Here is a 144,179-nt window from a genome sequence, read left to right on the forward strand (position 1 = left end):
TTGGAACAATTTTATTCATACAATATAATTCCGACAAGTCTAGGTATTCTAAATAAATTATCATGAATTGGAACAGGTTGTCACTGATGTTGTGTTGTAGGTTGTATTTACAAGTACATTTTGTAAATTCTATCTATTAATACCAATAACAACTTATAGTCCAGTCAAATGGTCGTTTTTCAGGAAACAGCCCCGAAATAATTTTTTCGACGGTTCTATATGTATTTTGGGGCGTAGAATTCTAATCTGAAATTTGCTCACACGCCAGAGGGCGACTTCACCACCAAAATTTTGGACTTTTTCAAGTTTTCCATTTAAAATCTCGAGAGCCTTGAATTTTTCGAGAAAAAGCATTATCTATACAATATTAAAGATGATCAAATTTCCAATGAATTGAGTGGTCGCGCAGGACTAATTTTTGGACTTTTTATCTGAAGTGTTCCACAAGATACGCATCTTTGAATGTGCGAGAAATTTGTTATACTTCCCCCATTTTCACAGTCTCGTATATGCAACGTTGCGTATCTTGTGGAACACTTCAGATAAAAAATCCAAAAAGTAATCGAGGTTGTGATGAATTTTCACTCCCATGAATTATACTTCTGTTACCGTTCAAAAGTTACAGCCAATTGAATGATGATTTTTATTTTCTCATTTTTCTTGCTATTTTACTGTTTAAAGAGTCTCTAAAACGAGTAAAATAAATGATAGAAGCTTGTGATTGGTCTTAAATGAGAGAACATTTTATGCTTTATAAGCTGAGTTGCCTTAAATTGATCTTATTGATCTTGCATTACTGTTGATTATCGAAAAACTGTCAAGACTGAAAATGAGAAAAATATCGCAAATTTCTTGATTTTTTGAAACAAACGTATCTTATTTCACGATTATATTATTACAAAAATCATTCACCTCACATAAAGAGATTCTTTTCTTCAAATCAAGACCAAGTATCATTTTGAGTTACCGAGACACACAGTTTTGAATTTAGAAAATGGCCATTTTTCTTTGCATTGGAATATGGGCTAAAATACACTAAAGAAGGAATTTTCTATTTTTTTAACAAATTCTACATGATACATGATTTTTAACCGCCTTGACGAGCTGATATGAACAAGCTGTAGTACGAGGAGATGTGATTATAAAAAGTAATAAGTATTTGAAGTTTTGATCCTTGACGTCCTTATGCGAGCCCCCCACTAGGAAATACTGAAATCTAACGAGTGATTCTCATAGAACATAACCCTCGTGAGGTGATTTCTTCCGAAATATTTTTTTTTTTTTTTGTTAGGAAGGCCTTGAAAAGTTATTATAATGAAAATTTGAATTTTTACTGTAGGATATGATTTTCTATTTTTGGGTGTATTCCCTCCCACCACTACTAAATTCCAAAATACCCAAGGAATTCTGTTCAGAATTAATATTGTTCTTTCACATGATGTGTGGCTTTCTATCATTACTGGAAAAAGATCCTAGTTGTATAGGGTAGAAGTGGTAGGTTTGCATAATTTTGAAAAACCCTTAAAAATACCCCTTTTTTGAAAACTCGTAGCTCCGGAACCAAAAATCGTAGTCCTGCGTGACCACTCAATTTTATTATCTTCAATATTTTAGGGAATGCTTTTTCTCGAAAAGTTGAAGGTTCTCAAGATTAAATGGAAAACTTGAAAAAAGTCCGAAATTTTGAGGATTTTTGGGGGTTTTGGGGTGAAGCCGCCCTCTGGCGTGTCAGCAAATTTCAGATTAGAATTCAGCGCCCCAAATACATATTATAGAACCGTCGAGAAAAATTCTTTCGGGGCAGTTTCCTGAGAAACGATCATTTGACTGGACTATTATACAAAAAAAAGAAAAAAGTAATGAAGCATTACAATAATTACTTGATTACTGTGTGGTAAATAGGATGTAAATTTGAAAGATTGGAATTGGCTTCATTTGATAGTTTTGACAAGAGAAGTTTTTTCTTCTGTCAAATTCACTAGAGTTTGCGATGTTTTTTATAATGCATTCCCATTTCAGAGACATCAATATCATCATGAAACGCCCTCTAAATTAAAATAATCATTAGATTAAAATGTACATTACAATTTAACTTATCATTGGCTTTTAAGAAAAGTATGTTGCAACAGCAAGGAACTCAAACACAGGACCATTGAAAATTAAAATTAAGCAACGGAGATCAGAATAATAGTGGATCATGAAGTTATAATTTATTTTTGTCAAAGATTTACCTTTAAACTCATAGACTTAGAATTACTAAAATTCCTGCATACAAAATATTATCAATTGTATTTTCTATGCTTTATATTGAGTTACACTTGGCAAAATATAACATTGTGAAGGTGGGAAAAAGTATTGAAATTATAACTAAATTAGGATATCTCTATTTAATACCTTGATTTTTCAGCCATGGTTAAAAATGTCAACATAAAATATAAAAAAAATCATGTCCCCCCAAAAATGTTGATGGCGCAAATTGCGCCATGCCCCCCCTTCTGAGCACCCCTGGTACGGTAGGCGGTTCAAAATCATCCATCATAACTCAAATTCGGTCAATACAATATAAAAATATCACTGAAACTAATAGTCTAATAACTCCTTTAATAAACATAAACACGTTTAATAGGCCTATTCAATGTTTAGCCTTTTTAATGTTACTACAAACTACGAGGAATTCAGTGCTGCCAAAAAATAATAGATGTAAAGACCCAGTTTGTCTTCCACAATGCTGGCGTCCCTAGAAACTAACCGGGTCGCCACCCATCTGTCTCCCCGACAACTAAGCTCCTCCCAATTTTGATCACAGGCGTCAGTAAATCACCTGGCAAAATATACCATTACCATCAACTAGTCTCCCTGACAGCTAATCCCCAACTAGAACGAAGGAGCAAGGGACCAGCTGCCGGGGAGCAAGGTTGTCGGCGACAACCAAGCTCCCCAACTGCTGATATGAGAGGTCTGGTTGTCGTGATCGTACCCGACAACTAAGCTCCTCGCATGCTAATGACAACCAAGCTCTCTGACAACCAATCCCCTATTGAACATTTAAACCGGCTTGAAGCGGGCGGGGAAATGTACAATCACATACACTGTTTCACACATTCTATGAATTCAATAATCAGAAGAAAAGCTTGTTGATTTTGTCACTTCTATCACTGCAAACATAAAATGAAAGAAATGAAATAGGCTAAACTATTTCTCTTTCCGAATCCAACTGACTTGGAAATGTTTCTTATTGAATTGGCAAGCATTTTCAGAATGACGAGTGTACGTCTCACAAGTCATTCCTGTATGTATGTATACAGAGTGTTTCAGAAGTAGTGTCAAACACTTTAGGGTAATGTTCCTGGATGATAGGAGACTACAAGACTACAAATGTATTTGGAATGTCCAAAACTCTATTTAAAAAATAGAATGAGAAAATTTCGATGTGAATTTTCAAAATGACGACCATTTTAAATTTTTGATGGAAAATTTCACTAAAATTGTTCATTTTACAGAAAATTTACAAGAGACAAAAAGTTATCAAATTAATCAAGATTTCAAGGATACCTTATTTATAAAGATTGGTCGAAGAATAACAGAGAAATCAATTCTTTTCGTACTGCATGCATGCACAAGACAAACAAGATCATCTGATAAACATTGCAAAATCAGCTGTATGGCCATATGGAGCCATACTAAGTTTCAAACCTTCATCTCAAATACAATAATTGGAATTGAAAATTTAATATTGATGTTTAAATGGTGAAAAGTGGTCATGCATGCAGTACGAAAAGAATTGATGTCTTTGTTATTCTTTGACCAATCTTGATGAATAAGATATCCTTGAAATCTTGATAAAATTTGCTACCTTTTTTGTCACTTTTAAATTTTCTGTTAAGTGAACGGTTTTCGTGAAATTCGCCATCGAAAATTCAAAATGGCCGCCATTTTGAAAATATTGAGAATGGAACTTTTAAAAATCATATGAAAACGTTTCTTAGCAGCCAACCCTTCAAACAAGATTAGAGATTTTTATACATTAGCTAGGAATATTGGGTTATAAGTTGAAAATTAGGTGACATATTATCATAGGGTACTGACAGTGTAACTTACTGATGTAATATATTTGTATTTTGTATCACGTATTGTGTTGTATATATTTGACTCTTGTATTGTATCTGAACACGGCAACACGGTATATATAGAAGAAGAAATATCTATACCATGTATCTGAAGACCTAAGTTAAGGCTGAAATAAAGATTCTATTCTATTCAAACATTGTATTTTTTTATCACTACCGGTATCTATTAGCTTACTGCTCAAATCTTATTACAAATTTGTATTTGAAATTTTATACTTTGCAATTCTAATTAAATCTTTAGAATTATTTTTCAGGTATATGCAATGTCATTACATTTTATCAAGTAACTACCGGTATCAAATATTACTGTTATGTTATATTCATCTTTTTTATTATTATATTCTCGATCTATTAACCATTCATGTCTTTCATTTTGATCGATCCAATTCCAAATATTTTAGCTAGGCTAACTTTATACTATACTGCCCTTTGTCTGTCATAAAAATTTTATTTCAGGGTCCCACTGCCCCCAATAGTGGGTGGTCCTCCCATTTTTTCCTCACTGCTACCTCAAGGGAGATTTTTATGTTGGTGTTCCCCACCTTCAAATTTTTATAGTCCCGCTCAGAGATTGCGCTTTGGAACACTACCATGGCTTACTTTAGATCTATCTATAGTAGGCTATGACACTACACATGGCTACCATATCATTTACTTTGGTTGCCTGGCAACCCTTGGAAAAAAGTTTGTTATCTTGTTTTTGTTCAGTTAGTGATGATTATGTTTTTGTTGTATACTCACTTCTGATACATTAAACTAATGAAAGAAGGATAAATAATAAATTGATTGATATAATATGACTGAGACGTATAATTCATAGACAGACATGACAAGTGACAAACTGATGAGATGATGAGACAAACCTCGACTCTCGACTCTACACAATATCGATATTAGATTATCGATATATTACAATATCGAATCATTACATTATTCTCCCCTATAATGAGACAATTACATATTACATTATTGATACATGCTATGAGAGAACCTCACAGGAGCTCACCCTGCTCGGTCGCACTTTGTCATCAACATTTTCATTATTTACATCATTGCTTTTTTCTTCATCAACTACAGGCCAATACAAAAAAACATCGCTTTCATGATCCTTTTCATCAAGACGACTAATTTTTAATTGTGATACATGTACTTTTTTACTTTCACCAGATAACAATTTGACTATATACATGACATTACAAAGTTTTTTCATAACAGTTGCAGGAAACCATTTCACAAGACCTTTCCTGTAAGACAAATTTACAAGCACTTTTTCACCAAGAACAAAATCTTTTTCATTTTTCAAATCAAATGATACTTTTTTCCTAATTGAATTTTTTGTTTGATCTTTCAAAGAACTATATTGTTGACTACAATATTGGGATTTGACACAGAGATTGGAGTTTTTGCTTTGAAATTAAGCATAACACTCATAGGTGAAACACCTGTTACACTAGATGGTGTAGACCTTAAAGAGAATAAACATTGGTTCAAGCTGGTTTCTAGTGAAACGTTATTGTTTGACAGAATTGGCTTGGCTAAAAATTTCTTCACAGATTGTACCTCTCTTTCAGCTAATCCATTCGATCTTGGATTATATGGAGCAATTTGCAACAATTTTATTCCTCTATTTTGACAATAAGATTTAAATTGAAAAGACTGAAATGGCAGACCGTTGTCCGAGACAATTACACATGGTACTGAGAATCTTGAAAAGCATTCATTCAACTTGTTAATAATAGTATTCACATTAGTATTATTTACAATGAAACATTCTACCCATTTTGAATAATCATCAATGATTATAAACATTTTTGCTTTGTGGGTGTCAAGCAGATCAATATGAACACGTTGCCAGGGACCACTAGATTCTGGCCAAGACTTGAATTTACTTTTAATTTTATTTTGAGTAAGTTGACATACTTTACAAGTTTGAACTTTTTGAACAATATCGTTGTCCATATTGAACCACCACACATATGATCTGGCAAGTAGCTTACTTCTAGTGATACCAACATGATCAGAGTGTATTATATCTAATATTTTCGCAATTAACACTTTTGGAATGACTTCCCTATTATTACCATAAATTAAACAACCTTCTTGTACTGATAATAAGTTTCTTATTTTAAAATATTTACTCAACACATTGTCATTTTTCAATTCATTTACATTACCGTTTTGAACAATTTCAACGACCTTACTAAGTACAACATCCTCTGCTGTACTTTCTGTCACTTCCTTGTGCGATACTAAAGGTGTCGACAGGTATACAAAATTACAATCATAATTCTCATCCAACAATTGAACAAGATTAGAATTTGCTAAGTCAACTTTGCTACTGACAGGTAATCTAGACAGACAATCTGCATTCATAATGTGTGACCCTTTTTTATATTGTATTTTATATTGATAAGATGACAAAATTATTGACCATCTGAGCAATCTAGCATTAGACATTTTCGGTAGGTATTTCTTTTCAGAAAACAATGACACTAACGGTTCATGATCCGTCACAATAGTAAAGGAATTACCTGCTAAGTATTTGTGAAATTTAGTAACTCCAAATATAATACTCAAGGCTTCTCTGTGTAACTGACTATAGTTTCGTTGCGCTTTAGTTAAAGTAGCAGATTCAAAAGCTATTGGCTTTTCAATACCATCTATTTCATGACTAAGCACTGCTCCTACTCCATAACAACTACTGTCACAAGTAAGAATAATTTTTTTACTAGGATTGAAAAGTACAAGCAAAGATTTCTCTGAGATAACTGACTTACTTTTTTGAAATGCCTCCTCACATTCTTTAGACCAAGACCATTCCGTGTCTTTTCTTAATAATCTGTGTAAAGGTTCCAAAATATCTGATGACATGTTAACAAACTTTCTATAGTAATTGAATAAACCAAGATACGACTTGAGTTGGGTAACATTTTGTGGACAAGGAGCTTTCAATATTTTTTCAATTTTTGATTTTGAAGTGCCAAGACCCTCACTACTTATGGTATGACCCAACATTTCCAATGACGTTACAAAAAACTCACTTTTTTCAGTATTAATTTTGACATTAAACTCATTAAGCCTAGACAATACATTATTCAATACAATTTCACATGACTTATGATTTTCACCACCAATAAGAACATCATCTTGGTAAGCAGCACAATTTTCAATACCTTCAAGAATTTTATCAATAGTTGATTGAAATATAGCAGGTGCAGATGATAGACCAAAGCATAGACGATTGAATACATAAAGACCATTAATAGTATTGACTGTTAAGAACTTTTTACTGTTTTCACTTTCTTCAATTTGCAAGAAAGCATTAGACAAATCAATTTTACAAAAAACTTTTGCATTGTGAAATTTTTGAAATATATCATCAATTTTTGGTAATGGATATTGATCGACAGAGACGAATTTATTTACTGTGACTTTCAAGTCTACGCAAAGGCGTAACTTACCATTTTTACGGGGTACACAGACAAGGGGTGATGCCCAATCACTATATTTTACCTTAGAAATTATTCCTTGATTTTCTAAATTTTTCAACTCTTCTTTTACATTGTCTCGCAAGGCAAAAGGAACATCATATATGCTTTACAAAAAATAGGAACACAATCATCTTTGATATTAATTTCAGCTTTGAATTGTTTGATTGGTTTTTCATTATTAATCTGAGAAAAAGCAGCAGGATATTTTTTTACTAAATCAGATACAGTTTTTTTCGGAATAACTTGACAAGCAGACTCTCTTTCGACATTTGAAACAGACATTGATTTTGAAAATGAATATCTCCAACTAGGAAAAAAACTTCCAACCAATCACGTCCTAGCAATGATTTATGACTAGTAATAATGTTACCACAAGGTTCAGCTTGTGAGATTTACCCTGGTACTCTACATCAACAAGCGTTTTACCCAGAATAGGTAAATTATTATCATTTGCTGCAATTAGTTTTCCATTGAATTTTGACAGTTCTGTATCATCTGGAAAATTTTCCTTGAAAATATGCAAAGGAATCAGTGTACATACTGAACCTGTGTCTACTTCAAATTTAATGAATTTATTACCTATTTTCAAAGATAAATTCAATGGCTCAGCTTTGGAAGAATTCAAATTATTACATGCATATTTGATAAGATTTGTATTATTGACATTTCTGACACAATATTTCGATGTATGACCTTTGAATCCATACGTATAGCACAACCACTTGAGCGAAGGACACGCACTTTGATTATGCTTCACAAAGCAATAATCACACTTTTTTTTGTTACCACTGTGGTTAGATTGTAAGGCGGTTTCAACAGCTCATCAGCAAGTGGTATATTTGTAAACCAATTGTCAGTGGTTACACTCCTATTGGACCCATGAATGCTCTTAGTCACAGTTTTTACGAAATAATCAGCTGCAGCTTGGCCTTCAGTTGGAGTTTTCTTACCTAAATATGGTGTGCCATCGACCATATAATATGTAGTGGTGTCACAGCAAAGCACAATCTTTATGCCATATTTGGTGGGCTTATTCGGAATATACATCCTGAATGGGCATTTGCCCCTAAAAGCTAGGAGCTGTTCATCCACTGTTACATAACTACCAGGTTTATATTTTGTTCTGCAGTTTTCAACAAATGCTTCCCATATTTCTCTGATTGGAGCAAAAGGGTCTATCTTTTTGCGTTCCTCACGTGTAGCTCTATTGTCAAAACAGAGTGAAAGCAGGATGAACTCGAAACGATCACAGGGCATGATACATTTGTACCGGGAACCACTCCATTCAACATTGAACATTTCTCGAAGAGCTAGATGATTGTCATGGCACCATGCAGAGTTCACTAAAATACCAATCACAGCTTTCATCTCTTGCACATTTGTAGGTTGAACTGTATTCACTTCCGGATTGCTGTAATTAGTTCTCTGTCGATTCATTTCTTCATTTGTGCACTGCACTACAGTTTTTATCATGTCTTCATCAAATATCTCAAGGAAGCACGACAAAGGAAGTATTTTTTCACGGGCAGCTCCCACAACATCACGTCTTGAAAGCACAAGGTTTCTCATTGGAGTACGAGTATTGATGGGCTGTAGATTAGTGTGCCATACATGCTTGTTCTTAGCTCTTATAATATTGGGATTAGGGATGAAAATATTTGGATCAGGGAGAAATTGTTCTGGATTAGACTCTGCCTCAGGTTCAGATACAGCATCAGGCAATATATCATTATTAGTCACATTGACATGAGAAACACGACACTTATGGCTCTTCTTTTGCTTTGGTTCCAACTCAAAATCACAATCAGACGACGATTCTCTCTCACACTCTTGTAGGTCTTTTGCTGATGGAGCATAGGTTTTATCATTATCTGTATCATCCGCATCTGTATCCTCTACATCATCGATTTCATACTGATTGTCTTGTACACTATCACTGTTGGAAGCACGGTCATTTTCTTCTTCACTAAGCTCTTGTAGGTATTGTCTTATTTGACTGGCCATACGCTCATCTTCTGTATCCATTTTTGGAAAAAAGTACTACAAAAATGACTAAAAACACTATAAAACAATAAAATCTAATAACAATCCAAACATGATCAACTGATAATTAAAGTTACACAACCACTTATGTGTCGTCAAATTGACGATGCAAGCCCAGAATAACAGAGACAGAAATGACCTATGCAAATGCTACTCCAGGACTGAGCTATGTGATTGGAATGAGGGAGGTACTAAGGATATGGGCTCTCCCACTCGACCATGTTGGTGGGGATGGCCAATTTGCAAATGGCGCGTCGTCATATTGACGATGTGTAAGTAATCTAGGGTTAAGTCCTACTATGAGTTGATCTCGTAACGCACGATCAAGATAAGTTTCAAACTCACATTTGATAGATAATTGTTTCAAGTCCATAATAAATTCTGTGATACTCTCACCTTCTTTTTGAACACGGCTGTGAAATTTGAAAGTCTCAGAAATAACTCTGGTTTTTGGAGCATAATGACTAATAAGACACTCAGAACATTCGTTAAATGTGCAATCACTAACTTTCTTTGGTGCAAGTTTATTTTTTAGTACATTATACTGTTCATTACCAAGTAATAGCACTAAATGGTCAACTTTCACGGTAGCTTCGGACACAAGATTAAGTCTGAAATAGGATTCAAGTCTTTCAAGAAAGTTCTCAATCGGTTCTGAATCTGGATCAAATTTGGAAAAATTTGAGACTGAATAAGCTCGAGACACCTTACCTTCCAATTCCTCATTAACCATTTTTGGGTAATTCGACAAAATATTTCAGGACAAACCATCAGGAGACACCACAACAAATTTGTACTCGTTCATAGCCTAGACATGAAAATTACTGCTTGAAATGTTCACGAAACGACTGCTTGAAAACGACGAAATCCTAACCTCCAAACGAAAATTTTCATAATTTTATAATCACTGTAGTTCGAAAACATTTTATTTTTTTGAATCCTCGTCGCCAATTTGTTGTATACTCACTTCTGATACATTAAACTAATGAAAGAAGGATAAATAATAAATTGATTGATATAATATGAGACGTACGGTATAATTCATAGACAGACATGACAAGTGACAAACTGATGAGACGATGAGATGAGACAAACCTCGACTCTCGACTCTATACAATATCGATATTAGATTATCGATATATTACAATATCGAATCATTACAGTTTTGAGTAAAGAAACGTTCAATTTAGAGTTGGACTTTTATCTAATTTAGTTTTTTCAGTTCTTTACAGACCATGGGAAGAATAACAATGCCATTTGTACACGTCAATGTTAATCTTCATGAGTACTTCAATGAATCAAATTATAGGACCTCCTATATACTACTAGGTATATAGGAAGTCCTGATCAAATCCACATTTCCAGTTTAAACTACCAGCTGATCCGATTTATAAATTGGTAGGCTGCTGATGTGCGTTTCCAACAAGTCAAAACGCCTCTTAGAATATCCACCAATATTATTGGCTAATTCTCGCCAACAGCTGATTCTTAAGACAGTCTGGGTGGCGTCATGGAATGTTGAAGCCTTTGGCTATGAATACAATTCTTTAGTTTCTTTTTCAACATGAAAAAGTCTACCATAACATAAATAAATATGGTGGTAGACTTTTTATACGTTGGGAAGGAAGCTATAAGCTACTATTTCCGCCAGGCGCTCGTTTTAAAATTTTGTTGCATCTGAAACCTTAATTTGACTACACTATTATTAAATTAAAATTTTTGTTCTTATTTTGTCTTGTTAGAGGGTTGACATTATCTTTAGAATTAAAAATCAAGGTAAGCAAATTTTATTATGCATTAAAATGACTTTGTCAATGGGCGATGTAAGTGTGACGTAAGCCGTTGCTACGACGCCATTTTAGTCTCTAAACAAACCGTTGCTATGAAGAGAGAGCATGTTATTCTTATGGGTCTAAAACATCACCTTACATTTACGAGTATATCAATGAAATAATAGATTTCTAAGAGTTGAGAATATTTTTTTCAAGTTCCACACACTCAAATCATCAATTTCCAGTATTTATTCAGATCAAATAAATTTTTTTTGGGACAGCCAAAGCAGAAAGTCTCACGAAGTAGTGCATAGTACTATGTATGTAGGCTGCTATGGTAAGCCTAGTTGAAGAGAAAGTTAAAGTGCCACATGAATTCTTACCTGAAATGTTTAATTATTATTTTGTTTTCAATATAAGTTTACTTTCACAGCATATACTGGAAGTTTTACAGTCTGCTGTTTCACTTTAGAAATGCTTATTTGAAAATGTATATCTGTCTGATTTCGATCACAAATGAAAATGGTTTGAAGCAAACTAACATTTTCTCTGTTCCTTACTGTAAACATTACAGTGAAAAGGCAGGCTACATACTATTTTTTTAGATTTCCTGAAAATCCCAAGGTCTAGCTCGCCTCTATAAGTTCTTTACTTCATTTAGGCACGGAATAAGCATACATAGTGTGCTTCTAGTAGTAGCATAAGTAGTGCTTCTTTCCTCTGTGATTTAGGTTATGTTATTGTTAATAAAAATCAAATTTATCTAGAATAACTACATTAGTGAAATTATTAATACAATAATTCAAATACAATTATGTTAACAGTGAATGTAGCACATAAAATACATAGTCTAATTATTTGCTTTACTTTACATGTTCACTTACCCCTTTTAAATTTTTGTAAACATCATCACCATTTAGTTAGAATGTAGGAAGTATACAACATGATCAGTGGTCACAGCATCAACATAATATGTAGTATAATATAATCTTATGTAAAATATTATTTTTACTGTATTGAGTTCATTCAATACGGTATCTTACTATTTTACATCAATTGAAAACAATTATATACTTCAGAAAACCTCAACACCAAACTTATAAGTAATAAGTACCTAGGCTAAACCAAAACACCTAACCTATATATTTAAGCTTTAGTCTACTCTAAACAGTTAGGTACACTAAACAATAGGAAAACAGAATACATTCATATGAATTTTTAAATTACAACTTTATAACAATCTAATGAAATTCTAGGTGATAATTCAAATTGCACTTCAACTTTCTCTACAGGTAGGTTTTCCATAGCAGTAGACTACAGACATGGTACTAAGCTCTACTTTGTGAGACTTTCTGCTTTGGCTGTCCCAAAAAAATTTATTGATCTGAATATATACTGAGAGTTGATGATTTGAGTGTGTAGAACTTGAAAAAAATATTCTCAACTCTTAGAAATCTATTATTCCATTGATATACTCGTAAATGTAAGGTGATGTTTTAGTCCCATTTGAATAACATGCTCTCTCTCCATAGCAACTGTTTGTTTAGAAACCAAAATGGCGTCGTAGCAACGGCTTACGTCATCACTTACATCGCCTATTGGAGTTAGAAATTCACACTTCTAGTATAATTACTTCAAAGATGGAAGTTACATCAGTTTTTTCCTTCTTGTTCTTTTATGAGTACGTTTTGAAATACAAAACACGCGTCAAAGGAAGACATGTCTCCACCTATAGGCCTACATTGCCTAAGACGAGCGCTCTCATGAACCTATGAAAAGATTGCATATTGCATATAGAATTGCAAGGAGAATAGTTCAAACTTTGTTTTTTCAGGAACATAGCTTTCCATTAAGTTAGCATAGAAAAGATCTGAAATCTCAACTCCAAGCTACTTGCAATATTTTCGCATCGATGATAGTGAGATCCAATCAATAACAAAAAATTGTGAGATCACTTTAGCTGAGAGTGATCTACAACCAAACCACAAATCAGTAAGTTTTATTAAATTTGAGTACGGTACTTATAAGAGTATGCTTAAGTAATAAAAGAAGTAGTGTGATCAACTTTAGTAACTCATCCCAATTGAGTAGCTACCCTGTAAAATGCATAATATGAGTTCAAATTTATTCGTCAGGAAATAACCTGGAGTGACATAAGTTAATTAATGGAACTGCAGCAAGTTCAGGAGAATGTCGGCTTCCATTTTGTGGACGTGTTCTGTTGTTTTCTGACCGTGCACATTTGACAAGATCAGATATGACAACAGCTTCGAAATTGGAAAATTAAAGCCGACATGGCCACCCTGTTACTAGATAATGGATAATATGAAACTTACTGATCCACTTAGTCTTTGTTGTTGGAGTCTTATTAGAAGACGGTACCTAACTACTTTTAATCCATCAATACGGTACACCATGATCTTGTGTCATCTAATTGGCTAGCTCACACATTACTCACTATTATAATGCCCATTGTTATAATTGATAGGCTAATGATAATTATTAATAGAATATTAAACTATATCACGCTACCTATTTAATTTTATTGTGAGATTCATAAAAAATGTAAAAGTTGTAGAGGAATAGAAATTGACAAATAACAGACATAATACTGTACTGCAGAAATTGCTTTATATAATTACGTTCTACGCAAAACGTTATAGTCACCATTTTTGTAATTTCCTTTCAGATACCCGTATCATATTACTACAGTTTAAAAATCATTGAGGATGTTATTATCATAACCATAACTGTGTATTATACAGTATTGAAGTAATCAATCAAGGTTAAATGACGAAATACTAATAATCAATTGATTCGTTGAATTATCAAGATTCATATTATCAAATTGGACTATCAACATGGAATGTTGGAAGCTATAAAAATCTGGTGTGGTACACTCACACAACTTTCCTTGCTCATTGAACTATAAGCCTCATTATCAAACGAGAATAATTTAGGGGAATAACATAATGACGATTGACGGCAACATTTGCAACTACGATCATACTACTGTATATGTGTATATATACAATTGTTTTCAGAGTACTTTTTCCTTTATGTAAATTGTGAAAATCGATGATTTTTTTTTGAAATTCGTCAAAACAGCTGTTCTACAGATGAAATATCTTGACTATGACTGTGTTCTTTTTATAAACTGCTCTACCTACCGTACCCACGGTATATGGAAGAAGAAAAAGTAAAAACCGTGTACCTACCTATCTCATGCACGAGAAGGAGGTTACAAAGTCCATTTCTCAAGGATTGGGTGGACCCCCCATTAGTACCCCAGGAAAAAGACTCATGTCAGTTGATAGAGCTAATAAATGACTATACAGGGTATAGATTTGAAAAAAATCGTTAGAGCCGTTTTTGAGAAAATCGTGAAAAACATGGTTTTTTAGTAACTGTCATTTTTCTCAAGAATATTACGGAGCTCCTGCAATTTTCTCAGAAATGAGACTCATGTCAGTTGATAGGGCTTATAAATAGCCCTATGGCTATTGCAAATGGTATAAATTTGCAGAGTATCGTTAGAGCCGTTTTCGAGAAAGCCGTGAAAAACATGGCTTTTTAGTCATTATCCGCCATTTTTCTCAAGAATATTACGGAATTCCTGGAATTTTCCCAGAAATGAGACTCATGCCAGTTGATAGGGCTTATGAATAGCTATCCATGTTATAAATTTGAAGGAAATCGTTGAAGCCGTTTTCGAGAAAACCGTGAAAAACATGGTTTTTTAGTAATTATCCGCCATTTTTCTCAAGAATATTACGGAGCTCCTGAAATTTTCCCTGAAATCAGACTTATGCCAGTTGATAGGGCTTATGAATAGCTATCCATGGTATAAATTTGAAGGAAATCGTTGGAGCCGTTTTCGAGAAAAACATGGTTTTTTAGTAATTATCCGCCATTTTTTCCGCCATCTTGAATTGAATTTTATTGAATTTCTTATTGTCGGGTCCTCATGGTATAAGGACCTTAAGTTTAAAATTTCAAGTCAATCGGTTAATTAGGAATGGAGTTATCGTGTTCACAGACATACACACACACACACACCACACACACACACACACACACACACCACACACACACACATATACACACACATACACACACACACATACACACACAGACCAAAATCCAAAAATCATGTTTTTGGACTCAGGGGACCTTGAAACGTATAGAAAACTTGAAATTGGGGTACCTTAATTTTTTTTGGAAAGCAATACTTTCCTTACCTATGGTAGTAGGGCAAGGAAAGTAAAAAGTGAAAAATATATACATAGGCCTATTAATTAGATAGTTTGATAGACCTAGATAATATAGTTGATATTTCTTATTATGATTTAATATATCGTACTGTTCCGTATACAATATACATTATAAAACATTTCAAACGTTTTCATAAATCAAAACTAAGCGATGTTTTGTTTTGTAGTTTGTTTGTTTCGATGTTTTGCAGAGCAAGTACTGATGTCATTATGAAAATAGTTAGGTGACAAAATTTATACATTGAATATTAAAGAAGCAACCCGTAATTAAACTACATCATGGCTGACAATTACATCCTCGGTAAAATTAAGGTTCAATAAGCAAAATTTCAAGTTAATCAGTTCAGTAGTTCAGACGTGATGATGTTATCCCGTGCGTGTATGAAGCCAAAATTATTTCTCTTATTGAATTATTTATAGATAGATTATAGATAATGTGAATGGGTATCAATCCAATTCCAATGAGAACTCTTATTAAGTTTCCCAATATGTATTCATAATTTTAATTTAACATGATTAGACACAAATTGAGTAGAAAAATGGAGAAAAGAATTATGTTTGAACAGGCAGCGCCCTGCAAAAAAAAAACAGAATTCATTAGTAAATAATAATATTATGAAATATGCAAGTACCGTAAGTATGATATTTGGAAGAGATCGAAGCAAAAATCTAAAAGAACAGTTTTTATGTTTTGGAAGAAATGTGGATTGAATCAATTCAACTTCAAAGTAAGGATAGCTTGAATTTTGTTATTATTCCATTGTGGTAGTTTTTGGCTCAACTCACACTCACGCGACTCAGGTCGAGAAGAGACTCGACTCTAGTCGAGAGCATATTTTTTCAAATTGTGACGTCGCGGAGGCTAGAATCGACTGGTCTGAGTGTCACAATTTGGAAACACATGCTCTCGACTAGAGTCGAGTCTCTTCTCGACCTGAGTCGCGTAAGTGTGAGTTGTGTCTTTCAGGTATCCATTTTTATCAACAGGTATTTTTTACAGATATTCGTTTTTTCCTTTTCCTATTTCTCCAGGGGCTGAGGAGAATCTCTTCCACATAAACATCAACGAGTCATACAAGAAACTCTGTAAATTAGATATGAAAGGCTCTTTATCATAGTAGCTAGAGCGTCAATAATCAAACATTATTTTATTTTTATAAGTAATGGATTCTCTCCAACGTGAGTACTCTCATTACTTATAAGAGTAACTTGCGTCATTAATGTCTCTCAAGTTATGGAAATATGAAGTTGCAGTGGGCTTGTTACTTTTGCAATGAATTATAGAGTTATCTTAAATAAAATGCTTGGCTCTGGCCTGAACCTGAAGGTTTATTATCTGGAATCGCCCAGTAATTGAAAATAATCCCAACAACCAAAACCTCCACATATCCATAATGATTTAGACATTAATCTGTTGTACGATTTTTATGGAAGAAATCACCTTTGTAAGTTTATTGATGATGCTTGAAGAAATGAATGAGAAATTACATGAAATTTAAATTTAATTTCCAAAGCAATTTTTGTATCGAAACAAAATAAAATTTATTATTTGAATTAATTGACCGAAGCGAAGCTGAGGTCTTAGTTTCGACTCGATCGGCTTTTATCTGTTTGTTTGTACCGCAGTTACAGTCGCAGTTATTGTCCGATTTGGATGAAATTTGGTATGCAAGTTCTTTGAAATAAGGCGCAGAAACGTATGTATAACGATTTTTGGTGAGACCTCCGGTTTTTTGTAATATTCAAAAACTAGAATAACCTCAAAAGTTACTTTGAAGATACAGCAATTCTCCTACTTTTTCGCATATACTGTTACCAGGGCATGTTGTACAAGTCAGTTAGAGCGTAGTTTATCACACTGTGGGGCTCAGGTTCAAATCTCGTTCCGACCAGATTTTTTTTGCAGAAAAATCTATACCAATACTAATAATTGTTTTATCTTATTCTAATAATACATCATTATAAAATTATTATTATTATTATTATTATTATTATTATGACTATATAGAATAATTAAATCGAATCATCTTATTATTATTAAATTTATTTATCAAATTAATTGGATAAATTATTTTTAAAAATCTTTAATATCAATACATAAATAACTATTATTATCTATGTTACAAATAACTGAACTATTTTAATTGTGGACAATTTTTGTAATGATAAAAATTAATCAACTAATAAATCAACAACTATTTTAGTTGTAGACAATATTTAACATCATAAACATTTCTTTAATCTCCAACTTCTTTTATTCATAACTGTCAGTTCTTATTTTAGTTACTTTTTAACTGAATTTTCAGTTTATCAGGTACAATAGTTATTGTATTGTATGCATTTTTTGTGCATTTTTGTGTCGCTCTAAAGTGTCAAGTCTTTTTATTCCTTTTGGTATGAGATCGGAAACCGATTTGTGAGCATTAACATTCTGAATAAGCATAACAAGCCATAACATTGAATCCACTTTTCATGAAAAACATCATTAGCAACGTCCTGTCATTGTCACCAACAAACCCATCTTATTTAGCCTACAATCATTTTCCGTCTCATCATCGTCTGTGAGACGATTCATCATCTAAATTGCCTACTGCATATTCCATTTTTCCGTCAGTTGACCGATTTCTTATAATTAATTATTAGAAAAGTTGTAATATACGTTTATATTGTAAATATGGAGACGATATAAAGGTACCTCCTTGATAAGTCCGGTGTCCCTGCAAACAGTGTCTCTAGCACTTTCAATGGAGAAAATAATAGATGGCACGGCTAAATCTTCACAATATACTGTACTTACTGTACTGGCCCTTCTCATTAGATTGAAAGTTGTATTCATGAGCGAGGTCTACTGTTCACAGAACTACTAGTAACATTTTTTTGAAGAATTTAAAGCAGTACAATATCTCCTTGACAGTTAGTACATTTTTCAAGTTTGATCATTTTAATATGCTGCCATGATGTGAATTGGGAAGAATATAAATTGTGTCTGAAAATGAAATATTGGGATCCGACTTTCAGATAAGAACACAACATGAAAGAATTCTTAGGGATTTGCAGTGTATTATGTATATTACTGAAGAATTAGCTTGATACTAAATAAATTATACCAAAATGAATAATTACCGTCTTTAATGATGACAGCCATTTTAATTATGGAATGAAGGATTGATTGGCATTATGACTTTGAATAATTAGCAGCTATGTAATGGTAGAGCACAACTAGGAGGAACAGAGACACTCCAAGAAAGTTGGCGAACACAGCGAGTTGGACGTCAGATATCATCCTGTAACATAACCATAATGATCATTTATATTATTATTTATGAACCTAAACATTTAAAAACACAATTGATTAAATGTAACGATACCTTATAAAAAGTGTGACACTATACTGTAACTGTAGCAGTTGAGATATGTGTTAAACAGATATGTTCTTTGAAATTTGAGAAAATTTCCCGAACATGAAATGTCTGGAACAGTCGTATTTTTATCAAGAGCCTTTTAGAGCTCTAAGAGTACAGCTGAGGAGTAGTTTTCATTGTCTAATCTATCCAATACTTCCTTGCTGTAACAACTGTCAATCTCCCCTTGGCAAAAACATACTGATAGGAAGAAATAAGCTTAAATTTGGAATAGCTAGTTAATCGTAAAATATTACTTGTTTCGAAAATCTTTGAGAAAGCAGGCAGTATTGAAATGGGCAATAACTTTAGAAATGTTAGTTATATCAATTGTTCCGTAGATAGGAGTGGATTTGGACACTTTAAGGCTGGGAATACTCCTTGTTTAAGCATCGAATCTATTATATTGATTAGAGGGAAAAGAGCTCCCTAAAACATTTTTCAATTATATTCATTAGTCAACTTCAACTGTGGTAGGATTCCATTGTCTGAATTATGGATAGAGCTTCATCTGCATTTGTTGGAGATAGAACATACTATGATTTGGTGCTGACATACAATTAGCAAATCCTTCTTGAGCATTACTATTTAATCGACCAATATCAGTTTGCAATCCTATTTCATTAAAATTCTTAGCTATTACACTAAGATTTCTAATTATCCATTTATCAAATTTGATTTCAGCAATTATGTCCTGGCCAGTAGACCTGCCCCCATTAACTCTGAAGGTAGGACTGTTTTTGTGAGGGTACGCGCCGATAAGCAAAACCGGTACCTCTTGGGATAAAGAAACCCGGTACCTCTTGGGACAAAGTATTTTGTAACTTCTATCTTCTGTAACTATCTGAATATTTTGTACCTATCCTCTTCTGGATAATATTTCTATAAATTATTTCTTTTTCCCGAGACAACTGCCGTATGGTAATTTTTTCATTCAATTGATTGCACTCATATAGCTATCTCCTGTCCCGCCTTTAACCTTCGGGTAGCCATGTTCAGATATAGGCATATCTGCTCCAACTATTGAGTTATCAAGTTAATCAATCTTTTATTGTAAAGAAACATAATAATGTTACAAACAACCTCGTTTACAATAACCTATACAAATAACAACTATTTATGCGGCAGAAAAATAATAATACAATATATAATAGCAAACATTAAGACGCATAACGCCCCTGTGGGTTGGGGGAGCTCTAAGTCGAACATTGTACTCAAGAATTTTTGGAAACCAGAATTTACCTACAGTATCCCTGCTTGACGTAGGAGGCGACTAAAAGGGACCCCAAGGCAACTCCAGAAGTTGCCTTGCCTTCAAACCCACGGCATCTGCCCCATCAGGGCAGTTTCGGAGGGGCAAAAAGAAAAACCCAAGAGACCAGAGATGGGTGATACTCCAGACACAAATGCGGGTCAAGGGGCTGAGTCGAGGATGACCAGGTGCCCTAGAGGCAGTTTGGCGTCCCTCTCTCAGCGGAAGGACCTACAAAAAGACCAGGAGTGGAACTCACGTAGGTCAAGAGTTTTGGGTGGAGAGACCAAACTTCACCACTGCTCAAAGAAGGGCGACCATTCAGGCAAAATTTCTTGGGAAAGGTGAGGCTTTAGACCATGCAGAGTTTCGGAGGGGCAAGAAGAGAAACCCGAAAGACCAGAGATGGGTGAAACTCCAGGCACAAATTTGAGTCAAGAGACTGAGTCAAGGGTGGCCGGGCGCCCTAGAGGCAGTTTGGCATCCCCTCTCTCAGCGGAAGGACCTACAAAAAGACCAGGAGTGGAACTCACGTAGGTCAAGAGTTTTGGGTGGAGAGACCAAACTTCACATGCAGAGTTTCGGAGGGGCAAGAAGAGAAACCCGAAAGACCAGAGATGGGTGAAACTCCAGGCACAAATTTGGGTCAAGAGACTGAGTCAAGGGTGGCCGGGCGCCCTAGAGGCAGTTTGGCGTCCCCTCTCAGCGGAAGGACCTACAAAAAGACCAGGAGTGGAACTCACGTAGGTCAAGAGTTTTGGGTGGAGAGACCAAACTTCACCACTGCTCAAAGAAGGGCGGCCATTCAGGCAAAATTTCTTGGGAAAGGTGAAGCTTTTGACCCTGCAGAGTTTCGGAGGTGCAAAAATAAAAACACAAGAGACCAGAGATGGGTGAAACTCCAGGCACAAATTTGAGTCAAGAGACTGAGTCAGGGTTGGCCGGGCGCCCTGGAGGCAACTTGGCCACCCCTGACTCAGCGGAAGGACCTTCAAAGAATGCCAGGAGTGGAACTCACGTACGTCACGAGGACTAATCAGTCTAAAGAGACTGCCAAGCATATCACACTGGATTGGGACAAGCAACCAGGTTATGAATGGGATGTTGGTAAAGGGAAAAACTCCTAGTTTTTATAAAGGACACAGGTATTGGTTTGCCTAACATACTACTACGGTACACAATAAGCTTCGGTTGACGTGTAAGGTTCTTTGAACCTTTGGATCCTTTAAACCATCCCTTCAAAAACAATAAACAATAAGACGCATAACACCATTAACAACATATCACAGTAAACTTCGGTCTTATACAAAAACTCTCCCACATAATACAGGCACCTCTCCAGTAGCAAATTCCTCAAGTGAGTTTTGAATTGTGGAACAATTCAAAACTTGATAGTTTTAAAAACATGATATTCAATGATATTCGTTTCAAGAACTCGTTTTAAAAACGAGTTTCAAAAACATGATATTCGTTCAATTCAATTTATTTCACCAAAAACACAGAAACAATACAATGATTTGACAATTGGAAAAAAATATTATTCCAAATATCTGTATCTGTAAAATACGTCTAAAGTTGAAGAACTACTGTCATAAGTGAAACACTTGTTCGCCAGTAGAAGTAGAGACTTATCAACTGTTACTAAATCTTTAGCTAATAATTTAAAATTGAATCTTTTTTTGCAAACAATGGAAAGTATATTTAAAATAAATGCTATCAATGCTATAAATCCTGAAATAATGAAGTTTTAAAGTTGAAAAAAAATTTCATCTCAAACAATATCAAGATGGAACTTGACTAGACTGATATGACTAGACTGGACCATATTCGAAACACGCATATTCGGGGCAGTTTCCGGGTGGCACCAGTCTATGAGAAGATAATGGAAGGAAGAAGATTGCGCTGGTACGGACATGTGAATAGACATAAACCCAATCATATGACAAGGAAAGTACTTGATATGGAGACACAGCCGAGGAGCAGAGGCATACCCCGTCTCACATGGCTAGGTTTAGTTCATAAAAATATGAAGCAGTTGGACCTGACAAATCAGATGAACCCAGAATCGTTCGAACTGGAGACTTGGATCAAGGCCGACCCCAAATAATGGGAATGTAATATGGGGAATATTGAGAGGTTTGAATTGTAGTTTTTTGTACCTTTCTTTCAGGTTGTTGAACTGATCAAAATTTAACTAAATTTTTCCAATATGAACTCTAGTAAACCTTGTTTTTGATTGTTACAGAATTTATTCATGCACAAAGTAAGCAGCTAAATTTTGTGTTCCCATAAAAGATTTGCTAACTTGCTTCTTATTCATCCGAATAATTGCAGTCTTCTAGCATTTTCATAGTACTCGCTTGGATTTTGTAATGAAATTAATGCAAACGTATTTAGGAATGTATTTGAACCGTGCGACCCCACGACGTTTAAACTGAAATTAGGCCCGGCGCTCTACGTGTTTTCTTGAAAATTTGAGTGGAAGAGCGGCAGTTCTAATCGAGTGGTTACCGCAAGAAGATGTAGTCAGAGAACAAGTCTCGGCCTCTAAAATTAGGCTTCGGCCTAATTGGTAGATGGAAAACATCGTTATTATTATTTTGTATAATTTGAAAACATGTAGTCTGGAGAATAGTAGTTAAAATGTAAAAGTGAGTGATTGTGAGTGCCAATGTATTTGTTAAATTTTCGATTCCATGGTGAGTGCCAAAATTATTTTATTAAGCTCGAATAGATTGACCAGATAAATTGACCGAGGCCCTAAATTTATTGAAGAGTGAGTTAGCAAATTCTTGTCTAAATATTAATTATGAATCATTGCGGTAAAATGTTAAGTTGAGAAATATTATTTGGAATTATTTTTTTAATGTAACTCTGAAACAAGTAATTGAATAAAAATAACTGGATTGTTTACAATGAAGATTATTTATTATTGGTAGTCAAGATGACTGATAATTTTATGTTTGAATAAAACTAATAAATCAATTTCAGTGGCATTTCTACAAAATCTTTTATTTGACGTTCCTGGCAGGTGATAAGTTACTTAGTTGCTAAAACAGGAGTTGAAAAACAATAGTGAAAATATAATTATTATTTTAACGAAAATCCTAAATAAATGCTGTAAATCACCCCGAAGACTTCTGCTACTGCAGTCATTGACAACAGGGTTAACAGCTAGATGGAAATTCGATGAGAACTTCTATCCAAAAATTATTTGCCAGCCCGGGAATCAAACCCGGTACATCCCAATTGCCAGTCAGGAATGCTTACCCTTACACCAAACTGACAATCTCTGGATAGCAGCGATCATTTTATACGAAGCCATAGAGGCCAACCAGTTTACAGATGTAATTGAATGGAGAATGCATTGTCTGCATTCTCTATTTAATTCCATCTGTAATAGTGAAAATCTTGGCATTTGCATGAACAAATCCATCCAAAGCTCCAAACCGTGGATTCAAATAGTTTAAACAGGTTAATAGTTAAGTGGAGATTTTAAAAGCAATTATTATAATTTTTCCTTGTTACAGAATGGGGTGCTAACAAAGTCCCTTTGGCCTCCCACCGGTTACAATGATGTCAGGTGTGAGGTAATGTTTTAATATCTCTACCTGTTACAGGAAAAAAGCAAGGAAGAAGAAGACAATATCCAGTTTTTAATATTTATTGGAACTAACTTGAAAGGTTTACTGATGGGCTCGTTCGGGATGCAGTTTACAATCTTTGGAGCGATGTATACCAGCTGCTTACGAATTACCGTTAAATTAGAATCATAAGAAGCATATCTAGGCCTATGTAAATTGTATCTTGCTCTATGAATTACATTAATTCTTGAAAATGAGCTTTTTGTTTATTGAACTATTTAAATATGTTAAGCACATAGAGTTGACGGATTGACATGACTTTCATTTTTGAAGGGAGCAATAAAGGTTATTTAATACGGTTTTATGATCTTTTTCTGGATGATGAATAGTGGTAACAAAAGAGTGTCATAAGTACCTCCCCAAACCACCAAGCCATAATTTAACAGAGATTGTACAATTGCAAAATAAAGCATTCTCAACTAAGATGAATCAAGTATCGACCTAATCTTGAAAAAATATAGGAGACAAACCTTAATCAGGGTGTCCACTAAATCAGGCTCAGAAAATTCCCGTACAATTCCCATACATTTCCCGTATATTTCACGTTTTTCCTCGCTGGTTAAAACACATGATTAATAAGTAAAAATATAGGTGGGGGGTCTACTCAGAAGGGGGGTGAATTTGTAAAAATATAATATTCTTAAATAACAATTTGAAAAGTGCACAAGTATGTTTTTCATCAAAATGTAGCACCATTATACGATTATAACTGTACACTGTATTTCGAATAATATAAATAAGGAAATTTAGAAGAAAAACGAAACTTCCAAACCTACACTTTACCCTTTAAAACATAGTCTAGTTACTACCGGTATATACACTGGTGTTTGCAATATACTGTATATTGTAGGTAGTTATGATTTTTCAATATATTGTTTGGATACATAAGAGAAGTCTAGAGCCAATTTTGCATGCGAAATTTCCAATATCTTCTGATTGCCACAATTTAAATGTATAATTCAAAATTCCTCTGAGCATAATTTTGTGCTCTTCAACCTGAGACCAGAGAGCGCACAAAATTACACCCAGAGGGATTTTGAATTATACATTTGAATTGTGGCAATCAAAAGATAATGTTGATTGAAAACTAAAATTCATTAAAATTTATTATTTTGTTGAAATTTTACTCGTTTTTTTTTAACTCAGAACACATTAGATATAGAGAGCTCCGGATGATTTCATTTTATTCAGAATTTTATAATCTGAAAAAAGGCGAGAGCAAATTTAACTTTCCGAAGACTAGATTTGGTGGAAATGAGCTGAAAACTAGAAAATGAACCGAAAATACGAGGTGTTTGGGCCATTCTGTATCTAGCACAAGGAAATTTTGCATGCAAAAACTGGTTCTGGACTTCTATTATGTATACAAACAATATTATGAAAAATCAGAACTACAATATTATATTGAAAGCACACCCCCTTTTTCATGTCTATATTGACTGGACTGATATTAAATAGAACATTTTAGGTTCTGAAAAGCATATGTGTGATTTGATTTACTATCAATAATTACAACACCGATAATACCTACACCAGATACAGAACTATACCTCAAATGGATATAAAGGTATTTCCACACATGCCGAACCGAACCTCGAACAGCGTAGCGAGTCGTACAATCCGCCGTACATCGAGTCGTGCAGCGAACATTAGCCATATATTCCTTACTAGCGTCCCTACTAGCCGCTCTTTTAACCGTTCTTTACTACGCCGTTCGCCGAACGCTGAACTTTTCAGCCAATCAGAGCCCTCGATTAAAATTCGACGTGCAGCTTGCTATCCATCACAAGTGGAAAACATGTGAATACTTTCGTGAAAATTGAAGGCCAGAACACATATAACCGCATCGAGCCCGTGCCGACTTACGGCCGAGCTAAGCCCACGACACGTTGATGGTGGTAGGATAACACACATATCCGTGCGAAAGACGGGCGACAGCAGTGTCTCAATTATGTAGTGCTACTGTGGTCTGATTACTGAATGTTTCAAACTATTGTTAATAATATAGCACTATTAAAAAGCTTGTTAGATCCAATTTATATGTGTATATATATATATATATATATATATATATATATATATATATATATATATATATATATATATATATATTATATATATATATATATATATATATATAAATTAAAACAGGAGACACGATATAAATAGATTGAAAACACTTAAAAACTTACATTAGAAATCGGGGAAATTTTCGGAGACTGTGTCTACACCTTTCCTTATTCACAACTCACTCAAATCTTAAATATCCCGTTTGTAACCGCCACCTAAATACCCCATGTCTCCTGAATCTGTACCCTTTTTCTCTCCATCCGTCTGCACCGCATAATCTGTGGTTTCTGCTACTACAATTGAGGCTCCGTGTGTACTCTGTGGTCACACAACCGTTGGATTCAAAACTGCAGTCTTCTCTGTTGAGAAAGGAGACACAGTCTCGAAAATTTCCCCCATTTCTAATGTAAGTTTTTAAGAGTTTTCAATCTATTTGTATCGTGTCTCCTGTTTTAATTTATATTACAAACTTTAAAGTGTCTTCTGTTATGTGCTATATATATATATAATATATATATATATATATATATAGCACATGACAGAAGACACTTTAAAGTTTTCGTATTCAAAATGTTCTGTTCTAAAAATTCAAACTTCAGGCGCCCATAAAAAAGTAATGATCGGAAAAAAATATTTTCCTACAGTTAGGTACCTTGAAAAGTGACGATTCCTGCACTGATTACAGAACGCAAAGATTCACTTTTCCGCTCTAGTGTGAGAAAAATTTTTTCTGCACTCCAGATTTGCAACATGGCAACAAAAAATAGTTGGTGGGTTATATGGAGGATTAGTGCACGAAAACAAAAATTAAGTTGGTAAAAATGACTGTGGTTAGATTTAGATAAGAATCATTTCAATGGCTACCCTACATTTATGATAAAATCCCAATCTAGAAATCCAAAACAAGAATAATGTTCATCTAAATAATAATTAAATAATCATTATTTACTAATTCTCATCATTAAATAATTAATAATAGTTCTTTTCTATTGATAATTATTATTCAACTCCAAGAAATGAGAAAAGTAGCAAATATACTTTATAAAATTCGAATTTTGAGGTTGAATGATTACCGTTTGATATTCATATCAATAAAAATAATAAAAAACATAACTATACTGCAATAAATATTCTCTGTTGTCTATGTTATTTTTATAAATATTTTTCAGTTTACTTTGAGCATTTTTCTCGTTAATTTGAGCCAAAGTCTAAATTTCTGAATCGTGTTTCAGTAATTTTTAGCTGGATGAAACAAACTTAGGTACGATTCTTCCCGCTAGGTAACATGCTTGTCGCTTGTCGGTTCAGCCATCTTGTTGTGTTCAGCCATCTTGCATCTCGGTTCAGCCAACATGGCAACAAGCTGTTGGCGTGTATTTTGAATGTGAAGTTTTTGTTCCATCTGTATTTTTTCTGATTCTTGAATGAATAAAAATGAGAACTTTGGCTGATAATTTTCAACTTCAATTGGATTATTAATTTTTAAATGAATTCAAACATTTGATGGATTTCAGCCATCATTTTACCCATAATCATTCAATCAACCACTTCTCATATTCAATGGTAACTGTAGGAAAATTAAATGTGAAATACGTGTGCAAAGTTCCTCTGCTGCACTCAAGAAGCCATTCCGCCCTCGTCTACGGCTCGGGCGTAAACGTTTCTTTCGGTGCAGCAAACTGTCACTTTGTGCACTAGTTGCACAAATAACTATTTCCTGAGAAAACTTTTCATTTTGATAGCTTGATGATATACAAATCGAAAAACTTTGAAAAATATCACAAGTAGAAAGTTTATTTTTAGCCTTTGCACAGCCTTAAGCCAAAGGTATAATAGACATAATATGATAAATAATAAAATAAATGACAAAAAGTATAAAAGAAGGAACCAGTTACTGTGTCTTAAATTTTAAATATAAAACTAATAATATTTTAAGTACTTAATACTTTAAATACTTTAATAATATTATTCGTTTTATATTTAAAATTTAAGACACAGTAACTGGTTCCTTCTTTTATACTTTTTGTCATTTATTTTATTATTTATCATATTATGTCTATTATACCTTTGGCTTAAGGCTGTGCAAAGGCTAAAAATAAACTTTCTACTTGTGATATTTTTCAAAGTTTTTCGATTTGTATATCATCAAGCTATCAAAATGAAAAGTTTTCTCAGGAAAATATTTTTTTCCGATTATTACTTTTTTATGGGTGCCTGAAGTTTGAATTTTTAGAACAGAACATTTCGAATACGGTAAGAGATAAATTAATGAGATTTAGAAGATGGATTCTTCATGGTATTGTTAATCTATTAAAACAAAAATTTTCTGAAAATATCAATTTTTGAAAAAAGTTATTTAATTTACCATGAACTGATATTTTCAGGATTTTTTTGTTTTACTAGATCAACAATACCATGAAGAATCAATCCCCTGAATATAATGGATTTATGGATTTATCTCTTACCAAATTTGAAATGTTCTGTTCTAAAAATTTAAACTTTAGGCGCTAATATCTCAAAAATTACTGTAATGATCAGAAAAAAAAATGTTTTCCTATAAATATACAAATCGAAAAACTTTGATAAATATCACAAGTAGAAGGTTTATTTTTTGCCTTTGCACAGCCTCAACTTATTTGGTTCTACTTTTACTTTTGGTTTAACTTATTTTCCCGTTCAACCATATTTCTCATCACTTTGATCATACAAAACTGGACAATTCCGTATCTCTTCAATAAGTTTTCCACTCTCTATGTTAAACGAAGCCGCACCATCACCGCTTAAAAGTAAACTGAACTAGTCGGTGTGGGCACAGCTCGGGCAACAAACACGGTGCTGGCGCTGGGCGGTTGTATTTATCCCTACATGTTTGAAAGCCTTTGTCTTCTCACTCGCCGTAGTAGGTCCGACACTCGGCCGTACATCGGCGCGGGCTTGGTGCAGTTATGTGCGTCCCGGCCATAATAAAGTACAGGCCTCTTCTCATTCTCATTTTATTTAATCTATATTTTGAACAATTCGTTGTCATGAATAATAAATTCATAGGAATCGATAAAAAATGTTTAATACAAATGGAATAACTTCTGAAAAATTCATGACAGGATAGAAATATTAAAATAATGTTGACCAAGAACTCAGTATCATGACAATTATTTCCTTTTAAAATTGTAATTTTTTTCAACTAATAATTAATTTCACCAACTAACCATATAAGTTGACTGGAATAGATTCTATAATTTCCATATCCTATTTATTTTAATAAATACTAACAGCATATACTAACTCACAAAAAGTTACACCTTTATAAATATGTTCCACTTGCCATCGATTTTCGTTGGTAAGAACATTGATCATTGTTATTTCACAAAAAAGTGGGTAGAGTTAAATAATTTACCCTAAAGGTGTCTGGTTTGGTCTATGTTTTGGCAACACAAAAAACTTACTTATGTGGTGGTAATCCCGTCCTGTCCCCAAACCTATGGATTGGGGTACAGTTGAGATTTAATTCACGAAAACGTCGACAGCCCCAAAAGTAAGTCTATTAATTTGCACTAACCTTGGAACTGGCGAGGAAGTGGTCTGTATCTCGTGTATAGAAGTTACTGCTGACGATATCCTGTCTTTATGCGTAGGCCTATATGATATTGTAGGCTACATATATCATGAAACGAAACGAGGTAATTGCATTCAGCTCGAACGCCACGGAACAGGAGAAATGGAATGAAACGTTGTTGACTTCTCGAGCACGCTTCTCGAAGTGCTGGGTTGAGAGATAAATGGGGAGGATGAAGGAGGGGTGAGGGAGAGAGGTTATCTTGCCTCTTTGGGAGAGGGGGAAGGGGAGGAAAGCACAAACCAACCAGCCTGCAATCAAGGCTGCCGATCCTCCGCGAATCCACCATCTCCGCCCGCCTTGGAATGCCCCATTTCCAAGAACATAAACTCAAAAAAACTAAAATTTAAAAGTAAAAGAAAAACAAAACAACATGCACTGAATGGTAGAAAAGGAAAAACAAAGGGAAAAAGAAATAGGAAAGGAAAACGGAAAACTTGGTGTGTGGGTTAAACTAATAGGGAAGTATGGGGGCAAGTTTCCTAACTGGCCTAACATACTCACCAGAGTTAGTTTTCACGTGAGCTGAGCGCACAACACCCTTAGCATCACTTATGATTTGGGTGACTCTACCTAACAGGTATGATAAGGGTGATGAATTGTCCTCTTTAATCCATACTAACTGCCCTACCTGAAGGTTTGTGTCACTCTCAAACCACTTATTCTTCTGTTGAAGAGTGTGGAGGTATTCACTCACCCACCTCTTCCACAATCTCTGAGTGAAGCGATTAACCTTTTCCCAACGAGACAGTCTGTGCTCGTTGACATCACTCACGTCAATTTCAGGAACCGCCAACAGAGGGCAATGAACAAGGAAATGTCCGGGAGTCAGCGCCTCGTAGTCATCAGGAGATGAAGAGAGCACATACAATTGTCTCGAATTGAGTATTGCCTCAATTTTCACCAACAGAGTGGAAAGCTCAACAATAGTTAGGACCGAATTTCCCACTTCACGAAACAAATGGAATTTCACATTTTTAATATTAGACTCACAGATTCCATTCATGAAAGGAGCATGTGGAATATTAAAACAAAATTGGATGCTTTGAGATGACATCGCATCACAGACGTTGGATTGATTTTCTGATGATCTGAGAAATTCAACAATTTCCTTCAATTGTCGCGCAGCACCTTTGAAATTCGTCCCTTGATCACAGAATATTTCTTTAGGCAATCCATGCCTAGAAACAAAACGATGGAGAGTGTTAATAAACTCTTTGGATGAAACACTTGTAAGCACCTCAATGTGACAAGCTTTTGTTGCCAGACAGACAAACAGTACAAAGTATGCCTTGTACATACAAGCTTTGGGCCGAATACTCTCTTTGACAGTGAAAGGACCAGCTAGATCGACCGCAGCCTTCAGAAAGGGAGCACTGGGAACAACACGAGAGCTGGGAAGATCACCCATGACGGGAGCAACAGGAGTTGCATTGAATAAATGGCAACGAGTACAATTGAAAATCACATTTCTGATAACACTGTGTGCTCCAACAATCCAAAAATAACGCTGAATAAGAGCACGCACTATTCTTGGTCCAGCATGAAGATGAGAAATATGATAATAGTCAATGAGGAGTTTAGTAAAATGACTATCTTTATGTATCAAACAAGGATGCTTGGCTTCATATCCTAAAGCACTATTTACCAATCTGTCACCAACACGAATCACACCATCACAATCCAAGAATACAGACAATTTTTGGAAACTCTTATCACAAGGTTTACCCTCTTTCAATAGGTCGAGTTCACGATTGAAATGACACTTTTGAACAATTTTAACACAATAAATTTGTGCACATTTCAACTCTTGAGCACTAAGTGCGCCTGATTTACGACAGACACCACTAATTGATGCTTTACAGTTATTCATGAAACATAAAACATAAGCACAGGAACGTAACAATCTCATGTATGAGGAGAAACGTGTTATCTGAATAACAGCAGTCTCTTCGGTGATATTCAAAACAACACCTTTATTTTTTTTCACATCAGGCAGAATTTCAGTAGCAGGGTAAGTCATAAATGACAATGGCCAACATGACAACGAATTAGAACACCACGTTGGAGGATTGAACCAATCTTGCAAATTGCACAAGTTTTGGGGAGAAACGCCTCTTGAACCAAGAACATCGGCAATATTGAAATCAGTACCAATGTGATTCCAATCTGAAATATTAGTCAACTCTAATATTCTCACAACACGATTTGCAACAAACGTTTTCAACTTGTAAGGAGGTATATGCAACCAAGATAAAACAATAGTTGAATCACTGAGCAGAAATGTAGATTGAAGATTGATTTTTTCCAGTGAAGGAAGGACTGAAACATACAATCGCGAAAGCAACAATGCAGCTTGATGCTCTAATCGAGGAATAGACAGAGTTTTCAACGACGCAACTTTAGTTTTAGCTTTCAACAGGAAGCATTTCACCATAGATTCTGATGACACAACTCTCAAGAAGATACAAGCACAGATTCCTTTCTGCGATGCGTCGGAAAACCCAAGTATTTGACAAGAAAAAGCATTGCCATAAACGCATCAAGGAATTGAAATTGAACTTAGAGCAGGAAGCTCTCTCATCAGCTCGTTCCAGCATTCGTTGTAGTCAACAGGAATCGGCGTATCCCAATCAATGTCCAACTTCCACAGCTCTTGTAAAAAACATTTCATTTTGAATATTACTGGAGCTATAAAACCGAGAAGGTCATACAGATGCGCGATAATGGACAGAACAGTGCGCTTAGAGTTTTTCTTTTGAAACTCTGGAATGGAGACTTTAATATGAAAACAATCAATAGTTGGGTTCCACATTATGCCAAGAACTTTCACATTTGAATTAGGCTCATCACTAATATGAAGTGGTACTTGAGTGTTTTCAGAACAAATCAAATCCAAGAACTCAGGAGAATTACTGCTCCATTTATTCAACTTGATATGAGCACAGTTTAGAAGATTACAAAGTTGTGATTTTATTTCACAGATTTCTTCCAACGAATTAGCACCTGTGAGAAAATTGTCGTGATATATATCATCAGGAATAGCTGCTGCTGCCAACGGAAATTTATCTCCTTCATCTTTCGCCAGTTGAATGAGAGCACGTTGAGCAAGAAAACCAGACGGTTTCAAACCATATGTGATTGTTTTGAGCTCATAAACGACAATATCATTGGAAGGATCTTTACGAAACAATATGTGAAGGAAAGAACAATCTTCTTCATCAATGAGGATAGCACGATACATTTTTGTAGCATCACACGAGAATACGAATGAGTGAAGTCTGAATCTAGTTAACACATCACATGTGTCATTTAACAATTTTGGACCTGAATGAAGAGCTTGATTCAACGGAATGTGACTCTTTTTAGCAGACCCATCAAATACAACACAAACCTTTGTTGTAGGTGATGACGGATTGAATACACAAAAATAAGGAATAAAATATTTACCTGGTTTTTTAGCAACTTCCATATGATCCAAAAGAAGATACTCTTCCATAAATGATATACAATCAGATTTCAAACGAGCATCACGCAGCATACGTCACTCCAACGACAGAAAACAATTTAAAGCAACATCATGAGATTCATGAAACTTGAGTTGATTAGTGTCAACTTTGAAAGGAAGACAAACAACATATCTTCCTTCAGTATCACGCGTGTGAGTTTCAGCAAAATGTTTCTCACAAAACTCATCTGGGAAATTTATGATTAGGAATTTCTTCACTTTCCCAAAACTTATGAACCAAATTATTCAACGAGTTCTCAGAGGTGGGACACGTCATTAATGCAGTCAATGACTGATTAAGAAGACCGGAATGATTTGGAAATTCACCCAAAATAATGTCACCAAACACGGTAGGAATCACGCAAAAAGAACACTCTCCACTAGATGAGACTTGACTATGATGACGTAATATTTTGTTGAATAACTGACATCCCAATAGAAGATCAACGGAACGTTGTTCATAGAACACAGGATCAGCAAGGTTGCATTTTTTCAACTCATTTTGCACTTTTGAACTGAGATAAATAGGGGGCAATGAACCAACTATTTTATCAATCACATAAGCCTCAGCTTCTAAACGAGGGTGATTTCAGCCCTTAGGTTTCAACAAACATTTCACAACACCAGAAGAATTCCCTACACTCGAGGAATTCAAACAAGAAAAATTTTGTTGACAATCATGAACAGATAAACCAAGTTTCATAACAAGATCTTTTGTGATGAAATTAGCAGTACTACCAGAATCAATCATTAAACGAACACCAATAAACAAACTAGATGAATTTTTAATAACTGCTTGAGCAGTACCTAGAACAACACTCGTTTTAGGAATTAAACTAACAATTGATGACTTATCAATAACATTATCAGTGATACCACAATGCTTAGAAGAATTTGAATTCTCAACAACATTCATAGTGCTATCAGTTTGAGTAATCAAATCAACGGATTTCGATTTCAAAGCAACTTTAGAGTTGTTATAAGTAGATTTCTGATAACGAGCAGGAGAATTCGAACAGCTATTATCACTACTACGAGGATAATGGAGTAATTTATTATGCATACGGCCACAATAACACAACGATTTAGACTTGCATTGGTTTACAGCGTGAAATTTGGAGAAACAATTGAAACAGACTCTCAATGATTTAATAAATTCATTCCTAGCTTTTGGATCTCTTTTCAAGAAAGCAGGACATTTGAATAACGAATGATTCATTGAGTTGCAAAGTGAGCATTTTGTTTCAGCACTATCATTTAATTCACAAGTAACTGAGCTGCTTTTATTTCGAACGCTGTTATCAGCCTGAGTAGATAAGACAACCTTTTTCTGAAATGACTTATTTTTCGGCTTTTCGATAGATTTTTGTTCATTAACAGACACATCAGATTGAAATAATTGATAAGATCTAACTCAAAGATCTTATCAATTTCGTGATCCTTGATTCACGAAATCAATCAACTGTTGACAAGAAGGAAAGCTCTTATCAGCTACCTCGAGCTCAAACGATTCACGTGATATATTGTCTAATTGACAAATAGCTGATGAGTACAAGATATAATCAGCCAAATCAGGAACTTTCAACGATTTCAGAGTGGTAATACCACCTACTTTAACAAGAAAATCTTGAAGCAATTGTAACGAAGGTTTAAATGGGATTGAACTAGTTTTCAAAATCTCATTTACGTAGTAGTTAGCTAGCACCCTATCACTTTCATAACGCTTGCATAGAGTTTTCCATGCCAAATCAAAATCGCTACTTATCTGAAAAGATTTCACTACTCTGGCTGCTTCGCCTTTCAACAAATTATGCAAAATATGAGATTTATGAACAGGAGAATAATATTTATCATCCACAATCAATGATGAAAAGATATTTTTGAATCTAGGCAAGTCTGAAATATCAGAGCCAACAAACGGTTTTATTTCAGTTGGAGGTAATATCATGTTCAAACGGGGAGAATGAGAGGTTGAGGTTGAGGGTTCACTTTTCTCCTTCGGTTTCTCATTTTTAATTTGATTCAATTTATCACGAGCATTTATTATTGCACAGGATAAATTATCAATAACGGTAAGTGATTGATATTCAGGTTCTTTAGTAGGTTCAACTTGAATAGATAATTCATTGATTTCATCTAAGAGTGCAGAATATTCTTTCACAGTATTTTCAATAGATATGCTTCTTATCAAAAATTGAGATTGAATTTTAGGATCATTGATGTCCTTCAACAAGTCATAAGCTTGTTGAACACGGCTAAACAAAGTTTCTTTCTTCTTCACACGAATAGTAAGCAAGGCTTGTGGGATTGCCATTGTAACTAAGTAACTGATTAGATAAACAAGGAGATTTGGGAAGGAACTTTGTAACTGGATTTAATATGGATATCAGTGCATGTATCAACAAGTAACTCTACTATTAACAAATTGAAATTTAAATTGAAAAATAAATCTCTTGGAAATACAACATATCCCAGGTCTGGTAGGACCATGTGGTAATCCCGTCCTGTCCCCAAACCTATGGATTGGGGTACAGTTAAGATTTAATTCACGAAAACGTTGACAGCCCCAAAAGTAAGTCTATTAATTTGCACTAACCTTGGAACTGGCAAGGAAGTGGACTGTATCTCGTGTGTAGAAGTTACTGCTGACGATATCCTGTCTTTATGCATAGGCCTATATGATATTGTACATATATCACGAAATGAAACGAGGTAATTGCGTTCAGCTCGAATGCCACAGAACAGGAGAAACGGAATGAAACGTTGTTGACTTCTCGAGCACGCTTCTCGAAGTGCTGGGTTGAAAGATAAATGGGGAGGATGAAGGAGGGGTGAGGGAGAGAGGTTATCTTGCCTCTTTGGGAGAGGGGGAAGGGGAGGAAAGCACAAACCAACCAGCCTGCAATCAAGGCTGCCGATCCTCCGCGAATCCACCATGTGGATAGGACCTTTTTAGGCTCACCAATCTATACTATAATAAAGTAAAGAACTGACTTATATTTGTACAGGATAGGAAAATTATGTTTGACGCATCATCACATCTGAACTAATGGACTGATTAACTTGAAATTTTGCATATAGATTCTTAATTAACCGAGGATGGTTATAAGCCTATTTTAAATCTTCAAATTTTCATTACAACAAGTTTTCAGTTTGTCAAGTTTTAAAATAGACCCTTGCGGAGCACGGGTTACCTGCTAGTCAATAATTAAGTTTTGATCAAGGAATAAGGGAGTGTTATTTTCTTTGATAATTGTGTTAATTTTTATTATTTATCTGTGGTTTTTGACAATGTCTTAGTCTTTTTCATTCAATATAAATAATTACCACAATATCAACTTCTCAACAACACAAAAAGTGTTATTTTCATCGATTTGCAACATTCAGAATAGTACTGAACTGTACTCTGCATGACACTCCACAGCGTTTTCGGCCGACTGTACAGTGCATCAGTCAGTCAATCTATCAGTGACTTCACTTAATGATTTAAATGAGAAAGGGGCTGAAAAAATTATAATTGAATAAAAATATCATAGAGATTTGAAATTTATTGATGCAAATATAAACACAACAAAGAACGCGTTTTTACATTGCGGGTACATAATTAAAAACAAAAACATTAAGCAATGAAAACAGTTTATCCAATATGTTGCTTATTTGAAATGACCCTGATCAAGACCAGATAAGCAAAGTGGATAATATTAATTTTTCGTGATAGGTTATTATAACTACTCTAGATACTTTGTTACCAAATATATTATAATATCCTAGAGCCTATTGATTGAATTCTCCAATTGGTTTTAATTTATTTAGTAGCCAACCTATCGATAAAAAATGGATGATCAATTATTGATTCACAAGAAAGTATAATAAGAGAATAATATTCAATCAAATAATATTCTAATCATGTTTAGAAAAAAATCAGTGATTGGAACATATTATGTCTCGATAATATTTCAGATATCATTGACACTACGAAAACTGACGATTTGAAGCCAAAATTAGTAAAATAAATCAACAAAAAAGATGTTTCATTATTAAAATTGAAAAAGATTCACCAAATTATTTTATTGTTTGAATTCGCTGTTCGCTGCACGGCTCGCTGTGCAGTGAATTGCACTTCGCTGCACTGTTCCAGGTTTGGTTCGGCATGTGTGCGGACATATCTTAATAATGAATATCGAAAGAAAACCAATTGTTCCGATAGAACCTACCGATACATGGCACCGATAAAACGCCGTATTGATACATGATATTTAGAAAATGCCACATCGATACACCAACCTACATCATCCTTCACTAATACCCCACTCATACACTGGCTAAATTTCAACTCTGTCCTTGATATACAATTTGCTAATTGACGGAAGTGTCAAAAAAATCCCGTATCTCAACAAAATAATGATAATAACAATAATAATAATTTTTATTTCCATTAAGATGTGTACAAAAGAACAAAAAACAATATTATATAAAATAACATTGATTACACTGTATGAATAGTTAAATGATACCTAAGTCTGTATATAGCTAATGTTGTGAAAAAAACATAACCAAATATCACTTCTACATGTACACACAAACATCTGAAAGGAAATAATTAGGTACTCCCGAGGCAAAGGCCTATATGGGAGTCCCAGCATAAAGAAATAAACCAGAAACACACTTATAATTTGTAGATGAACAAAAAGATAATAAACTGAGGTAAACTTATTTATTATTTACATTAAAATATTAAATGTTTGATTTAATTTGTTATTTTGTGGTGACAGTGCTTGGTCGGGCTACAACTTACTAATTTTGTGTTGTTAATATTATTCAGAATCAGTCCTTTACTTAAATTATATATCATTGGAATCAACTGTAGATTTCGGAGTCTAAAAAAATTATTTCTATTAGGATTTAAGTTAATTTGTTGAAGAAGACTTCAACATCATTCGTTTCTAATAACCAGACTTTTAATTTAACCTTGAAGCTTACCATATTATTCAGCTGTTTCAATTCTAAGGGTAACATGTTATACACTCTTTGTGAGAAATATAGGTAGTGTCTTCGATAGATTTCTTTGAAGGGTCTGGGTGGAATCCAGTTCCCTGTTGATCTCAAGCTATAAGTGCTACTAGCTGGATTAAGTTTAGCACTTCTGAAGAAAAAGATCATCAACACTTTATAGAAATATAGATATCTTAGTGGGAGAAACCCCCATTCTTTGAATAAGGGATATGAACTTGTCATACGGTGCTTCTTAGCTAAGGTCCTCATGATATATTTATGTCCTACAATAAGTGGTTTGATAGTGGAGTAGTATGCACCACCCCATACAGCGATTCCATATTGTAATCTGCTTTCTATCAGCACGTGATATAGAGAGTGTAAAATATATTCAGGAAAGAGATAGCGGATGTGATATAACTTCCGACATATTGAATTGAGGTGATTTTTCAATTTATTAATATGCTGACACCAAGTGTGGCTTGAGTCCAAAATTATTCCAAGGTATTTGGTTTGATTTATTTCAGTTATGGAATTGCATTTACAATTTATGTAGGGATATTTGCAAGAAGCAGTATGCAATGGAATACACAAATTAGGTCTAGCAGCGTCTTTAACATTAGATTGCAACTCATAAACTATTATGTTGGACTTTTCTGCATTTAGTTCTAAGGAATTTAATTGAAACCATGAGCTTAAAGATTGTATCATCAGGTATCATCAGGTTGGTTGCAGATCTGTGAGGTAATTAAACAATCTGACTCTATTAAATATCTTGGGCTAATATAGGATCAAAGTCTAAATTGGGATTTGCATGTGAATAAAGTAAAAGGGTACCTCTTATATTTGGTTAGGACTTTCTATCAACTGTGTCAATTCTTCCCTGTAAATATTCTTCGTGTAATGTATTTCTCTTTTTTCAATAGTAGGTGGAATACGGAATCTCATGTTATGCATATACCTTCATGTCTCATTTTAAAAATCTTATAGTCCTAAGTAGAAGACTTATTCAAAGTAGTAAGCTGAGAAACACATGGGGCTAATATCTAATCCATTATTGAATATGAATTTCAGTGTAGTATGGCCTTTTTACTGTAGTTACTTCTGTATCCTTTAAAGTTTAACCTTTGCTTTGAGCTTTGATCTGCAAACATTGTTTTATTTATCACTGTTATGTCTCATCTTTTATTTTTCATTTTTCTTCTCCCTCTCTTGTCATGAATTATGCTGGTGATTCTTCCTCCCATTTTTTCGCAGTCTGAACTACATCATTTCATAATATAAGTATATTTAAAGAGAGGAAATGCTACAACCAATCAATAAAATTACTTGATGATGGTGATTGAATGTGTGTGTGTGTGTGTGTGTGTGTGTGTGTGTGTGTGTGTGTGTGTGTGTGTGTGTGTGTGTGTGTGTGTGTGTGTGTGTGTGTGTGTGTTGTGTGTGTGTGTGTGTGTGTGTGTGTGTGTGTGTGTGTGTGTGTGTGTGTGTGTAGGATTTTTTCTCCTCCTATATCTGATTAAACCTCAACTCCTGCTCACGGACAAGTGCTTCATGAAGCACTTTGTGAGCAGTTATTGTTCACATTAATATTATATTATATATAATATACTTTATATATAATATATTATATATATTATATTATATACTATTACTTACAATTTATTATTAAATTTTAGATGGATTATTGTTGTATTTGTCAAGCTAGACTCTATTTGGTTTCTGTATATGTATTTATGAGTGTGAATAAATTTGAATTTGAATTTGTAGATCTTCCTTGAGCATTTGAACTAGTTGGTCTTTTCTATCAGCACAGTAGCTCGTAGGTAGCTCGCGGTATCATCGGCAAATGCAGTTATGGCTCCATGGAGGTCACTGTTGCACAAGTTATTAATATAAACAAGAAATAACTCAGCGGAAAGTCCTGATCCCTGAGGTACACCGCAAGTAATAGACATTTTCTCACTAAGGGCTTCGCCAATTTTAACTTGTTGAGTTCTATTCCCCAGGAAACTTTTGAACCAGGCGTTGCACACACCCCTCACTCCGGCATTGCACAATTTAGTGATTAATATATCATGTTTAACCGTATCGAACGCTTTTTGTATGTCAAGGAAGAGGCTAGCACACTTCTTGTTCTCATTTATGCCATTGTAAATTTCGGAAGTTAGTTTCAACACAGCATCTTCAGTATTGCGACCTTTTTGGAAACCAAACTGGTTCTCACTATAAAAACATTGTGTTGTTAAAAAATTTACCAACCTGATATGAACTAGTTTTTCCAGAATTTTAGCAAACACAGATAATAGTGCTATCGGTCTGTAATTGTTTGGGTTTTCTCTATCCCCATTTTTGAAAATTGGAACAATTATGGCATTTTTTAGTTGATTGGGATATTTTCCTGAGGTCATACTAAGATTAAATATATTACTTAGGATGGAGGATATTTTTTCAACCACGTCTTTTATCAAATCAATTCTCAAATTGTCAAAGCCAGGAACCTTTCTCGACTTCATAGATTTTACAATAGTTTCAACTTCATGGCTCGATACAGGCATGAAAAACATAGATGAGAATGAGCGACTGCTCGTTGAAGGGACTTCATTTCTGGAATGATCTGAGTTTTTTTGATTTGTGTGAGTAGTATTGGGTTTTTCTTGCGTATTACTTGAAATATTAACAAAGTGTTTATTCAATTCATTTGCAATTTCTATGTTTTCACTCAGCAACGCGCCTGTCATTGGTTTATTCGATTTACCTCTTTCTTTGTGTTCGTTTCAACGATCAGATTATTAACGATTCTCCAGCCTTCTTTCACATTACCTCTTAAATTGGTTTAGGTTTTTTGAAAATAAATACATTTGGAGTTTTGAATTTGAATTTTGATTTTATCGCGAAGTTACCTGTATCTTTTAATAAGGCTTTCATTATAAGGTTGTACTAATGTATTTTTATAAAGATTATTTTTTGTTTCTATACTACTTAGCAGCTGAGGAGTTAACCAGGGTTTATTTAGGGGTGTAGAATAATTCTTTTTTCGAACATTTACTTTACAAGAGTCCTCGATACAGCTATTGAAGATATACAAAAATTTCTCAAAAGCAATGTCTATGTCATTAATATTATAGATACTAGACCAATCCGCCTCTGCTAGCTTATTATTTAGTAACTACTTGTTGATTATTTTATATTCAGGGCTTAGTTTCTTATTATATTTTAACTTTCCCGTGGTAATATTCATATACAACTCCAGTGTACAATGATCAGTGATTCCACTGTTCTGGATTTTAGCAAAAGGATTAAAATTATATTTCAATTGGGAATACCGGATGAAAATATGATCAATGCAAGAACAAGAGTTGAATGAAACACGTGTTGGTTCATTTACATAGGAGTTGAAGCCAAAGCTTGCCATGATATATCATTCTATATTCATCGGTTTGAAAATCGGAGTTAAGTAGGTCGATGTTCACATCGCCAGTAACAATGATAGTCTCGTCTCCTAGTGTTTCTAACGTTGCTTTTATTTCATCACAGAAAGTAGCGATTGATATTGAATGAATTCTATACAGTGCAATCAGAGTGATTGTCGTATTATTGATGACTAGGCTCACTTTCAGAGCGTCAGCGGAAACCAGCGCTATCTCATCGGCTGATGCTTCAAAATTATCTCTAACATAAACTGCAACTCCACCTGATCTGTAGCTGTCATTAAAATTCAAAAAGCAATTATATCCTTCTATAGGGTATTGACCTGTTTCTTCGCTGTATATCCAAGTTTCCGTTAATACTATACAAATCGGTTTTCTTGGGTATTTTTCTAGCTCATTGGTGAATAAATCGAGATTTTCACTCATGCTCCTTATATTTGGAGTTAAACAGAGAAATGTATTTTCATTAATCATGCTTGGCATTTGGCTGGAGGACTGAAGAGAATGCAAAGCCCATATAAATATTTACATATTAGCTTCGTATAGTTATTAGATTTTTCAACCAAAATCACAATGAGGATATTATTATTTGCAATTTTTCAACCAAAATCACAATGAGGATATTAATATTTGCATCATGTATGTGAAAGGCTTCAAGTTCTAAAATATACTTACAAAGTCTGAAATATATGTCTACTAAATCTACGAATTCTACTACTACTCCAAATACTTGTAATAAGTCAACAAATATATTCAATGAGGAAATAATTTAAATGTTTTGATACTTATTAAAGTCATATGAAATAAAAAGAAAAGAATCTAGTTACAATGTGTAGACTAACAAGAGAAATCGTGGATTTTTTTGAATATTGAATTCTTCACTTTATAAAAAAGGATGATGAATAACATGAATTTGAGTAACTTACGTACCTAAGATTCCATATGAATACTTAAAAGTTGATAATACGTTTCTACTTCTGCTCAGTCTCTTCTAATACCGGTACTTCCTCATTTGATTTCGCATCTGCAGCTTTCTCTTGTTGTGCCAACTTATTCACTTCCACGATTGTTCCGAAGATTACCGCCGGGTGCACAGGTTAAGATAGCTTTTCCAAGTCCTTGAGTGTTTCCAAAGTTATCACCCATACAATTCCAAATTCCCGTACAATTCCCGTACATTTCCCGCCCAAATGAAATTCACGTACAATATCCTGAATTTCCCGGTTTTCCCGCCGCGTGGACACCCTGTTAATTTATGGCATAGGTATTCAATATGCCTTCTCCATTTGAATCCCTCCTCGATTATCTAGCCCAAATATTTTATTTGAGTAGTCCTTTCAATCTAAGGACAGCTACAGGAAGCATCATCAAATAAATTGAAATTTATATGCAATTTAAGTGAACAGTTTGTCTCTTCATGACCAGAGATATTTCTTGAAAAGGGAATATATAATATATATATATTATATATATATATATATATATATATATTATATATATATATATATATATATATATATTATATATATATATATATTTCAATATTTAAGCTTAGGGTGTTAACATATAACCATTTCTTCAGAGTGGAGATACCTCTAGAGGCGGCTCCATAGACTCTCTGCCAGATGCTCTCTCTAAACAACAGCACAATATCGTCAGCAAATGAGAATACCACATCTTTTTTCAGGTATAATCTGAGTATCACATTTACATAAAGAAGGAATACCGGAGAAAGGCAGATCACTCACGCAGTCATCAAGAGTAAGAATTTGTGATCTATGCGCAAGGTAGCTCTAGAACAATCTCAGAGTTGTACTTCTGATTCCTGCTCGATTTAGTAGTTGGCTGTGAGCCACAGTATCGAAAGCCTTGGCTAGATCAAGGAAAACAACAAATCTACCACAGAATTTGAGAAATGGATTAGAGGATCATCAATACATTTATTTTTTTGAAATCCAAATTTGTGGTCTTCTACTATCCTATGAAGGCAAAGGATTGAATAATTTTAAATTTCATTACTTTCTCCATTATTTTCGTTGATGAACTAAACAAACTGATTGGTCTATAGTTCTCAGTGAGTTTTCTATCACCTGATCTGAATAGAGGTTTGATATTGGTAACCTGAACAATATTGTGAAAAAACTCCCCGCAAAAACATTTATTTATAATGGATGAGAAAGGATAGACAATTTAATCGGCTACTATTTTTAAAGTTTTACTATTTATACCATCAATACCTGGACAAGTATTATTTTTCAGACTGTGTATGGCATTTTTTATTTAAATTTCATCTACCGGTTCCAAGACAAAAGAGTCGGTCAATCTCATTTTTTGTCTTATACTTGAATATTCATGAGCGGACTGGCTCATATATGGTATATTTAGGGGTGTAGAATAATTCTTTTTTCGAACATTTACTTTACAAGAGTCCTCGATACAGCTATTGAAGATATACAAAAATTTCTCAAAAGCAATGTCTATGTCATTAATATTATAGATACTAGACCAATCCGCCTCTGCTAGCTTATTATTTAGTAACTACTTGTTGATTATTTTATATTCAGGGCTTAGTTTCTTATTATATTTTAACTTTCCCGTGGTAATATTCATATACAACTCCAGTGTACAATCATCAGTGATTCCACTGTTCTGGATTTTAGCAAAAGGATTACAATTATATTTCAATTGGGAATACCGGATGAAAATATGATCAATGCAAGAACAAGAGTTGAATGAAACACGTGTTGGTTCATTTACATAGGAGTTGAAGCCAAAGCTTGCCATGATATATCATTCTATATTCATCGGTTTGAAAATCGGAGTTAAGTAGGTCGATGTTCACATCGCCAGTAACAATGATAGTCTCGTCTCCTAGTGTTTCTAACGTTGCTTTTATTTCATCACAGAAAGTAGCGATTGATATTGAATGAATTCTATACAGTGCAATCAGAGTGATTGTCGTATTATTGATGACTAGGCTCACTTTCAGAGCGTCAGCGGAAACCAGCGCTATCTCATCGGCTGATGCTTCAAAATTATCTCTAACATAAACTGCAACTCCACCTGATCTGTAGCTGTCATTAAAATTCAAAAAGCAATTATATCCTTCTATAGGGTATTGACCTGTTTCTTCGCTGTATATCCAAGTTTCCGTTAATACTATACAAATCGGTTTTCTTGGGTATTTTTCTAGCTCATTGGTGAATAAATCGAGATTTTCACTCATGCTCCTTATATTTGGAGTTAAACAGAGAAATGTATTTTCATTAATCATGCTTGGCATTTGGCTGGAGGACTGAAGAGAATGCAAAGCCCATATAAATATTTACATATTAGCTTCGTATAGTTATTAGATTTTTCAACCAAAATCACAATGAGGATATTATTATTTGCAATTTTTCAACCAAAATCACAATGAGGATATTAATATTTGCATCATGTATGTGAAAGGCTTCAAGTTCTAAAATATACTTAAAAAGTCTGAAATATATGTCTACTAAATCTACGAATTCTACTACTACTCCAAATACTTGTAATAAGTCAACAAATATATTCAATGAGGAAATAATTTAAATGTTTTGATACTTATTAAAGTCATATGAAATAAAAAGAAAAGAATCTAGTTACAATGTGTAGACTAACAAGAGAAATCGTGGATTTTTTTGAATATTGAATTCTTCACTTTATAAAAAAGGATGATGAATAACATGAATTTGAGTAACTTACGTACCTAAGATTCCATATGAATACTTAAAAGTTGATAATACGTTTCTACTTCTGCTCAGTCTCTTCTAATACCGTACTTCCTCATTTGATTTCGCATCTGCAGCTTTCTCTTGTTGTGCCAACTTATTCACTTCCACGATTGTTCCGAAGATTACCGCCGGGTGCACAGGTTAAGATAGCTTTTCCAAGTGTTTGAGTGTTTCCAAAGTTATCACCCATACAATTCCAAATTCCCGTACAATTCCCGTACATTTCCCGCCCAAATGAAATTCACGTACAATATCCTGAATTTCCCGGTTTTCCCGCCGCGTGGACACCCTGTTAATTTATGGCATAGGTATTCAATATGCCTTCTCCATTTGAATCCCTCCTCGATTATCTAGCCCAAATATTTTATTTGAGTAGTCCTTTCAATCTAAGGACAGCTACAGGAAGCATCATCAAATAAATTGAAATTTATATGCAATTTAAGTGAACAGTTTGTCTCTTCATGACCAGAGATATTTCTTGAAAAGGGAATATATAATATATATATATATATATATATATATATATATATATATATATAATATATATATATATATTTCAATATTTAAGCTTAGGGTGTTAACATATAACCATTTCTTCAGAGTGGAGATACCTCTAGAGGCGGCTCCATAGACTCTCTGCCAGATGCTCTCTCTAAACAACAGCACAATATCGTCAGCAAATGAGAATACCACATCTTTTTTCAGGTATAATCTGAGTATCACATTTACATAAAGAAGGAATACCGGAGAAAGGCAGATCACTCACGCAGTCATCAAGAGTAAGAATTTGTGATCTATGCGCAAGGTAGCTCTAGAACAATCTCAGAGTTGTACTTCTGATTCCTGCTCGATTTAGTAGTTGGCTGTGAGCCACAGTATCGAAAGCCTTGGCTAGATCAAGGAAAACAACAAATCTACCACAGAATTTGAGAAATGGATTAGAGGATCATCAATACATTTATTTTTTTGAAATCCAAATTTGTGGTCTTCTACTATCCTATGAAGGCAAAGGATTGAATAATTTTAAATTTCATTACTTTCTCCATTATTTTCGTTGATGAACTAAACAAACTGATTGGTCTATAGTTCTCAGTGAGTTTTCTATCACCTGATTTGAATAGAGGTTTGATATTGGTAACCTGAACAATATTGTGAAAAAACTCCCCGCAAAAACATTTATTTATAATGGATGAGAAAGGATAGACAATTTAATCGGCTACTATTTTTAAAGTTTTACTATTTATACCATCAATACCTGGACAAGTATTATTTTTCAGACTGTGTATGGCATTTTTTATTTAAATTTCATCTACCGGTTCCAAGACAAAAGAGTCGGTCAATCTCATTTTTTGTCTTATACTTGAATATTCATGAGCGGACTGGCTCATATATGGTATATTTAGGTATTCTATCAGCATCAGTTTTACCGACATTCACAAACATCAAGTTCAATAAATCTCATTACGGACATGTATCTCTAACTTTTCTGAGAGCTTGTATATTCGTTGCTCTCAATTCTAACATTGAGGCTACCTCTTGTGGGATAACTATAGATATCAGTATTGACTTTAAAACTATTCAGGTGTTTCTTAAACAACACGAAAACACATAATGTGTGGGCAGAGGCAGTAACCTCAATTCATGGAATAGTTCTCTACATGAAGCTAGGGGGTGGTACAGTCATTACAGATAAATCTTACAGCCCTCTTCTGCAGTCTGAAAAGTGTGATAATTTCTCCATAATTGTGAGCCATAATCGAAATGGACCTTAAGGTAAGCACTCTTATTAATATTTTTAATAAATATAATATCCAAATTCATTTTTAGGTCACAGAGGAACCCACATAAAGTGATGAAGAAGGGTTGAATAGAATTTATTGAAACAGCAATGCTTTTGCAATGACATTGGAGAATAATTTCCACTTGGGCATGCTATGGGACCTTCCTGAAAATAATAATAATAAATAAAATTGAGGGTGATGCCAACATGACCTCATAGGCTTGTGGATTGATAATGAGTGAGAGGGATGATGATGAGAGGTGACGACTACTTTTTAGATAGTCGGGACCGACAGAAATCCCGAAAGACGGGGTGGCCATATCTATGTGATTGTACTGTGGACAAAAACTTTTGCCCGTTCGAGATTCGAACTCGGGTTATCTTGATTATTAGACCGGCGCGGTCTGATGAATGAATAAATAATTATGAAAAAATTGCAATGTGAATTTATCTTTCAAGTAATGTTGTTTTGGGCTTATAATGAAAGATTTAATATGAATGAATCTTTCAAGTAATGGAATTAAGGGCTTCTAGCGGTTACTGTATAGTGATTCAACTTTTTCCGATAGCCAAGAATAAAGTCTCTTAAAAACTATTTGCCTGATGAGTTGTTTTGTATCAAAGCGCTTGATAAATAAGCAGCTCGCATTAAAGAATATTTTTTGTCATAGAGAGCACTGTTTGTAACAAGTCATTTACCCTACTCCCTACCTAGCCACCTTTTTAATTGCCCTCCTAACCTACCATACCGCAAAATTGTATAAATATTCGTTTTGAAAGATACTTTAACACAAACACTATAGGCCTATTTCAACATTAATGAATACGGTACCGGTTACTTGGCAATCAATTCAAAATTTTGTAGACAAGAATAAAATTCTAAGGCAAACTTAGGTAGCCTACTTACAGTAGGCCTACGGTTTTTTAAATATAAGTTGAAATAATATAGAAGTAGAATTTAAACCTGAGAGTACATACACTTAAACTCATTTAAGCACAAATTCAAAACGACATTAAATTGACGTGTTTCTAGAAAAAGTCAGCTTTTTGATAGATCTATTAGTAGTTTGAAATAACGCAACAAGACTATAAATTAAAACTTATCTTCTCGTTAACATAAAATTCACCTTACCTATATTTTTTATGTTGAGAAGCACAGAGGAACTGAAACGGTGATTTTTAATAAGAATAAAGAATTATTGACGGAATTACCTTTTAATTCTATATAACCTAAACAGAAAACAAAACAGCCAACTTGTAGACGTAGATATATGAGGATCGAAATCAATGACACAGTATACAAATACGGGAGACAGCCACTCGGACGACGGAGCGCTCGGACGACTTTGTAAACAAACCATTTACCACTTTGTCGACATTGTAAACAAACTATATATAGCTAATCCATGACGTAGGCAGCTCTCAGCGCTCCAGGTGGAATAATTTGCTTTCAAAATATGTAGCTCTATGAATCCCTTGTTCCCACCTACAAATACAATCATACAGTATGGACACAGAATAGATATGTATATGTGTATATATGAATATGTATACTGTGGTATGGAAACTTGGCCGACTTGGCTATATATAGCTTAGACCAGTTATAGAATAGACACGTCTCATTGTATATGCATACTGAAAGTCGATGAAGCCAACATCTACTGCCAAATCCACCCATCTTGACGTCACAACAGTGACGTCACGCATCGTAAAGGAATGAATTATAGAAAACTTTTTTGAGTTTGTGGTGTTTAACTTTACATTGTTGTTGAACATACTGTAGCTTGTTTTCCATAGCAGATTTTTATTTATGAAAGTGGTAATCTCCTGCGCAGCATATAATTGCACTGAAATTTTTAGGAAAAAAAGTGGAATATCTTTTCATGCGTGAATTGAAATTTATAAATAAATATTGTAAGTTGTAACTGTAATATTATCCTTGGTTATGATGTAAGTGAACTCATTGTAGCATGACAATAAATTAGTTTTGTAGGCTACCGTACCTTTTTTTCAAAACAAATTATAAATAAATAAATAATCTTTATTACCTTGTAAGCTAATTGTAGCAATTGGTTCGTCATAAAACAAGCATACAAAACATATATATATATATATATATATATATATATATATATATATATATATATATATATATATCAACAAAGGAGAAATTGATAAAGCCTATATTAAAAGCAAAAGTCTTTGGTGCAAGAAAGACAATATAACATAAAAAAAGAACAATATCTCATAAAGTTCATGAATAAAATTTTTTGATGGTAGCATTCGGGATATAAAAAAACTCCCTTATTGAATACAGAGGGGTTTTCACAAGAAATGCATGGGTGCATTTGTTGAACTGTTGTGTTGTAAGAGTCCTCACTGATGCTGGCAGCCGGTTGAAAAGCCTCATGCTGAGGCTACCAGGGCTATTTTGAATCCTACTCAGTCTTGTGAAGGGCAGGTTGAGTTGGCTTCTGCCTCTTGTGCTGTGGTCATGAAAGTTACTCCTCAGGCTCAAACATTCCAGGCTGCCCTTGATTTGTTTAATGGATATGAAGATGTAGAGGCAGATGATTGTCATGACCGATTCTGCACAAAACAGTGGGCGACAATGATCAATTGTGCCAGAGCCCGTGATAATTCTGATGGCCCTCTTCTGCAGTAGGAGAACTCTATCAATGCCGCTGGCTGCACCCCAGTGTTCCAAATAATACATCACTATTCCTTGGAAGAAAGAGATATTATGCAGTCCTCACATAGCTTTTAGATACACACAGCATCAGCTGCCTGAGTAGGTAGATTACTCTGGACAGCTTTGTACATATGAAGTTGATATGTGGGTTCCATGTCAATTTCGAATCCAAATGGAAACCCAGAAGCCCAACACTTCTCGCCTGATCTGTGACATTTCTCAAGCCAAATATTATCCTTTGAGTCTCATCCTCATTTAGTTTGAGATAGTTGGACTCAAACCAAGCTGAGACGGTACTCAGAAACTGACTCATTTCTACATTCAGATTTTCCACTGATTTATTGACATCATACAATGTGGTGTCATCTGCATATGCAATCAACTTGTTACCTAACACTGATGGAACATCATTCATCATGATAATGAAAAGTAGGGGTCCCAACATGGATCCTTGGGGAACCCCATGAAGAATCGCTTCCAACCCATATAACCTTCCATTCACCTGAACTGCCTGGCTACGATCTGACAGATAAGACTTGATGAGCTTCAATGTCCCCTCTGTGACTCCATAATAATCCAACTTGAACAGAAGAGTTTGGTGGTCGACAGTGTCAAAAGCACGGCTCAGATCACACAATGTCAATCGGTGAAAACACGGCTCTCAAAATCCTCCAGAATAGTGGTTACCAGCCTTCCAACTGCCTGGGCTGTAGTTCTGCCAACTCTAAAACCAAACTGAGCATCCACAAACAAACCATTGCTCTCAAAGTACCAGCATAACTGCTTTTTGATAATAGATTCAAGGATTTTAGAGAAGACTGGCAGGATAGAGATAGGCCTGAAATTACCAGGCATATCAAATGATCCCTTCTTATGCACTGGAATGGTCTTAGCAATCTTCAGAATAGTAGGGAAGACACCCTCTGTGATACATGCATTCAGGCAAGAGGTCAGGGGTATAAGGATTTGCAAAATGACACTCTTGATCAGATTTACTGACATGCCAAAAAAGTCTCTACTATTTGAACTTTTCAATTCACCAACAGTTTCCAACACCTCCTCACATGAAACCGGTCGAAGTGAGAAAGCTGTCTCAGGCTTGGGCACAGCATTCAGAAAATGCAGGGCTGATACTTCTGGAGTGCCTATAGAATCACGAACTGCCTTAACTGAGTCCACAAAGTAGGAGTTGAAGACATCTGGCTCGATCCTTGTGGTTCTTTGTTGTGACCCTATTTCTCTCCTAATGACTCTCCATGCAGCTGAGCACTTATTTTGTGAAGAGTTTATATGCTGTGCATTTGCATTCTGTTTAGCTTTTAGAAGTATTTCTTTGTAATCTTTCTTGACCATTAAATACATTTGCTTGGCGTCATTTGTCTTGAGATTTCTGTACCGATCATAGGCTACAATGACCCAGTTCTTGAGAACAACCAATTCTTGGTTCATCCAACAGGGCTTATTTCTATGGTTGGGTTTTTGATCTGGTTTTTGTATCTTGACAGGAAAAACGTTGTCAAAAAGATACTTGAATCGACTGAAAAATTTGTTGAAATTTTCCTCTGCAGGGCCAGGTGTAACTATTTTGTTCCAGTTCACCAGTGACAAGAGGTGCGAGAAGTGGTTCAACTGACTCTTTGCAATTGGGTGCACCTTGATTTCCTCAGGAGGATCATTCCCAGAAAGATCAGAGCTCCTTTCATCCACAGAGAAACAGATAGACTCATGGTCACTCAAGGCATAACTCTCCACTGCAACTCTGTACAAACACTGTGGCAAGTTTGTTACCACATTATCTAGACAGGCTTCCTTTCTTGTGGGTTGTCTCACAGTGCAGTACAAATTCAGGAACCTCATTAGATTAACAAAAGTTGCAGTATTTGTGGATGCATCATCAAGAAAATTTAAATTAAAGTCACCACCTATAACAATATGATGATCTGGCATTTTCTTCACTAGTTGGAGAATAACCTGTTCCATATGTTCTATGAAATAATTTGGGTCACCATTGGGTGAACGGTACATGTTCGGACGCTTTCAATGTTGCTCTGTTGTCTGGTGTTGTGTGGTAGAGGGGGCAATTGAGGGGTGATGTGCAAAACATAATTGCCGCCAGTTGCCTTTTGCCAGCCAACCGAACAGCTCACTTCTCGTAATGTCGATTTTTTGCAAAGTGATCTATTGATTTATTGTGATTTATTACAAGTGTCGTCTTGTCTCGTATTGTGATCTGGACCCGGGATCCTGGAAACAAGGAGGATTTGGACATGAAGGTAGGCCTATGTTATTGTGCACTTAGCCATTTTAATTGTTCAACTTGCTACCCGACGCCAGACAACCCAAAAGTTCTGGATGTAATATTGATACAGTCCACAAACCAGAGTGCTGTTTGAGCCAGCCTCTGTTGAATTATACATTGGTCCAACCGTCCGGGATTGATTTGTTGATCGAATTTGAATAGGACATAAGTTTGAAATATCATCTAATAGGTTTGTCAGTTTTTATGCCTATTTTATTCTTGGTTTTTCTGTGTATATGGCTTGTTTTTGTTGTCGTAGATGAATATAGGCTTTATTTGTGGTATTCTTAAGAAATTTGGGCTCAATTTAAGTTGGAAATTGAGTAGAACAAGTAATATTTTCGTAAATAATTGTGTTGTAGTTTTATTGCATAAGATTGTTGCATTGGCGCCACAAGGCTGGACTGGCAAGTTCGTGTCGATAAGTAGAGAAAGACTTATACATTGTCTAGCTGTAACAGTAACTGGGACTGTTTCTTTTTTCAAAGGATACTTGCAGTTATTTGCTTTGATTATTGTCGTTACTTCGTTATTAATAGCAGATATTGTTTGTTCCAAGAGTATCGATACGGGATTATTAGCCTCGTAACCAATCATTTCTACTGAGCATAAGTTGAAATGCTGGCTTGGCTTGTATGATTAGATAAGCTAGCCATTGTTCATTACACTACTTCATTGCCTGCTCTCGTGTTTCCCTCTTATTCTTGTTTGGCTCTTTGTCTTACTCTTTCTCTTGATGAGCGCTCACTGTTATCGCCTCACTATGGGTGTTATCAAAGATTTGACATTTCAAAGAGATGCATTAATTTGTAAAATAAAACGGATTAATGAAATTGCCGAAGCTGTCAAAAAAGATCCGAAAAATAAAAAAATGAAGAATTTATTGAAAGTTATGGGTGAGCATATCGATCACCACCAGGTGGAGTTCAATGATAAAATAGATAAGATGCAGAGCTACTATAACAAACAAAATCCTTGATTGGAAACAAATGAACTTGAAAATTTGATGAGCCAATTTGATGAGTTTTTTTCAATGTCAAGGCTATTCTCGAAACTTTACCATCCACTCAAACAAATTTGAATATTAGTTCTTCCAATGTAGCTTCTTCACCTAGAACTGGAAATATCTCGTCAGTAGCCCTACCTAAGCTTCCTTTAATGACTTTTGACAGCGATTTGAGAATTTGGAGTCAATTTAAAAATTTATTTGAAGCCACAGTTCATAATAATGGTCAAATTGCTGACATGCAAAAACATACATATCTTCGGTCTGTACTGCGAGGCGATGCACTGTCAGTCATTTCTGTAGTCCCATTGACAAGTGATCATTATGCTGAGGCATGGAAATTATTATTACAATGACTCTTACAAGCTGACTGACGCATACTTGCAAGCAATTTTTGATATGCCAGCAGTTAATAAGCAACCAGACTCGCTACGAAAATTCATCACTCATTTAGCTGAGTATATTGCAGCACTAAAACCAATTGGTCATGCAGTTAATGACTGGTCGATTCTATTATTAATTGTCTTATGTAAAAAACTGACTGAAGAATTGAGAGAGAAGTGGCAGAGACTGCTAAGAAATGGAACAGTATCCGATTTGAAAAACTTCCAAATATTTTTGAATGATGAAGCTGTTATTTTAGAGGCTACTAAATCCACTGATTTATTGGGATCATCTACATCATCACAAGCCTCCTCACGTAAGCAGTTTGGGAAATCAAAACCCACTATGGGAAATTACAAGGCTTCAGCTATGATTGTTAAATCGAAATCGGGCGAGCTGAAATGTATTAAATGAAATAATTCTCATGAACTGGAAAATTGTGAAGTGTTCTTGAATCTCAAACCGTCTGATAGATTAAAACGTGTAAAAGAATGGAAACTGTGTATATGCTGTTTATTGGCAGGGCACTTTATTAGAGATTGTAGAAGAAGGAAGCCGTGCAGTCACTGTAATTCGCGTCATCATTTGCTCCTCCATTTAGAGCCGAAACAGCCACCTGTTGAAAACACCAACACATTGGCCGGTAATAAACAAATGAGCAGGGTAGACGTGCACGACGTCGCTGATCAAAGCCATCAAACATTTGTTACTGACTCAGCTAAGAAAGTATTTTCGAATGTAAATAACTCCTTAGTATTGTTACCAACTGTTAAATTGGGAGTTCGAGGTAATCAAGGCAATTATCATAAGGTCAGAGTATTATTAGATAGTGCAAGCACCGAGTCATTCATTACAAGGCGATGCATGAAAAAACTGGGTTTAGCTGTACAGAAAACACATAGTTTGCCAATCTATGGATTATCTGATACTAAACTGGAAGTGACAGATGAAATTACTAACTGTGAATTTGAAATACCAAACTCCCCTTCATTAAAAATTACCCCGTCGGGAGTCAACAAAATAGCAGCTACAAATCAGATGAGAAATGCGTACTGGGCACATATTGAAGGACTGGAGCTAGCAGATTCTGAATTTTTCCTTTCAGAGGAGGTTGATATTTTATTGGGTGCTGAATATTTCCCTTTCATTCTGACTGGAAGAAAGGTGATTGGTCCAGCGGGTACACCATCTGCCCTAGAAACTGTATGGGGCTACTGCCTGATGGGTAATGTATCAGAGGAGAGTTCTACTATCTCAAACAATCTGTGCATGTATTCCAATGCTAACTCAGAAGAGTTGGTGAAGCGATTTTGGGTCGTAGAAGAGCCACCGAGGACAAAAAAATTATTGGAAAGTGAAATGGCTTGTGAGGAGATATACAGATCAACTGTTTATCGTTTGAATACTGGTAGATACATTGTAGAATTACCATCCAAGGAAACAAATACGAGGGAGATATCGGGATATCTTGAAGGTAAAACTAATGTCGGAGAAAATGTTTTCATGATTCGAGATGAAGAATTGGGGAATAATTTAGAAGAAGTTCCAGGTAAACAAGGTATAGCCTTCAACAGTTATTTACCGATCAACGGTAATTTAGGGAAAGAGTTAAAAGTGATTCATAGTCCACATGAAATCAAACCAATGGGAAGACCCATACTGAAAAAGGAAACTGGAGAAGATGTTTTTGAAAGGGAGAAACGAAATTTGGAAGAGTTAGATGATGATAGACAGGATAATGTTGAAATAAAATGGACAAAATCCGAAAAGGGAGAAGAAATGAAAGAGTACTCTAACAACTATGTCATATGGTGTATCATCATTGCCATTTCTTGCCATTTGTACTACGCATCAGTGTATTGAAGATGAAGAAAAAATGTTCCCTGCGGCTTCTGAAGCCTTACGGTTTTCTACTTACATGGATGATATAGTTACATCAGTTTCATCAATGGAAGCAACCAAGCAACTGCAGCTTACTGAATTGTTAAGCAAAGAGAAATTTGAATTGCTAAAGTGGGCCAGCAATCATTCTACCATTCTATCAAATCTCCCTCCAGAGCATTGCGCTATTGATGCAAAAGATTTCACTTTTGAGTCTGATAAAACCATTAAAATTCTTGGCTTCCAATCGAATCCAATTGGTTACTACCTCTTCTACAGAGTGATGGTTCCATCCAGTCTAGCTACAAAACGAAATGTTTTATCAACTTTAGCACAAATTTTTGATCCATTAGGATATTTGACACCTTTCATGCTTACCTTCAAGAGTATAATTCAATATCTATGGCAATCGAGATGTGACTGGGATGATATAGCATCTGTGGAGGTAGTGAAGAAATGGGAGCTTTGTGTGGTTGTCCTAGTAGCTAGATTATTACATGGAGTTCAAGAAGTGCTTTCAAAAATTATAAACATAGATTATATTGCAGCTTGGACTTATTCAACTGTGGCAGTGAGTTGGATTCGGTCTTCACCTCATCGTTGGGCTAGGTTTGTGGCAAATCGTGTAAGTCAAGTACAGGAACACCTGTCTACAGAGCAATTCAGATATGTGTCAACCGAATGTAATCCAGCTGATTGTGCTAGTCGAGGACTATTTCTCAATGAATTAATTGGTAATTCTCTGTGGTGGAATGGGTCTGATTGGTTAGACAAACCACTGGAGTGCTGGCCACACCAAACCCACGGTAATGATGATGAGAATTCCAAACAGATTGAATTGGAAGCAATAAAAATTACTCTAGCAACACAGAGTAAAGACTCAGAGGAATCAATTATTCAATCGGTAAACTTGAGAAATCGATGGAGTTTACTCAAAAGAATTGTATCCTCATTCTGGAAATGTTGGCAATTGGAGTATGTATCTAGCTTGCAAACCCGAACAAAATGGTACAGAAAACATAGTAATGTTAACATTGAAGGTATGGTTCTCTTAAAGGAAAGTAACCTACCCCCTCTACACTGGAGGCTTGGCCGAATAATGAAGACATTCCCTGGACAGGATGGAGTTGTGAGAGTGGTGGAAGTACAGACTGCAAAGGGAAGTCTAACTAGAGCTGTCAATAGGGTATGTCTCCTCCCTATTGATGAAGATCAGGCCTTATTGAAGGGAACTTCAATAATTTTAGTGGTTAGTTTGTTTTTGTTTCTCATTTTACATTTGTGGGAAAGGTTCCCAAGTTGCTTTGTTTCTTGGTTTTATCTATATTGGTTGTACATAGTCATTATTTCTCATCCCATCCTCTCCTTTCCGTGGGCCTCCTACTCCTTTTGTATAAGTCTCCTCAAGGGCCCCTGAGGAGTGAAGATATTTTCCTTTTTTTTCCTAGTTTCCCTAGTAGGGTTCGTTATTAGTGGTTTTTGTATATATTTTTTTTTGTTTTGTTATTGTAAGTTCTTCCAAGGTGGGTGGAATGTTCGGATGCTATCAATGTTGCTCTGTTGTCTGGCATTGTGTGGTAGAGGGGGCAATTGAGGGGTGATGCGCAAAGCATAATCGCCGCCAGTTGCCGTTTGCCAGCCAACCGAACAGCTCACTTCTCATAATGTCGATTTTTTGCAAAGTGATCTATTGATTTATTACAAGTGTCATCTCGTCTCGTATCGTGATCTGGACCCGGGATCCTGGAAGCAAGGAGGATTTGGACATGAAGGTAGGCCTATGTTATTGTGCACTTGGCCATTTTAATTGTTCAACTTGCTACCCGACGCCAGACAACCCAAAAGTTCTCAATGTAATATTGATACAGTCCACAAACCAGAGTGCTGTTTGAGCCAGCCTCTGTTGAATTATGCAGTACACATTTACAATTATTATCTTGGGCTCCAACAATGTAATACAAGCAAACTCAAAATCAAGCTCCTTACAATGGTGATAGATATTCAAATCTACATTTCTTGCTTTATTTTGGCCAAGTACATCCTTGGATACAAAGATTGCTACTCCTCCATGTATATGGGTGATTCGACTGAATGAACTAACCAGTAAATAGTCATCAAAATTTACCATTTTCAGTTGATCATCACATAGCCAGTGCTCCACAAGGCATAATATCTTGTAATCAACCCCACATATTGCCAATTCAATATCAAGTTTCTTCGCCAAGTTGAGACACTGCACAATACTGAAGAGAATTTTGAAATTAATCTCAGATGCCACAGGGCCTATACTGGTACTTGACTTCCTAATTGGATCAGACGCTATGTGATTAGCTGCCCCAAGGTTCTCTTGAATAAAAAACGTTCAATTGTTACATTTCGAGGCCAAAGTTCACCATCCAGGAAAGATTACCTCTTTTCAAAGTCAATACCAATCTTGAAGCTGTCACTTGAACCCTTTGTCTCCAGTTTTTCAACAACACAGTTTGTATCAGCAAAAGTGTTTTGCACAAATTCCTTGACTGCATCAACAGTTGTTCCACTCTGTATTTTACCCAGATGAAACCAGGCCCTCTTAGTCCCAGTCAAAATAGTACTGTCACTTCCAGCACCAATCACAACCTTACGAAGTCCCTTGTCGATATTTAGGCGCCTAGTTCTCGTTTCTTTGTCATCCTGCAACAAATTCGTCGGTTTAGCTGACGAACCAACCGCTTTTGCATAATTTTTCTGATTACGTTTATTTATTACATCCTTAAAACCATCACACGTATTGAGTTCAGTATCATTCAGATTTTCCTCATTTGCAATAAAGCTAGGTAAAGCAGGGAAGGAAGAAGGATGATATGGAAAGTTCCCTTTGTCAAGAATTAACTTTATAACTTTGAAGCCGATATCACATAACACATTATAACTTAACCGATATCGTTTTTGTCCGTTGCTAGAAATAACCTAAAAACACCATGAATCTCAAATAGACACAATCTGAAAGTTTTCCATACGATGCGTGACGTCACTGTTGTGACGTCAAGATGGGTGGACTTGGCAGTAGTTTTTGGCTTCAGAGGCTGAACTTCTCAGCGTGTCTATTCTATAACTGATCTAAGGCCGGAACGCGAACTGAGCTACGGTCATAGTATACATACAGTACGGAAACTTGGCTAGTACCCTGACGCTAAAATCCGCCATCTTGTTAGGAAGCGCCGCATTGTAATAGTATTGATGGCAGGTTTGGATCACTTTAATGATCCGGATCAATTGATCTGGTTCACTGCTACGAGTCAATCAGAAGACCAGGATTGGAACTTCCCAAGGTCACGTGACGTGTTTAGTTTTGGCGTCATGTAAAAAGCATTGGTTACATATGCGATAGATTACAAGTTTCCATTCTGTATATTCTGTGCTACGGTTACCGTAACAGCCACAGCGAAAAACTAAAAACACGTTCACTACTTCACTTATCCTACACTGTACAGTACTCACGCATCCTCAATAAGACAAGTTTTTATAATTATTTACTTTTTAAATTATTATAAATTTACTGTTTGAAATTTTTCAACTTTTTGCCTGTAGGCATCACATTAATTATCACTCGACGTTAGCTGATTTTTTTAGTAGCCTCAAAGTATTCCTCCACTGAATAGAATGGAGACTCTATTAACCAGTTCTTGATTTTTGTTCTGAAGCTCCTGTCGTCCAAGTTCTTCACACTGTCAGGTAAGGCATTGTAAATCCTCAGGGTTAGTATTGGAAAACAATCCTTCTTACTCAGCCTGCAGGAAGAGATGTCTATTTTCGCTTCGCTTTTCCTCTGGTGTTGTAGGAGTGTCTGTCTTCTCTTCTTGTGAGCAAGTGGAAATTATCCCTTGTGTGCAACAGGGAGAGCCAGATATATTGATTGTATACCGTGAGTATTCTCAGCTTGATAAAGATGGGTCGGCAGTGATCCAAGTAGTCCGCCGAATCCAGGATCCGTAGAGCTTTCTTCTGCTGAAGCAGTACATCTTTACAGCCTGGAGCATGTCCCCATAACTGAAGTACATAGTTGATATGGGTATGAAGCATTGCAAAATACACCTCCACCAGATGCTTCCTGGAGATTAATGGCTTCAAACGTCTCAGTAGGTACATCACTCTGTCTAGTTTCAGACAGATGTTATCAATGTGGCTATTCCAGCCAAGTTTAGCATCCAGTGTAAAATCCAGTAGCTTCACTTCTGTGGTTCTGTGAGATCGCCAAGCTGCCCCCGAACAAGAGTGCATGTTGTCTCCTAAGTTTTGCTTCCATTAAACATCAGCTCGTTGCTGGTAAAACTGCTTCGCCTGCTGAAAAATATCCGCTGCCAACCTCTTGGACAAGTCTAGCACTCTACCCCTTGCTAAAATAGTGGCATCATCAACAAACATGAGAATGTTGCCCATAAATCCGAGGTCATTCATGGTCCATTACAAGGAACAGAACAGGACCAATCACTTAACCTTGTGGCACTCAATGACGAAGACATCAAGTATCGAGTAAGTGCTCTGTGACAAACCCGTAGTGGACCTAAGTTCGCTCCATCAAGGGTGAGAACCTGCCTCCTATCAGAAAGGTAGGTTCTGAAGGTGGCAAGGACTGAACCGCGCACTCCATAAGTAGCCAGTTTCTTGAGGAGAATATCGTGTGAAACACACTCAAAAGCCTTGCTCAAGTCCGCCAGAGCAAGAGACACTGAGTCACCCGCCTCAAAAGAGTTGAGGATCTCAGCAACTAGCTGTGATACCGCAGTGACCGTTGACTTTCCCTGCCTGAACCCATGCTGGGCGTTCGTAAAAAGGTCTCTTCTTTCAAAGTATAGAACCAGCTGCTTCTTCATGCACACCTCAAAAATCTTTGCCAGAGCTGGAATAATCAAGATGGGCCTGTAGCTACCCATGTCTGATGGATCTCCATTCTTGAAGACATGTACAGTTCTGGCAAGCTTCAGAGAAGAAGGGAAATATCCTGCCTCTAGGCAAAAGTTCAAGACAACGCTGAGGAGTGAGCAATTTCCTCAATAATAGCTTTCAATAGGTCAACTGACAAACCATATATATCCTGGCTGTTACTGGATCCCACCTATCAAAGACTGGTGTGATTTCCTGGCACATGGAAGTCTTCATCTGCTTCACTTTTTCCTGGAATCGACTCCACTATTTTCTCGACCTGCTCAATGAGAAAATGGTTGAACTCATCGGGACTGGCAGTGACTTTAGGCCTCACTTTCTGACAATCAGACCCAGTGAAAGACTTGACCAGGTTCCAAGCTGCCATACACTTATTAGTGGCTTGGTTAATTGTACTAATGTTGGCCTCCCGTTCAGCTAGGTCTACTTCTTGTCTATATATTTGTTTTGCCCTGAGCTATTGCTCATTATATCTCTTTTTATCCTCATCAGTGAGGCTAGCCTTGCTCTGATAATTTAGTGACAGGACTAGATTCTTGAGCAATTGAAGTCTAGGTGTGTGCCATGACTTATTTTTCCTTTTATTATGGGACTGGTAACTTTGTAGCTTCAGTGGTCTTGAAGGAAAAATGTTCTCAAATACTTTTGTGAATTTTTTTGAAAAACGTATCAAATAACTCTTCTGGGTTATCCGTACAGCCAGGAAGTATCGTTGTCCAGTTCACATTGGCTAATGCCATCTTCAATAGTGAAAACTTATCAGGATCGATTTTTCTCACTGATTTTTTATAATGATTGTGCCAGAGCAAGGTATGGAGGGGTGTCACTCATCACGCTCCGCCAAACATCTATCACCACTGCTTCGTGATCGACAATCAAAGGGTCCTGAACAACTACATTATAGCTCCAAGTGTCAAGAGAAGTAGCAACAGTATCCAAGCAATTATTTCCTCGAGTGGGCGCATGATTTGTGATGTACATTCCATGACTTTGGAGTATGCACCTAAATGTGTGATAAATACTGTCATTGACATTTAACTGGATATTCACATCACCACCAAGTACAATAGACAAGTTAATTACTCAAACTTGAAAGACATTTGTCAATAGCATTGAAAAATGTTCAATATTACCATTTGGAGAGCGATAGACTGAGACGATAATAACAGAATACTTATCAATCTTTACTCCTGCAAGTTCAATATCTAGCTCAGCACTGAAGGTACTCAGATCCAGACGATCAAAACTTAAATTCTCTCTCAGGTATATTGCAGTTCCTCCATTCCTGTGAGTTATGCGAAAAAATGCAGTAGCAAATTTTAAATTTTCTATTACATTGAAGTATTCCTGTTCTTGAATTTTTAGATGATGTTCACTAATGCACAGTATGTCAGGACACATGTTATGAACAAAAAGTGAGACCAAGTTAATTTTTGTTCTAAGACACTGAACATTTACAAAAATTGTCTTTAGTTTTTCACCAGTGATACATTTGTCAGAGTGAGTCTTGGTTGATCTCTCGGACTCTGACCATTTGAGTTTAAATAACTTGAATCAAGAGTTTTCATTTTAGTCTGTTTTTGTACTCGATTGAAGAATTTGGAAACAAAAACATTGCTAGGCCAAAAGTCAGCCGAATACACCTCGCTCAGTATCTGGGATGGAACTCCTATTTTAAATGATGAGTACTCATCTGGGAATTTAGATGACAACCTTTCAACGTCATAATCTGCTGGTATTTTGTCATTCATAAATTCCTTAACATCAGAGTCCTTAGTATTTGGTCCAAACAGAAAATATTTTCTGCCTACGGTGGTTAAGTTATGCACTGCCTTAGAGCTATCTGTAATAAATTTAGATTTTGTAGTACTTAATTGATACGTTGATTTAGTCTTAGTCCTATTCACTTTTTGATTTGCTGTGCTTATTGATCTAGACTTTTTATTTTCAAGAATTCTTGGTTCTTTCACTGATTTATTTGAATTTACAGTTTTAACTACACTGCTGTACAGTTCAACTTGTTTGGCTTGCCTTTTATCCTGAGGTGAATCATGCATGCTTAGAAAAATATTTTTTTTTCACTTACTGAATCATCAGCACTTAAGTGAACTTTGTCGCTACAGGCTAAATCTACATGCTTACACAAATCACTTTTATTTTCAACAGATTCTAGCCTACTATTTAAAGCTACATAGTTAATTGTTCGAGCTCGTCAAGAATTAAGCTGAGATTCACGTTTTCAATACTTTCATTTAACTTAGTTTTACTATTCACTTCATTTTTCTCGTTTGCACAGGCATGTTTTTTTCGGTAAGGAAGCAACCTTGACCTTGCAACCAGCACAGTACCAAACAAATCCGTCATGAAGTTCTTCTATTTTACCATAAACAGTAATGGGTAAATTCACACATCCTATATGAAACCAGTGATTACGCATTCCATCACACAAAATCGTGTTATCATAATCTTTTACGAAACTTTTACACACACCACAAGAAGTTTGCTGCTGTTCAGACGCGTCCATCTTGATTTCCTGACACTTGTCAGCTATTCGCTGCCCTCGGTTAGTCTAGTAATCTTATCTTAACGTTTTGTACTATTCATTTTATGAATTAATAATATAATAAATAAATAATAATGTATTTAAATACATAAGAGTAGTCGGGAACCAATTTTTGCATTCAAAACTCCCTTTTGCTAGATACAGGATGGCCATAAACCTCGTACTTTCGGTTCATTTTCCAGTGTTCATCTATTTCCACCAAATTCTCTTTTTTAAGATTATAAAATTTTGAATAAAATTACATCATTCGGAGCGCTCTCTATCTCTACTGAGTCACATTTTTTTCTACAATGAGTAAAATTTCAAGAAAAAATAAATTTAAATGAATTTCAGTTTTTAATCAATAATATCATCAGACTATCCTCCTTTGAATTCAAATTCCCTCTGAGCGTAATTCTGTGCTCTACAACCTGTGACCAGGTAGAGCGCTTTACCGCTTATAATAGATTTCCAGGTACACCTGATAACAATGCTCCTTTTATTTAGAAAAACACCCCATTTTTAGCTTCTATTATATCACTAACTTCATTTTCCTCACATTTAGATTTCGCACATTGATATAAATTCATATTATCATGTTCTATGAGAATCATCCTTTAGATGCACTTTATTTTAGTATTTCTTAGTGGAGAGACTTGGTGCTTAAGGACACCTGAAGGATCAAAATTTCACTCATAAATTTCGAAACAATGATCGTTTACCCTCGCACTATAGCTCATTCTTTTACAGGAGGTTGAAGAGAAATTACCTTCATATTGATAAAATTATGTTATTTACTCATCGCTTTGAATCTGAAAAAGTTATATTGGTGAGGAAGAAGGTTAAACCAATGATGACATCTTTATTCTTCTTGCAAATTAAAAATTAATCACCATGCTAGGAAGTTTTCTGTTTATTTCAGCTATCAGGCCCCAGACATTATTATTTTAGAAGTCGGCTATTTTCAAACCTAGATACTTTTTTTTGAAAATAGCATTAAGCTATCATGATATTACTCATAGAACTCTACATAGATTGAATAAAATGAATGACAGAAATCATTTATCTTTAGGGCAAGGAAAGTAAAAATTGATCATCTTCGTCTTCTCAGCCATTTCCCACTCAGGTGTGCCTTTGAAGGAATAACTTGCCCATCGAATTAATAGTGCTTTAAAATTGTTTTTCAGGTTTCCTGAAAACTTTGATTTTGGAATTAATAGCACTTTACAATTATTTGTACGGTTCCTGAAAATTTAGATTTTGGGTTTTGCAAATAAAAGATTCATAGGGAAATCATGATTTTCACTACATTACACCAAATCTTCTCTTCTCTTCTCTTCTTCTCTATATCTATAAAAGGCTAAGCCCCGACAGACTGAAATCACACCACAGCCCAAACTACTGAGCCTACAAACTTGAAATTTTGCACAATTGTTTATGATAGCTTCAAAACATCCACTAAGAAAGAGTTTTCAGAAATTTGCCCCCCTGAGGGAGCTGGGGCCCCCCAAAAATTTTATACTTTTTAACCGCTCATTGCACAGCAAAGTCACGAGGAACTTTTTTGTTCAGCTACGAAAAAAAATCAGATCTATGCAGAAAAAATCCGACCAGGAGCAGAGAGGAGTCCAGGAGAGAGCATTTTTTGAAAATTTCCATGTAAAATCACACTACAGCTCAAACTAATTGGCCTACAGACTTAAAACTCTGCACAAATATTCTTCAAACATGCTAGACGCGCACTAAGAACGGATTTTGAGATATTTTGCCTCTAAGGGTTTCAAAGGATGAAAAAGGATCCTATTTAGTAAGGTTATGAACATGGTAAGGTGAATGCCATATGGAACTGATATAATTGACACATGATATTCTAACATATGTTGTAATCATTGGAAATCTTAAAATAATTTTATCAATTAGCTGATCGAATTTGAATTTCCGTGGTTCGAAAGCGCGTGCTTGCCACGTGTTTGTTCCATTGTTGTATGCTTGGCCAGATCGGTTTGCGCCTTCTATCAGCTGTATATGGAGTCTCATACATTCCGATTAGAACAGAGCACAGAGATTTTCTTTGGTTAGGAGTTTGTTGATAATTCTTTCTTCAAATTCAAATTTTATTGCAAACAAAAATCACTTAATAGTTAGACAACAAGATTACAAAAACAAGATGTCAAACATAAACCTACATTTATTTATAGCACGGCCAGAAAAAGACAAACTTGAGTACTAGCCGTGAGCTCATTCAATATAACTTATATTTTTGTGTTAATATTTTGTGAACAAAAAGTACGAGTTGATGAGAGATGTGAGTAATTTCTTATATTTGATCTAAATGGTTATTCATATTGTAGTAGTCGGGGTCACTTCAATCAAAGTTTTTTATTTTGTAGTTAATAAATTTCATACGTATTGACTGTCCTTAATGTATCCAGTGTCCATAATGGAAGTGATTGAACTACTGAAAATTAATGGCTTACTAGTCCTTCATAGAATTTATAGTATTCCTGGTGATTGAGCCTGTGTTTTTTCAGCGTTGACTATTAATAATAAAGCTTTATTTACAACTAGCTTACCTGGCGAACTTCGTACCGCCAAAAAGTCAATGTATCTCATGTATTTACTTTATTTGGTGAATCATGAAATTTATCTGACAATCAATATTTTCATTTACATCTGAATAAAGACTTCCTAAGTGCTTAGTCATGCAGAATTCATTATTCCCAAAACATATTCTTCTCAATCAATTGGAAGTAATATCTAACAGTAAAGTGTTGAATTAAAAAAAATAGATAGGATAAATCAGTGTTTCAAAAATGAATTCAATGTTTTCATAGTTGTTGATTGTCAATAGATGGTCCAGGAAATATGCGATGTACGATGAATCACACAGAATTACATATTCTTTCCATCTTCCATTTTAGGATGAATATAAGCTAAGCTAGATTAAAAAAAATTGTAAATTATTCTGCCATTAATAAATGCAATATGAACAACTCTCTTCCATGAGGTGAATAATTTTTTCCAACATTTTCCGGTTACTCAATGATAGGGGAGTGATAATTATTTGTATAGGTCTTCTGAGGAACCATTATCTACAGCTGGTACCAATCAACTACACTTCAACTCCAAACTACCGTTGTAATACCAGTAGCCTACACAATTTATCATAGGGTGACGTGTTTATTACAGCTGGTAACTTTAGATGCTAAATCATATTATCTCAATATGATCTTGAATCATGATCATTTTTCCGTTTTTCGATAGCCGCTAGGCCGACAAAATCGAAAACATAGGTCTGTAAAATGGATTAATAAATAATCATTATTAGCCACCCTATTAAAATTTCTGGTTAGAAACCATCCCCAATATTCATACAACATATTCCCAAAGTTTCATGCCGTTATGTCAAGTATTTTTCAAGTCATAGGGAACAAAAACACAAACATACATTCATTTATATATATATATATAGCACTTAACAGAAAACACTTTAAAGTTTTATAATATAAATATAGACAGAAGTGGTCTTCACTTCACTTCCTGGTTGATTGACAAAGGGGGCCCAGCTCCCGAAAATTCTCGTTTAAATGTAAGTTTTTGAGTGTTTTTAATCTATCCGTGTCGTGTGTATCCCGTTTATATTATATATATAGAAGATAGAATATTTCATTCGGCTCAAACAAAAGCCTCTCTAAATGGAGGTAGAATGATGAAGTTGACAACTTTCAGTTCCGGTGTTTTAACATTTTTTTTTCAAATCACTTTCATAAAGTTCATGTGGTACGTATTATTGTGTTTGAGACACTTCTGGCGCTATCATAGTTTCACAAATATTCTGTTCCACACTCCTATCTCTTGCAGTCGTTAACCATCTCTATAATAAAATAAAGAGTTGGCTTATACACGTACGGGATAGGAAAATTATGTTTGACGCACCATCACGCCTGAACTACTGGACTAATTAACTTGAAATTTTGCATATAGGCTAGATTCTTAATTAACCAAGGATGGTTATAGGCCTATTTTCGATTCTTCAAAATTTCATTACGTCAAGTTTTCAGATTATCAAGTTTGAAAATAGATCCTTGCGAAGCACGGGTTCCTGCTAGTAGTAGCTCCATATTTAGAAATGTAATGTTACAAATTAAACTGTGACCAGGCAAAAATGGATGAGTCTCGTGAATATCAGTGAAATGACTTTTAAAATCAAGTATAAGGCCGAAAGAAACGTAGGCTAACTGAATTGTTCCTCTCTGAGTGTATCCATCACCTTGTTGAAAATGTATGTAATGGTTGTTATTTGCTGTTTTACCAACCATTACATACATTTTCAACAAGTCACTTGAAGAAGGCATTTTCCCTGAAAACTGGAAGTTTGCTCTGGTTCGCCCTCTAAATAAAGTTCCATCACCCAATAAAGTTGAGGATTTTAGACCAATCAGTATTTTACCTGCATTGTCCAAAGTGCTAGAAAGACTCATTCATGCTCAAGTTGTAAAATTTCTAGACAACAATAGTAAGCTTCATAACTTTCAATCAGGCTTTAGAAAATTCCATTCAACTGAGACAGCTCTGCTTCGTGTCACTGATGATATAAGGTTAGCTATGGACCAAAGAAAATGCACCATCCTCACCCTATTTGATTTTTCTAAAGCATTCGATACTGTTGATCATACAGTCCTTCTGAATAAGTTGGCTATTCTTGGTTTCAGTCGCAACTCGTTAGTTTGGTTTAAATCCTATCTATTAGGTAGGAAACAATGTGTATCTGTCGGTGACAAAAAGTCAACTTGGAAAAACGTTATGCATGGAGTACTACAAGGTTCAATTTTAGGCCCTCTCCTCTTCACTTTGTATGCTAATGACCTTTCTTCCATTATCAAATTCTCCAGTTTCCATACTTATGCAGACGACCTTCAAATCTATTTAAGCTGTCCCATAACAAAAATTAATGAAACAGTTGGAATAATGAATCAGGATATCAATTCGATAGTGGAATGGACAAAGAAAAATAGCCTTAAGCTTAATCCCATCAAAACACAACCCATTATGATTGGATATTCTAATCTTATAAACAATATTGACCTTGAATCGATTCACAAAATTAGTGTAGACGGTAATGACATTCCTTACTGTAGCTCAGTTAAAAATTTAGGCATTATTATGAATAATACTCTTGACTGGTCAGAACAAGTGAACAAAACTTGTAAAAAGGTATTCTCAGCCATGCATGCATTGAAGAAAATGCACGATATCCTCCCTAGAAACATTAAATTATTATTGGTTCAATCTCTCATCTTCCCACATTTAATGTATTGTAATTCTGTTCTTAACGATATGCAAGTCACTCTGAATGATAAACTACAGCGTTGCCAAAATTATTGTCTACGTTTCGTCTACTCTCTCCAACGCCATGATCATATCACCCCAGCCCACATTGCTAGTTCAACATCGAAGCTTCCCGATCAGAGGCTTTTTCGAATAGTCAAGCTTGTTAGAGATATCTTGAAATACGGTAATCCGAACTATTTTAAAGATGATTTCAAATTTGTCTCTGAAGGTAGGAGGATAGATGCTTCACATACTAGAACCGGAGAAAGTACTTTAAGGATACCCAATCATCGAACTACTATTTTCACAAAATCCTTCTTAGTCAGTGCCTGTCGTGCATGGAATACACTTCCTGTTTCTATCAGGTCTATCGAGAGCCGAGCGAGCTTCAACCTGACTTTAAAAAAACATATTTTGGAGCAAATGACTGAAACTGTCCGGCCCTAGAGCGATCACATGACAACCATCCCTCACCCATTCCACCAATATAAACCTTTAAACCATGTTATAGAACGAATTGTATATATATATATATATATATATATATATATATATATATATATATATATAAACTCATGTTATTTCAATTATCCACTGCATACTGCTGTATATTACTGAAATTTGATAACCCTGATCTACTTTCAGCCTACTTCATTTTAATCAATTATTTGATCTTATCTACCTATATAATTATTTTACTTTATCAATTTTCTGTTTTTTTTTTCTCTTCAATATTCATATTGATTAAAACTTTTACAATATTTCCATTAATAAATAGTTTAAATAACGAAATTAACGTTTTGGTAGAGAGTTAGTGGGGAGGATATTTTTATTATTTTATTATTCTTCCCAAAGAATGGACATTGATATGTCCAAAGCTCCGCCAATTTATGTAGATGCATAACAATATGATTATTATCTATAGTTATTATATTACAAATTGCTTTTTCATATCATATACAGTTCTATAGTTATTTTCCTAGTCTATATTATGTAAATTCATCTATAATTTTGCTGTATTGTAAGCTATTGTATATAAGTGTATAAGCCAGTATATATTGTAATCTACATAAATAAAGTACTCAATCAATCAATCAATCAATCACCACGTTCGTCAATCAAATTTAATCGTGAATAACCTCTGAATAAACACACTTCTCTCATTATTTACTATGTCATTCAATCATCATTTCTTTCATTACGGTCAAAATCGAAAGACGTGCGTGCAGCCTGGAAATAGTATCTATTCTACAAAATGATAAAATCTGCCGGAATCATTCCCTCTGCTCATCAGTATTCTTCAATCTGTTCCATATAAGGTTGAAGAAAAGTGAGGAATACACCATGACAACAAGCCTCATTCAATTTTAATTGATCAATTATTATGACCTCCACGTTTCTGGCAATAAATGCATATGAATTATGGATGGATATTGGCGTTCGCTAATAATTTCGTTTCCAGTATTGTGAACATTTTAATTTGCCTCAATAGTATAAGACCATGAATTCTATCATTTCTGTTTCAATTTTCATGTTTCGCAAAAATTGTATTTTTTCGTTCTGTATGATATTTTTAAATTTAAACAATTTCTCTGTGTACAATAATATATTCAATCATGTTAACTTGTGGTCTCAACTTGCTTCAAATTCTTCTTGTTGGCACTTGAATGCTTCAACTTTTCCCTTACTTATTTTAAAAAATACTTGCCTCTGCAATACAATTCAAATAATCCTTTTTCAAAACTAAGATATTATTTTGTTTGTTTTAGTTTTCTGTTCTTGACAGTCCCAACGTTCGTTGTAATGACAAGGATAGTGTCATCAATAAAATAAAGCAGCTCGTTTCAGGAGGGAAGGATAATCTTCAATTTATCACGGATTTTGACAGAACTCTAACCAAGCGTAGTTCCGAAACATCTTTTGGTAACTATTTATCAACAAAAATATTTCAAATTATATAACCGTAATGATGCATTATCACTAACATTTGTTTGGAGGTTCTAAAGTAATTAAAATAATCAATTTTATGTGATCTTTTTCTTCTGAAAATAAAATTAATTTATAATGGAAATAAGATGGTTCTACAGTATACTTGTATACTACAGTAAAGACAATACTGTCAAAACTCAATATAGAAGGCCAGAAACCGTATGTTATGTTCTTGAAATCTACTTCCTAATTTATCAAACGTATTTCAAATTATTCATATAGTGTTGTAATCAATTCATTTACTGTAGTACTATATCAATCAAAAGTAATCTGTTATAAGTATCACCTCAGATATAGCTTAAAGTCTAGATATTTTCTGATCATAAATCTTGAATGCTAATGATGCAGTAATCTGAGTTGATAATGGTTGTCCTTTATAGATAAAAATGGATATCATATGTGTGTGTATACTCCGTTAGTTAACCTTCAAGACTATAATTATTATACTATCTACACGCCTGTTCGTATCATCTTTGCTTGAGCCAAAACGACCAGTCCAAGAATCAAGACAAACGAGTCGTTTTCTCAGACGAGTCGGCACAGCACGACATGACAGGAAGCTCTCCGATTGGATAATTAGGCTGGCGTATCATCCAATCGTCTGAAAAAACGCCTCTCGCCCCTCAACCTAGCTCCGCAGTGCAGGCTGGATGCTTGTCTGACTCAGAGTAAGCGCTGAGATAGCAAATAATAGCAGCGTTGGTGGGAATGCGAGTGGCCGCAGTAACGTCTTCCACCCAGCAATGGTAGGCGTAGTTCCGCCTAGCGGACAGACGAAAGATCAATCCAGTCAGTTATTTGATCCCTCCAGCCAGGCTCTGCCAGCTTGCCCTTCCACTTCCACCCAGACATCGTTGGCTTGGCACTGGTGTTATATGCCAGCTTGCCCTTCCACTTCCACCCAGACATCGTCGGCTTGGCACCGGTGTTATATGCCAGCTTGCCCTTCCACTTCCACCCAGACATCGTCGGCTTGGCACCGCCCAGCGCACAGACCAAACTTCTGTTTAGTTGGCTAATCAGTTTGATCCCATAGACAGGCTAATTCAAGCGGCAGGAACGATAGAACATTGGAATGGCGGTCTCATTAATTTTTCATCATCGCCAGTTTTCTTATGATTGTTTTGTATTCTATGTTATCTATTTCGTGTTTCCTTTTTATGTTTATGTTTCCCTATTTTTGCTCTAAATGAATAACAAGAGAACTCTTCAACTTGTTCTATGCTCCTTAAACTCATGTGTAAAATAATAATTGTTCCATTTCCAATATTACAAATTCGTTATTCATTGTAAGTCGACAAAATCATCAATGTGTAAAGTATCTAATTAATAATAGCACAATAATCTGATTTTGTTAGAATCAGATTAATTCTAACAATAGAATAATCTAATTTATATTCAGATCAAATTAAAATAATCCAATTCATTTGAAGTTCTCTGTACGTATAACTCCTACTGAGCCATTAGCCCGCTTCAATGGAATGAAAACTAAACATAATTTTAGCAGTTCCACAAACTCGAAGATTATGAAGTTTAGTATTGAGAATATTATTAAAGATTAGAAAGTAGTAGTTATATTTATCCTGTAAATCTGTTTCTAATCTGTTTTTATAATCATCTAATGAGGCAATAATAGTATGTGTTAGTTATGCCCGGTCTACACGACAACGATATTAGCGCAAACCTGCTAGGTTTGCGTCGTGTAGACTGGAGATCGGTGTAAATTTCTGAGGTTCGAAGGTTTGTGCTTTCTTCGATCAATCTCAGCCAGGTTTGCGTCAATTTTTCTAGGAATCGATTATGTCTCATCTATCCATCAAAAATCGCTTCAAAATGAAGATAGAGAATTCGCGATTTCAGATTCGGACTCAGCACCCTCAAATTAAACATGTGCGAGGTCAATTCTCAAAAATACTCAAAAACAAGGAAGATTTTTTAATGGATAATAATTATTATCTTATTTACTCTATAGTAATGTAATGGATGTAGTTATTCACTCTTCACTTGATAAGCAGTATTCTTGATTATTATTATTATTATTGAGGAGAAGGAGGAGGAATAGGGTGATGATGAGGAGGTGAAGGAGGAGTAGGTAGAGGAGGAAGAGGAGGAGGAGGAGTAGTTGGAGGAGGAAGAGGAGGAGGAGGAGTACGAGGAGGGGTGGAGGATGAGGTCGTGGAGGAGGAGGAGTAGTTGGAGGAGGAAAGGATGAGGAGGTGAAGGAGGAGTAGGTGGAGGAGGAAGAGGAGGAGGAGGAGTAGGTGGAGGAGGAAGAGGAGGAGGAGTAGGGTGAGGAGGAGGAGGAGTAGTTGGAGGAGGAAAGGATGAGGAGGTGAAGGAGGAGTAGGTGGAGGAGGAGAAGGAAGAGTAGAGTGAGGATGAGGAGGAAGAGTAGAGTGAGGATGAGGAGGTGGAGGAGTAGGTGGTGGAGGAGGAGAGGATGGGGAGGTGAAGGAATTGGTGGTAGAGGAGAAGGAGTAGGTAGAGGAGGAGGAGAAGGAGAAGGTGGAGGACGAAGAGGAGGAGGAGTAGTTGGAGGAGGAAAGGATGAGGAGGTGAAGGAGGAGTAGGTGGAGGAGGAAGAGGAGGTGGAGGAGGAGAAGGAAGAGTAGAGTGAGGATGAGGAGGTGGAGGAGGAGAAGGAGAAGGTGGAGGACGAAGAGGAGGAGGAGGAGTAGGTGGTGGAGAAGGAGGAGTAGATGAGGAGGTGGAGGAGTAGGTGGGGAAGGAGGAGGAGGAGTACGAGGAGGGGTGGAGGATGAGGTCGTGGAGGAGGAGGCTTGAGTTACTATTCATCTCAACTTTATAAACACTTCAAAGACTTCGTATAGAATTTATATAAATGGTTTAGTTTATAATACAGGTTTGTGTTAAAGTTGGTGTCGTGTGAACAGAGGTTTGAGCAAACTTGGCTCAGATCCGGCATTACATTGATCTGAAATGTGAGACAGGGTAATTGGAATGCTTGTTTTCATAGTATTGTGAAATATTTAGGTGCGTACAGACTTTCGCTCTGCTCCGCAACCGAACGTCACTGCAGCAGAGCGATTGATGATCGACCGGGGAGCAAGAGTGGATCGACCGGGGAACGCGAGAAGAGCTAACATCTTCCGTAACGTTCATGATGGGTGTGACTGCAGAGCGGGGGCGGAGCGACTGCGGTACGATGGAGGAACGAGAGCGGTACGAGGGCGGAGCGTGCACGGTGCGGGTTGGTGGCGCGTATATGTGTACGCAGCTTTATATCTGCTTTTGTTATCAAAGTTCTATGAGCTCAGTTTTCCATGAACATAATGTATCAATGTATACATTATTGTTTCTGCAATTTCAGTTGTGGACAAATATAAAATATTAATACCATTGATCATAATTGGATGGTCACTGACATAAATATGCTAATATGCATAGTATCCATACTTGATTATTGGAAGATCACACTTCAATAAAGTATTAGCCTCTTCGAAGACGTCATTCTTGTATGCTCATGGTGATATGGATAAAAAGATTCTAAAAACTTTTAATATTGGAAAAAAAATCAAAAATGTATAATTCAAATACCGACTCAACGCCAAAGTTGATTTAATAGGGGTCGCATATAAAATAGACAAACCTCATCAGTTTGGATTTCGATGGGGACGTTCTACCACAGATGCTGTTCGTAGCTTGGTGGATTCTATGCTGGCAGCAATAGAGGATAAACACTCAGAGGCAGTAACCCTGTATGACCTGACCAAAGCCTTTGATTGTGTCTCTCACTGAATTGTTAGAGAAACTTGAGAGTTATGGAGTTCAAGGGGTGGCTCTCGGGTTGCTGAAGGATTATCCTGGCTCATTGTAAAGATGTGGTGTCAATTGGTGGTGTTGTGTCGGATGCTCGTGATGTATGCTGTGGCGTGCCTCAGGGTTCTATGTTCTAACCTGGGACCTCTCCTCTTCCTCATCTCTATCAACGTCCTTGGGCTGGATGGTAGTGTTCTACTATTTGCAGATGACACAATCCTAGTTGCCAGGGATGAGGATGTTGACGTGGCAATAAATAGGGCTGTCCAACTTGGAGGTTGCCAGTGATTGGTTACGGGTGAACAAACTTGCATTGAACGAGAGGAAGACACAAAATCTACTCTGCACTCGGAGGCGGAATCCACCAATCTTGGGGATTGCAGTGAGAAGCTGCTTGGATTCATGATGGATGCCAAATTGACATGGCAGCAGGATGTTGATGACATGATCTGCAATAGACTGTCAAGAGTCACATCGGCTGGAACACTATGCGCCAATCTTTAGGAGACTGAAGATTATGACAGTCTATAGTCAGTATCTGTTTAGTTCGCTGTTACTGTTGAGAAGAGGCCAACATACATTCAGCAAAGAGTACATGTACACAGCCACAACACAATGAGGAGGAATAATATCAATAAATTTGCCCCAAGCCAGAATTACTCGATCACACAATAGCTTCCCTATCACTTGAGATTTACAACAGGATGCCGGTGTATTTCCGTGAGCAGGAGGAGAAAATCTTCAAGAGGGCAGTTCATGAGTAGCTTGTGAGTCTGGCACTCTACTCCCTGGATGAATAGGCAATTCAATGTTTCTTGAGATCTATGACTGACCCAACTTGATCTTAGTTGTTGTTGTTGTTGAGTTTTACATTTTTGACGCAATCTATTCAGCAAGTGCTGGTCAGGGATGGAGATTACTGAATAAAAATCGATTTTTGAATCACGATATCAAAAATTTTCATCTCTGAAGTAAAATATTTAGAGAACATGATTGCATGGAGATTATTTCGTAGTTTTGAACAATTATCATACTTATATATCATATTATGTTATAAATATGAATCGATGTTTGTTGAACTTCGGAATAATAATCAATTGTCTATTGAATTCAACTCTATGAATAATGGTTCACCAATTCTGAAATTATTATTGATAGTATGCGAGTTGAATAACTTTTAAACTGTATGAATTCAGGGCTACTTTCTTGTATTTATAAAATAGAATCGTAGTACCCTTTAAAATTAATAAAATATTAAAAAACAAGAACAATGTAATTATTGTTACATTACAATTTGTATTCTTGTTTTTTAATATTTTATTAATTTTAAAGGGTACTATGATTCTATTTTATAAACTATTAAAAGCGTCAAAGGAAAAAAGTTTCCGGAAACATAGTGCACAAGCGTACTAACTTAATGACTTTTCATGATGATTCTAATTATTTTTAAAAATTGTTGACATTCTGAGTCTTCTGGTTAAACGTGGGGTCGCTGAGAACAAATCTGCAATCAGAATTTCTTTATTATGAATAATAACGTAAAAAAACAGCATCTTCCGGCAATCGTTAACAGTCGAAACACTTCGTTAGCAGATGAAACAAACACTTCCCGCTAAAACCTCTATCTCAAATGACAACACCAACAAGCTGCGTGAAACGATCCTGCACTGCTGCCTTAGGTTTAGAGCTTAAGTGCTAGTAATGGCAAAATTTTCCAAGATATAAATATTTCGCTTTGAATCGACTAATCGCTGGAAAACAGCGCGCGATAGACCGCTCAAAACACAAACTCAAAAGCGGTCACGTGAGGTCTCTTGATAAACCACGCTGTGAACCACCGCGGCCTGCTCATCATGCGGATGCCTGTAATGTATTTGTGTTACATTGTGGCACCTCTATCTCGACACGTTTATACTGAGAAACGATCTTTCGAAACAATATTTATGGCAATATATTATGTTGAAAAGCAATCTACTTCTGCCAAATTTCGAAGAATTCATGTTTTTATTTTGTAATCTTATTATTATTATTAATAAAGGAAGGAATCTTCTTATACATGTACGGGATAGGTAATACACGATTGACGCATTATCACTTATGAACTAAGAAACTGATTTACTGATTAGAATTATACATAAAGATTCTGAATTTACCAAGGATGGATATAGTCTCAGTTTCATCAATCAATTAAATTTGATTATACACAGTTATTCAATTCATGATTCAAAGCTTATGCAACAGTAAAAGCCTGCCCAACCAAACAGTTTTGATTGGTAACACGCTCGATTCATGAATGAGGGTTGCGGCGGGTTCAATACCAATCAAACTCACTTTTTTGCTGCTGAGATGAAGATTATCTACGAAATTTTGATAAAATAATAAATAGTTATTCTATTTTTCCTGGACATAAGGAGATTGCATTCTACAACAATTTTATTACAAAATTTTCCCGGTGCAGAGCATGGGTTACCTGCTAGTTCAGTATAAAAACAATATATTACAGTGATGTTTAAATACAATACAGGATTACCTCCTGTCGTACTATAGCAATAAGTATGCATTGTATGCCATCTGATGTTTTGTTAATCTAGAGATTGATCACAACAATTATATCACAGAACTTTACTACTTCATATTTGCATAGCATGCTTGAGATAAAGAAATTGGATTTATCAACTGAGTATTTCACGGTACTTTCTGCACCATTCAATTTCCATTTTCAGGTATCCTGGAACACCACCCCAATTTCCCCGAAAGTGTTAAAATTGAGACTGCGAAGTTAGTAAAAAAATATCTTCCAATTGAATTTGACCCAAAATTTTCTGTGCAAGAGAAAATACCTCTAATGGTTGAATGGTGGATGGCTTCTGAACAATGCTTGAAAGGACTGGTGTTGGATTATGCAAACTTTGAAGCAGCTGTTCGAGCAGCTAATATGCCTTTCAGGTTGGTATGTATATTGTTCACATTCAGGCATAAATTCTTATTTTTCGTAATTTGTTACATTTTTACTTTCCTTGCCCTATTACCATAGGTAAGGAAAGTATTGCTTTCCGAAAAAATTAAGGCACCCCAATTTCCAAATTTCCATACGTTTCAAGATCCCTGAGTCCAAAAAAGTGGTTTTTGGGTATTGGTCTGTATGTGTGTGTGTATGAGTGTATGTGCCTCTGTGTACACGATATCTCATCTCCCAATCAACGGAATAACGTAAAATTCGGAACTTAAGGTCCTTACACTATAAGGATCCGTCACGAACAATTTCGATCAAATGCAATTCAATATGGCGGCTAAAATGGCGAAAATGTTGTCAAAAACAGGCTTTTTCGCGATTTTCTCAAAAACGGCTTCAACGATTTTGATCAAATTCATACCTAATATAGTCATTGATAAGCTCTACCAACTGCTCTACAAGTCCCATATCTGTAAAAATTCCAGGAGCTCCGTCCCATCCATGCAAATTTCTATTTTAGATTCCCAATCATCAGGCTTCAGATACAATTTAAACAAAAAATTTCAAGTGGAAAAGATTGAGTATGAAAATCTCTACAGTTAATATTCAGTAACATTTTCACCTAAAATTGAAAATAAGCTCGGAATTCGAGAAAAAGTGATTATTCAATTGCAAACGGTTGGCAACTGTTGATTCTATTGAATCATTCACTATGAAGAGATAGCAGACCTCGTGTGTCTCCAGCGTTATTGTCCTGTCACCAGCTGGCTCAGATCTTGGAATAATAGACTTGAGATGCGCGTGAACACTAGCGTCAGATGATAAATTTTAATAATGGCAAGGAAGGTGTGTGAGTGCGCCACACCAGATTTCTGCAATATTGAGCCATACAGTGCTTGTGTTTGAAACTTCAAATTATGATTTACAATCTATAAATTTCTAAGTTTACATAATTATTGTATTTTGTTTACTTTTCAAAATACAAATCAATTCTCTCCTATTATAAGTAAAGTACAGTGGTATTTGTGATAATCATTCCTATTATAAAATTAGGCTTTGACATTCAAACATTTCACTTGCATATTTTCTTTGTTCAATTTTCAATTGGGTTGTTCTTGACCAATCCAGTATCTTCCGATGAGCTCAATTCTCAAATTCAGTAGACAGTAAAAATTAATACAAATTAATAATTGTTAAAATATATATTTCATATAAACGTTCAACAGGTTTTTTTACGGTTTTGAACTTCGCGAAACTCTCCAATTTCAAACAGTGCTTTTTTATTCTCGATCATTTGAAGATGTGAGAGTTATGATATCGCAAACTATAGTATCTTGTTTCTTATAATGAGCATCAAAAACTGTTTAAACACGTATCGAGAAATTCTTTTCTGTTTCTGTATCTGGTGACTTGATTGCAGTCAACACCCCGATACTGTCAAGGAACCTTGCTTTTCATACAAGTTATCAATTCTAAATATAGCGTTTTTTCTCTTTATTTGGTGGTTTTCGATTCTTGCCTCGCTCACCGTTATTTTGGCGAATATAACTGTGATTACTATTTTACATACAGAGTGTTCTGATAAATGGTGCCCATAAGTCAGGGCGTAATTCCTCACTACACATTAAAAGAAGAAATAAGTTCCAATTAACATAGGTTAATTGATTGGTTACCAAGTTGTACAGGGTTGAAGATTTCGTATGAATTTCAGTTCCCCTGCTGAAACGAACCCCTACGGGTATTTGTTGGATGTTAATTATTAAGATGTACAATTTAGCGTACTTTATCTAAAGTTAACTGAAAAATTGAATAAAACCGTTTTCAGACCTGTAGCTATAGTAATTTTCAAGATATGTGACGAAATACGCGAAACTTTGTCCCGAAAAACAAGTTCCTTTAAAGCCCCTCGACTTTTCCAGACCAGACAAGCATGAAGTATCGAGTTCACTATTTGAATTGGCTAGAACATTTATATATGAAATGTATACTTATGAAATTCTTATCTGACTCACTGACTTACTCACTCACTGATCACCATTTCTGAAAAACTACTGGATGGATAGCAAGGTCCTAGGTGCCCACTAAGAAATATTTTGGCGATATTTCAACTCTAAGGATGGGTTTTAAGGGTTTGAAGTTCGTCTTTTTCAACCTCTTAAATATAATAATTCAAATGTCCATATTATATGTTAGTAGAACTATAATCTAGAGAGAGTACCTTTTCGTAACAGTTCTTACGGTTGAATTTGGCAACTAAATTGATTAATTGTCAGGTTGGTCTAAGTTGGCGATGGTTTCTAAACAAGATTTGAGTTCTGTCACTTCATTGGATAGAAGCTAAAGAACTTAAAATACATTTATTGAGCAAAAACTTGATTATGCACTGCTGCTTCAATCGGAGCCATTCTTGAGGGTATAGATAATTTTTATTTTAATTCTCAATGTTTCATGAAACAAAATTTTATGACGGGAGTTGCTTTTATCAATTGATCCGATTCTATCAATACTACTTGTGTTTGTATATTCGACGGATCTCGGAAAATGCTTCAACAATTTCGATGAAATTTGGATTATTCATTATGATATTCATGGAGGATTTTTTAAAACTTCAGAAGTGTCCGTTGCAGGATCTGTGTGTAAAGAATGAGGAAATTCGGTCAAAATTTACTTGGGAAAACAAAAGGGTTGATTAAAACGACCAAATAGCTTTTGTTGCTTCCCCAAATAATGTCTTTATACTATCTATACTATAGATAATATCTTTTCTACTATCTTCTATCTTTTATAGAAGTAAGGCGCTTTTCCCATGAATCAACTATCCCCAAAAATTGATTGTTTCACCGTACATGAGTCTGTTAACTCCTAATCCAGACTAATTACCTCGAGAATCAATGAGAGAATCCTTCTTTCATCTAAAATAAAATTTCTGGGTAACTAAGTATTATAAAAATGTATTTGAATGTAACTTGGAATAGGCCTATAGCTAGGTGTAGTTCGGCTCCTATAGTATGTACATTCTTCTTTCCATCTCCCATGTACATACTGTATGTTAAAATTTCCATGTAGGGAAAGCACCTTTCCGGATACAAAGTTCTATAACAGTGACGAAACTGTATAATTGATCCAGTTCTATTCATCAAGCAACTTTTGATTGCATGGTGAATCTGAGACACAAGACACAATTAAAACGATTTGATTGAATTTGGATTATAAATATCTCTCAAAAATAATCTACCTTTCAATTCCCATAGCGAAGCACGGGTGCCTTGCCGGTAATAATAAAAAATGATGAAAAAAGTGATAAATTGTAAAGGCATAGGCTAATATTGATTACTTCTATAACTTGTAGTGAAACAAGAAATCTGCTAAACTTATAGTGATTTAATGATTATATGCAATCGAAAAAAATCCTCAATTTTGATTATTTTTGAGTACTCGCAAAGCATTTTTTAATTTGAGGGCGCTGAATCCGAAATCACAATTTCTCTATCTTCATTTTTACGCAAATTATGTTTCCGATGAGCTACTGGAGACCGTCTGCCGTCTGAAGACAGCCCTAACACACTTCCAAACCAGACCAAACACTAAGACTCAGACTGTTTGTGGTCTGGTCTGGAAGTGTGTAGGCGGCTTAAGGTTTGAAGCAGATTTACTATGTTAAATGTACAATAAACACAAAATATTTTTCTACAGAACTTGTAGAAATTTCCAAGAGAAAGATGTAAAATAAAACTATAATAGACATTTGCAACCTTGAAAAAATAATCCTTAATTACATACAAAACGCATGAAAAGAGAGCTTAACAGATTTTGTCTATTTTTCATGCGTTTTGTATGTAATGAAGGATTATTTTTAAAGGTTGCATTTGTCTATTATAGTTTTATTTTGCATCTTTCTCCTCGGTTATCATGCCCAGACTTATGGGCACCATTTTTCAGAACACCCTATACAGTATAACTGTGATCACAGTTACTATTATGAAGACAGTTTGTTCATTGACTGTCACGCTTCTGATTGGCTAGCTCGATCACGTGGTATAAAACCGCCATTAAGATTCCAAACAACCTTTATAATCCTATCTTATTGTATTGCAAAAGTGAAACATCACTTTTTTTATCGATTGGAAACTTATTTTCAACGTACGTTCGGTATAACATTTTTGTAGGGAAATTGATTATATTTTTCACTAACGACCAATAAAAATTTTTTTGTCTTGTGTCGTATTTGTTTTTTTTTTGTGGAAATGAAATTGAATTATTAGGATTATTCTTGTCTTGACTCAGATTTAAACTTATTTTGAACAAATGGGCCTTATCTGAGCTATTCCTGACCATGCCAGGAGTTTAATTATTATTGAACGAGAATCCAAATTAAATGCTGTAATTCACCCCGGAGACTTCTGCTACTGCAAATATTGACAACAGGGTAAACAGCTAGATGGAAATTCGATGAGCACTATTATTCAAAAATTATTTGTCAGCCCGGGAATCGAACCCAGTACCTCCCAATTGCCGGTCAAGAATGCTTACCCTTACATCAAACTGACAATTTCTGGATAACAGCGCTCATTTTATACGAAGCAATAGCGGCTAGCCAGTCTACAGATGAAAATTAGAGATATTGCAATTATTCAAATGCTAATGAATTAATAATTATTATTAAACGGAAATCCAAATTAAATGGTGTAATTCACCCCGGAGACTTCTGCTACTGCAATATTGACAAATAATTTTTGAATAATAGCGCTCATCGAATTTCCATCTAGCTGTTTACCCTGTTGTCAATATTTGCAGTAGCAGAAGTCTCCGGGGTGAATTACAGCATTTAATTTGGATTTTCGTTCAATAATAATTATTAATTCTTCAGCATTTGAATAATTGCAATATCTCAGTAATTTCCATCATTATTTACTTAACGAATAAATTTTATACTTGAAGCAATATTCATGTGACATTCAATTGAGTAGCTCAAATGTAAATTCAAATGCTAGTCTGCCCTAAAACCTTATTTTCTAGCAAAATATTATCAAAACTATTGTCATTTTTCAGGGACGAGTGTGATCGCATGCTGAAGGTTTTGAACGAAGCCAATGTTCCCACGTTGATATTCTCAGCTGGAATTGGAGATGTTATTCAATGTGCAGTCAAACTGCATTCATTTGACTATTCAAATGTTCATATAGTGTCAAACTTTATCGAATTTGATGGTGATGTTGTGACGGGATTCAAGGGGCCTATGATACATATATTTAATAAAAATGAGCATGCTATTAAAGGGACAGCATACTTCAAGGTAAATAATAATCTAATCGTATTCTCTCTTCATATTTGGCTCTCGTATTGTACTTGAGATTTTGATGAAAGTGAACTTGTATCTCTTTCATGGGAGTTGAATCATTTCAAATATTGTCTTTGTTTTGAAGTTTTGCTACAATCAAACCTACCTGCTCACCTACCTCTGATTATTATCATCACAGTAGACTTCTTAGATCCTCCTAGCAGTTGTAATCATAATGTCAGAATTTTTAACTATTAATGTAAACCATGTGGAATCATTCATGACTTATGAGACCGAAATTCAGCATACATCCAAATTTAGCCCAACATACATCTACAATGACTCAATTTAAATCAATAGTAATTCAACAGTTTTAAAATCATTAACCAATCATATAACACAAGAAACAGGTCTGATCTTGTCATTCCTCAAGTAAGGTTGTCAAAAACCCACAAGAGCAATCTCTTTCAAGGTTGTTTTTTTGTTTAATAAACTGTCATTACTAAAACTTCCAAACGAATTCTACAGGGAAACGATTTTAAGAGTGATTGGTAGGTAGCTGAAAAACCAACCACCAGATTATCTGTAATAAAAAAAGCTCCAAATGAAATCCAAAACCAAGAATAATCAATTTTAGAAAGCCACATACTCAAACATGTTTTTAGCCAACTGATATCAACTGTTTTACATGTATTAATTAACCTAATTTGCCTGATTTTTATTATTATTGTATATGTTGTATATTTGAAGAATGGATATATATTTTTGACAACGCCCATTGCAATTGATGTTGTTTAATGACAATAAAATTACGTTTTCCGGTTTCAACATAAAGTCTTACAATTTATAAAATTGTCTTCTTTTAATTAAAACCTTGGAAAAGCTTATCAAAATACTGTATCCTACTCACTGGAAATGATCTTCAATAGTAACTGTTCAATGCATATGGAATCTACTGGATATGATTGGGATAGCATTGGATAACCTGTAAGGAAAATTCTGGAGCTGAGTAGAGCCACAATTTTAAAATTGATGTTTTCGTTACATTTTGGTTATTGCGTTGATTTCTTGTCGAGTGATTGAGTTTTCAAGTTCACAGTTCATTTGAATAATAATCAAAAAGACATCCTTTGTAATAATCTACTTTATGTTAACCAAGAAATTTCCTGTCTTATAAAAAGTCAAATGATATATTAGGCCTATTTTAATCCAATAAAGCCATTATTGGGAATAATCCCAATTATTTTCCATGTATTAAAGGATAATCAGTTTTATATTCCTATAGCATTTTGAATATTTCTGATTATTTTCTTTTTTTTTGTGAAATTTTGTTTATGTTGTGTTCACCTCATTGTTGAGTTTACATTACTTTAAAAAAATTTTAACTTCGTCAAATTAAGAAGCGATTCTTTCATGTGATTTTAGGATGTGATGTTCAGGAAAAATGTGATTCTGATGGGCGATTCTCTTGGAGACGCCGACATGGCTGAGGGAATTGAAAATCCTGGTGTCATATTGAAAATAGGATTTCTCTCTTCTAAAGATGTAAGTACCTTATAGTCCAGGCCAGGGGTCTCCAACCTTTTTTATCCAAGGGCCACATTGTTAATTCTTGGGAGGCTTAGAGTGCCAATAACAAGGATGTACGTGGAATTTTGACTTGTGGGGACACACACGACGGGGGATCTGGGGAGTGTAAAATTATTTTATTTCCATTAAAATAATATGAGGAGTTTTAAGTAGGTTTAATTAAATCACAGGAAGGAACAAATCAATTCATTTCATTTTAGTCCAAAGTCCAATTTATTAAGTGTGAAAAGGTCATAAGAAAACTCGACAATGCATGAATTTAGCAATTTAAACAAAATAGTAATAAGACAACTTGATAATACGCGCCTAGGGAGGCTATTTTGGTCTACATTCTCTTTTGGTTACATTCAGGGGGACACGTTCGCGTGCACATACACAAGGACATATGTAGCCTACAGTCCGTGCAGACCATTTGCTAATATCTCGCAATGATTGATCGCTGCTTGTTAACAGCTAATTTTACACTTATTAAGAAATGGAGTGGCTAGTAAGAGAAGAGTACTGAACTCACAGTTGTTGTCAAAAATGTATATAAATATATATTTTTAGTAATCTGTTGCAATAACTCTCGGCGGGCCGGACAAAATCTATCCGCGGGCCGGATGTGGCCCGCGGGCCGCAGGTTGGAGAGCCCTGGTCCAGGCAATGAATGCTCAAAAAAGGGTAGGGGGAAAAGTTGGGAAGACAATTTTTGACCCCGCAGTTCTGTTTAGGGTAGTTAGGAGGTAAACATATCAAAAGTCCCCACCCCTACCCACTGTGCTAAAGGGGTGGGGGTGGTTTAAAGGTACCATTTTTTTGGTTTCTCGCATAAAACTCAAAAACTATGTATCCTAAGGACTTGACTGTCATATAACAAATTGAAGCTTACATAATTTCCCACAATATTCATTCTACAACTTTTTTTATACCTCCATTAGTTTTCGAGATATCCGCTCTTGAAGGTGTGACATTTTTGGAAAAAACACGTTTGCCACCAATCTTTTCTATTTTTGCTCGTATAACTTTTTAAAAATCGACGGAAAAAATCCATGCTGATTATGAGCTTATAAGGCATTAGATTCTCTTCAATTCTATGCATAATTTCACGCTTTTACGAATTTCCCTACATCTTTTGTAGCATCTTTAGTGTTGAGTGTGAAATCTCAATTTTCGCAACAATAGACCAATTGACAAAGGAATTTGGAGGGAATCTTTTAAACAAAAATTTTGACTTTGCAGCTTTGTTGAGACTACTTTGTTGGGAGGAGAACGTATCAAAAGTCCCCTTTCCCAATTCATGTGCTAAGGGGATGAGGGTGGTTTAAAAGTTGCATTTTTAAGCGTTTTGCTTCCACGCTCATATCTTGAGAACAATGCGTTCAACCGACTGAAATAACTATTCAAAAATGAAGCTTGATAAATTCTCTACACTTTTGTTGAGTGGAAGTTTGTGATATTCCCAACAGTTCCCGAGATATTCGCTCTTGAAGGTGTGTAATTTTCAAAATAACAGGTTTTTATCCAATGTTTTACTCTTTCAGGGCTTATACCTCACCAACAATGCACCATAAAAACTTATTCTTATCGTAGGTTTGTCGAGCATTGAATTCTCTTTAAAATGATGTATTATTTCACTATTCTTCCAAGTTTTCCTCTCATTTTTATAGCAGCTTCAATGTAGGGGGTGAAATTTCCATTGTTGTAACAAGTGTTAACTCAGCGGTTCCACACCTTCAACAGAGGGGATAAGGATGTGCACTTTTGCTATGTTCACCTACTAACTAGTCCAAATTAAGCTGCAAAGTCAAAAATTGTGTCTCTGACACCCCCTTCAAGTGTCATGGTCAAACGATCAGTTGTTGCAGCAATGAAAATTTCACCCCCTCCCAACTAGTCTCAACAAAGCTGCAAAGTCAAAATTTTGTTTAAAACATTCCCTCCAAATTCCTTTGTCAATTAGTCTATTGTTGCGAAAATTGAGATTTCACACACAACACTAAAGATGCTACAAAAGGTATAGGGAAATTCGTAAAAGCATGAAATTATACATAAAATTGAAGAGAATTTAATGCCTTATAAGCTCATAATCAGCATGGATTTTTTCCGTCGATTTTTAAAAAGTTATAAGAGCAAAAATAGAAAAAAAAATTGGTGGCAAACGTGTTTTTTCCAAAAATGTCACACCTTCAAGAGCGGATATCTCGAAAACTAGTGGAGATATAAAAAAAGTTGTAGAATGAATATTGTGGGAAATTATGTAAGCTTCAATTTGTTATATGACAGCCAAGTCCTTAGGATACATAGTTTTCGAGTTTTATGCGAGAAACCAAAAAAATGGTACCTTTAAACCACCCCCACCCCTTTAGCACAGGGGGTAGGGGCACTACCTCCGTCAACAAAGCCGTAGTGCATTCGTGTGACGTCAGCACAGGTAGGGCTCCTACACCAATAAAAACACTAGCTGATATAGATCAGCTGAAATCAACGAATTTTTATTGGTGTAGGAGCCCTACCTGTGCTGACGTCACACGAATGCACTACGGCTTTGTTTACGGTGGTAGTGGTAGGGGTGGGGATTTTGATAATTGTTTATTAGGCACTTCCGAAAGCAAAACAGGAAGGTCATAGCTCTAGCAAATCTGAGGTAATCTGAATATCAGGAAATTGTCCAAGTATTTTTATTTTTATTCTGATTTGTCTAAATAACCTCAAAGATTATGTTCAATTATGAAAGAGGTTGAGTTTATACTTTTTATTTTTCCAAATGACAATAAGATGATATTATTATAAATGTTTTGATTCTTGAATAATAAACACAAATAATGAAAAGTTTTTTGATCAGCTGTGCCTTAGCACACTTGAAATTTGGTCAATCTGAATGTCAACGTCAACAATGCTTGTTGTCGTTGACTTCGGAAGTTTAGTTAGAAGTTCTATCCTACTCTGAAAATCGAATTTGAATAGTTTATTTTATATATCTGTATTTTATTCATCCAAATAAAATGATAGTATCTTATTGCAGAATACTTATTCAATTCTAGAAACATAAACTGATTCCGTTTCATAAACCATTTAGTAAAACACGTTCACATCAAATCAGAATCAGCTGACTTCAAGGTTATTTTACAGCCCTATGGCCGTAAAACTTTTACCGGCCTGGTCAGAAAACAATCATTTTCGGCCTCCATATGACGCACGAAAACCAACTCATTACATCCAAGTGGGGCGAAATAGTATATTTCGCACCTGGGGTCGAAAATTAGACTTTTCCGGCTCGAAATCGAGGCCGTAGGCCGAGGACTAGAAAAGATTGAGAGCCGGAAAAACATTTTTGCCCGTGGTGCGAACGCTATTTTTCGCCACACAGAAAAATAAACAATATATATATATATTGCATATACTTCTGAAAGCAGAAGTGGAAGGTCATAGCTCTAGCAAATCTGAGGTAATCTGAATATTAGGAAATTATGCAAGTATTTTTATTTTTTATTCTTATTTGTCTAAATAACCTAAAAGATTATGTTCATTATGTGGGAGGTTGAGTTTATACTTTTTTATTCTTTCAAATGACAATAAGATGATATTATTATAAATGTTTTAATTATTGAATATTGAACACAAATAATGAAAAGTTTTTTGATCACCTTTCTTAGTTCCATGTCAGCGGCTGGAAAGGGTACCCTTTCCGGCCTAGGCCGGAAAGAAACCTGTTCTGACGTCAGACGAGAGTCGTCTGCAAACAATGTCTTTCAGATCTACGTAGGGACTGGCAAACAGCTGCTTTCTGTGCAGTGTGGCGAAAAAGCTATTTTCATTCAAAATTTGAATAATTTAAGAACAGAATATTATTAAAGTCATTATTAAACTGGTAACTGTTCGCAAAACAGCTGATTCCTGCATGCGTGTGTTTTGCGCATAGTTGTGCTTTGCAAACGGTTCCAATATATAACATCGATGTCAGTACCATTTTCTGGAAGTCGAAAATGACAACTTAAATTTAGTAGGCTACTCATGCAAAAGAGATAGGATTATAGGTTTTTTTACAATAGCCTTAACTAAAAGCCTCCTTAACTAATGAAAATATGTAGAAAATCAATAATGAATAATATTATAAGGTTTGAGACGTTTATAGTGTTTTATGATCATTCCACTCAATTAACTGTGATTGTAGTCCAGTGTAAATATATGTTTTTATCCAAAATAGATTTGAATTTGATTTGAAAAACTTGTTTTCTGTTTTCAGCCGAGTCTGTTTCTTCCTCAATATCTTTCAAAGTATGATATTGTCCTACTCGAAGATGAAACGATGCATCTACCATTGTTCATAATTGACAGCATTGTGGAACAAACCCTACCATGAAGTTTTGGAATCAGTTCCGAATTTATCTTCTACCAAATTGGTAGGCTTATATCTTCTTTCTTTAATCATGGGTAATACCATAGTCTTGGCTTTCTGCCTTATTGGATTTGACCAAAAACTTATATAAAGTATTTACAAATACATTTGTTTTATAATTTGTTACAGTACTATTCTTTGAAAGAGTAGTGCACTTCCAACGTGTTTTCTGTGTAAGGATAATAAGAATAGTATTTATAATATCAAGTGACCTGGCTGGCTCAGGTCTGGTGTCTAGAGTTTTCAATACTTTTAAATCGTGTATCATTTGGAGATTTTGAAGAGTCACTTTCATTCAGTCATTAATCCTGCTAAGGATTCATAAAACTTGAAATTGAGTCTCACTTTTAATATTGTTTACTAATGAAATATTTATCATGATAAACCACATGTTAGAAATTGCTGGACATTCGTTGTTGAATTTTCGATATTTGGCCCAAACAGCAACCAGCATCTTATCAGAGATAGTTTTCATTTTTGATATAGTAATAGTAGGCTAAGATAGATCTATTCGACTTTTTATTATTTCATGAAACTCAGAAGAACTTATATGACTTTGATATGTCCTATTGGTTCTCACAAATTATAGTTCATTTATTTTTGAACTTACCCCCATCCAATTTCATGTTGTGCCTTCATAATAAACTCGTTTCACGATGTTTTCATTATTCCTATATATCAAAGAACTACTACTATTTAAAGAGATTTCAAGTTGAATTAAGTGAATATCAATACAATCCAAAATTATAATAGACCTACACTTGAAAAAAGATAAATTTTAAAAGAATAAGATACTGACTAGTGAGTTCTATATTCATTCAATGAAATGGATTCAAAGGATAAAAAATGACTTACCGACAGTTCCCTTTACCACATCACACACGTTTTCCAATACATTTTCAATTGGGACTCTTTTTTGGATTATTTATTGATATCATCAAGTTTTGTTTGTCATTACCATTATCATAAGACTGTTAACTTGTCAAGATTTAATTATCTAAAGTAACTGTTATAATATTGAAGTAACACATATACAGTTTGTTGATGACATGGATGATGATTTTAGAATAAATTGAATGATTCCTGGTATTCCATGGTTGTATATTTATTGGCATGGTAAACGTAGTTAGTTGAATCGAGTTGTACTGATAAAAGTAAGTGGACCCCGATACCTCAGTGAGCGCTATTAATATTGTTGAAAGTGCTATTTAAACAGTTGTCGGAAGAGTCATATATTCATGTCATTACACATCAAGTTGAAAACTTATTTGAGTATCATCCAGCAAATGCGAACTTCCTAAACCTTTATTCTGAAATTAAATAGAAATATTTAATATCAAATGTAAGATAGTCAACAATTATTATGCCTTATATTTAACATATGTCCAATACTTGAAAGTTTCTTTTTTTTAATTGCGGATGATGCCAACATGAGCTTTTTTGTTTGTGCGTGGGTAATGGAAGTGCGAGGGTGAATTATTCGATGCGATTCGAACCCGCGGCCAGGTAGCACTAGCAGACTGAAGCAGGCGTGGATCCAGAGGGGGAGGCGGCCGGGGCGATCGCCCCCCCCCACCACTTTCCAAGTGGTGTTTGAAAAAACTGCCTACCAGTCCAGTCATTATATACATTGGTGCTTGCAATTTATATTGTAGTTCTGATTTTTCAATATATTGTTTGGGTACAAAAGAGAATTCCAGATCCAATTTTTTCATGCAAAATTTCCTTGTGCTAGATACAGGATGGCCTAAACACCTCGTATTTTCGGTTCATTTTCCAGTTTTCAGCTATTTCCGCCAAATTCTGTAATCGGACAGAAATTTCCTTCGTCTTTTTTTAGATCGTGAATTTCCTAATAAAATAAGTTCATCTTCAATTAGTACCGTACTGAGTTACAATTTTTCAGAATTGAGTAAAGTTTCAAGTAAAAATCAATTTTGATGAATTTTAGTTCTTTATCAATAATATCTTCCAATTGTTACCATTTAAATGTATCTATATGATAAGAGAGAGTAGGGTTGTGTTTGTTCGTTTATTCGCATCAAAACATGTCAACTTGTGGATTGCATATCGGAAAAACAGGAATGATTTAGAACTCCAAATTTTGCACATAGATTCTAAAAATACCAATCTCGTGCACCTAGAAACCCAGATTTCAATTTTCCTTCTACATTTTTCAGAATTGATGTTCAAATTCCATTCATGGGACATACGATTTCATACGGCGAATCACCAAATCATAATATGATAGAAATTCAAAAAAGAACATCTGTTCTATTATTGGCTTCTACCTTATTCCACTCAACCTCAATAATATTTTTTTGATAATTGATAAATATGTTAAATAATAATAATATTATCATTATCCTACACTATTAAACGAGCAAATTCTGTTTAGATGTTTATATATCTGTATGTGACCGGATCTCAAAACGGCTCTAACGATTCTCACGAAATTTGGAACAAAGTAGGTTTATGATATAAAAATTCGATTGCACTAGGTCTCAACCTTGGGATAACTCGCTGAAGGACATTGAAAGGATAAATACGTCCTTGGAAAAAACAGCTGGAATTTTTGTCGTCTGTCGATACCGTAAAGGAAGAGAGTGAGCGAGTGCATGTGTGGGTTTTTCCTCAGCTGATCTCACGAGAAAAAAATCTGATACACTCACACAACTTTCCTTGCTCATTGAACTACAAGCTTCATCCTTAAACGAGAATAATTTAGGGGAATAGCATAATGACGATTGGCGGCAACATATTTGAAACTTTGATCAGACTACTGTATATGTGTATACAATATAATTGTTTTCAGAGTACTTTTTCCTTTGTGTAAATTGTAAAATTCGATGATTTTTTTAAAAGTCGTCAAAACAGCTGTTCTACAGATGAAATACATCAACTATGTGTTCTCTTTATAAACTGCTCTACCTACCTACCTCATACACGAGAAGGAGGTTACAAAGTCCATTTCTCAAGGATGGGGTAGACCCCTCATTAGTTTCCCAGGAAGGAGACTCATGCCAGTTGATAGAGCTGATAAATAACTATTCAGGGTATGAATTTGAAAAAAATCGGTTGAGTCATTTTTGAGAAAATCGTGAAAAAATAGTTTTTTAGTGAATATCCGCCATTTTTCTCAAGAATATTACGGAGCTCCTGTAATTTTCCCAGAAATGATACTCATGTCAGTTGATAGGGCTTATAAATAGCTATCCATGGTATAAATTTGAAAAAAATCGTTGGAGCCGTTTTCGAGAAAACCGTGAAAAACATGTTTTTTTAGTAATTATTCGCCATTTTGCACAAGAATATTACGGAGCTCCTGCAATTTTCCCAGAAATGAGACTCATGTCAGTTGATAGGGCTTCTAAATAGCTATCCATGGTATAAATTTGAAGAAAATCATTAGAGCCGTTTTCGAGAAAACCGTGAAAAACATGGTTTTTTAGTAATTATCCGCCATTTTTTCCGCCATCTTGAATTGAATTTCTTATTGTCGGATCCTCATTGGATAAGGACCTTAAGTTTAAAATTTCAAGTCAATCGGTTAATTAGGAATGGAGTTATCGTGTTCACAGACATACACACACACACAGACCAACACCCAAAAATCATGTCTTTGGACTCAGGGGACCTTGAAACGTATAGAAAACTTGAAATTAGGGTACCTTAATTTTTTTTGGAAAGCAATACTTTCCTTACCTATGGTAATAGGGCAAGGAAAGTAATAATGAGTATTGGCGGCTACATATTTAAATCTAAGATCGTAATAAGTTATTGTATATTTTTTTCAGAGTACATTTTTCTTTGAGGTAATAAATTATTATGAAATTTGATGATTTTTTTCTAAAGTCGTCAAAACAGCTGCTCTACAGATAAAATATTTCGACTTGTGTTCTTTTGAATAAACTGCTCCACATACCTTCCTCATGCATGAAAGGAGGTTACAAAGTACATTATTTTCTCAAGTATGGGGTGGTCCCCCTGTTGGTTTCCCAGGAAGAAGACTCATGCCAGTTGATAGAGCTGATAAATAACTATACAGATTATGAATTTGAAAAAAATCGGTTTAGTCATTTTTGAGAAAATTCTGATAGAAATTCAACAAAATCCATTTTTCTTAAGAATACTACGAGCTCCTGGAATTTTCCCAGATATGAGACTCATGTCAGTTGATAGGGCTTATAAATAGCTATCCAAGGTATAAATTTGAAGAAAATCGTTAGAGCCGTTTTCGAGAAAACCGTGAAAAACATGGTTTTTTAGTCATTATCCGCAATTTTTTCAGCCATCTTGAATTGAATTTTTTTGAATTTCTTGTTGTCGGATCCTCATGGTATAAGGACCTTAAGTTTAAAATTGCAAGTCAATCGGTTAATTAGGAATGAAGTTATTGTGTTCACAGACATACACACACACACACACAGACCAACACCCAAAAATCATGTTTTTGGTTTTTGGACTCAGGGGACCTTGAAACGTATAGAAAACTTGAATTTGGGGTACCTTAATTTTTTTTGGAAAGCAATACCTTCCTTACCTATGGGTAATAGGGCAAGGAAAGTAATGATACTGCAAGAAGAACTTATTTTTGTTTATTTCTCTTTTTCTTAGAAAACATGTTCACTTCAGAAAGTCCAAAATAGTAACTAGTTGCTGTTAGTGTAGAATAGTAAATAGTATATTAACAAATATTGTAGCAAACATAGTATATCATTCTAAATGGAATTCATAGTATATCTATTTGTAATTGATGATGTTTGTTTTTTGAAGTGTGAATGAATAACTGTTATTTTGATGAGTGATAGAAGCTTAACCTAGATTTTGATTTGGACTGTGATGTAAATTTGAAAAGGGACAGTTTTGGGCATAAGTCTGTTGTGCCTCCTCATATAACTGTAAAAATAATTGTACGACTGAGAAAATAAATGAATAAATATAAACTATAAATTCAATATTTTGTTACAATAATGTTCTATGCTTTTACACTCCAGAGCGAAGCTCGGTCTCCTGATATTTAATATAATAATAGTAATGTTCAGAGATTATCTCAAAAACATCTTTAACAGAAAAATCGCGAATAAAATTAAAACTAAAATCGCAATTTTAAAAATTGGCTGTAACTTTGTAATGGTAGTGAAATCGAAAGTATTATTCATTGTAGTGGAAAGAGAATATACCATCCCACATCCTTACTAGATTTTGAAATTTGATCCCTAGTATTTCACAAGATACGCCGCTTTGAATATGGAAGTAGTTAATTTTTTTGTAAATTGAAATTTGTGAAGAGAAATTTTCCCTCATGATGCATGATTTTGAACTGCCTTGACGAGTCGAGAAGAATGATCTGATCAGTGTGTCAAAAGTTATGGTTGTTCAAAATTTGGATTCTTGAGTTGTCCTGCGTGCCTGTCCACTGGATTGAGTGCATCTTAAGGTGCGTACAGATTTACGCGCCGCGAACATGAGCAATTCACTTCTAACCATCTGATGCCAAGCTTTCTATATCTGTATCTTACCGTTTCTGTGGAAATACAGATATAGTCTGCTGATTAAAAGTGAATTGCTCATGTTCGCGGTACGCACCTTAACGGGCGATTCTCATAGAACATGATGAAAAATGATGATTATGAACATAATAATCTAATAAACATTATGGTGCGAAATCTCAATTTGATGACAATGGAGTTATTGCTGATCAAAGTTAGTAGACAGTTAGTCTGTCTACTAACGTTGATTGCTGATGCTGATTAAAGCTAAAACTTGGGTGTTTTCCAAAATACAAGAATAATTGTAGTCAGGCGCACGGTATTTAGATGAAAACGGTAGGGGCCACGAAATGTGTGCGCAGTGGCCACCAACCGAGGTTTTCGACACCTATTGGCAATTTATGAAACTTATTCGTTAAAAACAGATGATTGGATATAAATGACGTCAGCTACACCGGAAATTTAGCAAAAACATGCGCGTGACACCTACCGACTTCTTCTATATACCGTGGTCAGGTGTACCTGGAAATCTATTTGCAAAAGAGCGCTCTACCTGGTCTCAAATTGTAGAGCACAGAGGGATTTTGACTTATACATTTAAATGGTAACAATCGGAGAATATTGTTGATGAACTAAAATTCATCAAATTTGATTTTTATTTGAAATTTTACTCATTTTTGAAAAATTGTAACTCAGTACTCATTGAAGATAACATAGTTTCAAATGATCTCATTTTATTAGGAATTCCATAATCTTAATAAAAGGAAAGGCCAGAGCAAATTTCAGTTCGATTACAGGATTGGGCAGAACTAGCTGAACCGAAAATACGAGGTTTTTGGGCCACTCATCTATACATGTAGCACAAGTAAATTCTCGTGAAAAAATTGGTTCTGGCCTTCTCTTATGTATCCAAACAATATATTAAAAATCAGAACTACAATATAAAATGCAAGCGCCAATGTATATATTGATTGGACATAAATACTGTAGTTGCAGAAATAAGTGACCTTGACATTTTAATGAACAAGTTCAAAAATTTAATTTTAATCAACAAATAAAGCTCTCAAATGCTGTTTTTAAATTAAAAACTTGAGAATTTTGCGGGTGGGGGTGTCGAACGGGGGAGGGTTCCATCACCAACACAAAATCACCCCCCCCCCCCAGGTCACGGTCCTGGATCCGCGCCTGGTCTGAAGGGTACAACGCCTCAGTCAACTCGGCTATCTGGCCGGCTATTTCAAATAACATTTGACATAACTTTCAAAATATTGAATGGTCAAAATGCTTGTATTGAAAATTGGTGACTTTGTATTTACGAAGTTTGTGTTATGAATGTAGCTTACTTAAATATTTAGAAGTTCAAATATCTATTCTAATTGGCCGCCGATGGAATAATATTTGTGATTTCCAGATTTTCAGAGATCAGTTTAAAAAGTAGTTTAATTTATTGCTAAAACATTTAGAAAGTAGATGAAAACTCAATGAGTTGATAATTATTATTATGGAAGTAATCTTAAGATTGCAAATATTTCATTGTTGTTGAATTCATTATGAGTGGTTGAGTTTAAAGGGCCCTAAACACCTACGGATTTGGCCTGTGTCCTTGAACGACTCGGAGCAAAATCACTAAACACTATAATTTACACTAAACATTATAGTTCCCCTATTTAAACACTAAACTTTATAAGTTAACTTTTAGTAGTAAGCAACGCGAGCCCGGCCTGCCCTACTTTTTAACGCTATCCTCTCCACCAAAATCTAAATCGTCCAATAACGGAGATAGAGGAATTTTGATTTCATATCTGATTTCAGCGACCCCAAATTCTTTAAAGCGTAAGTCCCATTTTCGAAAATACCCGAAAACAAGGGAGTTATGGCTGTTTTTAACCCGTTTCTATTATCCTTGTAAAAACGTACTAGGTTAATAAGATAATAATAATTTTTTGCCCACAAAGGGACAGGCAAAGGTTTTTATAAGTGTTTGAACATTTAAAAGTTTAGGTCTAGACATGAACATTTTAAAAACTTTTTTTAATTTTAAACTTTGAAAAGATGAATCCAAATATGAAATCAGAAAATCAACTATGAATATGAAAAGAGCTGAATGTGAATTCAACTCTGACCATTTTCACTTCCATTTCCTCCTTATTGTTATGTTATCTGTCTCTCTACACACACACTCTCGCTCTCTCTCTCTCTCTCTCTGGTAGAGAGTTAGTGAAAAGGATATTTTGAATATTCTTTCCAAAGAATGGACATTGATATGTCCAAAGCTCCGCCAATTTATGTAGATGCATAACAATATTATTTATAGCTATTACCAATTGCTTTTTTCATATCACATGCAGTTCAAAAATCATTTTATTAGTCTTTATTATGTAAATTCATCTATAATTATGCTGTATTGTAAGCTATTGTATATAAGTTTAAAAGCCAGTATATATTGTAATCTACATAAATAAAGTACTCAATCAATCAATCTCTCTACACACACACACTCTCTTTCTCTCTCTCTCTCACTCACTCTCTCTCTCTCTCTCTCCTCTCTCTCTCTCTCTCTCTCTCTCTCTCTCTCTCTCTCTGACTGATGTGAATTCAGTAGGCTTTTGCTTTTTGAGGTCCGCTGAAGTGCAGTTTCATTATCAGATCTTTCAACGCCACTTGAAAGTAATTGAAAGAATTTAAAATACTATGACAATTCATTGATTGAAAAAGGTTGTCATACTCGATTATCCTGTAAAAATAGAGACAAAAAATTGTGATTCAATTTCATTTTCCTCAATAAAATTTCACACAAGTAGACAAAAATAATATAAAAATAAGTTCATTTTTATTGAATAAAAAATTTAAATATGTTTATTCTACATCTAATAAAAATTTTGGGGAAACGCTGGTATCATTATTGTACAGTACTAGTACTTTCTTGCTCTTGATTCAACCAAATTCTACATAGAAATAGAATTCTTCATTAATAACATCAAGTGCTCACAGAGTTTCGATTTTTAGGCGATTTCGATTATTGGTAGCTACACGCGCCCGGCCGGGAGAGCCTACACACTCACGGATTTCGCCCGATCCGAGCCGCGTCAGTAGCTCTGGACGGATTTGGCCTGGCTCGGCTCGCAATAAAATCGCCTTCATACTCACGGATTTCTCCCTAGCCGAGCCAAGACCAAAGCCAAATCCGAGAGCCAAATCTGACAGGGCCAAATCCGTAGGTGTGTAGGGCCCTTAAGCCAGCTGACCATCAAAGCTGGGTTCGATTCTAGCTCTGTTGGATTGTACCAATTTTTGTAATAGAATCTCATTCAAATCAATCAAATTCTTTATACATTGTTGTACAAAAAGTTAATTTATCATAGGCTATAGTGTATCGTCAAAATATGAAATCAAAACATAAAACATATATGCTATACAGTAGGGCAGTAGGCCACTACTTGAATCATGTATAGTATGAGTGATTTTTTATATTATTGTATGGTTCTATTATCAAAAAACTCGTCAACACTATAGAATGCTCCTTTTACCAAAAAACAAAAGACATCCCTTTTGAAATGTCTGCGATTTCTACCCTTGATTGTAGATGGTAGATGATTGAAGAGCTTGTCTCCCATGTAACTCGGCTTCTTCTCAGAAAGCCTTAACCTATGTGAGACAACACAAAAATTCCCCTTGCCTCTCTCTAGTATTGTATTGGTGATACTGTGAGTTTGTTTAAAACCTTTCTTTATTATCATAGCAAGAGTAGTTGATACAGATGCAAGGCACAGTCCGAATACCCTGAGTCAGCTCCTCTACAAGATTGACCAAAATCAAGACCAGCAAGAAATCTATAGTGAGATCCACGTTATAATGGCAGTGGAGAAAGATAGGAGAAAAACGTTGCTGATCCTCTGTCTTGTCAATGCCTTCTATAGATGGAAGTTCATTAATGTAATATTAACGGTTCATTTTCGTTTAAAATAATCAACTGTATTTTATTAAAAAAGAAATCATATTTTTCAATAATTTCATAATTAAGATTAAATATTTTGTTAATTAATTATCAATTCTACATTGATAAAAGACGATCTGGCAACAGAGCAAAGCGAGGAAGAGATAGCGCTATCTGCTTTGTTGGATTATAGACAAGGATAGCAATACCATTGCTAATCAAACACTGCCATTAAAACGTGGACCTCACTATAACAGCTTTTTTTCTGTATGAAATTTTTTTCGTCTAAATTTGTTTTACTGGCGCTAACAGTAATCATATTCCTTTTACATCATATTACATTTCCTTTTATTTACTGAAATACCGATTTACTTCTAATATCACTTTAATTTACTTTTGATATCACTGAAATACTGGGTCACATTATTGCTATTTATATTCATGTTCACCTCTAAATTTTCAATACACTTATCGCTGATCATTAGAGAGGTATCATCAGCATACAACGTAGGCCTAATCGGAAACTTGTCTGCGTAGCGATATTGGATATCATTAATATATTATGAAAAGAAGGGGCCCCAATATAGATCCCTGAGGTATCCCTGTAAATAGTCTCAATTCTTCATTTAGCTGTTATCTTTGGTTAAAATGTTAACATTTCTATTTTATTATTGTTCTAAATTCATAAGTGACTAGTATTTGAATCATACCCAGCAATTAGGGGATGCTGAGTTCTCTTCTTGTCCCATACTATACTGATGTTTTTCAATTATTTGCAGTCACTCAGTTATTACATCGATATTCAAGGTAAGTGAAGGCACTATTGACTGTTGGTTCATTAACAGATATTATCTGGCGACTCTTATAACATTGCCAGTAATTCTAGTTATGAGAGGATCAAGTAGGTAGTGGTGGAGATGAGGCGCCCACAATTCATACAGAGCCTCCTCGGCAGCGACAGTTTTGTTGGTTTCAGTTGGCAGGTGGTCCACACGCATCACAAACACATACACTACGCGACCCACAACTGGCTGATGAAAATCACACAAATGGTGTAACTGTTTAGCAAGTTCCGCCGGCAAACGATGGAAGTTGTCGATAAAAACAACCTTTGCAACGTGGATTTTGTCTCTGTATTCGGTCAACAATCTGCCACCATCAGAGTCCAGTTGTTGGCCTAGTTGCTCTGCTTCTAACTGCAACACTTCGCCGTTCATGCAGCCGGCTGCTAGTGACGCAATTCGCTCACTCAGCAATCTGGCAACTGCTCGAGCACCGTCCTCATGCAACAGCAGAAACGTGGTCGGTCTGGCCGGATCTGAATTCACTACACTATCTATGCCAGCAGCAAAATCAAACCATGTCTCGTCATACTGCCTCGAAAACTCTGTTCTTAAAAGAAGCACGTCAGTGAGTATTGACTCTGCATCTTTGCACTTCATATTCCCGGAGTTCGTTTTAAAAAGACTCGCGATTATTGTAGAGACGATCAAATAACAACACCAACAGGCGGCCAAAAGTAATAGAAGCAAAACAGGTCGACACTTCAAGCTGTCAATGAATGTCCTGATTGATGTTATTTCCGTGCATCTCACTGAAAATGAAGAAAGCATAAATTATTATATAAGAATCAAATAAAAATGTTTTTCAGTAATGACGTTCAACGGCAGTTTTTCAATGCTATTTTCAGATTATGGAGTGAACTATTCTAAAATTTTAAGCAGTGAAAATATAATATTTCTTTACAAAATGATACAATTTCTACTTTTCACAAGTCAAGTTATGTCGTTTTACTTGTTCTTTATAAGTTTAGAATTTCAAGATAATTAAAAAACGATCAAATGACAATATCATAGTAATCACAAGTTTATTGTAACAAATTATTCAGTTTGAGGAGTGAATTAGCATATTTTATCCTAAACTGAAAAGTTTTCTCCCAATGATGAGTAGGGTAACTGGTGTTTCGCCTTGATGAATAGTGCTTTTCACTTCTAACGAATAATTTTTCAATAATTTATGCAGCCAGGAAAAAGATGAATCTGCAGCAATAATGAAAATCATTCAGCTACTGCACACGATGAAAGACAAAACCTCTAAAGCTAAGTTCCCCATTAGACTAGACAACCAGGTCATGAAGCCAAAATGCGGTGGCTGCTAATTTAGTTTAAAAGTGCCCGCGATGACTAAGCGAGCGGCTGACTCCTTTACCTGTCTGCTATTTAATCTATCATGTAAATAAAGTATTATTCATCATGCTATTAAAAAATGCTTTAATGTAGTGTAAACTATACATATTCTGAAATTGAAATATAATTTTTCTAACGAAAACTATCTATAGAAGATAAATTTTCCATGCAATATAAGCTCGATGTCAATAATGTAGTATCAAGATTAGCTTCATTTATATAACTCACCTAGATCTTTGCTTGGATCTTTGTTTGAGGAATTCAAACGAAATTCCTTTTCGTAGCATTTCCAGCACAATAAAGATTCTTTGATAGTGAAATCATAAGTTTTGTCAATTTCACAATGACATCTTGAACAAATATTCCCTTCTCCGATCTTGTTTTCTAAGAGGACACTCTGCATCTTTCGTGTCTAAAAAAATAAATTTATCATAAAAAACTAATTTTTAATTAATCTAGGATACCTAATCTATTAGTTGTTTCATCTTGAGATGCTAGTGAAGTGCCGTACAATAGCAATCATAATCGATATAGGTAAGTTGCAGTACCGTATCAAAAAACTGATAAACAATTCTTGCCCTTGTAAAGTGATATTTCAATAATCTACTGATTAACAGCTCAAAATAGTAATTTCTTCAAAATATATTTGACCGAGTGTGGTCTAAGATTCGAGACGACGGTTTTTCATTTCTCTTATATGTCAATTTATATGTTTGTTCCGCATTTACTGCGGAACGCAACAATAAATTTTTAAAAAATTTGACAGGTCAGGTACCGTATGTTCCTTTTTGAATTGCGCATCGACATATATATTTCAAGTTTTTTCCAACTCCTTGGACTGGACGATTCTGCTGTCAGAAATAGAATATATAGGGATACGAGGACAGGCAAAGAAATGGCTGGAAAACTACTTAACAAATAGGTACCAAATTGTGGAGCTCAAATATAAGAAATGTGGGAGAAAAATGACTGCTAGGTCTCTGCCCCAGTCTATGAGAAACGGAGTGCCACAGGCGCACAGGGATCTGTGCTGGGGCCCTTACTCTTCCTCATTTATATTAATAGCTTGCCTAAAAAACTCCCAAGAGCTTCAGAATGCATACTTTTTGCTGATGACACTACATTAATAATAAATGGAAAAACCCAGGAGGAACTACAGTCACATTATAACACAACAATAGCCTCAACAAAAAAAGCCTTGTTAGAATTAAAATTAAATATAAACAGTTCAAAAAGTACCATAGTAAACTTTCAAACACAGGCAAGGACCATCATGAATGCTGGGAGCCAGTTGAATACTAAGAAGGAGATTTCGGGTTCAGCAAGATTCCTGGGCATAATATTAGATACAAACTTGACATGGCAGGAGCACATTGAATCACTGTGTAGCAAATTATCCACATCACTCTATGGGATAAGAAGAATAAGGAGTATAGCAGATAAAAGCACTGCAATGATGGCCTATCATTCATTATTCGCTTCACACATCAGTTTTGGCATAATAGCCTGGGGAAGCGCACCGCACACATACATAGAACAAATACTGATATTACAAAAGAAATCAATAAGGATTATGAACTGTTTGCCATATGACGCTCACTGCAGGCCTTATTTCAGGAGGGACAGAATCTTTACAGTAGTATCCCTCTATATCTACAAGACAATTCTATATATAAAAAAGTATGTAACGGTTAAGCCATGTAGACACAATATACATGAACACAATACAAGAGGAAAAAACGATTTCGACCTCCCATACAGTAGACTGCTGAAAACACAGAGACAGCCACATACACAGGGTTTCCGCTTTCATAATTGCCTGCCACACGATATAAAAAGTATAAAAGAGCCTAAACCATTTAAGCAAGCTCTAAAAAAATACTTTTTAGACAATCCACTCTATTCACTGAAGGAATTTCCAGTGAAGAGTGTAATTCAAAAGTAGCGACTTTCATTCGCTTCCTTGACGTGCCCCTCATCCTTGTGATGTAGGTGGTGAAATAAAAATGAAATGAAATGAGCTGCAATACACTGGAAGCGTCTACTCGCAGAGCGGAGCGGAGCGGAGCATGGCGTCAAACTTTGGAACAAGCTGGTTTGTTTTTTGGAGCGTCTACAAGTGGAGCGTCACAGTGCCAGTCTGGTCTACTCTTGTACTCTTCTACTCTACTCTTCTAGGCCCTTAACGCTTGTCACTCAGAGGCTTCCAGTGTGTATCATGTACGCTCTGACCACGCCACGCTCCGCTCTGCCTTCATTGTGTTTATACCCTAAGACAGTAATAATCGGTTTGGCGTTGGAGTGAAGTTTGGAAAATGAATGTATATGGGATACCTTCTTATTTTCTCATTTTCTCTATGGTAGGCATTACCAAGAACGTGGAACTCAGAACGCCTGACCAACCTCTGTGAGCGCGTAGCCAAAGTTATAGCTCTTATGATGAATGATCATTATTGATTTTTAATTATCTTTCACAATATCGCTGGAGCTATTCTGGTCATGTCCTTCGTCTTTTTTTGTAACATTACACAAGAAAAAACTATATTACTCAATTTTTGAGAATCCTCTGTAATAAATTTGTGTACACTTTGTAGACATAGGGAAACAATATTGATACGGTATTGTACTATTGTGAAATCAATCTTTCACTTATCATAGGCTACATATAGTTTTTGTGAAAAGGATTGGTGGGGAAGATGATATCCAAAAACTTAAGAGTGTCAGAAAATCTCTATTTTTCATTACCCCCCCCCCCTCCCGCAAGAGAATGCCAAAGTTGTTAGAAATTTACATTTCAGTTACTGTCAGTTAAAGTTTTTCAAGGTGTTTTTATTTAAAACATACTAAAATGTCAGGAACCTGTGGCGTTTGCAATGTTAATTTAAGCTCTAGTAAAACTTCGGATGTGGTTGCATGTTCCGGTAGCTGCAAAAAATCTTTTCATCTTGCCTGCATAAAAGACGATAGTGAGGAGACAAAAGTGCGTTCTGTGAAGCAATGGAGATGTAAAGACTGTCGTGATTTCAATAGTCTGATTTCGGATTCCAATGCCAACATTACCAAGGATTTTATGCGAAAGGTACTGGAAGGTTTCAGGAATGACTTCTTCCGAGAACTTAAATTGGTGAGAGATGAAATGGCAGGAGTGGTTGAATCGATTGGGTTCCTATCAGATAAGGTCGACGCAAACAATAGCTTATTGGAAGAACTAAGAAAGGACGTTACTAAACTGCAAAACGAAAACAAATTTTTGCGAGCAGCCAATGCATCTGTTAATGCGGCCAACGACGTCATGCAAGAGCGGATTAGAGCGTTGGAACAATACACGCGACGTGACAACGTCGAGATCAGCGGCGTTCCAGCGACAGCCAATGAAGACGTGGTCAGACTGGTGAAGGACGTCGGAGGAATGATTGGATGTGCAGTGGATGATGCACACATCATCGCGGCTCACCGTGTGCCCAGCTTCCGAAACGACCGACCGCCGTCCCTCGTCGTCCATCTCAGCTGTCGAGCCATCAGGGATGAGTGGATCAAACGTTTCAAGGAAAATAGGAATGCTGCCACTGCCGACAGAATAAACGCGTCCTTTCCAAAGCAAAAAGTGTTTGTGAACGAGCATCTTGCCCCAGTGAACAAATTGTTTTTATCCAAATTAAAAAAGAAGTGCCGAGCCATAGGGTACACGTACGTATGGTTTCGGGAGGGAAAATTCTTTGTTAGGAAATCGAATGGTGAGAGATGTCAGAGAATTGTGACCGATGCTGATATTGAAAATCTGAAGTAGGTTATTTTATCGGAGTGATAGAGATGTTTCAATATTGGAAAATGTTTTTGATTGTATTTCATTTTATTTTATTTGTTTTCATAATTATTATGTTGATTTAAGTTTTTGTAATTTCATATTTTGGTATGGAGGATGATAACGATTATCTACATACATTGAATGATATCTTTTTTGAAACAGTTACTGACAAAAAAACCGTATTCACTCTAATACATTGTAATATTAGAAGTATGCGTCAAAATTTCAACAATTTTCTGACAGAATTCTCACACGTAAAAAACCCGGTCACGTTCATAGTATTAAGTGAAATTTGGATAAACTCTGATGAATTAAATATGTACAATATACCGCATTATAATATGTTTGCTCGCTGTAATGATGATTATAGATCAGGAGGAATAATTTGTTACGCTCTGAACTCTGTCTGTGTTACCGAACAAGATTTCAATTGTATGAAAACAGCCGATTCTATTCTATTGAATGTGAAAATTAATAAACATTATTTCAAATTACTTTGTGTTTATAGACTGCAAGAATTTACAGAAAAAAGCTTTATAACTGAACTAGAGCAAAGTATGCATTATTTAACTTCAAATGCAATTATAGTAGGAGATATTAATATTGACTTATTAAATGGTAAAGAAAATTCAACAATCTATCTAAGTTTAATGGAAAATAATGGCTTCTCATCTATTGTCGATAAAGCAACTAGAATTACCTCAAGAACTAAAACCCTTATTGACCATATTTTCATCAAACATAGACAAATAAATAGTTTTAAGCATGCTATCTTTGATCTGAACATCACTGACCATTGTCTGCTAGGGCTAAAATTTGATGAAAACCGTATTAATCTTGAAGATAATTCATCGTTATCTGTTACTAAGCAATCAATAACCGATATTGATAAAGTTTGTGAATGTCTTCAATTACTTGATTGGAATGATGTGTATCAGATAGAAGATGTAAATTTAAGTTATGAGAGATTTCATTCTATTCTAACGGACCTAGTTAATAAATGCTCTAAAACTATAAATTCTAATAATAGACTTACAAAAGCTAAGATCATAAGTCCGTGGATTACCACAGACCTTTTACGTAAAATAGAAAGGAGAAGGAAATTATACAAATTATTAAAAAAAAGACCTTATGATACACCCCTAAGAGACCATTATAATACTTATTATGACAATCTAAAAAATGAAATTGATTCTACAAAGAGAAACTTCTATTCAAAGTGTATTCGTATTGCTGATGGAGATCCGGCCAGACAGTGGAGAGTAATCAACAGCTTAACTGGTGAAAGCCGTAATCAAATTTTTGATAAGGTGGAATTGGAGGACGGTACTATTGAGTGCGACCCCCAAAATGTAGCCAACAAAGTTAATCGTTATCTAATCAATGTTGTTCAGCCCGATTGCAATACACCTTCTTCTGTCTGCCTTGGTCTTTATCATCAGTGCCATTCCTTTTTCATAGAACCAACTACAGATAATGAAATCTTAAAAGTTATCTCTAATCTTAAAAATAAGAAATCATCCGGCTTTGATAAATTTAATGTTCTACTAATAAAAAGAATTGCCTTATATATTGCACCCGTACTGACCCATATTTTTAACTTAAGCTTCAGTAAAGGAGTTTTCCCAGAAATGTTAAAGATGAGTGTCGTAATACCAATTTTCAAAAAGAAAAATTCAATAAAATTAAATAACATCAGACCTATTAGCTTGCTTTCCGTTTTCTCAAAAATCCTAGAAAAGCTTATGATAAATAGATTAGTAACTTACCTAAATAAAAATAATTTTTTCTCCCAAAAGCAGTTCGGCTTCCAAAAAGGAAAATCGACTGAAGATGCCCTTTTAAATTTCTCAAATCTAGTTTACAATAGTTTGAATAATAGCAATAAAACAACCGGTCTCTATATAGATTTCACAAAAGCATTCGATTTAATTAATCATGAAATTCTATTTTTAAAGCTTGAGGCAGCCGGAGTCAGGGGAGTGGCGCTGCGGTGGTTCCGCAGTTTTCTGAGTAACAGGGAACAGCAGGTGAGGGTTGGCGCTGAGGGCTGCCTCAGTAGCCCCCTTCCCATCACCGTCGGCGTCCCCCAGGGCTCCGTTTCCTCAGTTATTTTATTCATTATCTTTATTAATGATCTCTTAAATATAAAGTTCAATGGAATAATTCAAGCCTTTGCAGATGACATTGCTTTCTTGTACTCCCATAAAAGCAAAGAAGTTATAAAAAATAATGTAGTAGCTGATTTGAGTATCCTGAGAGAATGGTGCAGTAAAAATAAAATGATAGTTAACGTATCTAAGACAAAATACATAAACTTCGACTATAGAGCTGTAGACTTTTCCGCCCCAATCCTATATCATTCTCAAGGGTGTACTCGAGAAGACTGCAGCTGCGAAGAAATTGAAAGAGTTGACTCTTTTAAATATTTAGGACTAACATTTGATGAAAAAATGTCTTGGAAAAAACACATTCAGATTTTACATGGTGACATTAGAAGATCAATAAGGAAATTCTATTATCTCAGAAATTTATGTGATCAAACTCTGATGAAATCATTATATTATGCTTTGATTCATTCTCGGCTCCAGTACGGTTTGATATGTTGGGGTGGAACATTCAAAACTTTTATAAATAGATTGCGAATATCACAAAATCATATTATTAGATTAATATTACATAAAAGAAAAAGAGAAAGCTCTTTCCCCTTATATTGCAATTTGAAAATCATGCCTATTCAAAATCTTTATATTTTTAAGGTTCTAAAAATGTTTTATTTAATAAGTGGAAATTGTGGAATTGAAAACCTGTATTACAATATGAGAAGTAATGATAGGATTCTGTACCGTACCCCTAAAGTTAAAAAATGTATTTTTAGAAATTCTTGTTTGTTTATAGGGCCCTATTTATTTAATAAATTACCACTTAATATTAAAATATGTGCTTCTTACACTAAATATTGTAAAAAACTCATACATTGGCTATTTGAATTGAATGATACATCGACCTTGAGAACTGTATTGAGATAACTTATCCGTTTATATGCCTATTCTGTTCTATTATCTTATGTTTATATATTACCTACTTTGTTTACTTTGTTGATATTAACTGATTATAATATCGCAAATCCTAATAATGATCATATTATCCATGGTGTATTAGACAAGATGTTTACACGCTGCAGGTAGTACTGACGACTATTCAAGTTTATTATGCTAGACTAGACTCAAACTATTGTTGTTTTATAAATTTAATATTATGTATTACACACTGATCACAATAACTGGATAACGTGATCAGTTAATTTCCAAGATTCTGTTTGTGTTTTTACTATGTCTCTCAAGAAGGAAATAAATTCATTTATTCATTTATTCATACTCACCGCTGATCTAGTTTTCATCTTTAATGAATTGTAATAAGGATTTTTAAATCAAACTCTCACTCTTAGGTAGTTGAGAAAGAATCCTTGATTTTCAAGTTCATTTTCTACATTGCATACCCTAAGCCCAGAAGATCCTATTTTCTTCTCTTACCATGAAAACCTGAAAATTCACAAGTATCAATTATAGAAAAAATTGCTTATAATTCTAAACCAATGATGACCGAAATAACCCTCCACCAGATCCTGCAATTTGAGTATTCTGGAATCTACACCCTTTGATGGAGTAGATCAAATGATTGATAAATCTTAGACCTTATTATTATAGACAGTCATTTCTAAGATGCAGATTCTATTAATATTCTTTTCATTTTAAAAAGTTTTCTTATTGTGAGTCTTGTCAAAAGTAATGATATGACAAGATAACATTGAATAAAGAATCACGGATGAGAGATAGCAATTCAATTCCAACATCATAATGCACTGGCATATGGATTTATATTTATTTTGATCAAGACGTGAAGGACAGCAGGACATTGGATAGCCTACGCTGTAGCTATAACACAAAATGCACCAGAAATTAGAAACGAACTGCAAGATAATTTTGAATTGTCATTTTGAGATATAGGCTTTTGTCTATTGTCTGATCAGGTACAGTCACGGCCACCTGTGGATGTATATTGGAAGTGATGGTCTAATGTTGAGCGCTGGGACACAAGCAGGTTTGTATGCGGGGCTAGCGAACCGAGTGAGACCAGCCGGATTAAAAAATCTGGTGTTCACCTGCCAGAATTTGGCTTACCCTACAGTAAGACTTACGTTATAAAGTCAATAGAAATTATGAGACTACAGAGTTGCCGATTTTATTATTTCCACGGACTTCGATAGAACGATTCAAGCCATTCCAGTATAATTACCTGATATAATATTAATTTTTAATTATTTATAATCGAGGTGAAACATTTTGGTAAGCCTAATTCTTTATATTCCGACATGGTCTAAAAACAATCTGGAAGAATTACAACTACATGACCTCCTCAAAAATGAGGGGAAAATGACGATTCCCCGGTCTATGATTGCGGAGAAGACTGAACAAGTAACAAGTAAGATGGCGTCAAAAAAATCCAGATGGCAGGTCAAACTATATTGTCCTTGTGCACATCAAAATATTCTTTCACTGAGTAGAAGGAATTTCTCTTCAGCCAAATCTCAACTCTGTTTCCAAAAGCAATACCTACCCTGCAGGTTCTTCACACTAACAAGCAGGACATTGTATAAGCACAGTGCAAAGATACGATATCAGTCCTTTCTCTTGTTGGTTCTGAAGCATGGTATGTCAATTTCAAGTCTTCTCCTTGTGATATGTGTATGGAAACCAGCTCTCAGTATATGACTGTCTTCAGTGTTCTTGACATGCAGCAGACTAGACAGTATATACTGGTTGAAGACCATAAGGATGCCCAGCTCAAAATGATTAGCCAACGGTGCTCATGATAGGCACAATGCCCCACTGAGGTGATCACTTGAGGTGCTTTCTTCTGGAGCATCAGCAACTCACCTCATGCCCCATAAAAAGAGGAGTACATACAAAAGATGGGAATGGAAAAGGGCGAATTACACCATCACCAAAAATATGTCAATTGATTCTTATGATATGGAGGAGGGAAGAGTTACCCAAGGAGTAGAGCATGGGTGTGATCTGTCCCATCTATAAGAAAGGAAAAAAGCTGGTGTGTAGCAACTATAGAGGAATCACACTATTGAATGTTGCCTACAAAATACTATCCTCAATCCTCCTAAAAAGAATGATCTCCCTATCTAAAAAAATAGTTGGTGAATACCAATGTGGCTTCCGTCCGGGAAGAGGAACTGATCAAATTTTTGCAATATGCCAACTGATGGGAAAGTGTACAGAATTTAATGTAAACTGACACATGTTATTTGTTGACTACAAACAGGCATTCGACTCTGTGATTATTAAAAATCTGTTGGAAGCACTTGCAACTTTTGGTTTCCCTAGAAAAATTATAAGATTAGCGTCCATGATTTTGTCAAGCAACAATGCTAAAATACTTGTCGGAGGTAGAACGAGCAGAGCATTTCAAATTTAACAAGGAGTAATACAGGGAGACGCACTATCTGCACTGCTTTTTAACCTAGCTCTGCATAAGGTGGTGGAAAAACTTAATTTGACAGGGAAATTTGGATTTTCAAATCCAAGCAAGGACTAGCCTATGCTGACGACATTGTATTAGTGGCTCGTAATGTAGTGGCTCTGAAAAAAATTTTTCTCACATTAGAGAAGGAAGGACTATAGATAGGACTTGATATCAACACCAACAAAACCAAGTACATGAGAGTTACGTCATCTCTGACAATGAGAACAAATGAAGATTTTAAAGTTGGCGAATATACATTTGAAAAATATGTAGATGAATTTATATATCTCGGCACAAAGCTCAATGTGGGTAACAACCTCAGCTGTGAAATTAGGAGAAGGATTGAACAGGGCAACAGAGCATACTATGGAAACAAAAATATGATGAAATCTAGACTTATATCAAAGTGGACTAAAATTAAAATTAACCAAACTCTGATAAGACCAGTATGAAGGCTGTGAAGCATGGGTTCTTAGTTCACAGAACATGAATGCATTGAGGATCTTCGAAAGGAAAATTCTGAAAAGAATACATGTTCCAATATATGAAGAAGGAGAATCGAGAATAAGGAACAATGCAGAAGTCAATACCATCTTGCAAGGGAAAAATATAGTAAGGTAAATAATGTCTAGAAGGATTAGCTGGCTGGGCCATGTACAACGAATGGACCAAAACAGAACACAAACAGATGCTTCTTGGACGAATGGAAGGAACCAGGAGAAGAGGTCGCCCCAAAACCCGCTGGCTTCAAGATGTGGAGAAAGATATGGCGTTCTTGGGAATGAGAAACTGGAGGAGGCGAGCAGGTGATAGAGATGATTGGAGGCGAATTGTTGAGAAGGCCAAGGTCCACGTAGGGCTGTAGCGCTTCATAAAAAAGTAAGTACACCATCACCAAATCCTCCGCAAACTCCATAGAGGTGGCCTGCCCATGTCAACTTTAAATCAATAACAACTCCTGGAGTTTCACTGGTGATTTATGAGCTGAGTCATCAAGGCTGCAAAGTTCACAGACTAGATGCTATAAGTCTTCCCCTCATTCGAGCAGAGCCTATTTCTCTCAAACCAAATATTGACACCAAAAACCTACTGAGCCTGAAAATCAGCCTGTTCAACTGTCTGCCCTCTGGAGAAGATTGTGATGCAAACATCATTCCGATCCAAGGAGCTCAAGATCATTGATCATGTCCAAGAAGAGTGGGGAGCCCATCACCAATCCCTGTGGTACGCCTTGATCAACCTGCATCGACTTATGTAATAAGCCTAAGTAATTCCTCGGAATCTCTAACTCATTGGCAAACCAAAGAAAAACTTATTTTCACACATAGATCTTAGGTCTATGTAAGGATCATTCCTAAATGAAAACACTGTCGGTTCACAACCACCAAGAAGCAATTTTTAGACTCATCAATGGTATTAGAGTTCGGCTCTTAAAGTCGTCACACTTTCAAAGGGAGTAGCACAGAAACAGGCTAATCCGCTCATGAGATCAAATCTTATTAGCGCGACCATGAAACCAATTTCGTTTAATCACTTCCCTATTTGAATGACTGAAAGTAATGATGAATGTAATAAACTGATGGCTGAAAGTAAATAAACCCTACGAACTACAATCTCATGAAATTTTAGCAAACCTTGATATTTTAGAAAAACTCTGATAATTTTTGTGAAAAATTATTAAAATAATTTAGTACTTAGGCTATATTGCATTATAACCTACAAAAAATGGTATCTACCTTTAGGTTATAGAAAGGCAAACATCATCACCAAAATCTCACTCAATTAAAAATTATACTAAGACTAAGGAATAATATAATATTGTAATACATCTTATAGAAGATAGGGAGCTTAAAATTTGTTTATGATTAAAGTGAAATAAAAAAATTAAAAAATATAAAGGACGTGTGTCAGGCTTAGACCAGTTATAGAATAGACACGCTGGGAAGTCTAGCCTCTGAAGCCAACATGTACTGCCATATCTCCAAATCGTGACGTCATCATCGGAAAGAAAACTTTCAGATTGTGTCTATTTCAAAAGGATGTAAATTATTATCCATTAAAATGATAAACTCCAGCTGCGCTCCCGCTGAAATAGGCACAATCTGCTATGGAAAACAATGTAAACAAACTCTACAGAAAAGTTTTCTATCTGATGCTGACGTCACGATTTGGAGATATGGCAGTAGATGTTTGCTTCATCGACTTTCAGTATGAATATATGATAGGCCATGTCTATTCTATAACTGGTCTAAGGTGTCAGGCGAGTCTCGCTGTAGAACTGTACCTTTCAACTGCGCAGCGTAGTATCTGTTTGTGTAAAGAGCAGATTATTACCTGCTACTTGGAAAAATAGCTGTTACTTCGTTTTCGTGAACCAGTGAATGAATGAGCACGTACAGTTGGCAGTCATTGTGAATATTAGTGAACACGTGCAGCCATCATGTCTGAGAAATCATCTCATTTTAATTACAGATCATGCAAAAAACAATTGCCCAATAATTATAGTTTGCGGTGGCATCTTTGAAATGTTCATAAAAGAAATAGGCATGCAAAAGGAGGAGCAATATGTCCGTTTGAAGACTGCAGAGAAACAATCTGCAGTAAAAATTCAGTGAGACACTTGACACAAAGAAGCATGCATTTCAGTCATCAATCAATGAATTCACATTCACATAAGATCGTTAGTTATTTTTAAGTTTATCTTTGGTCAGTTACACCAAACAAAGTTATACTTTACCACTGTAGAACTAGTAGTTCTGTGAACAGTAGACCTCACATAGAAATCTCATCCACAAGTACCTGATTGAAATCATAGATCTTATTGACCGAGCGAAGTGAGGTCTAAGATTCAAGTCGATGGTTTGGCATTTCTCTTGATGTTAAAATGTTTATATGTTGCCCTTTTTTCGGCGAAACGCGGTAATAGATTTTCATGAAATTTGACAGGTATGTTCCTTTTTTAATTGCACGTTGACGTATATACATACAAGGTTTTTGGAAACTTTGTATTTCAAGGATAATATAAAAGGAAAAAGGAGCCTCCTTTATATGCCAATATTGGAGTAAAAATCAGACTATAGATTTATTCATCATAAATCAGCTGACAAGTGATTACACAGATGTGTGGAGAAGCCAGTCTATTGCTGTTTTTCCATAAGGTCTATAGTTTCAATCAGGTACTTGTGGATGAGAATACTGCATGAGGTCTACAATTCACAGAACTAATAGTGGAAATACAGCAATAGACTGGCTTCCCCACACATCTGTGTAATCACTTATCAGCTGATTTATTATGAATAATATTCTATGGTCTGATTTTCACTCTAATATTGGTGTATGAAGGAGGCTCCTTTTTCCTATTATATTATCATTGAAATGCAAAATTTCCAAATACCTTGTATATACGCCAACGCGCAATTAAGAAAGGAACATGCCTGTCAAATTTCATGAAAATCTATTACCGCGTTTGCACAACATATAAACATTAAGAGAAATGCCAAACCATAGACTTGAATCTTGGACCTCACTTCGCTCGGTCAATAATGTTTAACTGTGATTCCCTATTGAGTTTTGTGATCTTAACATGTTTGAAATCAATATTATTTTTTGCATACAGTGAAATGTTTAAGCCTATGTCCTGCGATTTAAAGATTGCTAATCTTTCTTCCAGCATTCTAACAATATTATGGGCAGTACATATATGATGTAAATATGTAGGCCTACTTTTGAAAAACCACTGAATTCGAACATAGAAGTAATAATTCACTTTCAGCCTATATAATACGGGATCTAGCAGAATAGTCCAAAAACATTAATTGGAATTATTTGAAAAGAAAACAATGTAGTTTGGATGTAAAATATATATTTTTATATGTTGTGCAGTAATTTAAATTCCATAGTAAGTATGAAAAAATGTAAAGCTAATCTGAAGGACTAGGCCTATCTAGTGCAATTGTTTTTGTATTCCTTATCCTTTCAGAAATTTGTTCAGTAGTAATTTTGTAGTAGGCCTATTTACAATAATAATAATTAATATTTATTAATTCTTACCATTAATTTATTGATAATAATATCAATATAGTATTATTTTACATAATTGACTACGTTGATTGTTTCTTTTAAAGTGTTTTAAAAATATTACGACAAATCTAAAATGATGATAATCAAAATTTATCTGTACATTTTACAAGTTGCTTGATTGGTAATATCCTATCAACAAATTGAAACATTTTTCACATGTAGGACTTTTATTGCACTGCAGCCTTATTATACAATAAGGAAACTGTTGTTTCAGTATTTGATGTTTTATTTCAACATGAGTGAATAGAACAATAGAACATAGAACAATAAATAATTGCATCATAGCCATCAACAGATTTTGAAGAAGCATAAAAAGTGCAGGTGTATAGTTTTACAAATCTGATACATTACACTTGAAAACTCATCAATGTTTCCAGGAACCAATGAATCAATGAAAGTAATCTCCGACTTCAATAATTCAAGAGTTTATGTTACAAGTTTTGATTTTGATATAAAGTCAAGCCAAAGAGGTTAGTTATGCTGTGTTTTCCTACTTTGTGGTTTTCTTACATTGGCGAATCAGATGCAGTCACTTCTATCACAGTAAACGGAACTGCTCTATCGAATAAGTTACTAGCGCATGCGCACACTCCTGTATGCTAGAGTTTCATTCCTACAGCGAGACGCGCGTTTTCGTACACCGCCCTCAGCTTAAATGTGAAGTCACGAGATAACAATCATAATTTTAATAATTTTCCTATTCATTTAGAAAATGTCTTCAAATTGATAAGTTAATATTAAAAAATCTATAAATCATATATTTATTTTAAAATTTTTAAAGCTTTTATCTATATAAATGAAAAAGGAAAGCCTCAAGGAAGTATCACAATGCAGACTCTACCACCTGAGGTAAGTAATATATAAGTTACGGTAATGTAATAAATTTATAATATTATTTTTATTAGCTTTCAGCTTTAAATGTGTCTACTTTAGATTTTCTCATTCAAAATCTTGAATGTTCTACAATGAGGTGAATACTCAAATATATCAACAATTATTTGTAGGTTATATACAGCAATGCAGGTGATCTGATAGCAAGATAAGAATTGGTGTTATCTTCCTGGAATCCCTCTCGTTTAGGAACTCTCAAGGTCCTCCTGAAACGACTTGCTGCTTGAAAGCATTCGTCATCAAACCAGGGTCTGAAAGCTCCGCTTCGAGACTTACTGACCATAAACTCCTTGTTCATGCCAATTTGCTCAGCAGTCTCATGAATTGCACAGCAAAGATTTTCGTAGTGCTCAGTCTAATTAAGAATGATATTTCGACTGAAACTTCTCCATGCCTACGAGATGAAAGTTGTGTTTCAATCCAGTCCTGGCCACCATTTATCAACACCTCATGTCACACCACGGTAGCGGTTTGACTCAGTGGTCGCACTGATAAGCAATCCCTAAGATAAGTTTAGAATCTTGACTCTGTGTCTCAATAGATTTCTCACTGACCAGCATTGATGGAAAGTGATCCGACACTCCATCACAGAATGAAAACTATCAATCAAACGCCTATCCAACCAATGCTTTTTACATATCACAAATACTTCACGTGACTGCTCCATCTTGTTAAAGTTAAAATCCTGTCTTGATTGGGTCGCAGCAGTGAAAGAGACCGATTGATCCGGATCAGTAAAGTGACCTTCCATTTATACTATTGCTGAACTTTCTAACAAGATGGCGGATTTTTTTGCCAGATTAATAGCCGTGTTTCCATTCTGTATTTATTCTGTGACTCTATCACACATAGATCAGAGACCCAATTAGCTGCAACCTTATCACTCAAACCAAATCAATCACACTTTTTTCTGCCTTGCTTACATACAGAGTGGGTAAAAAGTCCGAGAACGGCTTAATATCTCATACACAAGATAATTTGATGGTGGGTGTGATTGGGGATCCCACTCAAATTGAAAAAACTATATTTCCTACAGATACCTTGAAAAGTGACCATTTCTGCGCTGATTGCAGGCCACAAAGAATCACTTTTCCGCTCTAGTGTGCAAAGTATTACTTTGCGTACTCCAGATCTGCAGCATGACAACGTAAAATAGTTAGTAGGTTATATGGAGCACCAGTGCAGGAAAATCAAAATTAAGTTGGTAACAATGTCTGTGGTTGGATAAGAATCATCAATGGCTGTATGGCTACATATTTATGATAAAATCCCAATCTAGAAATCCAAAACAATAATAATGTTTACCTATATCATAATAATATAATAACTTTACATCATTTAATAATGAATAATGTTTATTTTCTATCGACAGTAATAATTATTTCAACTATTAATAAACTTCAATAAATAATTTATCAATTTAAAATGTCTAGAAAAAAATCCTAAGTAAACATAGAGCTTTCTGTCCTATCGTGTCATCCTGGAATGTGAGTGTGAGCTCTGTTATCAGGTCTGGCTGCAACTGTCTACAAAGTTGATGGAAAGATACATTTTGAAGATGTTTGATGTTTTTGAACAGGTAGTATTATAGTCAACTGTCTACTAACGTTGATGGAAAGATACATTTTCAAGATGTTTGATGTTTTTGAATGGGTAGTATTATAGTCCACTAGACTATAATACTGCTGATTTATGATTACCGTAATAATTCTAAAGTCTGAATTTTACGGTAATATTGGCGTTCAAAGGAGACTACTTTTCCTTTTGTATTATCCTTAAAGTACAAAATTTCAGAAAACCTTATGTATACGTCGACGCGAAATTCAAAAAGGAACATACCTGTCAAATATCATGAAAATCCATTGCTGCGTTCCGCTGTAAATACGGAACATAAAAACATAAAGAGAAATGCAAAACCATCAACTTGAATCTTAGACCTCACTTCGCTCGGTCAATTAGAAAAACAGCCATCATACCAACCAGTTTGATATCTTTCTCAAGTAAAAGGCAATTAAATTGGTTGACATATCATCGAAACCATTAAATTTGAGCTTTAGTAATAGGATGGGATGAGATATTGTATGAAAAGCTCGGCTCATGTCATAAAAGCTGCCAAATAGATTACACTTCTCATCAATAGAATAGATGATACAGTTTTCCATAAATTCAGATATAGCTGTATTTGTGCTTCTATTAGGTCTGAACCCAAATTGGCTATTATTTTAGTCCAGTCACTATATAAATTGGTGCTTGCAATTGATATTGTAGTTCTGATTTTTTAATAACCTATGTTATTTGGATACATGAGAGAAGTCAAAAACCAATTTCCTCATGCAAAATTTCCTTGTGCTAGATACAGAGTGGCCCAAAAACCTCCTATTTTCGGTTCATTTTCCAGTTATCAACAATTTCTGCAAAGTCCAATTATTGGACAGAATAATTGGTTTTTGCCTTTTTTCCTAATTATAAAATTCTGAATAAAATGAGATCATTTGGAACTGTCTTATCTCCAATGAGTATGGTGTTGTGATTTTTCAATGATGAGTTAAATTTGAAGAAAAAATCAATTTTGATGAATTTTAGTTTTTGATCAACAATATCTTCTGATTGTTACCATTTAGATGTATAATTCAAAATATCTTTGGGCGTATTTTTGTGCTCTACAATCTGAGATCATGTAGAGCGCTCTCATATAGAATTCCAGATACACCTAACAACAATGCCCCTTGTATTGTGAAAACACCCAATTTTCAGCTTCAACAATCATCACCAACTACATTGTCCTCACATTGATATTTCGCACAATTATATAAGTTCATGAGATTATGTTCTATGAGAATCACCCGTTAGGTGCACTTCATTTCGGTATTTCCTAGTGGAGAGGCATGCATAAGGACACCTCAAGGTTAAAAATTTCAAACACTTATAACTTTTGACACAATGCTCAGATCTCATCTCATTTTTTAATTTTACTCATTTTTGAAAATAATAACTTGGTACCTACTCATTGGAGATAGAGATTTCTGAATGATCTCATTTTATTCAGAATTTTATAATCTAAAAAAGGGCAAGAACAAATTTTTCTGTCCAATCTCTGGATTTCGTAGAAATAGCTGATAACTGGAAAATGATCTGAAAATACGAGGTTTTTGGGCCACTCTGTATCTGAAACAAGGACATTTTGCACGAAGAAATTGGTTCTCGACTTCTCTCATGTGTCCAAATAATATATTAAAAAATCAGAACTACAATATAAATTGCAAGCACACCCTCTTTTTATGTCTATATTGACTGGACGAATTGGAGAACAATGAATTATTTTCAAAAAACAATCTGTCAATAGAAAATTACCTCAAATTTTAGAAATAACTGGAATGATAGAAATGGGTCTAAAATTATTATACTCACTTGCAGAACCTTTCTTGAAAAGAGGAATTACTTTGACAAATTTTAATCAATTAGAAAGAAAGCCAAGAATACAATCATTCAACGAAGAGCTTAGCACCCCACAAGTATAAGGAGAAGCCAGTTTCAATAATTAAGAATTTAAGCAATACACATCAAGGCAAGCACTATTTTTTGGATATACTTTTTTAAGGATAGTATTGCACTATGAACCTGCTCAACATCTGTAAGATAAAAAGAAAAAGAAGGGTTTTGAAGAGTTTGGCAATGAATTTTTGAAATTGTCAAGATAATGAGAAACATCATGGACAGGATCTGCTATTTATTTATTTGTACATTGATAGATTGAATATCATTCTTAACTATGAATGATTCGGAAAGGAACAACAGTCTTAAATCCCTAAACTGTTCCTTTCCAAAATTTGTATAGAAATTGTCCAAAAATAGGTTATGTTTACCACTTGATAATTTTTGCACCATTTCGAGTTCAAAATATATTGTTATGGGTTTCTACACTAAATAAACACTTGATGTGATTTATAGTGATTAGATTTATTACTTACAACACTTAACACATGGAGGTAAACTAGAAACAAATATGAACTGATCACTACCTAATAAATTACACAGAATTATCACAAGCTTATGTTATCTAAATAACTTCTTATGTTATATAAATAACTGTTTAAAAATAACTGTCACCTAGAATAATAACTGTTCATCAGCTACAAAAGTCTATTATCACTAGTCTGTCATGATTATTATCAATTTATCACTAGTCTGTCACATTGAGAAGAAGTGAACACTCCACTGTAGTTTCTTAACTGACTGCCAACTGCAACACGTGCCATCTATATAGGCTCTATAGAACAATCGAGAAGGATCTGGAGGTGACAAACACGCCCGATCAATCACAGTGATTCGAAGGTTCTGGAATGCACTTGTCATTGATCGACGTCTCCCTGCACCAAGATGAACTCATGGTAATGATCTAGAACGATCCAGAAGTCCCCCTGCCACCTCTGTGTTGTTTACTAGGAACCTCTCGCCTCCTGCCAACCTTCTAAAGGTCTCATCCATAACAATATATAAACTGAGAATTTGAATTTAGATAAGTTGAAAACCAAATTTATTTATTTATTTATTCGTTGATATAATTACAAATCATATGAATATGATCGGGATAGAACAACAGGCATAGCCCAAAACTATTCTGTTCCCAAATTTTGATAAATAATGAAGTGTCCGAAAAAATAGGTTAATAATTATATTAAATTAAATGAACATATTTCACTAATTCAACACTGATAACTTGAAAAAACTGTATTGATTATTGAAAACTTTAAAACTTGAAAAGAAACTCAGACTCACTATTGAGCTCAATTTTTCATCTATCTGTCAACAAAAATCATTGAATCCATCTGGTGTATGACTAGATATTTTATCACCTTTAGCCACTTGATTCCTATTTTAATTTTCTCTGACTATTGACCACCATTCCCTTGGTTTATTTTTAGCACAAAAATATGATTGTTTTTGTAATCGAGTTTAGACTTTTTTAGCATTTTTTTAATTATTGAGAAATATATTTATTTTTATTCTTGAAGTAATGTCCAATTGGTTTTTGTTTTTATACTTTACTCTTCAGTGTTATGGTATCTCTTGGCATCATACTCTTGACTCTGTGGCGAAACACTCAATTCCTGTCTCTTTCAATTTTTCTCTCTGTCAAAAACCACCAGTCTATCATACCAAAGTTCATAAAGTCGTGCATTACACTCTTAATACATAAATAGCTATTTTTATCAGATGTTAAGGAAAGTCCTCATCAACATATATTTCAACAGTTTTTCATCATATATTTTTCAGAATATTTATCAAGTTACTGCTGTACCTTTCAGCAGTTTTTTTTTAATCTGATCTCTGTCTCAATGTGGTATGGAGATGTGGTCTGTTATTTTTTGTTATACAAGACCCTATTCTCTTGGCAAAATCAAGTCTGCAATCATTAATGTAAATTATCAATTTGAAAACGACAGATTCATTACTCTTTTATTCATTTACATACTTATTTTGAGTTTATTGCTTGTAACTCATTTCCATCACTTACATCCTTAATACATGTCTTGAGCTACAAATGGCGATCACATGCTCTCCTAAAATTGAAAAATTGTAGATTTCTGTTGTAACACGTGCTCTGAACATATTGTATTGTAAGAATATGGACGTTTGAGAGCTAGAATAATAGAAAGAACCGTTTCTTGAAACTATTGAGAATACATTTGAATAGCCTACCTAGCCAAACAACAGTGGTAATCATTCTTCTCATAACAGTTTGAAACGAAACTAATTCTTTCCTAGAAACTTGCTAACAATATTCTTAACACTATTCACAGATACATTTGCAATAGAAATTACATGGCCCAATGTGCTTAGTGTTAACCCTTGTATATAGCTATAGCATAAGTTGATGGCAGGTAGATGGCGTATAGCAATATAGATATATAGTTAGGAGAGTAGTAGAATATAGATATTATGTAGTTCACAATGTTACCACGTGGTTAGCATATGCTACAATGTTACCACGTGGTAAGCATATGACCGTATTATTGAAGCAATATTATTTGATGATAAATTACTTTAATAAACACAATACAAGTAGATGTCTATAAAAATTAGGTCATGAAGTAGGTTAGGCTATATATAAATTTATTCAATAAATAATATGATGTACAATGAATTCTAATTCAATAATTATTATAAGCGAAGTAAGTTAGTTGAATCCGGATTCATAGGCTAAGTGTAAATTTGTAAATAGAATTAGGTATATTTAATTGAAACATGTTGACAATGAGTATAAGAGACCTGCTTAATCAAAAGTATCTTATTCATTTGATTTATTCAATTCAATTGTAATGATTTACTGTATGAAATTGTGTTTTGTTCTTCATTTAATGTATTTATTATTGAAGTATTGGATTTATAAGATTGATTACTGTATTAATCAAATTCGATGAGTATGTATTTAATTGTCAGTATCCAAACTTCAGAGTTTAAAAGAATATTGGTAAAATGTATGATATCATCTGTTTTAATGATCAAGGGGTGCCATAGTTCAAAATTATATATCATAATAAACATTAGAGTAAATTGAAATTGATATTTGAATTCAGTTTGTAAGCTGAATATTAGGTTGAAATGTTGAAAAGTTTGAGTGTAGGCGGAACTAGAGGGCGAATGGTGATAAGGGGTGGAAAATCGTGGTGCTAGTATATAAACAGGCAGACCATGTCTTGCAAGGCTAGTTGCTCTTAGTCTCTTGGATTTTGGACAGTGTTCAGTGTAGGAGTGATTCTTTGGTTTCAGACTTCAATTATACTATAGGGAATTGACAACCAGGTGAAGTTTGTATTTAGAATTTTCAATTTTCCTTATTTCAAATCCACACCACCCCACCCTAAAAAGCCCAAATAAGTATATCAAAATTACATAGCATCAAAGTAAACAGCAAATTTAATTATTACTTCTTTTTAAATACATATCTATAGACACAGTTTTAATTAACTTCTTGAAGCTTACAGTTGAAATTTTCTTCTAAGCACAAACAATAGTTTATTGAAGAAAGGCTCCCCTGATCATATTCATTCTTTAAAACTTATTAATTCTTTTGTTTTTGACTGAAATGGTATTTTTTTTTTAACCAGAGGTGTTTCAATATTTTGATCTTACATTCTACTCTTAAAGTAACCTAATTAAGTAGGAACTGTTTGTTAAATTTCATTGTATAAAATTAGACTTGAACTGTAGTATTTTCAAAAACTCAATAATCTTGTATATTCATTCTAAATCATTACTATATTTTAATCAATTTCATAAATTAATTTCAATTTAAAATGTATTAATAAATTCATAATTAACCTTTGTTTTGCCTTCCACTTTATACATTCCCTTACACACGACCCTGATCTATCTCTCTTTATCTTTTTCTTCTATAATATTAGCTCAGTGAGTGAAATATAAGTATCCACACAGTGAGTGAAGTTATAGTTTAGTTATCATTTTATCAATCCAAAGTGATTGATTGGAGCCAGGCAAAATTCTGTATAGAGTGAGGGAGTTCAGATCCCACTCTAAACAAAAACCACAGTGTGAAGGAGTTCAGTATATTCAAATTGCTTTTTCTCAACTTCCTCTCCAGCCGCAAAATTTCTCCTTCTGCTCACCTACTACTTCATTCATTTTATCCAAGTGTCTCTCAATCTATCCTGTGATTTTATCTGAAAAGCTTTTCAGTTTCTTATAAAATTCATAGCAGATGTCCTGACTCATTTCGCAAGAGAGAAATTCCTTTGAATGAGGGAATTTAAACTCAGAAAACATGTTACTATCCTTGCTTATCTTTGAAAATGGCAAGCTATTCTACTTCTTGTTACAGTTCATGACAACTCCATACACTCGAAAATTGCTTATATTGACGCTGCTGAAGTACAACTAATGTGCGAGATAAATTACTTTTAACATGAAGAGGAGAAACCCATTTCTCCCTCCACAGTTTGTAGCATAGTCACAGACGGACATCCTGCGCACAATTGGATGCGCTGTGTCATTTCGCTTCAGGTTCTTGTGATGAACACATCTCCGTAACATACACAAACATATCACTTTGGAACATTGCCAGTGGAGGGGAGCGAAGCGTTACAAAGCTCTCTCACACAGACACAAAAGAAGGAGAATGATGCTAGGTAGTGGGAGAGATTAGTGAAGGATAGAGCATCGGACCTCTCCGTCTTTGATAAAGAGCCGTGTTAAAAGAAATTTATCTCGCACTTTACACTACTCCAATAATGCACACATGACAGGCAAATGATGGAACTATACATAGACTGAAACCTTCTCCTAAACTTTCAAAGAACCATCACAAAACACTAAAAATTACGGAGCATTATTTTTCACCACTTCACTGTAGGCAGGCCTACCAACCTCCAGTAATGTTATAACTTGAGCACGTGAATATTTTGAAATGAAAAACTATTCAACATTTTTGATTCTTAAAATTAATATAACACAACATCACACTAAGTAGAGAGGCACTTTTCATTGTTACATTATTTCATATGAAATATTTTTCTTTGCAGGTTTTCCTTGGACTGCTGGAATATTTGCCCTACAGAGATAGAAAATCATTAAGCGAAACTTCAGCATATTTCAATCAGCTTTGTTTGGATCACAAATATTTAGATAAAGAACAAATCGTATTCGAAGGATGTGTACTATCACCAGAAACCTCTCCATTAGATATTTTACTAAAAAGTGAGCGAACATTTTCAAATATTAAATGTACCAATCTTGAAATATTTAATATATCTGACATTTTTTGGAGGAGATTCGGACCATACATCAAAACACTTCACTTGAAAAGCTGCTCCATTGCGTTGAACTATGTTTCATGTTTCTTCTCTTATTTGGAAAACTTGGAATATTTGGAATTAGACGAATGCAGGGATTTATTCATGAGTGGGACTATGTTTTCAAAACCCGATGATCTTCTCAAAGTCGGAGATGCTCTAAAAAATGTGAAAGAGTTGGTGGTGAACGAGCAAAATTACTTGAGCGATGCACTATTCAATCGGCTTGTGACATGTATGCCTAATTTAAATAATTTATCTCTTCATGGTTGTTATATAAATTGCCATGAAGCTGTATATAAGAGATACTATAGGAAAGACAATGTGGAATTGGGATCTGACAGTGTGTTGACGTTCAGATTCATCTTATCATATCTGCAAAAAGCTTCCAGGTTTTTAAAAAAACTTGATTTCAGTTGGACAAAATTGGACAATTCTTGCTTGAAGAAAATTGCTTTACTAGATGGTTTGAATTTGACTGAAATATGTTTGCATGGCTGCTCTCAGTTGACTAATGAGAGCTTGATACACTTAGTGAACTGTCAAAAGAATTTATTGGTAATTGATATTGGCAGTTGTGTTTGCTTGACTGATAAGGCATTGATTGCCATAAGTGATGGTCTTCCAACATTGAAAGAGCTCAATATCTCAGGCTGCTCAGGGATTACCTACTTGGGACTTGAATCTCTGGCTAAGCTAACCTATCTTAACAAGCTGACCGTTATATATTCGGGATCTCCTTATAAGAAAGAAATGCTTCCATTATCAAACAAGAATATCAAATTTCTTGATTTGAGATCATCAAATTTTAACGACTTAGCACTGATTACTCTGATTAGTGATTTATCCAATCTTGTCTATCTTGATCTTGGTCATTGTACAAATAGCGTCTCAAATTTATCACTGCATGCTATATTCAGAAACTGTCAACGTCTGCAGCATTTGAAAGTGCGAGCTTGTCCGAGAATAACCAACTATGGCTTGTGTGGAAGTGCTGCAATTCATCCTGATCTTGAAAAAATTGAGAATGAACAAGCTCAAGCTCTCAGTACTTTAGATGATGGACAGTTTAGAGATGTAGCTATCGATACTCGAAGCTGTCGTTCATTGCTTGAACTGAAAGGTGAGTTTTTGATTCAGTCATGATTTTATAAACATACTGTGGAACAGTAGTTACTATCCTCTTCTTCTTCTTCTTTTCTTCTTCTTCTTCTTCTTCTTCTTCTTCTTCTTCTTCTTCTTCTACTACTTCTTCTTTTTTCTTCTTCTTCTTCTTCTTCTTCTTCTTCTTCTTCTTCTTCTCTTCTTCTTCTTTTTTTCTTCTTCTTCTCTTCTTCTTCTACTACTACTTCTTCTTCTTCTTCTTCTTCTTCTTCTTCTTCTTCTTCTTCTTCTTCTTCTTCTTCTTCTTCTTCTTCTTTGGCTGTGCCTTATCCCATTTAAATGGGGTCGGCATACCTTCCTCTTAGTCTGCCTCTCCACAAAGCATTATCCAATGCTTCCTCTCTCCTCCAACCACTCTCCTGCAAGTCAGCCGCTATTCTATCTCCCCACCTCATCCTAGGTCTACCTCGTCCTCTCACACCATCCAAAACCAAATCCTGCACTCTTCGTCCAACATAATCATCCTCCCGTCGCTGTACATGCCCAAACCACCTCATCCTTGTCTCCTGCATTTTCTTTCCCAGTGGTCCAACTTTTACAGTGCCTCTGATCAATTCATTTCTTATTTTATCTCTTCTTGTAACCCCACACATCCATCTTAACATTCACATCTCAGTCACTTCAATCTTTCGTTCCTGTTTCTTTGAAATGGGCCATGTTTCTGTTCCATACAGCATAGCTGGCCTCACAACTGATCTATACACTTCTCCCTTCATTTGACAATTCACTCTCTTATCACAAAGAACACCACTCATTTTTCTCCAGTTCATCCATCCACAATTATTTATTCTATGCTGTATTTCTACGTCAAGCCCTCCATCTCTCTGTACACTTGAACCCAGGTACTTATAACTTAGTAGTTACTATCCTCTAAATTATATATTTTCTTAAGCTGTTAGATAGTATTGTATGAATCAATTATTCAATAGTACTCACATTTTATGTTTTGACATTTTAGAAGTTTAAGCTGCAAGCAATTCGGAAGCGTTTCAAGACACTGGGCCCCATCTCCAACATACTTGAATTATCTATTAAATTTGGATAAGTTATTGTTGTACTTTTTGGAAACATTTAAATAAATCAATTTCATTATCAAAGAGAGTTAAGTTGATGAATGGTGGAAATGAGTGACATACTTTAGAATAATAAAATTGGAGAATTGGTTGTATTAGGTGGTTTGGAGTTCGTCTGAAGCTATAGGTCCACTCATCTCTTTATAAACCCACACAAAAACCTATAGAGCTCATTTGGGCATCAACATTTCAGCAATCTGAGAAGTAATTAATGCAATCTAGAATAGGTATATTTTATTTGTATATCTCAAATAAATTAATAAGAACAATATGAAAACTTGTAGTACCCTTTTTTATTTAAAATATTACAACGACTATAACTTGGGTCATTTTCACTTTGAATTTGTAGATTAAAAGTTGTCTTAGGATATTCCGAGACAGTGAGTCTCTGAATAACACTACCCTATTAGTACCGGTACCGTATTTAAAAAGCTTGAAAAAACTCCCTAGTTTTCCGGTAATCCGCTTATTTGTCTTTTTACTAATTCACGAGAACCTTTTCTCTTAAATCGAAGATTTTCACCCGAAATGGTTATGCTCTATGTAAGATCCAACCATAAAACAAAAAAAAACATTAGTTTCCATAGCAGTGATTGAATTAAACAATTATTTTGTTAAATTTTCAATTTCAATTTTCTCTTTAGTCTGTGCAAACCTTATATTGCAGCATTGTTGTTATGGAGTACAGTGCCGCCAGATTTCACAGAATAAATTCACTACAATAGTAATGAGAACTGGTAACATCCATATCCAATTTTTCAACTTTATAATAAGAATAGCTAAGACATTAAAACAAGTTCTACTTCTCTTATCATTATCTTCATTATTTTTTGTTCCAGGGTTGAAGACCTTGCACTTGGGGTTTTGTTTTGAAATAACTGATATTACATTGCATCATGGCATCAAATTCTTAGAGTTGAGAGACTTGGATCTGTCTTGTTGTAATGTGAGTTCCCAGTAAAATTTTCAAATTTTTTCTGTAGTGGATTTTAAGTGCTCTAATAGCTGTTTGTGATAGCAGCGAGCAGGTAATTTATCAGCACAATCTGTGTTGATCTCTGATCAATCAGTCCATTTGAGTTACAGATCTGACTTTTCATATTTTTCAATCTGATCTTGTCATTAACCGCAGCTTCATTCTAACTTTGCATGCTTATTTTAAAAGTTCAAGCTGTAATACAGCTTAAACAGCTTAATACAGTAAATATTAATAATATTTACTGCTTCTCTTGTCAATAATTCAATCAATAATTTTATTCATTCCATCACAAAAACACACAAAAGAATTAAAATAATACAAAAATAAAAGGCTACTATCAAAATACAAATTTCTGATGAAATACAAAAAGAGACTTCATGGTGGGGTGTGCTAAAAAGAAAGAAAGGAGGAAGGTGTCCCATGTAATAGTCTGGTAGTGGGTATAAATTTTAGGGGAAAAGGGTAAAGAGTAGTGAAAAAGGAAAGAATGGAAGAGGAAGAGAGGAAAAAAGAGAGAGAAAAAAAATATGAGCAAAATTTCAAGCGATTCCACTTCTATTGATTGATTGCAATTTCTATTTTGTAATTTATAAAAATTGCCCATGCAATATATCTCTATCACTCATCTATTTTATCCTAGATCTTCAATTAGTTTTTGTTTTGAATCTTAGTTATGCCCATGAGTTGTGTTTCTTTGTAAATAGATCTCAGAAGCTCAAAAGTATCCAGTGAGTTTAATCGACGAACCTCTATACTTATGGCATGCGTTTCATTACATCATACTCCAAAAATAATAAAATATTCATACATTGTTATTGCTATACCAATGACATTTAAATGTTACTGCAAGAATGGGAATAGTATTTTTACTTAAGGTTACCAGTACCTGCTTTGCACTTGCTATGAAAAGAAAAATTATCGTTTCCTGCACATTTTCGTTTTTGTTTCCTGTGCAAGAAAAGGTTGTTGTCGGGTTGTCATAATATTTTCAAAATATGTACAGATTTTGTTTGCAACATGAGGGAAACATTTGTCAAACTCGATGTATAGTAACTAACCAACGTACCTGCTGTTACAATCGTTATCGTTCGGCAAATAATTGATATGCAACACTACAACATGATAAATATATTGTTGGCACGTGATAGTCACATTTCCCAGTCAGGTGACAGTTGAATTATTGTCGAGGCGTTATGTGAGGTCATGTTTGTGCGGCTTAGTTCACTTGATTGGTTAAATTGAAAAAATTAAGCGTGTTTGTGGGTTTGCACTGGGAAAACTCCCATTCCTCCTCACGCAGCAATCTGTTTTGCACGATTGTTGTACAATTAACCACTTACTAATTCTTATTTCAGATCACTGATGACGGATTAAGAGTTCTTTCGGAGAACAACCCAAGCATTGAAGAGCTTAACCTTAGTGGATGTCACACTATAACTGATGAAGGACTCAAATCATTACAGAACTTACACAGATTGAGACGCCTTTCCTTAAAAGTGAGTGTTGTAATATTACATTTTTTCTCACATTGGAATCGAATCTTCAATTCGAGATCTATGAAACTTTATAGTAAATATCAGAGTTATCGATAGACGGACAAACTTTTTGACGGAGAATTTATTATCGTAAATGATTGTTGCATTGTTCCATGGTGTCACCGAGGCTGGGTTGACAGAATTAAAAAGATAAATGGTTTAGTTAAATAGAGATGATATATGAAAGTTTAAAAATAACAGCTTCAAAATAAAGTTTTATTGAGAACAGATGTAGGGTGTGAATTCTAAACTTGTAATTTATAATTTTTTTTGGTGACGTGTCTGTAAAATCGACACCGAACAAGGCTTTGGCTCTGTGACTTGTAACTTAGACTTTTCCTGTTCTTTCTTCTCTGAAACTAATGGCTGGCTATGTGTGTGTTGTAAATTTTTGCTCTGAATCATTTTGCATTTAAGCGAATTTATTAATGTTTTAAATTGAGTTTTAAACAGTTTATAGTGTTCTATTTTGTCCATATAATTTGTTTTGTGTGTATACAAGCCAATAGCCACTGTTTTTTCAACTGTAAACTAGATAAGTATTTTAGCTCGTAGTAACTTTAAATGCTTAGGCTTGTAATATATTGTTCTTTGTGTATCTGTGTATATTTCCAAAATTCATCTGAAGATTATAAGTTCATTTGCTCTGAAAACTGGATTTCTCATTCATAGGCGATAGATCCATTCATAATTTATCAAGAATCTATTACATTGGAGCTGACAACTATCCTTAGGTTAATAGGTGTTAAATGCTATTCCAACCGAATTAGGAAAAATTGGTAGCACGGCAAATGTTACCCCTGTGGTGGGACCGAATTACAAAATAAATATGTCCCAAATGGTACACTATGAAATCCCTGGTTATAAAAAATTATTAGTAGGATAGATATCTTGATGGGTTATGAATGGTATACTGCTGAATGGGAAATCGGTTCAAGAGAGATCAAGTTTTAATGAATAGATATCAGTGCATATTACAAAATGGCAAACATTAAAAATGATCTGAATCTTATAGCATTCTTAACACAAAAGTTTGATGAGCAAAATGCCAAGATTGATGAGCAAAATGCTAAGTTTAATGCTAGGTTTGATGAGATGAAGCAAGAATTTGCTAGCATTAGACTAGAGCAGGTTAGTATAAACCTTCTATTGAAAAATGCACATGAAACATTGAAAGATAATCATGAAGATAGTAGTGTTAAGATACAAGATCAACTCATTCAAGTTTCTGACAATGTAGGCCTAGTTACTGTTGTTGAAAAAGTCAACCCTAATGAGATAGTAGAATTGAATAAAGAAGTAGGTAGGGAGTTGTCTTCACTGAAAGTCAACTATCATGAAAGTAATATTGCTACATTGAAGGTTAGGAAAACTATAAACAAAGTGAATGATAGTAGTTTTAATTTTTCTGCTCAAAATTTTCAAGTTTATTTCAATATTATTGAAACTTTCAGATTGTTTAGTGTTATTTCCGGCTCTTATCAACCCTTCGAAATTCAAAATTCATCAGTCATATCTCAAATAGGTATTCTCTGAGTGTTAATCTTTGGTGAAAACAGAAATTTTAAACTCAACCTCACTTTGGACTATTTATGTGCCAAAATCAAGGAATTGAAGAAGTTTTGGGCAATTGCCTGTTTCTCTTTCCAAATATCGTGTTTGTGACTGTTCTAATAAATGAATGAATAAATGATTACATGAGACAGGTTTCTGTGGAGGTTAGGAACAATGTAAACAAAATGTATGTTGCTTTGAGTCAAGTTGATGAGTTCAACTTTCAACTGAGAATTGAAAAGGTGTATGCAATGCATTCTCAAGTGAACATGACTAACTTTTGTAGGCAAAACGGCTTTGTTGAAACAAATGAACCCATGAATAAAATCATGTTCTTGAAGAAAACAAAGCACAAAGTTTCCATTGATGTATTAGTATTCAAAGGTTGTTTCAAGTTGCTTATTTACAAGATGATGACAGTGAATCACATGATGAAAGGGTATTCCCCAACACACAATGATTAGGAATCCTGTGTCATGCCGGGATTCAGAATAGCAATGACCGTAAATACCACGTATGGTAAGAGTCCATAATTGTATCTTTTTTCTTTCCTGTAGCCTATTTTTCTTGGCCCTTAATCTTTTCAAATTTCGATTCTTTCCTGTCTTTGTGTAATGTTCAGTAAATTTCTTCTATGATGCATATCTTAACCAATCTTGTCCATAGTCATTTAAATTTGTATTTTTTCTGAAATAATTTTAGAAGTTAAAATAGTAGCTTATTTTCCTAATCTTTAAATTGTTGATAAAACTTAACTTTTCCAAAATCTATCCATTGTAGTGTAAATAATTGTTTGCTTGCGGTATATTTTTTCATCATGTATTACATATTTTAATCATGTCTATTTTTTTTTTTTAGGTATCATATTAGGTAATTAGGTTTTTCAGAGCAAATTATGTCCCATTTTCTCATTTTCAGTATATTTTTATTAAATATACTTCCTCATGAAAGTTCAGTACTGACATGTAGGATAGGCTCTAATTAATCTTTCTCTTCTTTGTATTGTTTTAGGAAATTTATTTACCCAGTTTTCTTTTTCTCTTTTTTGTATTTTTTAGGGAACTTATTTACCCATTATCCATCTTGATCATCTTTGTATTATAATCTTGAAATGTTTGTTCTTATTATACAGTCTTTAAATTTTAAATTATTTAAAAAAATAAATGGTTCAATTTAGAACATGCTGAAATCTATTCTTATGTATAAATTCTTTTGTTATAATAAATAAACTTCAAAATTTGAAAGTATTAATGAATTGTGTAGCCATATATATGTGATGTATTAATGAAAGTTAACTTGAAAATAATGTTTTCATTGAATAAAAACGTTTTGTTATATTATTAATTGAAATAAGTTTTTGTAATTGATATCTTTTTCAAAATTTTTAAAATTGTTTGTTCTATAAATTTTGATATGATTGATTATCGTTTGAAATGGATGCTGGAGTGTATGTAGAATTTTTAGTGGGGTTTGTTGATTAGAATTTTGCTGGTATGTGATTGTTTTTTGAGATGGAAACCCATTATTGCCTAAAGAAGGAATAACAGAGGTTATGACTTAGAGAGGCAGTAATGAGATAATATTTTTTGTGTTGATTACTTATGTTGATTGCCATAGATGCAAAATAATGATTAATAATGTTGAATGCCATAGATGCAAAATGATGATTAATTATGAATATTGATTGCCTTTGAAGCAAAATATTATTGATGTTTTGAATGATTTCTTGTTTAATGATTGATAGTAAAGTTTTGTCATGAAATGTAGTTTGTGTTTAGAACATTGAAGAGTCGAAATAAACTATAGTATCCAACAAACGATGATTAATAATATTAAATAATTTGCTTTTTATACAATATTTGAACACAAAGTTAAAACTAAATAATTTTGAAACCCTGAATGATAAATCATAAATATGTGAAATGAACTTGCTATAAATGAAATGTTATATTAAATGATAATGAAATGCAGATATATTATGAAATGATTGTGAATAGAAGATCAATTGTCTGAAATTATTGAAATATATATTGAAATTAATTTTTGTTGTGATGATCTGATGTTTTTTACAATTTTGATAATGATACAGGGTGTTATGAAATTCTATTTCTATTTTGAAAAATGGATTAAATTTTGATATTTGAACAGTGAATAGATGGAAATGAAATTTTTTTTTAGTGAAAATTTGTAATTGATATTTCACAATTTATGTATTGCTGACTGTATAATAGGATGTTAACAAATTTCAATTTTATATATACTTGAAAATAATTATCATGTGTATTAGATTGTATTGATAGCCTAATCAAGTTTTTCTTCTTAGTTTATAAGCATTTTAAGATAACAGGTACAGCACAGACATTAACATTGAAATAGTTATCATGTGAATCTCAAAATCAGCAACAAGTGAACGCCATGAAGAGTGTTAAGAACATTTGGGTGATTTTCGAACTAGTGTGACATAACTACGCCAATATCTACGCTGATGCCTACACCAATAGCTACGCCAAAATCTACGCCAATGCCTGCGCCAATGCCAATGCCAAAATCTACGCCAATGCCTGCGCCAATGCCAATAGCTACGCCAATGCTGATACCAATGCCAAAATCTACGCTGAGGCCTACGCCAATAACTACGCCAATGTCAACACCAATATCAACACCAATAACTACGCCAAAATCTACGCCTATGCCTGTGCTGATGCCAAATCTGCGCCAATGCTGATGCCAACGCCAATAACTACGCCAATGTCAACACCAATATCAACACCAATAACTACGCCAAAATCTACGCCGATGCCTGTGCTGATGCCAACGCCAATATCTACGCCAATGCCTGCGCCAATGCCTATGCCTGCGCCAATGCTGATACCAATGCCAAAATCTACGCTGATGCCTGCGCCAATGCTGATACCAATGCCAAAATCTACGCCGATGCCTGCGCCAATGCTAATGCCAATGCTGATATCAATGCCAATAGCAATGCCAATGCTTATTGCTGACTTTGTACCTCAAACTTCAACACTACTACATTACCTGGAGGTAATTGTCATCCATGTTCACATTCGCAACTTTGAATTCAGAATAACAGTCACAGTATCATGAAAGAATTGATTCAAAAAAATCCTCTCCTAAATTATTCCTGTATGCAGAACTCTAAACCTTGAAAACTGAAAGTATCAAAAAACCAAACCTTACCTAAATTAATCCTCACCTAAATTAATCCTGTATGCAGCGTCTATCTCTTTTCCAAAAAACGAATTACATCGTCATTTCAAGCCTGAAATGTACATTGTATAATTACAAATATGATACAAAATTTACGTGACTCTGTATCGAGTTTGGTATGCAGCTGTCTACTACAAGCATGAGGCAATGCTAACTGAGATGTCACCTGTATCAAGTTTGGTATGCAGCCGTCTATTACAAGCATGAGGCAATGCTAACTGAGATGTCACCTGTATCGAGTTTGATATGCATCAGTCGACTACAAATGTCAGCCCAACACTACGTGCATCCAGATCAGCCCAACACTACAAGTATTCGGATCAGCCCAACACTAACGTCATCACATTGGAGTCACACTTAACTGAAAATCATACTGAGTGCCTTAACGGACTGTTTTCCAAAATGTGCATCGATAAAATCAACCGAGTCAATAGTGAAAGAAATGAACATTTTTTGATTTATTGAAATTTTATGTGAAAATTAAATGTAACAATTCATCAATTCATTAAAAAAAAAAAAAATAATAATAATAATACATTTTTCATTCAACATACTAAATTTTTTTTTATGCAATAAAAAATTGAATTTTCTATCTATTAAATTTATGTGCAATTTCAAAAAACTATTCTTTACATATTAAACTTTCTGTTGAGATATTTTCATTTAAATTATAAAGCTAAATCAAAAGTAATATTGATATTCTATACTTTGAAATATTGTTTGGAAACATATAACAAATGCTATTGATGAATTTTTATAATAATTTTCAATATTATAGGACAACATGTAATGTTTTTATAGAAAAATTGTTACTGTTCTCGAATTTACAATTCAAAATTTTCATTAGGGTCAATGTAATTTTTTTCTTTAAATTTTCAAACAGTAAAATTTTTTTATGTGAGAGTGGGGGTATTTGTAATATTACATTTTTTCTCACATTGGAATCAAATCTTCAATTCGAGATCTATGAAACTTTATAGTAAATATCAGAGTTATCGATAGACGGACAAACTTTTTGACGGAGAATTTATTATCGTAAATGATTGTTGCATTGTTCCATGGTGTCACCGAGGCTGGGTTGACAGAATTAAAAAGATAAATGGTTTAGTTAAATAGAGATGATATATGAAAGTTTAAAAATAACAGCTTCAAAATAAAGTTTTATTGAGAACAGATGTAGGGTGTGAATTCTAAACTTGTAATTTATAAATTTTTTTGGTGACGTGTCTGTAAAATCGACACCGAACAAGGCTTTGGCTCTGTGACTTGTAACTTAGACTTTTCCTGTTCTTTCTTCTCTGAAACTAATGGCTGGCTATGTGTGTGTTGTAAATTTTTGCTCTGAATCATTTTGCATTTAAGCGAATTTATTAATGTTTTAAATTGAGTTTTAAACAGTTTATAGTGTTCTATTTTGTCCATATAATTTGTTTTGTGTGTATACAAGCCAATAGCCACTGTTTTTTCAACTGTAAACTAGATAAGTATTTTAGCTCGTAGTAACTTTAAATGCTTAGGCTTGTAATATATTGTTCTTTGTGTATCTGTGTATATTTCCAAAATTCATCTGAAGATTATAAGTTCATTTGCTCTGAAAACTGGATTTCTCATTCATAGGCGATAGATCCATTCATAATTTATCAAGAATCTATTACATTGGAGCCGACAACTATCCTTAGGTTAATAGGTGTTAAATGCTATCCAGCCGATTAAGGAAAAATTGGTAGCACGGCAGTGTGGAAAATATTCCTCAAATGATGCTATAATATGATTTCCATTGTTGAACATTAAAAAAACAATAATGTAGAAATAGATGTCAAATTTACTGGATATTGCAATTATTGAGTTGATTCAATCTTAGTTTATTCAACAAAAAGACAGAGTGATGTAAAGAGAAAAAAAATGTTTTGTCGGAAAAATTCGTTTCATTGAATACTCAATAGTGTTGTCAAACTTTTTTCTGCCCGCTTATATTTGTGGTACAGCACACGGCTGCCACTCCAACAATATTGGTGGATTGACTTTGATTTCATGAATAATACAGTGAAGTCAGTCGCTGAGTTCTCTCACAAAATTGTTTTTTCAGAATTCAAGCCTCTAATTCTTATTCTAGAAGTGTCATTTTCTTCAATCACCGATTTGCCATAAATAGAGAACAAATGAATGTGGAAGAATAATTTTGTTCATTGAAAGTTACTTACACTTATGATTATACTTCAACATAATTACTGTGTGCTTGGGGCATTTGTCATAACAGTGGACTAGCCTACGAAAATCCTCTCCATGAAATGCTGCCGTCAGATGAGTTTAAGTGTGCTTTGGCGTTGTTTTGAAGCTTCTCGTTAGTTTGGAAGCTCTGCTCTCAAAGTCATGACGTGAGTTTAGGAAATAGGTGGCCTAGTAGCATTTTTGTATGGCGGGTGATCGAAAATATAATCCGGGCGCAAATGTCATTCCGTGGTCATTTTTGGGTAACAGCCGTGGAAATCTACTCAATTTCTTCGTGGAAATCGATTATGTTTCTCATAATTGAGAAACGCAATTATGATTTGTCGAAATTACAGGCAAACACCTCAAAAACAAGATTGCCGCCAAGGTTTTTAGGATTTTGCTATATCGCTTGTATTTCAATAACCGTTCAGTATATTCAATGGTTTTTTTGACGAAAATATTCTAAAAATTATTCCCTACCATTTTTTTTACATAACATTTTTCTCTAAAACGCATATTTTATTATTTATAACCTTGAAAAGCCCTACAAAACTTTTTTTCACAATGTTTTTCTAATTTCTTTCAATCATAACTTTTTTTGTGCAAGAGTGACATTGAAATGTTAAATCTATGAAATTTAGATAGTTTTTCCAGCTTCATGCGCTGTACGTCAACAAATGTTTTCTCCAGCGCCCTCCAAAGAAAACCCTGCATGATTTCTGGTGCGTTTTTCCATACGCATGAGGTAACAAGCTACAACTATAAAATCGATTTTTTCATGACTGCTTCAAGATAGAGACTTGCAAATGGTCTCAATCTCTTCTTTACAACAAGCCGAATAAGAAAGAATATTGATTATGGAAAAAACAAAAATATTCGACATCATTTAAAAATCCAAGATGACGGTCATTATTGATAGAAATTGTTATATCACTTGTTATTCAGTTATTGTGAGAGATATCGGATTGATTTTAACACTATAGTGTTTATAATTAACCAAATTATAATATATTCCAGAGAATCGTCTCATTTGGAGTACTCTTTCCATTATATTGCACTTCAAAAGCTTGAAACATACATTATTCGGGGTTTTGGTTGAATATCTTGAACTGTTATTGAAATAGAAGCAATATAGCAAAATCCTAAAAATTTTGGCAGCCAACTTGTTTTTGAGGTGTTTGCCTGTGATTTCGACTAATCAAAATTGCTTTTCTCACTATGCTAGATCTAAGAGACATCTTCTATTAGATCTAGATCTAATGGAGACATCTTCCAAGGCTGTTACCCAAAAATGACCACGGAGTGCCTTTTTCATGACATTTGCGCCCGGACCAATATCCTATTTGATTAGCTGGAGAAGCCGTTTGGTTGCACCAGCTCTGAGAGGCCAAATTGACATGAATCATAACGATTATGGAAGTCATTTCAACTGACGTCTTTAATTTTCCACCATTCACGCACAACATCATCACTTACAGTGATGAACTCATAACGTTTCCTGCCTAAACTTCAATCATTCTTCGGCAAATTTATGCTGAACTATTGCCTGTTTCTGGCAAAAACGAAAATCGCTACACAATGAAAAAATTCAGACAAAACTTGGCAGGAGAATCATGTGAGATTATTTTGAGCCATGTTTCTGGGTCTATTTGCTCGACAACAATATATTGACAATCTGACCGCACCGATCACAGGGCGTTTGGTGGAGATGACAAGCTATTCAGCTCTGAGAAAATCGTATCCATACACCTTGTGATTTGATATTTGATCGGAGTTTGAAAAAAAATACCATTGTTCAATTTATTCTATTTTTCATTTCATGACTTGTCTCATGATATTTGTTTGGAGTTTGAGAAAAATCACCATTGTCCAATTTATTATTTTTAATAATATTTTTCATTTCATGACTTTTAATATCAGTAAACAGTTATTAGTAAAGGTTTTTGCCATTTTTTCTATTCCATCTCTTCTTACTGTTTCTCAACCCTTCCCTTCCGTTTCCCTTCTTTGATTCCAGCTGGGGCCTCTTCTACTATTAGTCTTAATTTAAAAAGAATCTAAATGGAAAACTAACGTGATTAATCCATCATTGTATGTTCTTATAATCCTATCAATATAATATTTTTCCGATTTCGGGAAGGGTCTAAGGATATTTCAGCTCTAGTCAATACGCTATTGTTAAATTTGTTCTGGAATTGAACTCTCAGATAGAATGGGACGTCATATAATTGAAATTTCTCATTTTAAGTTTAGAAATGAATATAGCTAGTCAAGATAATCCTCAAAACTTCTCAAACTTGAAATTCTCTTTTATAAAATCAAATTATACAATATTCGGTGTAAACTATTAACAACTTCTAGCTGATGATTGATCATTCAATCGCTTCATTTATTTTATCATTAAGATTTTAAAACAAACTAATGAATAATTGTGTATTTTACAGAATATTAAGCAGATAACAGCTGATGGAGTACTAACTATGAGGAGGAACTGCAAATCATTACAGTATTTGGATGCTTCACAGTGTGACTTGAATTTGGGAGTAATGGATTTGGGAAGCTCAACATCTTCAAACCCTGAGGGATTTCTATATTTTCAGCCTCTAGGCACATTCTCAAATTCATGCCCTCGATGGCAGAACGACACCCTCATTCATCAATCCGATTCACCATCATCAATGGAATCATGAAAGGGCTTTAGTGTATGTAAGAACTGAATCAAATTTTGCATTATCTTATGTCTACACCAAATCAGTTACTCCCACCAGAGGTCATCGGCTTCTATTCTTGGATTGAATGGAAAGTATGAATTTCCTCATTCAAATCAAATTATTATTTTTCAAATTGAGGAACATTTCAAGATCAGAAATCAAAACCTAGAACGAAAAACCATTGAACCAAGCTTTATTTTTCACTGTACGAGGCTTTTCCGAAAAGTATGGGCCGTTTGGTTACAGAAAAAATATTCATAAGATACTAATTTTATCGGCATATTTATTTAGGTATAATCTTACTTTAATCCTCTACTTGGTTGAATTCACTTCAAAGCATCTTATGTGTCATTGCACGAGCTTCTTCAACCCCTCTGCATAGAAGTCTCCACCTGAGATTCAAACCAGTGAATAACGGCGTTTTGATTCCCTTTTCGGGGTTTAAACGTTGTTCACCGAGCCAATGTTCAAAGTGCAAGCAAGAAGAGGAGTAATCACTAGGTGCAAGGTCGGTATCATTCGGTTGCTGGTTGGAAGGTTGAACGAAGATTTTAATTTTCTCCCATGGATTTTGCAGCAGTGTGCCTGCCACTCCACTCTTCATCTTACTCCACTCTTTGCCACAACTCATAACTTGCCTGGTAATTGTATCACAGAACGCACTGCACAGTTGGTGGGGTCACGAGTTCCAGGGTCATTATTCTTTGCATTCACCGACAATACAACTACAAAATAAAACCTACCAAATGACGTACCTAGCACCGCAACGAGTCAATAAATGGCACTGCAGTTAGTAAAATGAGCAAACGGCCCTTACTTTATAAATCCACCTTGTACAATCATAAATAAATTTAGAGTAGAATAAAAATGGGAAGTCTGGCACATGTTGTGCAACATGTGCCAGACTCTCCATTTTCTCAAGGTCACCAAAACTAAGTAGACCTAACCTTACCTAACAAAAAAATATTAAAATTTATAAAAAATGTATTTATTATCAAAATTTATTTTTAAAAATTTTAAAAATATTCTTTATTATTAAAAATGTATTTAAAAAAATAAATTAGTTAGATTCATAAAAAAATTTTTTAATAATATGTAATGAAAAACCTCTGCATTCTAGGCTTTATTGATCAGTAATGAATTCATAACAGATTCAAAATTAGAATAAATAGTTCAACATCTGATAACAGAAACATAAGAAGAAAACACTAGTCATATGATGATTCAATATCATCACATTCTTCCCGTCTTTAGGAATTCAATGAATAGTCTTTCAAATAAGAAGGCATTTTGCGCTCTCTATAAGATCTTCGCAGGGTGCCATCAGGAGGCTCTTCTTCATCACTGAGGGGGAATCCTGTATTTGTTTCATCTTGATTTTCATGATAATTTTCTTGATTGTTCTCAGGCTCTGCGTGATCACTAAGGCTTTGTATCATCTTGATTTTTATCGTTATCTTCTTGAATGCTCTCTTCTCCTCGAGGGGCAAGGTTTTTCAATGATACAGTTGTCTCTCTTCCATCACTAAGCCGTACCTTGGCATATTGTGGGTTGATTTGAAGAATATCCACCTCCTCGACCAATGGATCGAATTTACTTCTTCGTATAGGTACTTTCATTAGGACTTTGTTTGAAGGGGCAAGCCAGGTTGGAAGTGCTATACCATTAGATGATTGTCTATAGTGTCGGAACATCCTATCATGTGGTGTCTCATTAGTAGCTGTGCACAATAGGGATCGAATAGAATGTAGAGAATCTGGGAGCACAGATTCCCAATCAGATACATCCAAATTTCTATGCTTCAATGTAAGAGACACTGTGCGCCAAATTGTACCATTTTCTCGTTCGATTTGGCCATTTCCTGGTGCGTTATAAGGTGATGACATGGAAGTGGCTACTCCTCAATTATGAAGGAATTCCTGCAGCTCTCTGGATTTGAAAGAGGTTCCATTGTCAGTATGTACATAAGAAGGTAAACCAAAGGTGGTGAACAAGTTCACAAGGCACTGAATTACAGTTGATGAATTCATATTCGGACAAGGGTATGCAAACGGAAACCTAGAGTACTCATCAATTATTGTCAACAAATATTTGTTTTTAGTTTTTGATGGAAGAGGACCCTTGAAGTCCACGCTTAATCTTTCAAATGGATGTGTCGCCTTTATGAGAGTAGATTTCAATTTCTTGAAAAATTGAGGTTTTATGGCATTACATGTTTGACATGAAGAAGTCATTTTCCTGACATCCTCAACTGAATAGGGTAAATTATGAGTTCTTACCCAATGAATCATTCTGGTCACTCCAGGGTGACACAAGTCACAGTGTAGGGAGTGTAATTTATCGGTTTGAGTTGCACACTCTGGAAAGTGCAACTGCTACTTGGTTGTCCTTTCCTGGTCTGTAAATTATTTCGTAATTGTAGCATGACATCTCCAATCGCCATCGTTGTATTTTTTCATTTTTTATTTTATTTTGATGAGTCATATCAAACATGAATGATACAGAGTGCTGGTCAGTGATAATTTTGAAGAATCTTCCAAGTAAGAAATGTCTCCACTTTTTAAGAGCACACACAATAGCAAAAGCCTCTTTTTCAATGGATGAATGTTTACGCTCACTATCATTCAGCTTCTGAGAAAAGAATGCTACTGGACGTCCACACTGTGATAGGACAGCTGAAATTGAAAAATCAGATGCATCTGTTTCAACCACAAAAGGTTCAAAGTCGTCAATTGTACTAACTACTGCCTTAGAAATCTCAGTTTTGAGTTGATTGAAGTCAGCTATAGCTTCAGAAGTCAAAGGAAAGGTCTTTGCTGTAAGAAGCCGTTTAGCTTTATCTGAATAATTGGATATCCATTTGGAATAGTGTGCAAACATTCCAATTGTTCGCTCAAGAGCCTTTCTATTATCTGGGGGTGGAAGATTGAGCAATGGTTTCAGACGTTCAGGGTCAGGAGAAATTGTCCCATTTTCAATTTTATAGCCAAGCAAGCTTATTGAAGTAAGTGAATATTTGCTTTTTTTCTGTATTGATTGTAAAATTAAATTTTTGTACTGCATCTAAGAATTTTTTGAGATTCAAATCATGTTCCTTCTGATTCTTACCACATATTGTCACATCATCCAGGTATGCATACGTTTTTTCAAGTTTTTCATTATCAATGACTCGCTGAAAAGTGGGTACACCATCTGTCAGACCAAAAGCAAGCCTTCGAAATTGATACAAACGGCCACATGCCTCAAATGCAGTGAAAGGTCGATATTTTTCTCGTAGGGGTACCTGGTGGTAAGCGCTTTTCAAGTCAATAGTGGTGAATACAGAGTTTTTTGAGACCTTAGAAACAATATCTTCAAGACTAGGGAGGGGATATGCGTCAAGATGTGTGTATCGGTTAATAGTTTGAGAATAGTCTATTACCATTCGCTTTTTGTGATTTTCGTTCTTCACTACAAATGCTTGAGCTCTCCAGGGAGACCTGCTTTCTTCAATAATTCCATCAGCTAGCAGTTTCTCAATTTCTTTCTCCATGAAACTAGTGTCTTCAAGAGAATGCTTTCGGGATTTAGTAATTATAGGTTTAATGTCTTTAGTTAAAAACTCAAAAAGTGGTGGAGGTTCTATCTTTGCTGGAGCCAGATAATTGATAGTCAATGGGGGTTTAGTTCCTCCAAATGAAACTCTAAGTTCAGAGTGTTGATTAAGTAAGTCATGTCCTACAATAACATTAGCACACAAATCAGGCAATACACTGAATTTTGTTTTGGGGTAATGTTGACCTGAAAATTCTAAATGAGCTACACAATAAAAGGAAATGTTCTTTCTTAGTGATGTTGAAGCCATGGACACTGCACCAGTTGTAGGGTACATTTCAAGTCCACATTTTTTAGCAAAACAGTGTGAAATAAATGTCTCAGAGCTTCCTGTATCTATCAAAGCAGAAGTAGGAATGTTGTTTACCTGAGCTTGTACTGTAGCATTTTCAAGAACAGTAGAGGCTGCAATAAGCGCCGAAGATGAAGAAGTTTTAGTAGATTTGCAGACATTTTTCCAATGACCTATTTTCTGGCATTTTTCGCATGAGTCATTTAGTGCAGGGCACTGCTGACGTGTTTTATGTCGCTGACGACCACAAAAATAACATTTTTGAAAACTTGAGCTTCCAGTTTTTACAGCTGACAAATTTGTTTCTTTACATGAATTTTCTGAAGAATTATTTGAAGTGGCATTAAGAGTTATTTCAGAAGAGTAAGAAGCTGATTGATTTCTGGCAGATTCCAAGGCACGTGCTTTTTCAATAGCTTCATCAAGAGTTAGCTTGTCAAACTCCAAAAGTCTCAGTCTTATCTGATGAGAGCTGAGGCCCCGGATAAATGAATCACGAATGTATGTTTTCCTATGAGTTTCAGAATCAACATCTGCAAACCCACAATTCTTACTCAGTTGTTGTAAAGCTTGGTTATATTGGTCAATTGTCTCATCTGAAGACTGTTTTCTAGTTGCCAATTTATGTCTAGCGAATATTTCATTTATTGGTTTTACATATGCAGATTTTAGTGCGTCAATAGCCAAAGTATATGAATTTTTGTCGGCAATTGTTTGATAAACAGAATGAGATAGAAAGTTGGTAAGCAACCGCAACTTACTTTCATCATCGATGTCTTCTTCGTCAAAAGATGCGATGAAATTCTCAAAAGTCTTTAGCCAGAAGTTCCATTCTTGTAGAGCAGTTGGAGAATTCGGATCACCATCAAACTTGTCTGGTTTCAAAAATTTGTCCATCGTAACGCGAATTTTCAGTTTTCGTTTCCAGAAAAGATTTGAAGATTATACATTTGTTGTTGAATAGAAATTGTGAAATAGAGAATAGAAATTGATTGACTTGTATTTGATAAGATGAATTGATTTGATGATTTTGGATTACTGATCAATAAATTGTAATGAAAAACCTCTGCATTCTAGGCTTTATTGATCAGTAATGAATTCATAACAGATTCAAAATTAGAATAAATAGTTCAACATCTGATAACAAAACATAAGAAGAAAACACTAGTCATATGATGATTCAATATCATCACATAATAATAATTTAGAAATTCATTTGAAAGTATTGTAAGGGTTGTTTTAATAAAAAGATAGAAATTCTATGATTGACTCACATCAAGGCCTCCTTGACGTTTATTTGCTTGAATAGCCAGTTGGGGTGGTAGATACTAGGCTACCGTAAGCCAGAACTTAACCTTACAAGATGATATATAATACTATTAGTTTTGAAATGCTCACAGAGACCAGTACACTTGTATTGGATAAGCAGCTTATTATTTGCTCAAAGCAATTGGGACAATATTCAATAGAAATATTTGTCTCGACAAACAAGTTGGCACAAGAAAATTTGTATTATTAAGTCTCATGTAACAACCTCTTTTTTAGATAAATTTAATTGCCTGACTTGAAAACTAGTGGCCACTAAATCTATTACTTATGTGCCCTTCATCTAATTTTTGTTTGGGAGTGAAATAAATTTTTTTGCTTTTAGTTCAATTCAACATGCTGGGCTAGCCTACTAACTTTACATTTGTGATAGATTATTTAAGCAAACTTAATTCAACTTGGATTTTACTTTTTATATCATTTGAGTTTCTAATTTTCTAGCTCCAACTATAATTTACATTGAGAAAACAAATAATACATTTAAAAAATAGTTGAGATTGATTCACCTATCACAGCCATTCAGGAACAAATAGGAACAAGAACAGAGCATCACAAAAATTTTCTTGTTTCTTCTCAAGAGTCAGCTGACTTTTGAATTATCAACCCAATGAGTTGATAATAATATTATGAATTTATCATTAATTAATTTATTAATTTAATTAATTAATCTATTAATTTATTAATTATTTTGCTAGCCTATTGAATTCACAAATTGCCTTTTAATTAACCAATACCATTATTATTATTTTCCAAATGATCACTTTAAGTTGATTCATGACGTCATCTAGTTGACTGGACATATAGCCTCTGGCATCCATTCAAACTATTATTTATTAGCTCATTGAGACATCCTTTTCTGAACTGTCTCTTTACAGTATCAAAAGGACTTAAAAATATATCTAGAGTTGATAGAATGTTGTGTGGAGCCTCTGGTTTATATAAGGGAGCTGCTTAGCCAGGAGAGACCATTTTGAACCTACTAGTGTCACAGTGTAGTTGTGTTACAGTGAATCATTATAGCAAATAGCAGAGTAAGTACAAGTGTTCATCATGTTGTTTTAATATTAAGGTAATACTTTGCTTATTCCAATTAAAAGGGTTGACAATATTATTAGATGCAAAAGATTCTAGTAGTCTGATATTACTTGCTGCTGAGACCAATAGTTGGAAAGACAAACCCATTATATAGATATCAGGCATCCATAGTTGTCAAACTATTCCAATTGCAATGACTAGCAATCATTAGTTGTGAATGATCCCAGTAGCCTGTTAGGTTATAAAGAATAACCTATTATGTAGAGACTTGAATGATGCCATGTTTGTCATTTTCAGACATGAATATGGAGAGAGATGCATCATCCACATGTTCCCCACCTTCTCCCCAACCCAATACTCTGTCCTACCTCAATATCCCACCCCCTTTGTATGATCCAATATTATCAAACTCTACTCAAAGTCCTCCACCTTCACCACAAAACCCACAACCTCCATCTTATTGCTATCACTTATCTTATAAACTATTCTACCCTTACATACACTATATTATGTTCCTAATCTTCTCCCTCCAAGAAACAGTTCCCAGCCTACATCCTCAAG

The 144,179-nt window shown here is 34.7% G+C and overlaps 5 protein-coding genes across 11 annotated transcripts in view; 2 read left to right on the forward strand and 3 right to left on the reverse strand.

The window, feature by feature from the left end:
- Positions 1 to 16,181: 16,181 nt before the first annotated feature.
- LOC111051535 (dolichyl-diphosphooligosaccharide--protein glycosyltransferase subunit 4) lies at positions 16,182 to 48,460 on the reverse strand. 2 transcript variants are annotated; one of them, XR_005570489.1, is made up of 3 exons: positions 48,286 to 48,456; positions 18,831 to 18,991; positions 16,182 to 16,281 (listed from the first exon to the last, which is right to left on the reverse strand). XR_005570489.1 is itself a non-coding variant. In XM_039421260.1 (3 exons), the coding sequence occupies exon 2, from the start codon at positions 18,988 to 18,990 to the stop codon at positions 18,883 to 18,885; it is 108 nt and encodes a 35-aa protein (XP_039277194.1). In that variant the 5' UTR covers position 18,991; positions 48,366 to 48,460; the 3' UTR covers positions 16,182 to 16,281; positions 18,831 to 18,882. The 2 variants fall into 2 exon arrangements, 1 of the variants encoding a protein (XP_039277194.1); XM_039421260.1 differs by having other exon boundaries at positions 48,366 to 48,460.
- A 2,024-nt stretch (positions 48,461 to 50,484) lies between these two features.
- Positions 50,485 to 51,702, reverse strand: LOC120349623. The gene has a single exon (XM_039420084.1). The coding sequence runs from the start codon at positions 51,700 to 51,702 to the stop codon at positions 50,485 to 50,487; it is 1,218 nt and encodes a 405-aa protein (XP_039276018.1).
- Positions 51,703 to 60,924: 9,222 nt separating this feature from the next.
- LOC111049267 (7-methylguanosine phosphate-specific 5'-nucleotidase) lies at positions 60,925 to 89,271 on the forward strand. Its single transcript, XM_039420085.1, has 6 exons — positions 60,925 to 60,933; positions 69,981 to 70,134; positions 76,704 to 76,926; positions 81,983 to 82,226; positions 83,637 to 83,756; positions 88,027 to 89,271. Exons 1-6 carry the CDS (start codon positions 60,925 to 60,927, stop codon positions 88,141 to 88,143), a joined length of 867 nt encoding a protein of 288 aa, XP_039276019.1. The 3' UTR covers positions 88,144 to 89,271.
- Positions 89,272 to 97,929: 8,658 nt separating this feature from the next.
- LOC111049268 lies at positions 97,930 to 111,082 on the reverse strand. Of its 2 annotated transcripts, none has more exons than XM_022335303.2 (4): positions 110,871 to 111,082; positions 106,979 to 107,138; positions 100,020 to 100,203; positions 97,930 to 99,199 (listed from the first exon to the last, which is right to left on the reverse strand). In XM_022335303.2, exons 2-4 carry the CDS (start codon positions 106,994 to 106,996, stop codon positions 98,454 to 98,456), a joined length of 948 nt encoding a protein of 315 aa, XP_022190995.1. In that variant the 5' UTR covers positions 106,997 to 107,138; positions 110,871 to 111,082; the 3' UTR covers positions 97,930 to 98,453. The 2 variants fall into 2 exon arrangements, with proteins under 2 accessions (XP_022190995.1, XP_022190997.1); XM_022335305.2 differs by having other exon boundaries at positions 110,769 to 111,059.
- Positions 111,083 to 113,825: 2,743 nt separating this feature from the next.
- The window catches only part of LOC111044634 (dynein regulatory complex subunit 6), a 32,056-nt gene continuing 1,702 nt past the window's right edge, over positions 113,826 to 144,179 (forward strand). Inside the window, exons 1-5 of one of the 5 annotated variants that reach the window (XM_039421245.1) lie at positions 113,830 to 114,063; positions 122,646 to 124,038; positions 125,992 to 126,098; positions 127,487 to 127,627; positions 137,104 to 144,179. The exon at positions 137,104 to 144,179 is cut by the window's right edge and continues 1,702 nt beyond it. In XM_039421245.1, coding sequence (XP_039277179.1) covers positions 114,043 to 114,063; positions 122,646 to 124,038; positions 125,992 to 126,098; positions 127,487 to 127,627; positions 137,104 to 137,349 — 1,908 coding nt within the window. In that variant the 5' untranslated portion in view covers positions 113,830 to 114,042 and the 3' untranslated portion in view covers positions 137,350 to 144,179. Of the gene's footprint in view, positions 114,064 to 122,645; positions 124,039 to 125,991; positions 126,099 to 127,486; positions 127,628 to 137,103 lie in introns of those variants that run through there. The other 4 variants (XM_039421248.1, XM_022329835.2, XR_005570488.1 and 1 more) reach the window with 4 other exon arrangements.

The sequence above is a fragment of the Nilaparvata lugens genome, chromosome 2, assembly GCF_014356525.2.
Source record: "Nilaparvata lugens isolate BPH chromosome 2, ASM1435652v1, whole genome shotgun sequence".
NCBI lineage: Eukaryota > Metazoa > Arthropoda > Insecta > Hemiptera > Delphacidae > Nilaparvata > Nilaparvata lugens.

Bases quoted from the DNA above. Each gene is read 5' to 3' on its own strand.
- LOC111051535 (XM_039421260.1), bottom strand. From the start codon at position 18,990: ATGATATCTGACGTCCAACTCGCTGTGTTCGCCAACTTTCTTGGAGTG.
- LOC120349623 (XM_039420084.1), bottom strand. From the start codon at position 51,702: ATGAGGTTCCTGAATTTGTACTGCACTGTGAGACAACCCACAAGAAAG.
- LOC111049268 (XM_022335303.2), bottom strand. The intron at 99,200-100,019 runs GTGAGTTATATA...CTTCATTTTCAG, and splicing joins AGATCCAAGCAAAGATCTAG to TGAGATGCACGGAAATAACA.
- LOC111049267 (XM_039420085.1), top strand. The intron at 70,135-76,703 runs GTAACTATTTAT...TTCCATTTTCAG, and splicing joins TAGTTCCGAAACATCTTTTG to GTATCCTGGAACACCACCCC. The intron at 83,757-88,026 runs GTAAGTACCTTA...TTCTGTTTTCAG, and splicing joins GATTTCTCTCTTCTAAAGAT to CCGAGTCTGTTTCTTCCTCA.